At 38.4% G+C, this 144,179-nt stretch overlaps 5 protein-coding genes and 1 long non-coding RNA gene across 8 annotated transcripts; all 6 read right to left on the bottom strand.

The window, feature by feature from the left end:
• Nucleotides 1-2,709: 2,709 nt before the first annotated feature.
• Nucleotides 2,710-14,352, bottom strand: LOC119786226 (N-acetyllactosaminide beta-1,3-N-acetylglucosaminyltransferase 3-like). Its single transcript, XM_038289430.1, has 3 exons — nucleotides 14,348-14,352; nucleotides 11,847-12,029; nucleotides 2,710-3,868 (listed from the first exon to the last, which is right to left on the bottom strand). The coding sequence occupies exons 1-3, from the start codon at nucleotides 14,350-14,352 to the stop codon at nucleotides 2,710-2,712; spliced, it is 1,347 nt and encodes a 448-aa protein (XP_038145358.1).
• A 15,850-nt stretch (nucleotides 14,353-30,202) lies between these two features.
• LOC119786239 lies at nucleotides 30,203-31,410 on the bottom strand. The gene is made up of 2 exons (XR_005281162.1): nucleotides 31,231-31,410; nucleotides 30,203-31,154 (listed from the first exon to the last, which is right to left on the bottom strand). It is a non-coding gene; the product is annotated as an uncharacterized LOC119786239 (long non-coding RNA).
• Nucleotides 31,411-42,986: 11,576 nt separating this feature from the next.
• On the bottom strand, nucleotides 42,987-69,135 carry LOC119786221 (moesin-like). 2 transcript variants are annotated; one of them, XM_038289414.1, is made up of 13 exons: nucleotides 68,815-69,135; nucleotides 55,339-55,422; nucleotides 51,814-51,909; nucleotides 51,444-51,718; nucleotides 51,264-51,347; nucleotides 50,888-51,034; nucleotides 49,739-49,835; nucleotides 49,471-49,634; nucleotides 49,195-49,325; nucleotides 48,942-49,102; nucleotides 48,759-48,851; nucleotides 45,841-46,071; nucleotides 42,987-43,811 (listed from the first exon to the last, which is right to left on the bottom strand). In XM_038289414.1, the coding sequence occupies exons 1-13, from the start codon at nucleotides 68,824-68,826 to the stop codon at nucleotides 43,647-43,649; spliced, it is 1,740 nt and encodes a 579-aa protein (XP_038145342.1). In that variant the 5' UTR covers nucleotides 68,827-69,135; the 3' UTR covers nucleotides 42,987-43,646. The 2 variants fall into 2 exon arrangements, with proteins under 2 accessions (XP_038145342.1, XP_038145343.1); XM_038289415.1 differs by lacking the exons at nucleotides 51,444-51,718; nucleotides 51,814-51,909; nucleotides 68,815-69,135 and having other exon boundaries at nucleotides 55,339-55,397.
• Nucleotides 69,136-83,883: 14,748 nt separating this feature from the next.
• On the bottom strand, nucleotides 83,884-95,278 carry zc3h12b (zinc finger CCCH-type containing 12B). Its single transcript, XM_038289413.1, has 6 exons — nucleotides 95,046-95,278; nucleotides 90,821-91,616; nucleotides 90,589-90,728; nucleotides 87,947-88,181; nucleotides 86,139-86,245; nucleotides 83,884-86,058 (listed from the first exon to the last, which is right to left on the bottom strand). The coding sequence occupies exons 2-6, from the start codon at nucleotides 91,471-91,473 to the stop codon at nucleotides 84,635-84,637; spliced, it is 2,559 nt and encodes an 852-aa protein (XP_038145341.1). The 5' UTR covers nucleotides 91,474-91,616; nucleotides 95,046-95,278; the 3' UTR covers nucleotides 83,884-84,634.
• Nucleotides 95,279-97,666: 2,388 nt separating this feature from the next.
• Nucleotides 97,667-120,711, bottom strand: amer1 (APC membrane recruitment protein 1). Its single transcript, XM_038289440.1, has 2 exons — nucleotides 120,234-120,711; nucleotides 97,667-102,382 (listed from the first exon to the last, which is right to left on the bottom strand). The coding sequence occupies exon 2, from the start codon at nucleotides 102,301-102,303 to the stop codon at nucleotides 99,550-99,552; it is 2,754 nt and encodes a 917-aa protein (XP_038145368.1). The 5' UTR covers nucleotides 102,304-102,382; nucleotides 120,234-120,711; the 3' UTR covers nucleotides 97,667-99,549.
• A 296-nt stretch (nucleotides 120,712-121,007) lies between these two features.
• Nucleotides 121,008-139,048, bottom strand: gab3 (GRB2 associated binding protein 3). Of its 2 annotated transcripts, none has more exons than XM_038289425.1 (10): nucleotides 138,837-139,048; nucleotides 134,535-134,835; nucleotides 129,930-130,080; nucleotides 129,396-129,835; nucleotides 129,079-129,125; nucleotides 126,861-127,107; nucleotides 124,384-124,474; nucleotides 124,016-124,100; nucleotides 122,615-122,734; nucleotides 121,008-121,669 (listed from the first exon to the last, which is right to left on the bottom strand). In XM_038289425.1, the coding sequence occupies exons 1-10, from the start codon at nucleotides 138,906-138,908 to the stop codon at nucleotides 121,550-121,552; spliced, it is 1,674 nt and encodes a 557-aa protein (XP_038145353.1). In that variant the 5' UTR covers nucleotides 138,909-139,048; the 3' UTR covers nucleotides 121,008-121,549. The 2 variants fall into 2 exon arrangements, with proteins under 2 accessions (XP_038145353.1, XP_038145354.1); XM_038289426.1 differs by having other exon boundaries at nucleotides 121,008-121,666.
• Nucleotides 139,049-144,179: the final 5,131 nt, after the last annotated feature.

Below are 144,179 nucleotides of genomic sequence, written 5' to 3'. Positions count from 1 at the left end.
AAAGTATAATGACAGTCACCTTCCAGGTTTAGTTTGTGAATTATAAACTTATAGTCTGTTAGGATTCCAGTCTGTGTGGTTTGTGTTTGTTTTTATTTTCCTTCCTCCACCAGGCAGCACCTGGTTCTTGTTGGCCTCCTCACACACCTGTGGAGGGTTACCTCATTAATGGAGTGCTCTTAAGCTGCTGATTGCCACTACCTCGACGCCAGAGTGTTTGTCAGTTTTGGGTACTCTAGCCAAGCTGAGTTTTGCTGAGTGAAACTGAGTTTTTGTCTACCTGAGTTTTAACCTTGCTGTTTTTGTCTTTACCTGTAGGCAGGAAGCCATCTTGTAAACTGGTTGTTTCGGACCTTCTTTCCTCTGGAATCTTCTGAGAATCAAGCTGAGCTAAGGATTCAACTTTGTGGTTCTGATCAACCCTTTTCCCCAAGGATCGTTTGGGGCTTCTCTCTGAGCAGGGGATTCATCTCCACAACAAGCCGTTCAAGTACAGCAGGAAATCTATGTGGCAGTCAGCTTCTCCGTTCACCAACGTACAACCTCATTCTGTGTAAACCCTGTCCTCCCTCCATCGAACAAGACAAACACTGGAACATCACACACCGACTGTAGTTAATAAGAGAGACCATTTTCTGGAAACGTGAGTCAGCTACCTATTTCTACTCTTCAAGTTCAAGAATCAAATTGAGCCTGAACTAACTGCAGTGTCTTCCCCTCACTTTCCATTTCCGATTGAACAGTGTTCAGAGCAATACTGAACTCATCTCATCCTTCTCAAAAAACCTGTTAAACTTTTCCCTGGTCTCTCTGTGTTGGTTTTCTGCATGTAGGTCAGAGCACTTAATAAAACCATGACATAGTCCACAAAAAAAAAAAACATCTTTAAATTGTCCTGAAATAACCTATTAATAGCCCACCTTTAATGATGGCAAAGAGAAACGTGACACATTTATTTCAGCATTTTATTTGCATACACTGAACAATTCCATTTAAATTCAAACCCCCATTCTAATTTTGGCAATGCAGTTTCAAGAACAGTCAATCGTACCAGCAGTGGAGTGTAAAACCGCAGAAGTATCTTCATTGTAGAAGCTTGCTTGTAGCTCTCATTGTTTCATTTGATTCTTCTGAAATTTTAAACATGATTGAAGGGAACAACACACAAACAACATATCTTTTCTCTCTTTGACTTCATGCAACTTGACTATCATGTAACATCTTTGTAAAAAAATTAGGCTGCTGATCATTGTTTTTAAAGGTATTGTGGAGAAATTTTTTTAAAAGACCTGCCTTTTTCAAAAAAAGTATGCACATGCAAAATCCTGTACCCAATCCTGAGAGGGAACCCCTATTAAATGCACAAGAGAGCACGCATGAGCCCATTTCTCCTTGTGCATGGTGGCAGCCCACTGCTCCCTGAGGGGACGGGTTAAGTGCAGAGGCATTTGACCCATCCCCTATTATGCCTATGGCAACAGCAAAACACTGTGACAGCAAATCCTACAATGCATTGCGAGGAGAGCTCTCCGTGTGAAGCATTCCGGGATATATCCGCCTCTTCTGAGGCCTTTCTTCCCTTCTCATTCACTTCAAAGACACTTTTTCTCTTACAACCCCTGACAAGTTTCAAAGAACTGTGAAACCGTTACTCACCGGAATGATTGACAATTAGTAGGACCACTTATTTAGATAATCCACTTGGAAATAAAAGATTGTCCTCTATGCCTTTAAGACATATATTTTTGCTTATGTTGGGGGGGGGGGTTATTCATTCACTCTGTTCTTCTAATCTTCAAATGGTGGTAATTTGTGGCTGATCAAAACTTGGCTGTGCATTACTGTCACCAAATTGCATTATTTACATTTGATCATTAATTGATTACATTAATTACATTATTACCATATTAAATCCATAAGAAAGTGATTAAAACATTTGATTTAGCTATAGTCATACCACCACAAATCAAATGTTTTAGTGAAGACCACCTATGCCATTTTACTTATTGAACATCAATTTCAAAAGCACATATATTATTGTAATAGTTGTAAATTTCAAAACTAACAGATTTATGATGTCTAAAAACATTTTTAACATTTTTTTATATGTCTGTGTTTGTTAATAACTTGGTGAATTACCAATCAAGTTAAACTACACCATAACCCTCTTATACAATTTACACTAAAGCAGATCTGCAAAAGAACATAAGATATGATTTAAAACCAGAATGGAATAAATATACCATAAAAAAGTAGCATGTGTAAAAATGTGCTATTAATGTGCTAATAAGCTATATTGGTTTAACGTTTAATTAAAACTGTAAAATAAACTTTCATTATACTTTCTAGTAAACACAAAGTATAGGTACAGTAGCATGCATTTTAAGTATTTCACTGATAACAAAATTAGAGTTAACTGAAAATTTATTTTAGGATGTTTTAATTTAAAATTAGTATGCACTACCTTTGAGTAAGGGTTATATAGAAGTCAATCAGTGTTCTAAAAGCTAATATTCCATCTCCTATTGTTAGCTGATGTCATCTACAATGTTTGAAAGTGATGTCTTAAACTCTTAGGATTTCATAAAATCCAATATAAAGTCACTTATTAATTTTGTGATTCTAGTCTAATTCAATTTGAAGTAAACATGGCTGTAGGGTGAGGCATCTATCTCACTGTAGCACTGAAAGTGCTGTGATGTAAACAATTTACATTTTGGGATTGGAGGGGGCGCACTTAAGATCAGGATCTTGAATTCTGTGCCACATGGTATACATGTTGCCTGAAAGCATGCTGTGAACAACAAGCATTTCTTTATAGAAGCAAGGGTTAAGCTCATCAACATTTTTTCCTTTAACATTTAGTCCAAATGGTCTCACCCCAATATGATGCTCTGGACGTAGCCCTGCCTCAGCTAAGCACATCCCCATGTAAGCATCGTCAATAGGAATAAGGGGGATGGAGTGTGACATGTTGTATATGATTAAAGCTGTGTAGCCAGACAGAAGGTAGCCACCACCACTACAGTAATCAGGATATATATTTGGCCTATAGAGCTCTTCTGGAACAAAATATCTACTCTGTGGATGGCGAATGGGATCCATATAGGGCATGACATTGCCAGCAAAAAGGTGCCTCCTTCCACCATTACGTTTAAAGTGTTGGAGATACACTACCATGTTGTCTGTGTTGGCAAAGACATCATCATCACCATTAAATAGAAACTGGGTGTTTGGGCAGTTTTTCTCGAACCACTCCAAAAACAGTATCTGCTTTAACGTGAGGTTGGAAAACGTGTCTTTGAAATCCCACTGGAGAATGTCATTGTACTTCCTTTGCTCCAGCTGAAGAAGCTTGTTCAGTCTCTCCTTTTCATATCCGGTACCCATTGTTCCTGAGATAAAGATTCTTCGGATCCACACTCCATTAGACAATCTCTCCTCGGCCCAGGTCTTGCGCAACACCTCTCTCCTGTCATAGTTGACAGCAGGACTTTTAATGACCAGTAAAAGGAAAATATCAGATGATCCATAAGCTCCACCGCATTTGTTAGGGATGTCGAGTATCATTGGAAAATGCCGACAGTGGTGGTAATAGAGAATGTCTTTAGAAATTGGAGGAAATGAGTGGAAGTCCTTGACCTGTTCAGCCGATGTGTTTATTACACATTTTGGAAAACGGTCAACATGTGGGAAAGTTCTGCCTAAGGACTTTAATTGAATTTGATAGTTTCTGACATCAACTTGAAGAATGGTGGAGTCTGAGTCAGAGACATCTTCAGAAGAATAAGACAGAATCACCAAGACAATAGTTAGCACCATCAAAGAGGTTATTATAGAGACTCTCTGAAAGTGCCTTCTGGAAGTCCTGTGAAAACAAAAGAAGACATTTTATTAAGGTTAGGGCAATGGAGGCTATTTATAAAGTATATCTTGCAGTAGTTTTAGTTTATAATTGTGTGTACATTTACATCATATCAGCTTTTTTATGCTGTTGTCCAATATATGTAATTATTCTTTTAGTTTAATTTAATGAAATAAATGCCATAAAGGTGGAAAGAACATGGGGAAGGTTTTTGTAATGGTCTAATCATTTTAGTTAAGAGAAAAACTAAACTTAATAATAGACCTCGGGCTTCTCAAAAGCTACATGCTAATAAGTCAGATGATGCTATTTCATTCCAACAACCGGTTTCAGAAGTGTTAAGAAAAAGACAAAAACAGTTCTAGCATTTAGTCAGAACAACCTAAACAAGTTTAATGTCATTCCTTCATTATAAAGGGCTGATAGGAGTTTCTTTATTTTAAGAAATTCCTTACTGTCAGTGAAACTGCATCAATCAGGCATTCTTAATCAGAAATCTCTGTTAACTCCAGTTACAATAGCTACAAATCAGGGTTTCTTATCCGTGCCTTGCCTCTTTTCTATGAGAACAAACATGCAGTAGATAAGTAAACTCTTGAAATATACGCCTTTATCTAAAAAGCAAGAGCTGTTTGAATTAAAATACACTAAATATTTTTGAAGAACACTATACAATTTAAGCAGAAAACAATTATTTAAGCATCTCCAGGGGAAAAAAATAGAAGTTCAGAATGATCGGATTTACAGTATTTGCATTAGCGTTCAAAGACTTTTTTTTTCACTTTTTACTTGATCTGACACTATTAATAAAGTTCCACCTATAAACCCCAAAGTAAGCAGTTGTGAATAAAGCATTATTCAAATGATTGCTCCACCATAACCTTAATACGTTATTAACTTTATAATAAAATATAATGTGAAGTTCAATTTCAGTTTAATTTAAATTCACACCTTTCATAAACATTTTTAAAAAGTAATAAAAATATTAAAAACAATTCTCAGACATACATTCAAAAAGTACAAGTAAATCTAAAATGACTGTAATATAGAAATATGAAGTAATTACCCGAACATTTTGTGTTTCTTGGTCTTGCAGGCAACGGAGGTGCAGAGCAGATTATGTCTGTGACAAGCAGGGTGTTTGATTTTAAAACGGAACTATTTTTTTTCCCGTGAAGGTTTGTTTTTTTTGCCAGTCTGCCAAACCCCTGACAGGTTAGGGTTAGGTCTTGTTTGTTAAAGGTGATTTCAGCAAATTTAATAGGTAAATATATGCCTCTTTTGGCCCTTTTTTATTCACTTAATGGGAGAGCATTTTGGGTCAGATTATCTGGGTATAATGTTTTCCATGATTCACTGCACTCTTTCACTCTCCTGGCAACCTTGTTGAAGCTCTGCTGCAGTGAGATAACATCATTTTGAAGATGGAACGAAAAATCTGTGGAGGATTTTATTTCAGCTTGTTGTCAGAGGAGGCACCTATCTACAAAAACTGTGGAACTTGTGTCATGCTCTTTTAAATTAAATTTTATGCAATTGATGCATAATATTTAACCTGGTAAGTCCCAAGGGTTTCAGAGGAAATTTCTACTTAAAAATACACAACTGATTTAAGAATAGCAACATATTTATTAGGTCCACAACAAACATTTGGGTACCATTGTGTAAAGAGACCGCACCTGTTGGCAGTCAGACGCCACTGAGTGTTTCCTGGTTCCTTTACAGCAGAACTGATCACACAGTAAATAATCATTCTCTACAGCTGACTCTGAAAGATGACTAAAGGACATTTATTTAATTAAGGCAAAGAATTGGTTTCAGAGATCAACGTTGAGAGGCTTGCCATTTGGCTGCAGGATGATGCAGATGGCAGCACTGTTACCTTGCAGCAAGAAGTTTCCGGGTTCAATTCCCAGCCCAGGGTCTTTCTACATGGAGTGTGCATGTTCTTTCCGTGCATAAATGGGTTCTCTGTGGGTATTCCAAATACAAACATTAGGTTTATTGACATCTCTAAATTGTCTTTAGGTGTGTGTGTGCATTGTTACATGTCTGTGTGGATCTTTTTGTAGCCCTGCGACAGACTGGCAACCTGTCCAGGTTGTACTCCGCCTTACGCCAGCAGACTGCCGGAGAAAGACATTGACCCCACCACGACTCTAACAGAATAAGCGGGAGAACATCGATGGGGCTTCTCATTTAACATTGCGGGGGAATAATGACGAATAGCCATGAACGTTGACTAGGTTCATAGTGAAAAATTAGGCATACACTTAAAAAGGGCTAACATTTGAATCAGTTGGGGGAAATGTGCCAATCCATCTAATCTGTGTCACAGATTGGGTAGGTTTGTTGTTGATCCTTTTCAGACTTACCACCAGAGAGCACTTAAAAGGTGTGGCTGGGCTGGACCTATTTGCTGCAGGTAAGTATCCACTCATTAGCCTCATCACCTGAGCAGTAGAGGAGAGATGCAGTTGTCATTCTTCTGTGGCGTGTTTTCTCTTATGGTAAGGTTTGACCCTCCCTGAGCCTCTGAAAAACCTTCTGTTCCCCTGTTCTTTTTTGCATGTTCATTCAAGTAATTCCTCTGACAGTCTTTCTGTATGATTATCAAGCCATTTTACTCACCTCTCTCGTGAAAGTCCTCCCTCTTAAAAGTTCCTGTTCTCCCACAATTCTGCACTAATTCAGATACTTGTTTGAAGATAAACTTTATTAATCTGATGAATTGGTCTGTTTTTTTTGCACGTGGGTCAGAAATATAAACAAGACCATGAAAACCTGTTCTTGAGTATGTCACAGAAATTGCTTCAGAAATTGTGTCTTTAGAATAGAATAGAATTTAACTTTATTGTCATTACACATTCACAAGTACAAAGCAACAAAATGTAGTTTGCAAATATACAGACGTGCTATATAGGATACAACTATTTATTTATCTATACAGAAAGTATGTATGTATGTCCTATAAATGGTATATACAAACAGAGAGTAATTGTAAGAGGCTATAAAATAAATAGATATGGAAGCTATATACAGATTATACAGGAAAGTTAGGATATGGATTATATATACAGTACATGAAGATGATTACTCTATAGCCGGACAAAGTAACTGTCATAATTAGATAAACTACTTGGGAAAATGTTAGTTTTGAAACACAACAGGGAGGTAATATTAGGGTATAATAGACTCACACATCATTAAAAATAATAATTCTAACAAAACAGTATAAAATACCTTAAAGGAATAGTACACCCAAAACATGATTAGCCTTCATTTTCTACTCACCCCCATGCTGAACAACACTCTGGAGTACTTTTTTGATATCTCAAATGCATCTGGAGATCTGGGAGGCTTCTTGCTGTCTGCTGACATTCAAATAATGGAGGTCTATTGTGCCCGAGGCAGAAAGGTCCATAAAAGTCCACAAAAAACGTGTCAATATTCCTCCATACTGCTCGTCCAATGTATTCCAAGTGTCCTGAGTGGGTAGCGTCCATAATTTACTCGAAACGAAGTCATTTAGAATGTTTTTAGAGCATAAACAGTAGTGTATAGGATTTCCTAAAAGCGCGTTCACAAGTCTACGGAAACCGCGGCAGACCAAACCAGACGAAAGTGCGCATTCAGCGTCTGCTCTGCCGATAATGCAAGCGTAGAAGAAGAAATGTGCTGTTTACCTGTGCAAAGAAAAAAACAACGAAAGAAAAATGTCTGAGGACTTCAAGTGTTGAGGAAGAGCATGAGTTATTTGCCGAGCTGAATGCGCACTTTCGTCTGGTTTGGTCTGCCGCGGTTTCCGTTTGTTGTGGACTTTTATGGACCTTTCTGCCTCGGGCACCATAGACCTCCATTATTTGAATGTCAGCAGACAGCAAGAAGCCTCCCAGATCTCCAGATGTATTTGAGATATCAAAAAAGTACTCCAGAGTGTTGTTCAGCATGGGGGTGAGTAGAAAATGAAGGCTAATCATGTTTTGGGTGTACTATTCCTTTAAGCATCTTTGCATACTTCAAGATAACTTTATTTCCCAGTCAGGTTCTTCTCTCCCATGTTCCCTTTTACGTTGTAATCCATCTGATAGCTGGATTTCAAGCTACCCAACCTCCGCTGCACAGCGGTAGGAATGATTTTAGTTTGTTTTTTCTGACCTACTTTGGTACTGATGACCATTGTTTCCAGTGGACAGTTTTGGCCACAGTTTGTGCATGGTAGAGCATATACATGCGCACCATTGCACATATGTTCTATAGCATGAGGTGGAATACAGAAAAGAGACCACCTGTAATCTGACTGTGCAATATTTTGTCAGCACTCCACATCTAAAACAATCCGATGGTGTGTGTGCGTGCAGACAGGCAATTTTTGCAGACCTACAGAAGATGAAATATCAACATGTTCTCTTAACCAAATCATGAATGGTGCGAGCAAGAGAAAAAATAAGGTGACGAGGAAACTCGTGCTTCCCTTAAAGTTAGGTATGATGCTGAAATAAAACTTTGTGACACAAACAACTAAGTTTCCACTCATTAGATGGGAATCTCTATTTCCAGTCTCTGTCTAAACTTATCATTTATTCTTGTTAATACCCTATACATTCATCTCTGTTGAAAAAGAATGATTAAAAGAAAGACCAGTTGGTGGTCATATATAATCTATAAACTTTAGCCAATATAAAATATATTGGCTTATTCTCTCTTTCAATTAATGCTCTTTTTTATGTTTCTGCTTTTTATGGAGATAAATGTCACAATCTGTCTGTAACTGAATTCACAATGGTCACTTATTGAGGAGACTGCAGAAGACTTCTGATTAAAAGTAGTAACTGATGTATTTGGTGACAGGAAAGTTCCCTTTATTGTAATGTTTGATATCAGTCTATTTGATCCTGACAAATTTTTCTTAGGATGAGTCTGTGCATAATAATAGCACAACAATCAGTGTTGGGCAAGTTACTTGTCCAGTGTAGTGAGCTAAGCTATCAGTTACTCAACAATAAATTAAGCTTCACTACACAAAAGCTACCACCTAAAGAATTATCGCAAGCTAAGTTACACTGTGTTAACTGTAGCTTAAATACATCAGAAGCTCCTAAACTTTGTACCAAGCTAATGTCAATTCAAAATTGGTCTGACACATTTGTTAAAACATTTATGAAAGATCAGCCAATGACATAACACAGTGTAAACATTGCCTTATGATCAGCATAATAAAAAAACTAAAGTAATTACTAGTAGACAAACTAGTAAACAATCTGATGTTATTAGAACCAAATTAAAGGTACTGTGTAGTGTTCTACACATCGAGACATGGCTATGAGTTTGCATTCAATGGACATCTCTAGGGAAAACAAAACCCTACAAAAGGCATCTTATTTCTTTAGGGTCTCCCTTAGAGAAAACTTCTTCAGACCTCAATTAAAAAGTCGATTCAAGTAACAAATGAAACTGTTTACAAAAGAAGGTGAAAAAAATAAAGAAGCTAATTAAGTAATACATATATTTATGTCTCACCGTATAATTTAATTTCTACCTACATATTTATTCATTGTATTTTTGGGGGCAATTAATTGAATGCTTATGCTTGTGCAAAGCCTAAAAACAGATTTATGTAAACATCCTGTCAGGTAAACTAGGCCATGAAAATACAATATTGAAGTTTCACTTCTGTTCTCTAATTAGAGTATCTTAGTGGCACACATCAATTGAACTATCTGGAAATTAAAGGTGCCAATAAAGTTAAAGTTAATATATTTTTTACATTTTTATTTAAAAAAATATACTGTAGTTGACTGTTTTAATTAGTGTTTGGCTATGTAAAACAAATGGCTAACCTTGGCCACATGAGCTCTCTATGGCCAAGAACCTTAAAAAATCACTCATGCTTTTTTTTTTTTTTTTTTTTTTTTTAAACACTTCTGCTTAGCCACTTGGCTAGTCCCTTTCCATCACACACTGCTTGTTGGTAGGTGGGTAGCTTTCGTTTTACTAATTTACAAACAGCATTTGGCTAAAGTGAGTTGGGATTTACACTGACGCTAAATATTTTTACTTGCATACTGCAGGAGGGAAATTAGTGATTCACCTGAATGTGAGTTCTCGAGTTGGTGTTGGATTTCCTGGACGTTGACAACAGTTTTTTTTTTTTTTTTGTTATTGCAAAGCAGACATCTGCACACTTATTTTTTAATCTGAGGATTCGACAATAATCTCTGAAGATAAGGTAGGGACAGTTGGCTGCTCTTCTTGCTCTGCTACTGTCTCCTCCTCCATCCTGTGTGTGTGGCTCTGTGTGTGTGCGTGTGTCTGTGTGTGTCATTCATTGAATTCCACTACAGTGCGCATGTTTCGGTAGATACACACAGGAGAGGCAGAATAGAGGCTCATGCGTGAATGTCCAACAAATAACTCTGATTGTTGTTTCAAAATAGAAAACCTGGTTTCATTTCTTAGTTATGCCCTGGATTTTGTAGCGTTTGTGGACGCTACGTCGCTACTTGATCGAAGCAGTAACGTCACTACAGGAAAGTTACTTGATAAATAAAGCAGCAACGCTACGGTCAAGCTACTGGAACATGTAGTTAAACTAATAGCTTCGCTACATGTAGCGGCGCTACTGCCCATCACTGACAACAATAGTGAAAACAATAAAATATGATAATATAAAGCAATAGGAATAGTTTTTGTGGATATTAGTTGAAGTGATCATAGTAGTATTAACAAACCAGTGCTAAAAACTTATCTGTGCTAGTTGCAGTTGTAGTAGTATTTGTATCACAGTCTATATAATAAATACTAGAAGTAACAGTTGTCATGATCTTGGCATGTCTGGGTTATTAGTTCATTCCTTTCACCTGATTAGCTCCGTCCAGTTTTCATCTGCCCTCATTTGATCCACCTTTTCCATCTCCTATTTATGCTGGCTGTTTCCAGACATCAGTGCCAGATAACTTGAGCCAAGTGTGAGAATTATCTAGCCAAACCTGTTGTGTTTTGACAATGCCATAGCCTAAATGTGTGATAGCTCAACTGTACCTCTGTAACAGTAGTCAGTTGTTAACTCACCACTCTGCTCTATACATTCATAGTCCTCCAAGGGTTTGGGTTTCTTTCTGACTCTACCTGTAGCTCTGAGTCTCTCCTTATGTCTTTGACTGTCTTTTCTATTTCTTCTGTTGGTGACTGACTAGTTTGACTTGTTGTAGTTACCCATTCTATGTAGTGGTCATCTGGTTGGTCCCCGTCAGTCTGTGGATGATTCTTTTTCAATGAAGTGGACCAGTCTATGTTTCTGAACCTTGTTTGTATCTAGAAAATAAACCATACAAGCAGGTGACAATAAAAAAAATCAACAAAGAAATCCTTTCTTGCCTTTGGGAGGAAGCTTCTTTTTGTTTTGTTCATAAACCATACATTCAGAACCAAACTTTTTCATTTTGGATAGATCCAGTCTCTTTCCTGAAGAGGAAATATGGGTTTCCCCCTGTTGTCTTACAGTAATATCCTTTTCTCATAATTGCAGCTGTCCGGGCTGCAATGTATGCTAAATCAGCAGACATTGGACCATTTTAAAAAGGGTGCACCATTTCCACTCTGCAGTCCCATTTTGATTGATTAACTTTATTGATCTCACAATGGAGAAATGTACTTGTTACATCAGCTCAAATAGTCAAAAAAGAAGAATGTGCAAAGAAGAAGAATGTTCATGGGATATATACAGTATATACAGTGCATCCACATATGACTGCTTTTTTTATTTTTATAGAAGGATCATTATACCAGGTTATTGCACAGGGTGTTTACACAGGAATTTATGTGAATGGATATTTATATTTGTTGTTATTGCCCTGGGGGTCAAATATAGAGAAGCTGTTATTGCACAGGGTATCAACTGCTAAATTGCACATTATACATTTCACAAGTTATTGCCGTTGTAGTGTTACATTGTAGAGTCTGGTTGCAGAGGGTGGGGCACTCCGAGATGCGCAGGTGGGCAAGGATGAGGCTCTTCATGGTCTTCATCAGATGGGAGGCCAGGGTTACTGGTCTAAAGTGGGCTGTTTCCTTGGCGTGTGGCATTTTGGGAACCTGTACCACACAGGAGGTCTTCCACAGAGAGGGAAACACCCCCAGGCAGAGGCTCAGGTTGTAGATGTAGCTGAGGACGTCGTAGAGCTCATCAGTAAAGTTCCTTTACAACCTTGGTGGAATCTCATCTGGTACAGGGCAGTGGCGGCTGGTGAAAAATATTTTTGGTGGGGCTGATATAGCCTAGTGTATGTCTCCAACTAATCCGGAATAAGAATTCTAATAAACAATTGGACAATACATACAATTTAACAGTAATGATTTAATTTACTGTATAATAACAGTAACAGTGATGATTTGGGTCACTGTGACGGGGTTCTTTGGCCTCCAAGAATCCAGGCTCAGTCGGGTTACCGGTGTTGGTGATTTATTGTGCTCAAAAACTCAAAACTCAAAAAAGAAACTAAACATGTACAAGATACTCTGGGCCTCAGCCTCCCTCCAGTTACCAGCAATGTAACAAAGAAACAGAAAACAAAAATGGCCGCTTTTCTTCCCACAGCCCTCATTAAATAGTTTAAGCCCCTCACCTCAGGCTCTCTTATTTCTGATTTCTTCTCATTAATCAGTTTTGTCCATATATTACCTCCACAAACAATTGATGTACAAAAACAAAAAAATTTTTTTTCTTTTACACAGATTCATTGACTTATTCAATTACACCAAACTGGGTTTGAACCCAGCAAAGACGCAGCCAGACTGAAGATGACAAGTCCCCGTAGCATGCATAAACACGTACACACATCCCCCCCCCCCCCCACACACACACACACACACACCCACACACACGGCTACCCCCACTGAAATATTAAGTGTGCACCCTCAATACGCCAGCAGGTAACCAGGAACGGCTTGTGTGTTTTAAGTTCATGGAGCTACTGGTCTCAGCGCGAGTGTATTGGTCCTCACAAGCACAGTATAACAGGAATGTGTGTGTGGCACGCAAAGTTAGAGGATGTTTTAAGCGACGAGGTGGATTCGTCACAGTCACAATAACCATGACATGAAATTTTCCTACCCTACAACAGGGATGTTCTTCTGGCAAACGGGTAGATAAATAAGGATCTCAGCGAATTTGGTGGAAGCTGCATCTCGTTCGTTACATTCGCCATCTTCCCTCTAATTGTCTGCACCTGTGCTTGGGTGCAGAAGCCTGTTAAAGTGCAGTATTTTCAGAGCCCCAAGACCATAAAATTCTGAGACGCTGATTGGCCATTAAATTCACCTAGTAATAGTACATGATTGACAGATTCTCTGCAAATGTGGCGCAGTCTGATCACAGCCCCAAGACAGAGACTGTAGGAGTCTGTCTGTGGAAATCCACAAATTAATGACAGTAGATAGGGAAATGTAGTTTATATAATTTGTTTTGCTTATAGGTACACACTTTAGAGAGTAAAACTGACATTTATGAGTTAATTTCTAAAAATATATTTTACGTTTCTCTCTTCTTATTAGGGAGGGCGGTGCCCCAGCGCCCCCTATGGGCCGGCCGCCACTGGTACAGGGGCTTTTAAGGATGGGGAGAATAGTGCTCTGACCTTTCATGCTTTAAAGCATTGTCTCTCAATAGTCACTGGTACTCCTCTGACACAAACTCTGTCCTATTGTCTGATCTTAGACAATATACTTTGCTGTAAGGTGCTGCATCTGCTAAAACAGAGACTTTTTACAAACAAAAGCTTTCAGAATTAAGTCAGTACTTAACAATAATAATGAAAGCCATGACTGTCTCAAGCAAAGCACTGGAGGTTTCTCACGCTGTATCCCTACCTCTGGCAAAATAAAAAAAGCCTTTACTCTATTGTTGAAGAGCTGCTTTTAACGACAGCGACTGTTATTGCTGAAATTATGATGGACAAAAAAAAAGCTGACACAGTCAAAAAGTTCCAATGTCGGACAACACCATGTCCCGTCGGATCAGTGATATATTGGTTAATATCTTTGAACAAGTGCTGAACAAAATAGAACAAGCTGGGCAGTTCCCTTTGCAGCTGGATGAGATGACGGATTTGAGTGGTGATCCTCACTGCCTGGGCTTTCTTCATTACAAAGATTTATTGTAATAAACAAGCATGTTTTATTTTTTTAAAAGACTGCCAGGAAAGACAACAGGAGAAAATATTTTCCAGGTTATAGATAGCTTTTTCAAAGAACATGATCTTCAGTGGAAAACCTGCAGCCACATCTGCACTGATGGTGCGGCTGTGATGACAGGAAAGCTGAAGGGACTGTTTGGACACATAAAAAAGGTCAATCGGGACATTAAATGAATGCATTGCCTTATTCATCCAGAAGCACTGGCTAGAAAGAGGGTTAGTCCTGACTTAAGTGCTGTTTTGGATGCTGTGAAGATAAAAAAAAAAAAAAAAAGAAGCTTCAACCAACCTCATGGTTCGACCCATGGAATAACAGACTGTGTGAAACTCTTAGTCATGGGAGCGCCGCAGATCACGAGCAGCTGATGCTTCACACTGATGTGCGCTGCTTTTCACATGGGAAAATACTACTGAGACTCTATTAAATACACAGTGATACATTTGTGTTATTGAAGGAACATCTGCATCCTCTTGCTGTGGTGTTTGCCCAGTGTTTGACACGGCTGTCACATCTCACTGATATATTTGTCAAACTGAATGAGCTCAGCCTTACAATGAAAATCTATGAACAAATTAAAGAATTCACTGAAAAGCTCAAACTATGGTAGAGAAAATGCTATGAGAGAGATGTGAGTTGTTTCCCATTAATTGATACCACTGCTATTCCGTCCCTATTCAGTCTTTTTTTTTTTTTTTTTTTTTTTTACAGTGTCCTGTCTTGCAATGTGGCAATAAGAATAGTTGTCTTGATACCAAAAAAGTGCCCAACAGATTTTGCTCTCACAAGTTGATCAGTATGGCTATTGCCATAGTGTTCCACCTGATTTATGCATGTAAATAGCTTTATTATAATTATGCAGGAAATATTACAGATTATCTGGACGCTGCAATGTAATTAGAACAAGAAAGGAAAAACAGGAAAAAGGAGAATAGATGAAAGAAAGAGGAGATAAAAGGGAGACAACGATAAAACATCACCTGCAAAGAGATGTAAAAAGAACATCACAATCAACGGGTATAGTATAAGAAATACAGTAAAGAGGCATCTTGATACTGTCTCTGAAGTATAAGCAGTTTTATTCAATCTATATGGGCTTTCTGTATGGAAGTGAATCTGAGTACCTGGCAGCCAAGCACCTGTAATTGTTTGTGAGAGTGCACTTGTGCATGTAATGTTTATCCAAAGGAAAAATGCTCAATAGTGGCTGTGAAGAGCCAAACACACCTGATTTGTCAGGTTTTTAATATTTATTCAAGACTTGTTCAGATAAGCTCCAGTTTTTGTTTAAAAAAAATTCTATTGCATTTTAGGTAAAAATTTGAAATGACAAAATTTTACCAAACAATAGCCCTATATGTATTTATTTGCTTCTATATTTTAAATGTAATAATTGGAGGGCTGCAAAAAAACCAGCCTTGATACTGTTTTTGTTTATTTATTTCTTGCGCTGAATTGTAAACAGTCTTTAGTTCTATCTGTGGTATCTGTGCTATCTGGAAAGGAATTTATTTTTACATACCCACTAAACAAACACAGCCATGGTGCTAACTGTCATACTGCACGACATTACTTTGAGCAAATGTTTATCATACTTGGAAAGGTGTGGTTAAAATACACCGACTATTTGAAGTGCTTCCTGCTAACAACATTATTCTTTTACTGACGTTAATAGAGTACTCAAGTTGTACTGTAGATTCTCATCAAAAGTCACTCTACAAGTTGACAGATTCTGGTCCACCTTTGATGTCTGCCGCTTGTTCAACTCTCACATGGAAATACACAAACCTTCGGGAGATTTTGACTGATTGATTGTAGTGCTTGACATGAGAAGATCAATTAAGTATTATGTAAAACATTTTGGATCGAACATAATGGTTTAAAAGGAATGACAAAACAGATTATTCTTTTTATGAAACCATCTGGAGTGTGACCTGCACATCCTACTCATGAAATACAGTTTTCATTATTGTAGATATGTGCACAAATAAATAGCAACAATGACCCATACTGTCTGCTTCCTTTAGGGGTCACTGTTGCTTTCTTTTCACCAAATCCCCAGCATCTTTCTCTGTCGCACCACTCTGTCTTTATTCCATTTGTGAGTGCTTTTCCTACTTCTCTCTGGCAAAACTAGAGTTCACATCCTCTATCCAACCTATATCTAGTATTCCACCTCAGCACATTGTCTCTCCACATCAGCCTTGTCTACCTAACTTTGACTTCTCTTCCAGTGAAAATATCTGAAAATCCCCAAAGTATTTATGCACCTTCTTTTTTTAAAAATCACATTATAACCAATAAAGTTTCAGAAATGTTTATGCTATAGGCCAACACAAAATAATACAAAAATGTTGATGTAAAAGGATAAGAGAATTGTTCTAAGTCATTGCTAAGATCTGAAAGGTGTGGCATGCATTTATATTCTGCTCTTATGACTCCATATGTGTAGACACACCTTTCACCTCAATCACAGTTACATGTATTTTAATGTCATTTCTCAACAATTCTTTGCAAAGTTAAAGTTTTTTGCTAATTGTTTATTACTAAAAAGCTCAAGCTCAGTGACATTTAAAACATTTTAAATTTTCAACCACAAACTCACAACCTCATTATGAGTTTTCTGCAGTTTGTTTTCGCAGCACAAAATATCCCTGCGCTAATGTCAATGGTCATAGAGCCACCAAGAGCATCTCCAGAAGTCACAGCCATGCAACAAAGCATGAAAACGTCCCAATGCTGCTCTGCTCATCACAAAAATCAGCATCAAATCCATAAATCGTTTAATACTGTTGTCTCATGAACAGTGAAAATGTATTATCAAGTTTAGAATAATGAAAGAAGAAAATATCAAGATCAAAATGGAAGAAAGAAAAAATAATGTTGACAAAGGATTAAATAAGGAATGCTCTTTCTAATTGCCCTTTAAAAAAAGCCTTTTGAGGTAGTCTGGAGTTCAGATTTTTTGTTAGTTTAGTTCTTGTTCATAGTCAAGTGGAGAGGCTGTGATTCAAACCAAGATTTACAAACAATGTCTAAGGTTATAACTGTGGTATCACTGAATGTCAATGGTTTAAATAATATCAAAAAGAGAGATAAGGTCCTAAATAAATTTAGAAAAGAAAAAGTACAAGTTATTCTCTTACAGGAGACACACCTAACAAGAAAAGGGCATGGAAAGTACAAAAAATTAGGGTATGGAAACTCCTTTTCCTCCTCATTTGGAGAAAGGCATAAATGAGGAGTTATGACATTGATCTCAAATAGTGTAAAGTTTGAATTGTTGCAGGAAATTGGGGATAAAGAAGGAAGATATTTAATAATAAAGGGCAAATTGGAAAACCAGTTAATCACACTACTCAATGTATATGCCCCCCCAGAAAGTGGCAAAGCACTTTTTAAGAAAATATTTGATCTCATTATCTTGGAAGCAGAGGGAACATTGATATGTAGCAGGGATTTTAATGCTGTGTTAAATTATAAGATGGATACTACAAGCAATAAAAATAGTAAAAAAAACAAATCAGTAGGTACATGAACACTATGATGTCAGAAATGCCAATTGTAGATGTGTGGAGAGAATTTCACCCCTTAGATCGTGATTATACTCATTATTCAATACCACATGGTACTTATTCCAGAATTGACTATATACTAATGAATAAGAGAGAACTACACAGAGACTGTAGGATTGGAGTTTCAGATGTTTCTGATCATAACGCAATCTATCTTGAGATCCATCTGGAAAGCAAAAAAAAAACAATACTTTATGGAGACTAAATGAAGGAATATTAAATAACAAGGCTCTAGTTGGTGAAGTAAAAGAGGAGATAACCCGATATAAAGAGGAAAATGATAATGGTGAAGTAAACCCAGTAATTCTTTGGGATGCCCTGAAGGCGGTAATACGGTTGAAAATTATTTCTTACACAGCATTTATGAAAAAAGCAAGATTAGAAACATACATAAACAAATAAGGAAGCTAAGAGATTTAGAACAACAATATAAACAAACAAATGACCCAGACGTATTTAATCTGATTAAAGAAACCAGGAAAGAAATGGATGAGAGTTTATGGGAGGAGGTAGAAAAGAAGGCTAGATTTACTAAGCAAACGTATGAGGGGGGACCGAAAGCCACCAAAAATTTGGCTAGGTGCATTACTAAACAACAAACATTAGGTAGCATACATAAAATAAGAGATCCACTATCTAATACAATTTTATATGAACAAGAAGAAATACAAAGAACATTTGAGCAATACTACAAAAATCTATCTGCACAACCACCATCGGCTGGGGAAGAGGAGGTGAGTAATTTTCTGGAAAAACTGGATTTACCAGCAATAGGCACAAAACAAAATGCAACACTGACTTCTCAAATTACAGAGGAAGAGATTACAAAGGCAATTGGCAGGTCTAAAATAAGAAAGTCACCAGGGTCAGATGGTTTAAGGGCTTTTTTTTATAAAACCTTCAAAGAAGAATTAACACCACTGCTATATGACTCGTTTAACTATAGTCTCAGGACCGGCAAGATGCTTCCTTCTTGGAAGGAAGCCATTATTTCCGTAATCCTAAAGCAAGGTAAAGACCAAGAATACAACCACAACTACAGACCGATATCGGTACTAAATGTAGGCTATAAACTGTTTTCCTGGAAAATTTAATGTCATGAAACGAAGACCGATGGACCCAGTATTCAAGGAGAGACAGTCAGTAGGAAAGTTCAAAACATTTATTAAATAAACAAAACAAAAGCTGAGCTGTGGCTTGCGGACACTGCAGGATGGGGAGTGGGGCACCACCCAATCTCAGACACTCTGTAGTGGGAGAAACACAGGTAAGTGACCACGATCATCTGACAGAAGATTATCTGAGTTGGTTACTTACCTGGTTTAACTGTCCAGACCAAGAATGTCCCCAAGTGCTGCAGTCCCAGAGGGGATGCTGGAAGCCGATCCTGGTCAGGGATCCAGAACAGACAGGAACAGACAGAACAGGCAGAATCCAGATCAAGCAGGAACAGAAACAGGTGGCAGGATCCAGACTTCCAGGCATCCACAGGCTCCCAGGAGGGTTCAGAGTCTGACTGGGACCAGAAGCATGACCAGGTGGTCACGCACAGGAGCAGACAGGATCAGGTGCAGACAGGCAGGCTCAGTGGAAGAGGGTAGCCGAGACAGGACATAGAACCGGAACTTGAAGCAGGACTTTAAACTGGTCTCCTCCCTGGAGCCAGGCTTACTGGATAAAAACTGAACCTCCCCCCATATTGAGCCAAAAACCCAGAGGACTCCGCATGGGAGGAACAGTGGACGATCAGGAGACGAGACAAACACAAAAACCCTTTTTTCCACTGGCTGCTAGAATCCAGGACATGAACCAAGGCAAAAATTCAGACAAACAGACTAACAGAAAGACAAATAATGATCTGGCACTGAATGCTCAGGCTGAACTGAATATAACCAAGAGGACGCAGGTGAGAGGAATAAATTATAATTGAGGCAGGGAGGGAAAACGACAGGTGAAAGGGATTACTAATTAAGGAGCAAACAGGCCAGATCATGAAATTTAATGCAGGATTTAACTGATGAGGAAAGACAAACACAAGAGAATATAAGGAGAACTCTTCATATCATAGACCATCCGCAAAGAAGAGGGGAGGGGGCAGTTTTGATTAGTATAAATGCGGAAAAAGCCTTCGACAGTGTCACTTGGAACTTTTTGTAAAAGGTCTTAGAAAAATTTGGATTTAACGAGACGTTTGTAAATTGTATTAAATCAATTTATCAAGAGCCAACTGCACGGATTAAAATAAATGGCAGCCTGTCAGGAAGATTAACACTGGAGAGAGGGACAAGGCAGGGATGCTGCCTCTCATCGAGTCTTTTTGCACTGTTTATAGAGCCACTAGCTCAGATGATTAGGCAGGAAGCGGAAATAGAAGGAGTGGAAATAGGAGGGGAAGAACATAAAATTGGGTTGTTTGCAGATGACATTTTGATTTATCTAAAAAACCCAAGTGATTTACCGGTCGATCTACGTTCCTACCCTCATCTATGGTCATGAACTCTGGGTCATGACCGAAAGAACGAGATCACGGATACAAGCGGCCGAAATGGGTTTCCTCCGTAGGGTGGCTGGGCTCTCCCTTAGAGATAGGGTGAGAAGCTCGGTCATCTGGGAGGGACTTGGAGTCTTTTAGGGCTGGTGAGGTGTTCCGGGCACGTCCCACCTGGGGGAGGCCCCGGGGAAGACCCAGGACACACTAGAGAGACTATGTTTCTTGGCTGGCCTGGGAACGCCTTGGGGTTCCTCCTGAAGAGCTGGAAGAAGTGGCTGGGGAGAGGGAAGTCTGGGCCTCCCTTGTTAAGCTGCTGCCCCCGCGACCCGACCCCGGATAAGCGGAGGAAGATGGATGGATGGATGGATGGATGGATGGATGGATGGATGGATGGATGGATGGATGGATGGATGGATGGATGGATGGATGGATGGATGCATGGATGGATGGATGGATGGATGGATGGATGGATGGATGCATGGATGGATGGATGGATGGATGGATAAAAAACCCAAATGAAATGTTTTTAAAAACAGTAAGTTTGCTTGAGGATTATGGGAAACTCTCGGGATACAAAATGAATGTGGAAAAAACAAAGATCCTAACAATAAATTACTCCCCGCAGCAGAAAATAAGCGATACCTACAAACTTAAGTGGAATGAAAAATCTATAAAATATTTGGGGGTAAACATAACCAAAACAATTGACAAACTCTATGATGCAAATTATTTAGAAATAAACTACAATATCAAGAAGGACCTGGGGCGATGGATGGACATTGGCTTGGATCTATCCCGCAAAAACAATCTGTAGAATGGGACAGATGGATTTCAAGGTTTATATGGAACGGGAAGAAACCTAGGGTTAGAATGCTATGGATTTTCTCCCTCTGCTATGTCATGGATGGGCAGCTACCTCTCAGAGAGAACGCAGAGAGTATTTTTCAATGGTGAATTGTCACGTCTTGGTCGAGGTTTGGAGGACCCAAATGCAGAGGCAGAGAGGCTGAGGTGAATACTTGTAGTTTTAATGAAAAAATGGTTAACAAAAGCAGTCCAAAAATCCAACTAAAATGTAACAGAGCAGAACCATGGAGACATAAAGGGAAAACACGTAGAAGGAGCCAGGGAGCGACGAGGTGAGACGATTGCAGCGATGACAGGACCAGCAACAACAGAGGAACCAACAAAGAGTGAGAGCAGAGGGAGAGCATAAATAGCTGACAGAGACAAAGCGAGGGCTAACGAGCTGACAAGGAGCAGGTGTGAGGAGATGACGAGGGAGCCAAGGGGAAATGAACACACACACACACACACACACAAGAGGGCAACAGAGGACAACAGAAAAACATGAGAACTAACATAAATCTAGAAATTACAACAAAATCGGAATTAAACCAATAAAACTAGAAAACAAGGAGCAAAGTAAAGCACAACATAAGCAAAACCATGACATGAATACTCCTCCAGTAAAACATTTCATTGTGGATTACCACAAGGAAGCTGCCTTTCTCCACTCTTGTACTCTATTTTTACAAATGATCTGCCCTGCATACTGGAGATTACAACTATAGTTATGTATGCAGATGACTCCACATTGTATTGTGCAGCACAAACAGCTGACCTTACTTAACTATGATTTAGAAAAAGTGAGCAGGTGGGTTAAAGAAAATAAATTGGAATTAAATATAGAAAAAACAACATCTATCACTTTTGGAAGTAATCATAATTTAAAAATGAAATCTCATTATGTTTGTTAGTCAACGGGCTGCAACTGAAGCAAGTAAAGCAAACAAAATTGTTGGGAGTCATCTTAGACTCACACCTGTCTTGGGCTGCTCATATAGATGGTATTGTGGCTAAAATGGGTAAAGGCATTACGATGGTGAAGAAATGTGTTTCATTCATACCTGCTGCTATTGCTAAACAGGTTTTACAGTCTTGTCCTGAGTTATCTGGAGTATTGCCCGGTGATATGGTTATCTGCTTCACAGAGTGAGCTTCATAAGCTTCAGCTGGCACAAAACAGGGCGGCCAGAGTGGTCCTTCAGTGCTCACAAAGAACAAGTGTGGCTTTAATGCATAGACAGCTTTCATGGTTAACAGTTACCTATACACTTAAATTAATACTTCTCCTATTTATACTGAATGTTTTTTCCTTAAAAAACAGCCTTCATTTTTTGCTGAACATTTAGTCCTTCTTGAAAAAAGTCATGATTATTTAACAAGTCGGGCACTAGGTGGAGACATTAAAGGAATAGTACACCCAAAACATGATTAGCCTTCATTTTCTACTCACCCCCATGCTGAACAACACCCTGGAGTACTTTTTTGATATCTCAAATGCATCTGGAGATCTGGGAGGCTTCTTGCTGTCTGCTGACATTCAAATAATGGAGGTCTATGGTGCCCGAGACAGAAAGGTCCATAAAAGTCCACAAAAAACGTGTCAATATTCCTCCATACTGCTCGTCCAATGTATTCCAAGTGTCCTGAGTGGGTAGCATCCAGAATTTACTTGAAACGAAGTCATTTAGAATGTTTTTAGAGCATAAACAGTAGTGTATAGGATTTCCTGAAAGCGCGCACCTGCGCGTTCACAACGCTACGGAAGCCGGCAGACCAAACCAGATGAAAGTGCGCATTCAGCGTCTGCTCTGCCAATAATGCAAGCGTAGAAGAAGAAATGTGCTGTTTACCTGTGCAAAGAAAGAAACAACAAAAGAAAAATGTCTGAGGACTTCAGTGTTGAGGAAGAGCATGCACTGCATGAAAAGTGAGATTTTCGTCCCCGTAAACTCCCGCAGATCTGCCTGATTTTCGTCAGTTTCCGACAATTTGCAACCCGTGCTTGTCCGCGTTTGTCGTGCCACAAATTGTCGGAAACGGACTCTGACGTATGTGGAGAGCGATCAGCTGTACTAATGGCCCTAATTAGCATATGAATGCAGCAAACCCGCGCGGCTGGCCAGGTCTGGCTTGAATAACCTACTCAGTATTGGCTGAAACCACTATTCTCAAACAAGTGAAATCGCTCGTGATTGGCAGCAAAACCAAACGTGGCCACGCCAGGCTTTAATTTTCTTACTGAGTATTGGACGGAACCACTTCTTTTTAAACAAGTAAAGTCGCTCGTGATTGGTTGGCATATATATATATTTACATATAAATTTACATCTATATATTTATTCATTCATATATTTATTCATTCATATGGTGTGTATTTATGTTATCCTACACTACTACACAATTATTATGCTACCATCAAGGACATGAATGAATTTATACAGGAAATGAACATTTGCCAGGAAGCTGTTTATGCAAAGAAAGAGCTTTATTAAAACACACACAACTATATACAAGGCGTATCCAAACACATGCGTTTCTAAAAGTTACAACTCCGTGAACGGTCCGTTTGCTTCCTCGGGGTTGGAGGTAACTGGCAGCATTCCCTCCGAGGCAGGTCCGATGTGCAGACGCCTACTGTGCGTGGCCCTGTACTTCGGCATCGCTTCTAACCGGGACTGCAGCTTAACACAGAGTTCAGTGAGATCCGGCCTACGAAATGGCGGCGACCGTACAAATCCGGAGTTCCACTTCCTCATCTGCTAGCACACTCTGCCTCGCTTTCAGCAGCTGAAAAAAAAACAATGAATCAGCGCACTGCGTATGGACACAACACATCTATCAATGCACCTGAAAAATAGTCACCAAATAAAGTCTTACCTTCTTTCTTCTGGCCCGACTCCGAGCAGATTGCTTGGCAGCCTCCGCACGCAGCGTGTTGGCTGGCTGCGTATATCTGAAGCTCCTGCGTACTGTCTGAAAATACGTCTTACAGGCAGCTGGAAAACAATTAAATGAGAGTGGTATAAATAAAAAATCAAACGCAAGTCACAGTAACAAGGAAGGAGAAAACATTAAAACAAGTCACTTACACACAATGTCGTCTTTATCAACATCGTGCAAATCTGGACTTGCTGATTATGGCTCCGAGCAAATAGGAGGTCACCGCCTCATTGTGAGGCGACAGTAGTCTGTGAAAACAAAATGTAAAGCTATGATCGGTATCTATCCGTATCCATTGCCTTTTACCGCAGAATGAAAGCATATTCTTTAAATCTTACCCTTGCTCCGGTTCATAGCGCCTGCAATTAGTCTCCGAGTTGTGAAGACGGCGTACTGCTTCCTGTGAATCACAAAAAATACACTTTAATAAAGCTTGTTCTTGCAAGGCTACTATTAGCGGTAGCTTAGGCTAGGCTACTATTAGCGGTAGCTTAGGCTAGGCTGCTTTTAGCCTAGCAGGCAGTAATCGAACATATATTTACCGCTAGCATCTCTTCTTTGAGTTCGTCTTGTTCAATGCAGAGTCGCCATCACGTCCAAGAGGAGTTTTACCCCGAAATCCAGACGCTCCAGACCGCCTGCACAAAGCAAAGCATCCATCCTCCACTGTGGCTGCTCACCGCGCCGCTCTGAGTTTCTTGGAGATCGTAGAGCGCATGCGCGAGATGAACCAGGGTTTCCGCGGATCAATAAAAATAATTAAAAAATCATTCATTTTTTTTAAATCAAGGCCTTAATTGGCACTAAAATTATTTAAATATGTTTATCGAAGTATTTATAATTCTTTAATAAAAAATGCTTATAAAAACAATTTCGTCAGATATATTATATCGCTCCAGGCGGAGAAAAAGCTAGAGGATATATATATACGTATATATGTGTGTGTGTGTGTGTGTGTGTGTGTTTACATACATACAGGAGTCATGGAACTCTGCTTGCAGCTCCTTCATATTTCATGTACACTAATAACTTGTGTACATGGTTCTTGTTGATGGCATTAAAATCATTTCAAATAGCATTAAATTAGAGTCACTCATTCCTGTATGAACCCTGTGAGCGCTTAATTTAATATGACATATTAAAAAAATCCCACCATCATCCAGCATATGTTCAGTTTCTGCCCAAATATATATTTATATTTTTGTAGATTTTTGTAACGGGGATAAGGATAATTCAAAACTGCTTTTTTTGAATGAACTTGTTCTCTTCTCCCAAACATCTCTTTTCATTCCTGTAATAAGAAGTTTCTTTTGAATGGATTTGATTAAAGTTTAAGTCCCTCGGTATAAAATAAATATTTTGATGGAGATGAGAAATCTGCTTCCTCGTTGGTGAATAACCAATAGTTTGGATCCAATCATTTAAATAAACGGTGTTAGTTTTTTTTTTTTTATATATAAGAATTGTGCTATAATTTCTAGTCACCGAACTGTTGCTGATATATTTTAATTTGACGAACCGGAATTTGTCGATGTTCTTTTTCCTGTTTGGTGCGATTGCAATTGCGGATCTTGACCTGGCCGGACCTTATGACCACAGTGTACCAATCTTCTGATGGCTACTTCCAACAGGATAATGTGCCATTTTATAAAGTGAATCATCTCATACTCATTTCTTGAAACTTTTCCACATAAGTTATTGTGAATTGAGCATATTGACAGACAACATTTAATTTTTTATCTTAAATGCAATTTTTTTTTTTTTTTATAATTACTGCTCTAAATGTATTGCTCTGTCAGCTAAAAATCTGTTTTGGTCTCTATACTTTAATTAAATAAATCAATTCAAGCTAAAATGTAAGAGGCTATACTGAGCCTGATCTCTTTGTATCAGAGATTTCTTACCTTTTAGAAAAATGTCACTTGGAGTAAAAAAAACCCTGCAACCCTGATTTGCATTTGTATAGCTCACAGCATGTTCATTTACATGTTAAAGCCTCCCCTAGAATTCCATGGGGGGGAGGCATGGGGGGAACACTGCCTAACAAAGTCCACGTCAATTTCTGACAATTTACGGGAGTTTTCGGCGAAGCCTGCAAATTGTCGTAAACTGCCGCTAACCTGAAGTTCCACGACAATCTACAGTGCCGCATATTGCGCACTTTAATCTGGTTTGGTCTGCCGCGGTTTCCGTAGCGTCGTGAACGCGCTTTCAGGAAATCCTATACACTACTGTTTATGCTCTAAAAACATTCTAAATAACTTCGTTTCGAGTAAATTCTGGATGCTACCCACTCAGGACACTTGGAATACATTGGACGAGCAGTATGGAGGAATATTGACACGTTTTTTGTGGACTTTTATGGACCTTTCTGCCTCGGGCGCTGGGCACCTCCATTATTTGAATGTCAGCAGACAGCAAGAAGCCTCCCAGATCTCCAGATGCATTTGAGATATCAAAAAAGTACTCCAGAGTGTTGTTCAGCATGGGGGTGAGTAGAAAATGAAGGCTAATCATGTTTTGGGTGTACTATTCCTTTAAACTCCCTCGACCTAGAACAAACTATTTTAAACCCACAGTGTATTATAGAGCCATTTGTCACTGGAACCGACTGCCAATAACCACGCGAAGAGTCCAGAACAGAACAAGCTTCAAAAAAATAATGTCTTCAGAGCTACTGCAGATGATCTGATGAACTGATCTGTGTATTTATGTTGCATATTTCTACTCTTTTTCATGTTCCTATTATTTCCTAATGTGCAACTTGTGCAATTTTTTTAATGGTTTGTTCATAATGTAATGTAATTTCTTTATGTGAGGACCCCAGGAAGATTATTGGCCATTTATTTGGCAGCTAATGGGGATCCTAATAAAACTAAACTAAACTAAACTAGGGTTAGATATAAAACACTTCAGCTCCCAATAGATAAAGGAGGTCTGGGTTTACCAGCCCTAAAAGAATATTTTTGGGCAGCACAAATTAAACCTCTGGTATGTTGGTGCAATGACTATGTTTCAAAATGGAAAAATTTGGAAATAGGTAGAAAGTACATAGAAGTTAAAAATTTAAAAGCACATAAAATACTCTTAGGCAAACTAAGAAATAAGCTAGATTCAATAACTAAAACTATGATTGAAATATGGAACACAGTAATTGATAATTACAAGTTAGAGAAAGAAACAAGGAGTTTGAGCTGGTTTGCTTGGGATCCGAGGTTTAAACCAGGTATTTATGATACGGGTTTCAAACAATGGGCAAATAAAGGTGCCACAGCAATGTGTAAATTGACTGAAAAGGGCAAACTGCTGAGCTTCAATAACTTAAAGCAGGGGTCTTCAACGTTTTCCAGGCCAAGGACCGCCAAACTGATGGTGAGATGGAGCGGGGACCACCTAATTATATATATTGTATGAAATAGTGTTCTATCAAACTGGTCCTACAGTATAGTCACTTTATTACAGATGGAGTAATGTAATGAAAGTAATTTCTCCTTGAGATTATTAAAGCATTTCTGATTCTGATTCCTGGTTGATGGGACAGGTGTTGTGAATGAAACGGTGCCCAGCTTGAAAGAGCTCCTGTGTGTCGCTGAATATGTGCATTGATGACTGAAAGACATCTTCTGCCTCCATTTATCTGTTTACTACAGTCTCTTGAATTCATGTTAATGTTTATTTAAAAGCATTTCAATAACTGGAAAAAATTGCAGGGGGAATATAAAAAAAAGTTCAAATCAACCAAAACTTTTGCGACCCCCATGCAGCACCTCCGTGGACCCCCTAGGGGTCACGGACCCCCTGTTGAAGACCTCCGACTTAAAGGGAAAATATGAACTGGAGGATCAGGACCAGTATAGATACCTGCAAATAAAAGATTATTATGAGAAAGAGATAAAAACCAACATAAGTAAAATAATAGAGATATTTCATAAGGCCTATGAGGGGAATAAATTACGAATTATTTACCAGGGACTGATGGCAGGCAGGAAGACATCTACTATGTACATTAAAGAAAAATGGGAGGACGAATTGAAGGAACACATAAGCGAGGAGGAATGGTTTAAAATTTGTAAAATGCAGTGCACAGCCACCTGCGCTCGTGTGTGTGAAGGGAATTTAATTGGAAAAACATTAGATTTTTTATAAAACCAAAGATCAGGACCAGGATGTTATCCAGTTCACAGCCATGCTGGCCACTCTGTGGCCAGACTGATGTAGGCCACACGCACATATTCTGGTCTTGTCAAAAGCTAACCACATACTGGCATAATATTTGCCTTATTTTGAAAAACATATTGGGTTATGGAATACCCAGATCATGTAAAACACTTTATCTAGGATGCCTGACACACGATGTAGTTCAAAAGGATAATGAATACCTGCTAAAAATATTACTTTCAGTATCAAGGAAAACCATCACAAAACGATGGTATAGACTAGACCCCCCCGCGGTGGAGCAGTGGATGAGCATTGTGGAAGAGATTTTTGTAATGGAGAAAATCACATATAGACTGAGATTGCAGGAGGACAAGTTTGTTCTTAAATGGGAAAAATGGTGCAACTACAGACGCAAGGAGAATACCAGTCTTGTATCCAGATAAATATGGTCACAGTTGTCCAACATTGTATATGAAGTTGAATGTATTGATACCTCTCCACTGTATGTGTTCAGAAATGTTCAATAAAAAATAAGAATAAAAAAAAAAAGCCTTTTTAATGATGACCTAGAGGGAGTTTTTCATCATCCTACCTCGGAGGCGGGCTTTTCTAATCCTCTACTGTTCTTCCAGCTTCATCCAGCTGCTGCTTCATCCTGCTCCATCTCCCTGACTGACTTCTTTGATGTACAGCTGTCTTCCTCATGGTCAACCATTCAGCCATCCTGCTTCGATCCTCCGCAGTTAGCCTCTACGACTAGCCCAAGCCAGCAGTAGTACGTGCCCTGCCTTCAGTTCTTGGCTTGCATGGTAGACGTTACAGATCTACCGCAGTGCTCCTTGCTCACCTCCTAAGCTCCAGAAGGGGGAACTGCTGGCCATGTCTTGCCCCGGTTCTGGTGCTCTCTCCCAAACATGGACCGAGGTCAAGAGAAATATGCATGCGCTCAGAGAGAAAGTTGTCAAAAACACAATGGACATTAAATCAGCCAGTTGTGACTGATCACATGAAATTTTCCATTTGGCTTAAGGAAGTCTTGTAGAAGCGAAGATAGCCTTAATGACAGCGAACCCTGGTTGCTTGGTAACCATACTGTTCACTCAGTGATGAGAAAAATTGTTCTCAGTTGTTTCTAACAAATTGTTAAATTTTTTGTATGTGTGGGAGTTTATTTTTCTTTTATTTAATATTTCAATAAGCAATAAACCCTTTTAATATTTGGGTTACATGGATTTTGCAACGGTAATTCTAAAATTTCTGTAACTTCTCAGGGCTTCTTATATGACTTTAACATACTCAGTTATTTGAAAAAGACAGCAAAGAAATAATAAGCAGGGTTTTAATTCATAATAACTTTTATAATTTTAACTACTACAAAATATTTTGAGACAAGGTTAATTTTATATTGTCCATCCCTAGGGTGAATGTTTGGTTTCCTTATGTTTTATTCTCAAGTATGGAGTAGTATGCCGACCTGCAAGTCTTTTAAAACAAAATGCAAGAAACTTTGAGTTTTTTCTTTAGGAATATACAGGAGTGCCATTTTATTCTATTATCAGGTTTGCTACACAACAGTGTGAGATTTCTTAACAGGGAGCTTGCCTATATTTTCATAAGCAGCACTTTTACAGACTCAGGGTTATACAGATGGCGTTATTAGTTTGAGTGATAGGGTGTTGAGCCTGTCGAGTCATAATTCAATGGCCTTTACTTAAAGACCTTGAAGACTAGACAAAACCTGTTCATAGTGTTCAGTATGATGTGACATTCTGAAAACCTTATAAAAGTCCTAAAATAAGTCCATTTTACACTTTAGCATAAAAAATTCTAACTGAGCATGGAAGCAGTGAATCCCACACATCAAGATACATTGCTAAGTGCTACTGTAGCACAATTACCTCTTTTAATGCAGCTAAGGTGTGCAACGTGGCACTTTACTGATGCAGTAACAGTTCCTGTTGGCTTGATGCAGTTTGGCAATGTGGCACTTCCCAAAATCTAAATGACAATAAACCTCCCCTCAGTATGAAATGGAATTTGCTGAAACAAAGCTTAGATACCATAGAAAAAATGGGTGCAATTGACGTGGCTAGACTCATAATGTCAGAAAGTTCTACAGTAAATGCAAGACAGTTTGATAAGTGACTCCATTCAGCTGCTCTTTTATTCAGGGGTCGCTGCAGGAAATCATTACAAACTTACAGATAGACTTGGCAGGGTTTTTACGCCAGATGGCCTTCCTGACAATACCGCAATTTAAACCCGGGTCCGCCCAAAAAGACTCAGACTTACCCCACTACACCACAGAGCAACCAAGACAGAATAAAGAGTGTCGGAGTTTGCATGACTTTTCAGCTTTTACTACTTATATTACACAAATTATTGTATCTTTACTTTTAATACATGCGCATTAAAATAAAGAACGTCAGCCAAATACTATGTGGCACAAGGGGACATGGCGTGGTTCACTTCTCCCTGCTTACTTGAGCTGCAGCATCAGATCCACTCATTGAGCAGAAAACAACCTTGGCTCCATATATTTTAAACACAAACAATTTAATATACAAGTTTGCAAAAACCCATATTTAAACAGCACTACCACTGCCTTTACTGTTACTAAGCGAGACATAGTCATTTGTCAAGTGCAGACTCCACATTGACACATGACAACATTTTCTCATGCAACACTGTTATTGCAACACATTCAAAAATGATTTTGCCGTTGTAAAGCGTTTACAAAACAAGAAGGTTGTACAACATTTAATGCATGCAAAAAGTTGTATGCATGCCAAATTAAACTCAGACGTTAATGTCAAACATTTGCAAGAAACAAAAATTATTATTTGAATCTGAAAGAGTTAACAGTGCATTTTATCTATCTCATCAGTATTTACAGAGGGAGTGCATCAGGGAAGTGACTGAAGTTTTTTCTGGTGCTGGACGGTTCAGTGACTTCTGTTGGTTGAGAAGTGACACCTCACTTGGGGTATTTGACAAACTGACACTCACTGATACAGAGTGTCCAACTCAGCTTGTCAAATACACTAAGTGGGGGGCCTGATCACTGGTAAATCCAAGGACAGCTCTGAGGAATACAGGAAAAAAATACTTTTATCATCACAAATAAAATACACTATTAAATGCCAAGGTCAGATGCATACCTTGTTTTTGTTTATCCATCCCTAATCAGATTACATGCAGAAGACCGGAGATGCAAACCTGTAACCTGTCGATGCTGGCTCTGTTGAGGCACAGAGCAGCAGCAGCAGCAGTCCTCTTGCCACTGAAAAGCTCTCGCAGTGATGACACCGAGCACAAGATAGATCGTTTGACCACTGAGCTTCAAGGCAGCAAAGAGGAAGTCAAAACAAGGAAGATAACTGCAAAGCTAGCTCTCAGGAAATATGTGGAAATAAGTGTCAACATGTCAGTTGTGAAACGCTGCTGAAGGCTTTAATGGTTTGTTGAGACGTATGCAGAAGGTTTGCCTGTCTGTCTTTGCCAACTATTTACTTTTTGTTGTTTAAGTAGCATGCTAAAAGTGCCAAGGCAGGAACCAAAAAGAGAAGAAACAACAAAGAAGTAGAGAACTGGAGGAAAGTTTAACTGTTCTGTTTAAATGGAACTTTAAATATGTTTAAATGCTGCATAGTTTTTTTTTTACAGTATCTGATGGTTTGTGTTTTAATAGCGCTTCACAAAGAATACATAACTTGTGTTTGTACACTGTCTCACACCACCCCTTTTTCAACTGCTAAAACACACTAAGCACAACACCGTGAAACTTCCTCATATAACTCGAGGCCAGTGCACAGTTAGTCACTTATAAGACTTCCCTTCACAGCTGCCACTGTACTATAACACACACACACTCGCTGTGTGTATGTGAGTGTGTGTGCGCCTAAATATGCTGTAAAGCGACAGGTCAGAGTGCCCTAAGAAATAGAGCAGCACCACGGCAACAGGACAGATTATTCCTCATGGGGACGTAGACGCACAAGCTGCAGGGAAAAGACCCCGGAAAAACACATAAGGTTCAGATGGAGAGAAACAGTGGCAACAATGTCGCTGTATTCTCTACCTCTAAAAGTTAGCAGTCAGTTTCAGCCAAGCTTAATAGTGTCTGAGCTATTTCAGAGGAATGTGTGTTTGTTAGAAGCACTTAACTCTGAGCTATCAATCATCCACTCACTGTCTTCCTTTCGTCAGGGATCACAGGTACCTGGTCCAGGAGGGAAATCCAAATATCCCTCTGATCCCCAGCACTTTCTACTATGTTTGGGGGGGGGGGGGGTCAAAAAAGTTTCCAGGCTAGAAGAGATATGTGTATTTCCTACCAAGGGTATGTATGATGCTTTCAAGGGTATGAAAGCATCCAGGTGCTTATGAGACATCCTTTTGAAATTTCTGACCTACTTAGCTCACCATAGATAATAATTTAACTTATTAAATAATCGGTGCATTTAACCCATCCCCCTTGGGAGCAGTGGGCTGCCATTATGTGGTGCCCAGGGAGCAAGGTTAAGGGTTTTGCTCAGAGAGCCAGAGTGCTGTGGGGATCGAACCAGGTAGTTGCAACTTTCTAAGAGCACAAGCGCACTGCTCTAACCACTAGGCCAGCACTCCCCATTAGATGGTGAAGCTCTGCATCCTTTCTCTAAAGCTCATGGTCACCCTGCAATAGTAGCCCACAGTGACTTCTTAAATGAAATAACCATATAGGGTTTGAATATAGACAGAGTAGCGAATGGTGACAACAGTGAATAAGTGGGACATGTACGAGGGGCGTTCAATAAGTAATACCCCTGACCCACTTCCATATGTTTGATCCAGCTGAAATTTTGCAAGGGAGGTTATTTAAATCTCTATAGATTAGTTAGCAAATTACAGCTCTGAACTATTTGTGGTTTGTGACTTACAGGTGTTTGAACTGAGTAAAGTCTGAAATGGAGCCTGTTGAGTGTTGAGCAGTGATCCAGTTTTTCTATTGGAAAGGATTCACACCACGGGAGACTTGATGAGATTAAAGCAACTTATGGTGATGATGGCCATTATATGACCTTGCAAAATTTTTACAAGGTTATATTATGGGAAATTATCACTATAAGTTACTTTCGTTTGATCAAAGGTCTCCCTTTCAAATGCAAAAACTCAGACTTGACTCAGTTTTAACACCAGTAAATCAGAAACCACAATTAGTTCAGAGCTGTAATTTGCAGCTGTTATTTGCATCTATAGAGATTTAAAATACTTCACATGCAGAATTTCATCTCGATCGTCTGGAAGTGGGTCAGGGGCATTGCTTATTGAACGTAGCCATCTTAGCATGTTGGGTTAATGCATTTTGTTGTTCCGTTGAGTAAAGTAACATATTTCCAAGTTGTTGTTGAATCTGCTTAAGGTCAATCTGAGTCCACATAAATAGCAACCTCCTAAATAAAGAAAAAACTCAAAAGCTCATGAGAACTTCAAAAACCTTCTATCCTAACTCCTTCCATTTTTCACAGTTCTACTTTCTCTTTGCCTGTGACAGAAAACGTTTGGTCCTAAAGGTTCAAATGCTTAGTTACTGAATACTTACTGCGTCCTGATTAGACCTAAACAAAGATGTATAAATCCTAATATGGATGTTGGCTGATGAAACTAACCAAGGTGTTTCCGCAAAATAAGTTGCAACAATAAAAGTCCTGTTTTTTTTTTCTTAGTCATTTTAATTGCAGCAACTGCTTTTTACTTTGTCACTGTGGTGAAGTGCTTCATGTAGATTATTGATAAAGTAAAAAAAAAAGAAACTCAAGAAATGTTCACAATATTTTGTTGAAATGAAAAACCTTCTCGTCTTTTTAATGAACTTTTAAGTAAAAGGCTTATATTTAAAGTCAATTGTCTTAAAGCAACTTTTTTATCAGCTCTTAGATTTTATATATTAAATAATTCTTGTCTCCTGCAAAACATTTGTCTATATTTTCAGTTATTTTAACAAAATCGATGTCTTATAGGCCTTAGATTTAAATGTATGATTGTTCAGAGTTTCATTTAGGCAGCATGAACAGTGAAGCAATCTAGCAGTAAGTCTGAGTCATTCTGCTTTAAATGCTTCTCACTCTGTTAATACGATGCCTCTTATCTCAAATTGGCAGTTCAGTGTGTTAACCATTTCAACACTTCTGCGCCGCTTATCCACAGACAAAGGGGAAGTTCAGCAGTAGAAAAAACCAACACCTCTCTTAAGCATTTAGTTGTTCAATTTCCTATTACAAAAATAACAAAAAAGTCGCAGAAAATCTCTCTGTGAAACATGCATTATAACGGCACAGGACATTTGGTGGAAGTATTTATAAATAGTTATTTTTCTTATATGTAAAAAATCTTTGTTTACTTGGTTTTCTGCATTATTCTGTCAAAGTTTTTCGACGTTGCACTTGGGAATGCTGTAGCTTGTGGCTCTGGAAGCATATTCATAAAAAGTTAAGGCAGAGCCGCCTCCCGCAGTCTGCAATCATCTTAAAAGGTACAAACTATTTTAAATATATATATATTTACCTAGCCTGCCACTCACTGAGTTTGTTGTACATTTTGGTTTTAAGTCTGAACCTAACCGTTTCTAATGGGATTATTGTCACACTGCTGTGTGTGACATTTGGGGGAAAAATAAACTAAGAGGCTGTTTTTTTATTTTTTTCAGACTGGGCTGTTTGCAGATATAAAGTTTGCAAAAGCTTTTAGAGATGATGTGTTAGTAAGTCTTGGTGGTTTCCTCTTTAGTTTAGCGGTTAGTAGATGTAGGTTTTAAACTTCAACTTTACTTTTCAGTTAAACTTTAGACAATTAAATTGACTTGAATTAGGTTAAAACAGTCAATCATAAAAAAATTTTCATATCACTTCTAGAGAGTCTGACTAAATTATTGACTTTTAACTGGGTCTTTATCAGTTGTCCATCAGGCTTCTGACACTCTTTTTAAGCTGCTTTCATGCAGTTCATTAGTCTGCCCCTAACTGAATAAGGATTTTTTTTTTTATATCATCTGGGTGCTGGTATGTGGAATAGGTCCTTAAACTTAACAGATGTTTTTGTGTCTCATGATGTTTTTTATAGTGCATCTTAGTGTACGGTGAGAAATCTTGACATTTTTCTTGGTTGTCACCATTTTTTTTATATTTTTTCCAGTTGTCGAGGATTTAACTGACCCTCAGGGGATGAAAGAGCAACACTATGCACTAGTTCAAAAAAAGTTTTAAAAAAACAATCTACTGCAGTGGTCCCCAACCACCGGGTCCGTGGGTCATTTGGTACCGGGCTACACAGAGTCTGAGTGATGTTTTATTTTGAAAAATATAAAAAATTGCGGTATTCTCTCCCAGTTACATCAGTCGGTGCATCTGTGCCTCTTGACATAGGTTAATTCAGTTCAAGACTCATCCTATCTATAACATCCTATCTTTGTGAAGTGGGATTTTCTGCGGTTACAGCGACCAAAACAAAGCTACGGAGCAGACTGGACATCAGGAGCGCACTTCGTCTAGAAGGGACCGGCTTGTAGTTTTATTTTTATGCTGTTTGTATTTGATTTTATGCCAGTTGTAGCATTTTACTTGATCGTAATCCCCACAACCCCCCCCACCCCCCCCTCCCACACACACACACACACACACCCACAACCACCCCCTGGCCCGTGAAAATATTGTCTGACATATAGCGGTCCGTGGTGCAAAAAAGGTTGGGGACCGCTGATCTACTGGACTTTGTTTTTAAGTTTGAAGACATTTCGCTTCCCATCCAGGAACCTTTTTCAATTCAAACTGTCAGATTTAGCGCCTTGTTTTGGCTTAGAAAACATGCAAATTAAACCGGAAATACAGGTCCGCCCCCCTACTGATGGGGAGTCATTGAGATCTTTGTTAGCCTGCAATACCCCTGGTCTATGCCTCTGATAAGGGGAGTTGTATGGAGCATGGTTGGCCTGGCTGAACACGCAAGATGTTTTTTTTTGTCCCCTGCATGGGGATGGGGGTTGAGATGATAGCGGGAAGGAATTAAGTATTGTATTTTAACTTTTTTTGTAATGACTATGATTTAGATGACTGAGAATCTTCACCAGTACTATTTACCAGTGTTTCCCGTAAACCCTAGTGGTCCGTGAGAGCATTGCAAGGGTTACATGAAAATATTTCATTTCTTAGGAACTAAAATGAAATAGGGCTGGGATCTGTTCTGATATGTGATAAAATATTCTGATAATTTATCAACTAAAAAGCAAGTTTTTCTTATATGTTTGAGTTCACCATCAGCTTTGACACACATCCAAACCAAGCGGAGGAACAGACTGGATGTAGAGAACAGCCTGGGATCTGCTGTTTTTCACACTAAGCTATCAGAACTCATCAAAGCTGCCCATGTGTTTTGATGCAAACAGAAAAACATATTAATTCATTCTGACTCTAAGTTTTGCTCTGTATTTTGTTCCCAATTCATCAAGTCAAAGAAGTTACTCAGAAAAGCTCCAGCTTTACAAATAGAGGTTTATGATATTATCTTATTTTGATTCCTTACTGAATTGCAGGCAACATATTTATGTGTTTTTTTTATTTGAGATGAAAAATATTGAATTATGAAAAATTGAATGCTCAAATTAGAGATTGAATAAAATTGCCTTTATTTCTTTATCCACTTTTGGGCCACCATCAATACTTTTGACTGTAGGATACCACTGCTACATACGATGGCGTTCGATCAATTGTCAAGTAATTATTAATTGAATCACTAGAGAATAGGTCAGGTAGCCTTGCTCTTGAAAGAGTTTCAAGAATTCTTCATGCTGAGGTAAGTTGATCCTAATTCTACAATATGCAAATTCATAGTAGCACAGCAACTGCATAGTTCACCATGAGATATAGTAAGCTTAGGTTTGGGTATGTGCGGGGGCGGTGTTAGATGGGGGGCCAGGGGTGTCCATGGCCACCCTTACCCATCGGTCACCCCTACCATTTTTTCCCTCTAACACAGATGGCAGCAGTAATACTCTGAAGGGAAATGTTCAAACTTATTAACATTTAAATTTTTCATATATTAACAACTACTTGACAACAGAAACACTGCGGTTAATTATGCACATCAATATACAAACATTAAAGATGATAGATACAGAATTTGTGCTCTTTTCAGAAGTACATTTTCGAGTTATTTGAGGTAAAGATAAAATGACGTGCCTCTGCAAGTCATCTAAGAGTCTTCAGTGAAATCATAGATAAATACAGTAACTACTTTAATAATAACTTAAAAATTCAATAAATGTGGATATTAGTAGATTTAAATATTATTTTCTTTTACAGAATGAATATTGATAAAAGTAGGTAATGACAATGAAAAATATGTTCGCCCCAGAACTCAAACCTTAAAGAATGTTGTCCACTATACCTTTTATTTACAAAGCATAGATGTTTAAATATATGCGTCTATTTGTTAGCAAAGGCTGCAGGAAAGGATAGTTTGTCTTTATTTAGAAAATATGGATGCTTTGCTCGTTCTGGCTACGCCTCTGGGTCTGTGTATTCACGTGTAATTGCACAAAATTCAACATTGTTAGTTTGAGATCCCTTTGTTGATGTTACAGTATCTAATGTGAAATAAATATTCTAGAGGAGGGGTGTCCAAATGTGCTGCAGGTCCTGGAACATTTCTCACCCCCTCACCAAAGCTCAAGAAGGGTAAAGGTTTGGCCTTTCAGCAAACGGGGCTAAAGCAGGAACTTTTTAAAAATACCTACAGCACATAGGATGTGATCTACTATTTAATTCAATTCGGTTTATTTATATAGTGGCAATTTACGAAAAATGCCATCTCGAGGCACTTTAAAGAGAAAATGCAGTCAGATTAGTTAAGTTTCAGCCAAAGAAAATCAATTGATTGTATTTAGTCACTGACTTGCAAGACATGCTCCTCCTAGACTATCGCACCATGCGCGACACTGGATAAGCTGTGATGACGATTTTTGCTTGTATTTTTGTCATTGACTCTTCTAAACTCTACTAAAGGTTTGCATGCATAAAAACACTTGCAAACTTGATATCAGAGCAAGTTAAACATCAAACTGGGTGCAGCTTGAGGTGCGCTTCCAAAATGACCAAAACCGAATGTGCAATCCATTTAGCATGCTTGCCTTTATTAATATTCAAAAAACTAAACTTGTCATCAGAGCATGAAAAATACTGGCATTTTTGTTTCTTGTTAGCTGAAATGTGATTTTCCAAACTTGAAATATCTTGTGGGAACAGTTTTTATGTCTGTATGTGGCACATTTGAAAATCGTGTGCAAACTTCAACAGACTCATGCAGAAATCTCTTGTCATTGTGGCAGAGGAAGGCATATACATAGATGCAATGACAGACAGTGAAGAGAGAGGATATTCCATTTGCATGTCTATATACACTATATTGCCAAAAGTATTTGCTCACCTGCCTTGACTCACATATGAGCTTAAGTGACATCCCGTTCCTAATCCATAGGGTTCAATATGACGTCGGTCCACCCTTTGCAGCTAGAACAGCTTCAACTCTTCTGGGAAGGCTGTCCACAAGGTTTAGGAGTGTGTTTATGGGAATTTTTGACCATTCTTCCAGAAGCGCATTTGTGAGGTCGCACACTGATGTTGGACGAGAAGGCCTGGCTCTCAGTCTCCGCTCTAATTCATCCCAAAGGTGTTCTATCGGGTTGAGGTCAGGACTCTGTGCAGGCCAGTCAAGTTCATCCACACCAGACTCTGTCATCCATGTCTTTATGGACCTTGCTTTGTGCACTGGTGCACAGTCATGTTGGAAGAGGAAGGGGCCAGCTCCAAACTGTTCCCACAAAGTTGGGAGCATGGAATTGTCCAAAATGTCTTGGTATGCTGAAGCATTCAGAGTTCCTTTCACTGGAACTAAGGGGCCAAGCCCAGCTCCTGAAAAACAACCCCACACCATAATCCCCCCTCCACCAAACTTTACACTTGGCACAATGCAGTCAGACAAGTACCGTTCTCCTGGCAACCGCCAAACCCAGACCCGTCCATCAGATTGCCAGATGGAGAAGCGCGATTCGTCACTCCAGAGAACGCGTCACCACTGCTCTAGAGTCCAGTGGCGGCGTGCTTTACACCACCGCATCCGACGCTTTGCATTGCACTTGGTGATGTATGGCTTGGATGCAGCTGCTCGACCATGGAAACCCATTCCATGAAGCTCTCTGCGCACTGTTCTTGAGCTAATCTGAAGGCCACATGAAGTTTGGAGGTCTGTAGTGATTGACTCTGCAGAAAGTTGGCGACCTCTTCGCACTATGCGCGTCAGCATCCGCTGACCCCGCTCCGTCAGTTTACGTGGCCTACCACTTGGTGGCTGAGTTGCTGTCGTTCCCAAACACTTCCATTTTCTTATAATACAGCTGACAGTTGACTGTGGAATATTTAGGAGCGAGGAAATTTCACGACTGGATTTGTTGCACAGGTGGCATCCTATCACAGTTCCACGCTGGAATTCACTGAGCTCCTGAGAGCGACCCATTCTTTCACAAATGTTTGTAAAAACAGTCTGCATGCCTAGGTGCTTGAATTTATACACCTGTGGCCATGGAAGTGATTGGAACACCTGATTCCAATAATTTGGATGGGTGAGCAAATACTTTTGGCAATATAGTGTATATTTGTACTATCAGAAGTTTAAGTATCATTTTGAGCTGCTGGATGAACTAAGGTTTGACTTTAATCCAGTCACAATTAAAAGCAATGCTTTGTCGGCTATGGAAAAACTCCATGCAAAACCTTTTTTTTTTACTGTCTGAATGTATTACTGTAGTTCACCATCACCGTTAGTGCTGACTCCCACATTTTAGAGGTGTGGGGCCATTATATCAATTATGTAATATATTTACTCTGTGGTGCTAAAAACATAACATGCAGAAACAGTTTTCACCTGATAAAACCACTGTGTTCTCACAAACACAACGTCTACATTTAAATCACTTTTGCCTCTTATCAATGGCACACCCAAACTTGGTAGATCAAGCTGCCTAATTTTGAGTGCAGTTCTTTTGTTTGCACAAGCAATCTAGTTCTCTTTATTTGGGATCTTGGTAGTTTAGAACCATTTCATTGTTTGAGTGCTTTCATTTTACAATCACAATAAGTTAGATCGACGGCTTTTTACTGAAAAACAAACCTGGTCAAATGCAGAGAGGGTTTTCTTCAAAATGGTTGGATCAGCACCTAACCTCATTCAATAAGACAACAGAGTCATTATGTAAATTGGGGGCACTAGGACGTTTTACGGCATGCATGGTGCCTGTCACTAACCTGAGAATGCAGGAATATAGAGCTAAACCAGCGACAGCTTGCATTGACATTATACTTATAAAATAAAACATTGAAAAACTAAAGCCTGAAACACAGACTCTGAAAATGTAAACATTGCTACAGTAAAGTCTAACACCGTAATGATACTCTCAATTTAAGCAGCAAGTTTTTTTTTAAAGTAAGATGGTTTCGGTGGCACTGCAGAGCTCCTTCAGTTATAATGTCTCAAATTCAAGATTAAACTCGTTGGTTTACACAGCTGAGGAAAATAATAGTATGTATCAAATTATCAAACACAACACTTGACTATAATCAAACAATCAGATAAGTAAAGCATCAGTTACTATTTTTATTGATTGTTTAGTTAATTACTTAAATTGCTCTAAAACCAATGGCTTGGTCAGTTTCTGGCCAATATATATTATGTTATATATATATTATGTATATATATATTATGTATATATATATATATATATATATATATATATATATATATTGGTTAATTAAATCAACAAAATGGGATGTTTTCCAACCAATCCACTCTTAGATTGAGAGCTGTGTTAACAAAAGGTATAATATAGTTCAACCTATGCAAGAAAGTTTTATAATCAAAGCATTTTGCATGTAAAAATGTCTGCTTTTACATGTTTCTTAGAAAGTCAAAATAGTCATAAACTTACAAATTACAGTGAAAATCTTTTTCAGTTGACATTTTTAATTGTTCTAAAGGAGAAATGATTTATTTGAATGTCACTCTGTTCTGCACTTTGTTTATATTCTGCATATTAATGCTTTTTTCTTTTTAAGAATAACAAATTATGAGCAAATCATTGTGTACTTCATGTTCTTTCTTCTCAACACATATAAGTCCTAAGAAAACAGAACCACTGTTATTTTTTTGTATGTGAAAAGATTACTGGATAATTGCTCTTCATATTTGAGCAACCCTACAGCCTTAGAAACATTAAAAACTCTGATTTCCATATGTTGCCTCTTAGGTTACTTAAATCATTTCATTTAGATGAGCTAGATGAGCTGCAGTCCAGAGGCATATTTTTTTTTTTTCCTTAGTCATGTAATAATAAAAATATTAAATATTTTGTTTCTCTGAGAGAATCTGAGGCTATTACCACATTTTCAAATAAAAAGCTCAACTTGTTTCTGTTATAGTGGCTTCATTGCTTTATGTTGTTCTTATTCTATTACAGTGTTCTGTCTCTTTGGCCCCGTCCATCTCAAAATTAATATTCTCATTTTTAAGTGTTAAGAAGTTCAAAAAACTTCATTACAAAATTAAACAGAAACTTTAGCAATTCTATGTTGATACTAAGGTTGACAAAGTGGAATGCGCCACCTTGTGGATGTAAGTGGAGCTCAGGATCATGGGGCCAGAAGTGAGGAAATAAAGAGAAAACACTTTAATGGCACTTTTATTTGTTGCTGAATAGCAAAATTAAGGACGAAGCACTGTCGTTTTACAGCTGTTCAAGTTTCAGTTCTTTTTGCCTCAATAACAAATACGATCAGAAGAAGCTTCAAGAAAAAAATGGTTCCAATAACACTGCAAAAACTTTAGACTAAACACAGTAGGATATCAAAGCTACATGAAGGTCCACCACAGCTACATTTGTATGACTTTTCTATTTTATTAAAAGGGACAAGATTTGTATGAAAGAGTTCACTCTGTTTATGAAAACATGTCTTGAGGATCACTATAAAAGGCATTACGAAAATAGCTTTCTAAAACATCAGATTCAGATTTGCCAAAAGGCTTCAGTTTTTTCAAAAAGTTCTCTTAGAAACCATACATGTTAAACAAAAATCCACGAAATTACATTAGAACAAAATAAAAAACATGTTTCAGAAAAAATCTTTCAAGGTTAAAATATCCGACAATCATTTGGCTTTAGAGAGAAAACACACCAACCCCTCTCCTCTGTATCCTCAGATTTATTTCTTCTTAATCACAAGCTTTGTGTGATTTGCTAATTTTAAACAAAATTTTGTTTCTCATGTATAAAAATATCCTTAAGTGTCAGACGTCATTTGTTGTGTCTGAAAAATCCCAACTCTGACACACAAAAGTAGTTACAAACAGAATTTATCTATAAAAAATGCATGCAAAAGTACAAAAGGTGCCCTAGATTTTATATTTTGACTAAGGAAAATTCCCCTTTCCTAGTGGATATAATTTTTATTTTGCTTGTTGCCATTTTAAGGAATAAATAGAAAAAACAAAATTGGTAACTAATGTTTAGGCAAATACATTTTATCACTTGAATATCCTCATTGATTACAACTTCATTTATCAATACTACACCACAATTAAAATGTGGTTTATTGTTCTATTTAAGAAATATGAGGAAAAAAGTGACTGAAAAGCAGACATTCATGCAAAAGGCAAGTATTTTAACCTTACCGTTTTAGTCTGTATGCTACTGTGGACGTTTGTATACTATATGTGCTGCAAATAACTTTAAACCAATCAAAATGTGTCTGCAGATATTTGCAGAACAGGCATTTTTATGGAAATAGGCCACACACAAAAAAAAATGCACAAAAAAAAAAAAGACAAAAACAGACCAAAATTTCCAAATGATATTTAAATCTTTAATATCACATTGTGGGTTGGTTGTAAATACTGATTGATTTGAAATAGTTGTCAGACTTCTAATGCAGGCAAAGGAGAAATTAAAGATATGCAAAAAACAAAAGGAAAAATAATACTGTTTTCTTCTGCTCCTCAACAAAGATGCAAACTGAATGTGTTCTGAGGTCGAGAAGCACTGTCTGCATTTAGAAAAGGAAATCCAGCCTGATATGAGGAATTGTTCCATGTATACAGCAATAATAAGTCTGCAGGCCAGATTCAAGCAGTGCCAAATGTTTACTTTAATTTCATAAAACGGGTGACAGAAATATATCTAAAGAAAACTAAAAGATCTTTGTTCAATATGTCAAAATGGAGGCATAAGGCCTTTGCTAATATGCTACAGTAACCCCCTTTTAGACTACCAAAATACAGTATGTCCCTTTACAACCAGTGACTCGCTAAAAATTCTAATTTAGAAATAACAGTTGAAATTTTCCACATCCATATTTGTACAATGCGCTGTGCTTTTGCAGCTACATCACGTCGTTGATCCGATTTTTGTTTGCATACAGAAATAAAACAGCTGGAGTGAGGCAGGACTGCAGTCCAAGCAGCAGGGCCCGACCTGGACGGGCGTTTTTGGCGTTCGACCGGATCACATGCATTCGAACTCGTCGATGCGCTGTTTGGTGTTGCCGGACCGGATCTGTCTGAGGGTCTTGTACTTGTCGCGTCCTGCTTTCATGTTCTCGGCGTGGATGACGTCGTTCACCGTCTTCTTGGTCTCGTCCCTGGCGTTGGCCAACTCTGAGCTCAGAGCCTTGAACAAAATGAACACAAACATTTCATCAGGATCTCTGAAGAGGCGTCATTTTTTAGGAATTGGCACCATGTTTCAAAGCGTCTGAAAATGAACAGGAACTGGGCATGAGTCCATGAAACTAGGCACCATCTAAAATAGAAAACCACTACCATATATGGATGATGGTGTAGTGTATGGAGTAGGAAACAAGACGATAAACAGAAAATGAGTTATTTTCTACTTAAAAATGCGTCTTGTAATGTGTCCAATGTTACCACTGATTCAAATAGTGGGGTCCCTAGGTGGGCATGAAATTATAAGGGGGGAAGGGGGACAAGAACAGTCTTGCCCCTTTTGGGCCAGAAAATGCAGCACAGGTGTTGTTTTCTGTAGCAACATAAGCTAAATCCTACTAAATGGGACAACAGCACCATCTGCTGTTTGCTCTGAACCTTCAATCAGTATTCCTGTTCAGTATTTTTTTTGCTTTTGCAGAAACATCAAGATAAAAAGTCTTGCCTACTGTTTTCAATATTAGTGTTTACAAAATGTGGTATTTTGGTCTCAGCTACAGTTTATTAAAAGTAAATAATAATAAAGAGCTACTTTTTTGACTCATTATTAGGGTCTAAACTTTTAAGCTCTTTTAAGAGAAACCGTTCTACTTTGCATCATTTTTCCATTTCAATTAAGAACCCCTCATATTTTTTTTTCCTGCCTTCTTAAAATGTGAAGTCAAGTCCTCTGGTGTCACATTTTCAGACTAGTTGGAACCGCATCCAGCCAGGTATTACAAATACTAACAGCTAATAGCAGTTTCTAATGGAAAAGAAAAAGAAAATACAGAATAGAGAGTAAATAAAAAATTAAAATAGAGAGCAGAGCTGCGCCAAACTACACCGAGGAGGAAAAAAAAAGTTTTCTCCAACATTCCATGAAACTTGGCTTAAAGTTTAGAACCACAAGGCTGAGTTAGAATAGCACTATTAATGGCTAATGGATTTAGCAGCCAGAAAAACGGGATGAATGCTGGCGTTTGAAAGCATAACGTTCGATAGTGGAGGAAAAGCTTTGCTCTATCATGCTTAACTTTAAGGGTTTTCTTTTTCCTGCATGTGAAACATGTATAATTAGATCCCATTATGTTCTGTATTTTAGTATGTTGCATTAGCTCAGTGACTTTCAGGACTAAGTGATAAGCTCACTGAAGCTGGCCTTAAAAAGCTTGAACTGGGATTGTTCTCAGGATAACATTGATGACTGAATATGTGTAGAAAAGTCAGACTTTCACTGCCACCATGTTTAGACAAGCACTGCACTGCTTTCCTACTTTATCTAAGCTCTGTGCTAATGCATATCTATACATAGAACGGCCATGCTAAGCTGCTGACGGAGCCAGAGCAGAGATTTCTACCTAAACAGTTCAGGATTATCAATCCCCTTTTTGTCACAAGGAGTTAGCCGCCATCTTGGCGAATTGTAAGGAGACAAAGCTTTTATAAGGCTTCTGGTTTGTTACTCTTTAAGGCTCCTGCTCACAGACCACATTTTTCCTTAATTCTTCCTCACTGGAAAAATAGCCACAAATATCTACATTCTTGTTACTTTAAAGATTTTTATATCTTTTTCTTGACTTTGAAACTTTTGAAACTACTTCTGAATGAAACAGAGGACTCAAAAGTTTTGCTGAGACCATTTCTGATCCACTTCTTTTGCAGGCTGCAGCTCTTTAGCAAACATTAAAATACCAAACACTGCACTCTTTTTGCAACCCTTGGAGCTCTAGTATGATTGTCTTCAGAGCCAGGAAATAAACATGGGTTATAAAATGCACTGAAGTATTTCTAGAACGTACCTCTAAGTTTGAAAGGACAATAACTTAAATACAACGAGAGGAGCGATTATTATAGGGACTGTTGTTTCATCCATGGAGACAAACAGGAATGAATGTGGTTAATTTTAAAGTCAGTTTCTGACTTGTTGCTACTTTACCCTTTCCTGTTCACAGTGACAGACTGACCATCATAAGATATAAACCAAGCCTTACAAGTAGATGTTTCTGCAGACGCTCGTTCTTCTCGGCTTCGGTCATACGCTCCTCTTCGCTGCGGTCCTTATACGTGGCCGCGGCGGTAAACTCGGCGCTGGCCTCAGCGCTGCTCTCGTCGTTCTCATCGTGCTCGTTCTCGGCATTGAGTGGTTCCTGGACATGGGCTGCCATCACTTTGTTCTTTAGCTCCTCTTTGGTCTTCTCCAGGTCCTCCTGCACCGTAGTGGCCTGAAGATAACAGGAAATGAGTTTGTTTGATGAGAGAGGGTTCATTGTCATAATGTTAAGGCTAAAATGATCATCATAGTAAAATTTAAAACAGGGTTTCCTTTTTTGGCCCCTGTGTATTTGTCTCCTTCGTATGGGAGGGATTCAGAGGAAAAAGGAAAGCTACATGAGCAGATAGAGGTGCCAGCAATTACTAAGACTGGAAACTTGGCACAGCGGCTCAAAGTTAAACAGGATTTCCAGCACTTCTGAGAACTGGAGTCACAGCGGCTTGAAACCTTCCTAACAGCCCTGGCAGGTCTTTGTTAAGATTATAAGATTTGAAAAATAAAACTTCATTTTAATCTGGTGCAATAAGCTAATATAATATAACCTATATTTGATTTATTTATTTAAACTAAAGAGAGGTTTTCATGTATGGTAATAGGCAGAGTAGCTACTTTTTATTTATTTAAGAGATAAACCAATACATTGGCCAGCTGATATTTTGGGCAGATATTAGCCGTTTTTTTGGATCATTAGTGCATTCAGCATTCATCATTTCCACCCCCTTCATTTGTTATCTATTGTTAATATCTTGTATGATTTGCTGATAAAGGTTTCTCCTTTTTTTGTATAAATTTAGAATTATGTAACATTTGTTATGGTCATGTAGTCTTTTAAATTGGCTCCGTCCAAAAATTTAATCAGTGGCTGATATTAAGGATCGATTAGGCAAATGTAGAAATAATCAACATCAGCCTTAAAAATTTGTAGATCTCTATTCGATTTGTTCTCATTTACTTTCGGTTTGAAAGAAGCACCAACCACTCCAAATGACAATAATTAGTAACTAGGTGTGATGTAACGAGATGAAAACATATTTCTTGTAAAAGAAACATCCATCTTACAACGTCAACTTCTGACAACTCCTGCTATAGTGTAAGCTTATATTATCCAAAGATCAAAAAGTGACTTTGATCTTTGGACGACAGAAAGGAGCCCTCAGGTGGCGTTTGCCAACAAAGACAGGTTAGCTGATAAGGCTCCTTTACATTAGCATTCATTCCAGTTTAGCTACTTTCTGGTGTTTTGGGTTGGATACTCTGCCAAGCAAGTTTATTTTTATAGAACGCTTCAGTGGTAAGACAAATAAATGTGCTGTGGATAACAAAGAACAGGGCTTTGCAGTGGCATAGAGGCAACACAAATAGCAAACAAGAGACATTAAAATAAGTGGATTATATACATAAAAATGGAAAGCAAGCTAGAAAAAAATTAGAAAAAAAAACAGACAAAATAAGGAAGGTGATTAAACAACGGAACAATATACCCGCTGGCTAACTGGTAGCTGCTGACAAAGCATAAGTTAGCATCTGTTTAACATCTTAGAAGCTCTGAACTAACGTATTTAGTTTTAGCATTTGATAATGAGTCTGAATTTGACCAAAGATCAACATTAAAGCTACTCTTTGAAACAGATGAAGCTCTAGGAAAACTTAAAGTATTGGTTTAAAGACTTTTTTTTAAATAGCAGAACCAGAGTAAAACTAATTAAACTTTAAAAAAAAACTTAAATATAAAGACAAAAGATATATTTGACCTGACTTGTTCTACAGCAGGGATGTCAGAAGCTGATGGCGTTTCCCTGCAGGATTCAGAGTGTTTCCTGCTTTAACGCACCTGATCTAGATAATAGCAGTCCAGCACTAAGCCTGTTAATCAGCCATCAAAGAAAGCAGGTTTGCTAAAGCAGGGGGACATCTAAAACCTGCAGCACATCGGCCCTCCAGGACCGACTCTGGACCTGCCTGTTCTACACAAAATGAACTACCTTGAGAAAACAAAGACACTCTTAATTTTTCAAAATTATTGTTAATGTCATTCTTTTAACCTGGATTAATAGTTATAGCCCTGTTCAAAACATAAAACAAGGAAATAGCGTATTCCATTAAAAACTGTTAGGAAAATCCCACACTACAGAACGCAGTTTGCAATGCACATTTTCTTTCATCTAAAGTAATAAGAGGAGAAACAAAAATATCTAAAACCTAAAACTTTCAATTATAGCTCCTGCTATTGTTAAATATCTGCCTTCTCTTTTTTCACCACATGGTGGCTCTACAGTATATCTCTTTTCCTTTTTTTTTGCTCATGGGAGGGGGAAATGTTGTCAGTGAATGCTCTTAATTTCACATTTACATATTTCTTATGCTAAGACATGTAAAATGGAAAATACTGAGGACACAAATATGTAAGTAGGCGGACTGCATGATCGTTTCTGAGTTAAGCTGATTAAAACTACATTGAGTAAAGTTTTGCAGTGTGTAGTTAAAATGACTTATCAGCTTCTTAAAAAACCTGAAGATTCTCCATATCTTCAGTGCCTTTCAGCAGATAAGAGACAAGATCTCTCAGCTTTGGCACATTTTTCCACTAAAGGAATGTTAAACATGTTTTTGTGTAAAAAAATTTTTTGGAATGTTAAATTCTAAATATTCTGAAGGGCAACTTTCAGCCTTCAGCTTGGATAAAATGAGCTCCTTAGAACTGCTTCTGGATTGGTTTCAGAAAACATGTGAATGGACGGTTACCAAGTAAACTGCCTCTAAAGGCTCAATGAGCTTCTCTTATTATAATTAAACTTCGTCTTTACATCTATAGAAATGTGCAGCCTATAAAGAAAATGTGTTAAAGTAGAACCACACCTTCTGCTGCCACTCATTCGCCTCCTCCTCCTTCTTTTTCTTAGCATCCTCCAGAAGAGAGATCTTTGAAGTCAATTCAGCCAACTCTGTGGCCTGTAATAAAAAGAAAAAACTTGTGTTTTCTGGTAGCTGAAATTGTCAGCACACTTTTTAAGACACCACATAACGTATCTGTGCACTGACCAGATGCTCTTGGTTCTTCATCTGGTTCTCTGACTGCTGCAGCAGCGCCATTTTGGCTTCCTCAGCTCCCCGCAGCTCAGCCTCCAGACGTTCGGCCTCCTCCTGAGTACGCTTCCTCTCCTGCTCCAGCTCCAGAGCCCTCTGAGTCTGCTCCTCCAGTTCTGAGCACACAAACAAAATTAAAGGTCATCAAAATGTAAATGGAGAAAGAATTTGCTGATTTTAGTTCTTTGATTTCTAAGATGTTTCCAACCTTGCTGGGCTTTTTTGGTCTGATCCTCAATCTGCTTTAATCTCTCCATCAGCTCCTCCTTCTCTTTTTCAATCTTTTCCTTCTCTTTTTCTGCAACCTCTCTTTTCCTCTTTTCATTCTCCAACAGAGCTCTAAAGGAAACAGGAGAAGGTGTGTTGGGATTATAATGATTTTTTTTGGCCATATTCCATATGCAGGGTTTTAATAAACGCAACTTTTGAAACAACTAAACCGACTAAATGTGTGGAAAATTCCACCACATTTCTTCACTCCTACCTCTCCATCTTTTTGTGGTTCTTCTCCTCCCGAGCCTGCGCCTTCATCTGCTGTACCTCGATGGTGTCGGGTTTGCGGCGGCGCATGTACAGCTCATGGTTGCCCATGCACAGAGCCAGGATGCGTTTGTTGATGCGCAGCCTCGGAGCGTAGAATACAAAGTCCTACGGTTTACAAACAATTAGCAAAAGACAAAGGTCAAATATAGACTTGGAAAAAAAAAAAACATATTTTTAAAGATATTTTTTTAAATTAACAGTTAACATACTGGTGCTTTCTTGTCAATTGGTTTAATGACAAACTTCTTATCGTTGAAGGAAATATTCCTTATTTCGCTCCAAGGAAATCCAATTTTAGGCGTCATTCTGTTAGAGAATAAGAAAAAGAGCTTAAAATACATGGATGAAACAACAGTCCCTATAATAATCACTCCTCTCATTGTATTCAAGTTATTGTCCTTACAAACTTAGAGGTGTGTGTGTGTGTGGGGGGGGGGGTGACATTTACTTTTTATAACTAACTTTTTATTGCACAATATATAACAATTTATATATGAAACTTTTAAGAAAACAATTAGTGATAATGGGGATGCACAATATTATCGCCATCTTATCTTTTCCTTCCGTTATTAGCACTAAAATTACATAAAGGAAAAATATTGGTGATGTTGATGTTTTTTAAAGATTCATATCAATGCGTTTTGGGGTTTTTTCTCCCACAAAGTTTACATTTGATCACTGCTGCACAAAAAGGAAAATCTCATTTTGTAAATAATGACAATAAATTTAAGTCTAAGTCGGTAAAGACATTCCAAATTGGTTATTGGCCACTTCAGATGTAAAACATCGAGGTTGTTACAGCAGTTCTATGTGGAGAAGATCCTGAACATTTAAGTCCGACATGTATAAAAAAAGATTGGCATTAATTATATATATGCTTATATATATATATATATATTATGATCCAATAACCGTAGAATGAATAATTTAGCCCGTAAATCTGTGCCTTTATTTGAAATATTGTATGTAAACAAAATAATTTTTACTAAAGTCACAAATTAAACCAAAAAACAATTATATCCAGAAAGTATCAATCATACTTTATTTCAATTTATCAATTTGAAGGAAGATTTGATGGCTTTCTTTTCCCTTAGATATGAAATTCTGTTACATTTTCTAATGGGTGATAGATGCTGCCGTGTCAATAAAAAAGGAATTTATTTTTTGCATTTACTACACAACTCTACCAGCAGAACCAGGATGTGTGGGTCACGGTTAAATTTAAATGTTGCCAATTCTTCATTACCATTGGAGCTTCTCAAAAGCTTCGATATCTGTCACATGTTCAAAGAAAACATCCAACCTGCCCTATTTTAAAGCATTAAAACCAAAACCAAGGGGAAAACTAAATAACTTACTTGTCACTCTGTTCGTAAATGTTGAGGCCCAGAGCGTCCACTCCCAGCCACAGCTCAGTGCCTTTCTTATTCTTGATGTTGAAGTAGTTGACTCCATACATTTCCAGGTCCTGGGCGATTTTCAGGTACTCCATCATGGATTCCTCTCTGTGGACACATGAGCGCTAGCTTTTGGTCATGCTTTGGAGACTTGTTGGAGCACAAAGGTAAATCTGTGGAAGCTGCTCTCTTTCTCTAGGTACATGTAAGTAATAGAGGTCACATTTAAACTGAAGTATGACAGAATTAAACTATATTCCTTTTACGGACCAAAGAAAAAAGGAGAAATTATGTAAAATAACAAATTTAGCTCCAAACAATGAAGCAAATGTGTCACCTCATCATGCCCTTGTGCTCTTCGTGCCACACTTGAATCCTCTCCTCCCACTGCTCCTTGTTGAGTTTGTGCTGATCCAGTACTCTGAGAAAACCAAACATCCATGTATCATTAAGAGGACCACTATAAACCATTAGATTATGTGATGACAAAAAAAAAACAAATAAAAGCCTTTGCTACCTCTGGGGGAGCAGGTTTTCACTGCTCAGGTAGCCTGACGTGTGCACCTCCTTGTTGTAGTCGCCGAACTTGGCCTGCACAGCATAAGAGGCCAGGAGCACCGCCGTCTCTGGGGGGCAGTAGATATCGTCGTTTAGGATGGCCTCCTTCACCTGCAGGAAGAAGAGCCGCTGTGTGGCATCCTGGATCAGCTCCTCTGTGACATCCTCAGGGAAGAACTTGGCACGAAACCTAAAGAATAGGGGGCTTTCCTTTCTCACATCCTGGGCTGTCACCTAAAATAAAAAAGCAAAGTCAGAGGAGGGAAAGAATACAAGGTGGTAAAATAAAAGAAAAAAGAAATCAAGGAAAAAGAAGTCGAAGAGCTCACCTTCTTATTGAGCTTGAGCCAAGTAGAGAAACCCTTAGTATCCTGGTACTGGAGTCCAAAGTACCAAACCTCTCTCAATCCAATGGTCTTTACAACCTTAAAATATCCAAAAGTTGTAAAATTAGTAAACACTAAGGCCCCGTCCACACGAAGCCGAACCCTGGCCTAAACGCACAAATTTTTCACCAAACCAGCCTCTCATCCACATGAAGCCGGCGTTTCGGGGGTCTGTAAACGATCTTTTTTTTATTCAGCCTTCAGAGTGGGAAGATTTTGAAACGCTGTTTTCGCGTTTCCATCTTTAAGCTCTTACCGCATTTTTTTTTTTTACACGCATGCGTCATAGCGTCGCCTCTAAACACGCATGCGCGACACAGTATCACAACAACAATGGCGCCGTACTGTGTTGAATGTAGGGGTGTAAATAATAATCGTTTTGTATCGATGCATCGATCCAAAAGCCGACGATCCGATGCATCGACACGTCCGCAAGATAATCGATTAATGTTTTTTTTTTTCCCTCCGGTCTATTTTTATCCATTTGCTCCTGGGCGTAATTCTTCCTCCCGTGCTGCGGTGGCGCTAAACCTATTTTCCCCTCCTACCGCGCTTCCTGGTTATACTCTTACAGCAGTTTGTTGCAGCAAGCTTCACACAGACATTTTTAAATTATGCTCAGTATTGAAGCGTGGTCTGGGCTACACGCTGTGGGTCTAGATACGGCCGAGGCGATGAGGAAGTGGGGGCGAGTTTAGTCCGACGACGGAGGGACAATGGGGCAAAAAGAGCGGAGATTCAGCTGGAAAAAGGCTCCCAGCGTTCTCGCGCACCTCGCTCTTCTAGCAGGTCAAACTTCACGAGTTGTTTTCCGCAATTTCGGTCATAAAAACAAAACTAGCCGGCCTCCTGTCTGGTGCACTGTTTGCGGTCAGCTACAATCTGGGAGAGGTGCAGCGGAGCGTCTCTCAAGGGGCGGTGACGTCAACACTCTGGAGCCTTCTTCTTCTTCTTTTTTTTAATGGCGGTTGGCAAACAACTTATAGCTGCATTACCGCCACCTTCCAGAATGGAGTATGGACCAGACAAACTATTATATTCTCCCTAAAATACCCGTTCTTCTTAGAAAATTAAAAATACCCCCAAAAACTACATCCCCAGATGACCTTTGAAACAATTCCCTTATATGTAGTTTATTTTTATTCCTGTCTAACTCTCTACACAACATCTCTCTTTCCTGAATATATTTATTACATTCTAAAAAAATATGTTGGACAGTTTCTCTGGAGCCGAGGTATTGCATTGAACTCATTACACTGATATTGTGCAGTATTTTTGCAGTATTTTTTGATGCAACTTTTCTACTTCTGTTATTTGCTGTTGTTTCTAAAGAAAATGCATAATGATATTACAGCTTTCATTGATTTATTTCAAACTTGAAACTTTGTTTAGCCTGTAAGGTGTAAAAAAAAATAAAAATAAATAATAATAAAAAAAAAATTAACCGATTAATCGATTAATCGAATCGAATCGAATCGTGGTGTATTCTTAAGTATCGAAAATAATCGAATCGTTGGATCAGGAAATCGATACTGAATCGAATCGCCATGATGGATGTGATTTACACCCCTAGTTGAATGGTTGCTGCTAATGCTACTCACCCTGCTGTCGGGCTTAGAACAGAATCTTCTTCTTCTGGAATATCTCCAGGAAGAACAGAGCAATATCGACGACATAGTTCAGCACCTGAATTTGACTGAACCACGAAAATGGACCCGCAGGGCAACCATGTATAAATATTAGTGCGCATGCCCAACATTTCGTCGCCTATTTTTGCTTTGGCACCACAGCGCCACTTACAGGCCTTGCATACATTTTGCAGCGTTTTCATGCATTCGTGTGGACGATCACATTTATTTTACGTCTCCGTCTTTACGACAAACGTTCTGGAAAATATTAGCGTTTCGTGTTCGTTTTGACTTCGTGTGGACGGGGCCTAAGACAGTTTAGTTTGAAAAGGCTGTCACTCTGTGTTTTTTTTTTTTATATTTATTATATTTATTTAATATTCTGGTTTCCTCACATGTGAGATGACATTCATGTTGGTTTAAACTGACTGCAGGTGTGGCTATCTAGTTTCTACAATTTTTAGCCACCTTTTAGGGGCGTCCCTCACCTTCAGTAGAGAGGATACATAGAATACAAACCCTAGAAACTGTCTGATGCACAGACAGAAAATCATCCAATCACAGGATAGCAATTTAAAGCATTTAGGAATCAAGACGAGGTGAATATGAGGTATGCAGAAAGACTATGTGTCAAACCTTAAAGCAGATTGGCTACAACAGCAGGCAACCCTACTGCATGCCAAGACCATCAACACATAGAGAAATAGGGCTACAATATCCATGGGCTCACTGAACCAACAGTGATGGAGAAACTTAGCATCTCATGTCAGTCATTCAGAGGGTGCAGCTATAGGCTTTGGTCGATGGTTCAGGTCAGCTCTGATGTTCTGATGTCATGCACCTACTACCAGCTCAATATTCTTTTAACACCAAAACAGAGAGCAACCAATGCAGGTTTTGTTTTTAATGCCAACGTCAATACTGATTATTTTGACATCAGTCTAACCAATGCCCTACATATACATTTGAGCTGATTCTTTATGTTACACAAGTCTCATACTACATTAAAATTGGATGCAAACAGAGGGAGCGGCAAATCATGCAAATTACATGATCTTGCGACGTAGCTGCTGATTGATGAAGTGGAAAACACATTCATGTATTTGTCAACAATGCAACTGTCGGCCAAGAAATATTGAAGTATCGTGTACTGGATCCACAGTTATCCCATTAGCTTTTGTTTCTTAAAGGAAAATGCTTTAATTTTAAATACATTCTTATCTTTCTGTATTTATTCATGTTTTCGTATGAAGATTGCTTTGGGCAACAATGAGTTGTAACTCAACTAGGGCTGAAACTATTAATTGGACGAATCATAATTAATCGATTATTGAAATAATCGTCAACTAATATAGTAATCGATAAATCGTTAACTGGAGTATAGAGGCTCTAGAACTTGATTATAGCTTTCAGAGTGACCCACATAGAAAAGTAATTACGTACATCAAGAATGTAAAAATATATATAAAAAACAGTTGCATTTAAGATGCTTAAATTTTGTCTGTCAATATGCTCTATCCAAAATTCCTCAAGTGGAAAAGTTTCACCTGGTTTAATTCCGTAAAAAAAATCTTTAAAGAATGTTGGGCTATCCGAATATGAATTGATCAATTGGAAAAAATTATGTAGAGATTAATCAATTTGCAAAATAATCATTAGTTGCAGCTCTTAACTTAACAATAAGTTACACTATCTAAGTGGAAAATAAAAAGCAGCTTCTTTATTACCAAACTATGGCTTTATTTTAATCAGTCTTAACCAGTCATACGTTAACATCAGGGTAAACTTATCAAGTTATCCTGTTAGTATAGACTCTCTGTCACGTCAAGATTGATCTTACCTGGTCAAACAGCTGCTTCCCTGTTGTGTTGGGCTGAATGGCAAACTCCAGCTCAGCATCCATGGTGGTAACACGCACACTGGTCTGATTGAGAAAAGAAAAATATATTTTAATACATGTATCACAGATATTATTTTTGACTAATTTAAAGCATATTACTCCACCACAAATCTGATTGAGATCCTCAAGATAACAACATGTTAGACACCAATCTGAACTCTTTCCAAATATGTTTCAGAAAAAAATTATTTTACAAGCAAATAAACCATAAAGACATAAAGGGTGTTTCATTAAACATTGTTATATTGTGCTTGTACCAAATGCGTATGATTCAGAGTGCACTGCTCCATCAGGGGAGTAGTACACTCTGAGAATGTTACCTTCTGCTGTTATGTCAACATCTTTTTTTCCAAACTTAATGGCAGCTTGACCATTATAGGCCCAAATAATAGTCTAATCTAAGGTAAGCTGAATAGATCAGAAAATATGTCCGACTCCATGAAGCTACACAGTGTCAAGCATTCAGCATGATTTTCATCAGTGCGGACAGTGATTGAGACTAGATTCTAAAACCTTATTACAAAGCTGCATACTCATGGATAGTTAGCTTAGAGCTAGCTGAGAAATACTATAAAAAAAACTGTGCCTATGTAATGTATGCTTGAAAAAGTTCAATTTAGGCAAATGGACGTGAAGTTTTCTAGAAGACGTTTCGCCTTTCATCCAAGAGGCTTCTTTAGTTCTAACTAATGGTGGGAGCACAGAGTTAAATATACTGTCGGTCTTACATTTCAGAGGGGCATACGGTATAACCAAAACCACTCTGACAAGAGATTAAAACACCCATCAGAATCCTCTGACGACCATTAAAGCCGGGCATACACTGTACCATTTTTTCAATCATTGCACTCAGCTACAGCTTGCACAGTACGACGAAATCCTGCGATTTCATCGTACAAGGGGAGTTCACAGTTCACGATGTATGTTCTCACACTGTTTGGCCCGACACTCTGATGCGATCTACAGTACCTGCTCACACTGTACGTCTAAAAACCCCGTCTCAGCTCCGCAGCGAGATGCCGCTACTCTGACTGGTCTATCCGGAAGCCAAACGGGTAGAAGAGGGATATGAAGCTTACTAGAGAGAACCTCGCTCCTTGGCAATATGTGCAATTTTTGTGTGCTGAAAGCCCTAAAAAGGAAAGGCAACGACGTATTTGGACAAAGACATGGCTGAGCGAACGTGGCTACTACGGTCTGTCAATTTTACAGAATGAACTCAATTTCACTCGCACCATGCTTCTGTGATTTCACCTGAGAGGAAGAAGAAGAAGAATCCTTGTTTGAACGATTTGCCCACCACCAAATTACAACGGCAGACTGAATTTCAAACATGTTTGATTTTCTCTCGAACCTTTTGATTCCTGATCGGGAGGTGGTTGTGAGAGGCTGATCGGCCCTCGTAACCCCCTGTACACTACACGACGCACGATCAGGCTGAAAGTCTGCCCGATCAAAAGATTCTCGCACGACTGGAGAATCGTCCCGAAAAGGACAAAAAAATCATACAGTGTAAGCCTAGGTTAACATCCCAATGTGTCCTTCTTGGTCAATTCAGTGAGAGGGATCAAAGTCACTTTTTGTCCTCCCTAAAGGCTGATTTATACTTCGAAACTAGGTCATCCGTTGCAGTGAACAAAAAGACGTCCCCGCCCCCTCCGCAGACACTCTGCACCTCTCCCAATTTGTAGGTGACCGCAGACAGTATCGCAGACATAAGGCCAGCTTCTTTTTTTTTTTTTTTTTTTTTTACGACTCATGAAGTTGCACCAGCTAGAAGAGCGAGGTGCGCGAGAATGCTGAGACCCTTTTTCCACCTGGATCCCCACTATATTTGGCCCTCATGTCCCTCCGTTGTCCCTCACAGCACATAGCGCAGACCACGCTCAAAATTGAGCATAAATCAAAAATGTCTGCGTCAAGCAACACACTGCGTCAAGTGACACACTGCTGCGGGGAGTATAACCAGCCCTAAACTCTTTGTTAGACCTAAAGTATATTACTCTCAGTGCTCTCCACTCCCCCCTAGAAGCCTCTTGGTTAAGAGGCGAAACGTCCTCTAGAAAACTTCAGGTCCAGTTTCCTAGACTTTTCAAGCTTGACCATGACCTAGATGACTGAGAATCCTCACAGATCTGCTATATAATGTAGTAAAACCTCTAAATATGTAGTGGTATAAATAACAAGGCAGTTCAAGTGATGTGGCCACCGCCAATTTATTTCTGTACTGCTTTTCAAAAGAAAATGAGCAGAATTCAGTAAAAACCCTGCCCCATGGTTCCACACTGCACTGATAAACTCTGCCAGTCTGGCTCGGTCTCAGTGTAGAACTTATCTACAGGAAGTAACCACATCCTCTGGAGGCTGGGCCGTGTGAGGCAAGACGGCTAAATATTGATCTCTCATGAGAGTCGTCTACATCCTGTCATGTATCAAGAAAACCTGCACGCTGCTAAACTCTCTGCTTTAGTAAAACCGAACATGAAAAAAGACATTATGGAAAAGTGGGGTTGATTTTCTCTATGGGTAGCAAATATAATATGTCAAAAGTTAGACGAATTGAACCTTTTAGTCTCACTCAAAAAGGTCAGTGGGAGTCAAAAATGATTCTGTGCTTGGTAAGCTGACGAAGCAGAAATCTGTTACTGTTACAGAAGATGTAAACAGCAGCAAGCATGCCTATTGGGAAATAACTGTGCAGGCAGAGGCCCACGCCTGCCCTGAACAACAATGGTGTGTATTATTTCTCAGTTGCGGGGCCTCGATTAGAGTTGCGTTCTTTCCCAACCATGTCAGCAAGACCCCATTTTACTGCTCAGGACACTTTCCCCTCTGCCACTTCCTGTCATCCGCTGCAGTTAAGACTTTAGAGTGAAATCTTTAAAGTTTATACTCTGCTCCAACATGGCCAGATGGAGTCATTTACAAGCAGAAAACTGAACAGAAACCTCCCAACCCGGTTTAACACCTTCTCATTTGTTTAGAGCAGTTCAGCTAACCACCACCACCCTCGGGGTGACGGAGCGGTTTCATTTCCGGAGTCAGAATGTTTAATCTTGCATGAAAAGGGAACTTCACTTCTAAATTTTCTGCCTGCTTTGGGTGTGTCTCCTATGGCCTGATCTCAAAAGCACTTCAGAGTCTATTATTAGCCCTCGGTTGAAAAAACACCACCCTCAGGTCCTTATGTTTCCACTGCCGCTTAAAAGTTGTATCTGCTAATTTCTGGCTTCCTATATGCACATTTTGCATGAGTATAATCTTTTAAGGTCCCTAATGCATACTAAAGTATTCAGTCATTGTAAAATGCAATAAAAGTGGCCAACTTTTTACATTTTCACACTCTGCAAATAAGTAATAGGGATATTTCTTCTCAGTTATGTTTCTAAATAAGACAATATTGTTAAAAAAAAACCACTTACTTTACTTACTTTCTCAGATTTTTTTTTTATAGAAACCTATATGGCTATAATGGTAATTACTCAAAATATTAAAACTGGACTGTAACTAGAGATAGCCAAAGAACTAACAGAATGGTTTTAAAAACAATCACATTGTTAAAGCAGCACCGACAGAGCTACAGCTAACACCAAATGGCATTCCTTAAGGCCCCTTCAAAGGTAAATTATGGGAGATATTCTGTCAAGAGCCTAAAAATGTGGCAGGAATGTTGATGTTCTGTTGGGAGGAGGAGAAGGAGGAACATGAGTAAGTCAAGTTCATGTGAAGGTGAACTGCGGAAAATACCCTAGTGACATCGCCAAGAGGAGGAAGCAAAACTACCTAAAGAAACCGGATGATTACAGATGCATGGCAAGGTGCTCGTTGATTGTTCAGCTCATCCAACACAGATATATCTAGATATTTTACACACAAACAAAGAGGCTTAAAATTAATTGTGCACACTTAATATCCTCGGATTGGCTGAGATATTCCACAGTTTTAAGTCACTGTGTGGTTAAACCGCAACCCTCACAACTTAAGTCAAACCATTAAATAAGATAACAGAAAGTGCCTGTGGAAGCGAGAAGAAACCGAACTATTCCCCAGATGCAGCGAAATTCATGTGACCGAGGCTTCTTTCTGGTCGTATGGCAGCATATCCTCAATGCTGACTCTGATATGCATGAACATATGACGGGTAAGAAAAGTGGGTCATTCCGTGGCTGAGTCAGGCTGTCTGTGACACTTTTACAAGGTCAACCTAACAGCAGCAGCTCCTTAACAATAGTACTCCTTGATAACCGGTCTCTTGATTTCAGCTTAACTAAAGAAATGTGAGCGCCTCATTTAATTCGGTCAAGCCAAACGCTTGCTTGAAAATGTGAGCAAAATTTTTAACAATCAGCCAGGAAGTGGAAGCACGGTAATAGAAATGAGCAAAAAATAGAAATAAGATTAGAGTCAGGACAATTACTAACTTAAGTATTTATTGCAAACCACTACAGAAAATTACAATTCTGTTTGTTTTCGATTAAAACCTCTGTTTACCGTAGCACTTGATATTGACTAGTTTAGGGGGGGAAATAGTTTAACCTTTGTCACAGGAAGATGGTCAGTGTGAGAAAAGGATGAGGTTTCTGCTTCACAATATTACAAGCACTAAAAAACAGAGTTTATAGCAAAAACTCAAATCCCAGAGTATCCACAGAGAGGAGCTGTGCAACATGGCTGAAAGATGCATCAAATTTTAAGCTATTCATATTAGTCTCTCTCTACTATTAATATTTTTTTTGTTTCACCTATTTATAATAAGAATCTGGGGGGGAAAAGGGCTTCAATTGTACCCATGAGTCTATTTAAACATAACATTTAAACTTTAAAAACAGGTCAGCGATGCTACCAACCTTGATAAGCTCAGCACTGAGAATTTGAGAAGCTGAATGCTTTCTTCTGCCTACATTTCCCAGAATGCTGTGCAGTTCTAGTTCTATGAAATTCTATCTGACTGGTTTTCCATTCATTTTGATCAAGTGTCTATCATCACAGATGTTTTTTAATCTTTTTTTTTAACCTCAGAAACGCAATCTTTTCCTGATAAGCGAGTGTACTTCGATGTCCCGATCCAATATTGGAAATCGGCCCGATATCAGACAAAAAAAAATAAATATCGGAATATATCAGCCTGCCTCTAAAATCTCTGATATTAAAAAAACTCATAAACAATTGGCTTCTACCTGCTTTTGTTAAAGTTCACATTTACTCTTTGGTGAATAAAAAATGGATCACTTGTTCACATACCTGATCTCTGTTTGAGAAATATCACTTGATCAAGCTGTTTCTATCACTTAGCGCCAAGAAATAAGTAATAAAAGTATGTATGATTCATGTTGATATTGTAACGGATCGATATCTGTATCAGTCATTACACAAAGCTGCAATATAAGTATGATGTCGCAAATGGAAAAGTTGTATCAGGACATCCCTAGAATGCACCATGGCAAAGGACTAACGGTTAAGTCTAACAACACTTTAAAGAATCTACGCTGGCTATTTTAAATATTAATGAGATGAATAATGAAGTTAGACGAAGCACTAAGGATGTAAAAAGCAATGTCAGCCAACTTATAACAGGAAGCTGGACCATAATGAGTTGTGGTCATTCAACTTTCAGTTTTTAACTTCTATCTGTCTGAACATGCAGGATTTTGGAGATCTCAGAGCTAAACAGAGAGTCTGCATTTTCTTAAGACCATGCTTACAGACTGATGCTTACAGTAAATAAAGCTACCGTATTTTCACGACTATAAGGCGCACTTAAACGTCTTTTTTTCCCTCAAAATGTGCGGTGCGCCCTATGGTGCGGTGCGCCTTATGTGTGTTGTAACTGCGACTTTTGAGACCACCTCATTGAGGAGATGATGAAAGAGTGGCTGAATGTAAGGAGACCAGGTGTTTTTTTTCCACCCCTCACCATCGCTGTTAATATGTAACTCCATGCGTGCCCATCTCACAGCTGATGTGAAAAACATGGGGAAACAAATTAACGCTGCTCGACATCGGTGTGAACCGGACCCAGCAGGTGCAGCAGAAACAGCGAGTTTACATGCAAAGTCAATGGTTGACGCGCATATAGGTGCAGCAAAAGGTCCCGCAGCGCATTTTGGTGCAGCACGTCGGGAGCGTTTAAGCATCTGAAGCGCCGCGCTTCTGCTGCTCGAGATGGAAAAATTGAAGTTTTGCTGCTGGACGCGCCGCATCAACCAATCAGAGAAGCTGATCTGGGAGCTGCCAGCGAGACAGACAGCGCTCTGATGACATATGATATTAACGCAAATGGAAAAGGCTGGATGGATGCGTGGCTGAGGCAGGTGTATGTGAGAAGACTAGGTGGTTTTTTCCACGCATCACCATCGCTGCGTGCCCGTCTCACAGCCGATGTGAAAAAAAGGTGAATCAAATGAACGCTGTGCTCGCCGTTATCCCGGGGGGTCTGACAAAAGAGCTTCAACCGCTCGACATCGGTGTGAAGCAGCCGTTCGAAGTAAGGCTGCGAGCGGCGTGGGAGCGATGGATGACCGACGGAGACCACAGTTTCAGGATAAGAAGGCAGCGCCGGGCAGATTACGCCACAGTTTGCGGATGGATTGTAGATGCTTGGACTAAAGTGTCTGCTGGCTCTGTTGTTCAAGCTTTCGCAAAAGCCGGCATTATTTCTGAGGAGCTGCGCTGCACGGAAAGTGACTGACAGCGAAGAAGGGGAAACTGGCATGTCTGATTTAGCGCAGCTGTTTTATTCAGAAACAGAGGATGATGACTTTGATGGGTTTGATTAATACTTTGTAATAAATACATGAATAAAGCACAATCATACTCAGTTTTGCTCCCGCTGTATTTTTCTCCCTGAAAACTTAATTCAACAGCATCCCCGGCGCGTCTCCTCCTCTTCATCGCGGTGGCTGGCAGGTGTTTTTTCATCTAAATAATCTAAATCTTGCAGCTATATTTGCTGTGATCAGTGGGAATAAAGTAGTTTTAATATGTTTTTAAGTGAGAAAGTCCACCTGAAAACTTAATAATTGCAGTCAGTTCATCCAGATTATCTATTTCTGTCGGAGGCGCTCAGACCCCCACATACCAGCGGTGCGCTGACAGCAGAAATCTCTTCATCAGCAGCCTGTAGGCTGGGCAGCCTGGGCTGGCAGGTGTTTTTCATCTAAATAATTTTAGCTGCAGGCACCAGGATACCGGCAATAAAAGCGAACATATTCCGTCAGCAGGTTTCAGGATTTTAAGTTAATTTAGGAGTGACCACAGCGCTGTGTCATCTGCGATGTCTCTGTCTCACGGCCAGCTGCCAGGTTTGATTAATACTTTGTAATAAATACATGAATAAAGCACAGTCATACTCAGTTTTGCCCCCGCTGTATTTTTAAATACGCAGTAGAGGTATTTAAAGGTAGTAGAGGACTTGTACCTGTATATAAAAAACGCGCCCTATAGTCCGGTGCGCCTTATGTGTGTGTTAAATACAGAAATGGGACACATAACTGAGAGTGCGCCTTTTAGTCCGGTGCGCCTTATGGTCGTGAAAATACGGTAGACAGGTGTTGGCAATAACTGTATCATTTATCATTGTAGGGAGTCAAGAATGACTGTAATTAGAAATAGGATTTAATACAATGATCTTTGCTAAAACATGTCCAGGAAGCGTTCCTGATCAGACACCTAAACCACCTCTACTGATTTCTTTCAATACGGAGAAGCGGTGGGGCTAATTCAAGCCCTCCCCCAACCCCCACCAAGTCCAACCCACCCTAGAGATAAGGTTCACGACAGCCACATACATCCAGCATCTTTGGTTTTATGTCAACACCCACCCCAAGAAATGACTGCTGGCTGTTAGTGTTGCTGATTGAACGATTTATTAAACTGTTGCCTTTATTAAGAGCATTAATAAATCTTGATACATCTAAAATCACGTTGAAGTCAAAGTAAAAGCTGCTGTTAACTAATTTCTGCATTACTTAGATGCAATCATATTGAAAAGTCTTACTGTAAACATGATAGTGGTATGTTTTCATTTTAGGACGTTATTTGTGTTTATTGGGCTGACTTTATGCAATAATTAATGTATGTCATCAACGTAGGTAACAAGCCCCTCATGCTAAAGGAATGTGTGCTCTTATATATACTGAAAAGTAGTTCAAAATGTTTAATTGGTTACAAAAATCAATGCCGTTAAAACTCACTATTGAAATTTTTCGTTCTGGGATTTTTTTAAAACTGCTACATTTATATGGGATGTGTATACATTCTCAGTCCCTTCATTTTAAGAAGAATAACATTTATTCCTTCCTATTTAAGCTCCTAAAGCATGCCTATGTTTGTACGTCATTCACTAGCAGTAAAGCTTCCTTCTGTATCTGGTTGGACTGTGTGAAAACTTTTGATTTAGCAGGTCAAGGAAAGCTGGAAAATATAACTCCTACAAACAAATATTTATTTAATCTAACTACCATAATGCCGAATGTAGCTTACGGATGCTGATGTTTTATGTTGAGGTTTTCCCAACATGCTGTAGGAGACACTTTCACTGTAAAGAGTTTAAAAATAACAGAAATCACAGTCAAACGTGTGAGGTTAGTCTAGCAGCAGATTATATGCTGTGAATCAATGAGATCATTTGAGCTAAAAATGAAAATCAGTTCTGTTTTGAAAAAAAAAAAAAAAAACATAATCCTGGAAAACTGTACTTACTCTCACAAATTAGACGTTCTCACGGCTTTCCAGAGGAAAACATCAACCGAGCTGTTTGTGTAAAAACTCTGCTGCTTTTGATTACATTTTGTCGACCAATTTGGACTTCTAGTCAGTCCTAATCTCCTCAGCTATGTGCACTACAGTCAGAACCATTTAATCTCCTGCTCGCATACCACCAGCTCTTTCCATTCACCATGTCTCCATAGACACACTTGTTAAAGGTCTGGGTCCAAAAACAAGCAAGCGACTTCTGTTTTGATTTCTGCATATGAGCTTAAAAAGGTAAGTTATGCTCAGGTTCTGTGTTATGATGACAGTAAAAATGTTTCTGTTTGTTTATGGAGAGTATTATTCACCTATCGGATTATAGGGGAGGAGAATAGGTAGAATACAGACGACTTGGGGGAAAAATAATATTTTTTCAGCTAAATTCTTAAGCATTAAAAGCTCAATTTTAATATATATAGATGGTGTTTTAAAAAATGAATCAGAACTCTTCAAATCTCTTCAATTATAAAGCGGTTGCTTAACAGCATAAAGATATCCTTTTGGTCCAAACATTGCAATAAAATTCAGCTAAATTAGGTCATAAAAGTTGACAAAGTAGGAATGCAGGAACTTCTGTCCTTGTTGCACTGCAATAATACAATCTAAAGTGGGGCCTGGCATCCGAGGACCACGCCGGGAGAAGCAGGGTGGAGAACAGCCAGGCAGTGATGTGAAAGTCCATATAAGGCTGCAGGCGAGGAAATTACCAGAAAGGAACTGATGTAAGTGCAGAAACCTTGAGTCACAACATCACTTCCTTGGGAAAGCAAAGCACTGCTAAGAGCAACGTAGCAGACAGAGGTTTTCACTAACTAATGCTATAATAAACAGGCTTAGTAACAGAAGAAAAAAAGCACCAAAGTAACCTGCATTTTCATCAAATGAGAAGTACATTTTGATGCCTTTAGGACATCTGCTGAATATCTGCATCTTACTTCCCCGTTTTCATTCACCTCCTCAGCCTAACATTTACATGCTGGTTTCACTGAGTGTCACAAAAAGCTGATCAAAATAGTAGTCAGATTCCCTCCATCTGCAAAAATTACATTTAAAACAACACATTTTAGTTTTAATGAAACCACAGCGCAAACAAGTCTTTAATTAGGAAAAATTTCTGCTGCTTCCTCTTTAACATCTATTCTGACCCGCACTAGTTTCCCTTTTCCATCTTTAATTACAGCTTCTGCATCAGAGCTGCAATTTCTCTATGCCTATGTACCGGGTGTGGCTACCAAATGGCAATTAATGTAGGTTAAATTCTTAGGTAGAAGGTAGGGGGTCGGGTTGTTGCCAGTCAGCTTTGTGGCATACAAAAAAACATGAAAGTTAGGGATATAAAACACAAATTCAGTCTGACTTAGATAGTTATACAGTTTAAACCTCAGTAGTTTTATTTGGTTCAATGTTAATAAATACACTATTTACTGACGAAATTTAATAAAACCTCCAAATATCTACTTCTGCCAGCTATATATGCTCAGTTATTTATAGATATAAATAACTGAGCAAAGGTGACGTCAGGGGCAACAACGCCTAGCATTTTATTCTGGGTGACAAACGGAAAAAAAAAAGAACACTGAGGAAGTTCTAGCTGAAACAATGTCACAGGAAGAGAGAAGGTACAGGAGTGGGAGCCATTTTTACGGAAATTCTGCTTGGAAATGTTTCACATGTTTGTTTTTATAAAACAGAGCGACAAACTGCACGTCTCATTTCAATGAGATGACAGAGAAGTGACCAGAGTTTGCTGAGAATAGAGAGACACAGAAGTCCCATCCCCTACCTGTTTCTGCTTACTTTGGACCATAAGGCTACTCTAGTTCAGATTGAAGACATGTCCATAAGCTGGAATATCTGTAAAGCAGTTGATTGGAGGTAAGCTCAAGAGCCTGAACCCTCAACTCATCAACCAGCTCATTCCACCTAACTATACTTGCGTTACCCCAGAAAGAGCATCTCAACACACATTCTGCACAAGAAAGTTAGTTAACAGAAAAACAATACGTGAAAAACAATCCTTATACTTTAGCAACAATGGGGAAAAAATGCGGGTGAAGATTCTCAGTCATCCAGGTCATAGTCATTCCAAAAAAGTTTAAAAAAAAATTCCACTGGACTTTGCTTCCATGTTTGAAGGCATATTTCTGACGTTTTGAATTGAAAAAGGTTCCTGGATGGAAAGCAAAACCTCTTCAAACTTGGAAACTAAATCTAGTGGATTGTTGTTGTTTTTTTACTTTTTTGGAATGGGAAAAATAATTTTCACTATTAAATAAGATCAGCCTAATTATTGAATGCATCAAAGTATTTCTTTCCAAAAATAACTCTTGTAAAAAAAATAAATAAGACGACTACTTCAGCTGCTGCTAAAAATCATAACATCAGCAGTTGTTATAACCAATAATGCTATATTGATACGTTTATATTTTTATAAGGTAACATAAGCTGTCTGCTCCTGTAGAGGTTGCCTCTCATTTAAATTCCTAACATGACCATCAGTCTTTTTTTATAGCCAAATTTGTCCTTCTTGTAAGCCAGAGAGAAGCATAGCAGCCTTCTTTAAGCCAGCTAACTGGCAGTGTGCAGCAACATGTGAGGGAGGGCACCACACCACTGATACAGTTGTAAATCTCTGCTTCTGTCTCCTTGAACCCCAGTCGGCCTCAGCAGATGGCCGCTCACACTGAGCCTGGTTCTGCTGGAGATTTCTTCTTGTTGAAAGGGAGTTTTTCCTCTCCACTGTCGCTACAAGCATGCTTAGTGTGAGGGATTGCCTTCGAGTCAATGAGTCGATGCAATCTGCAAACTGGTTTTCCTTAGATAGAAAACTTTGAATTAATTTAACTGGTGGTCGTCCTTCTCGATTCGGTGCCGGGGCGCGCCATTTTTTAAAACAACTACAATACACAACTACGACGAAGGGTTAGTCTGTCTTTTTACCAACCCATTAACAGAACCTGTTCCCCTTCTATGTCTAGCAACTCTAGATCCATCTCTGTGACCGTGATATCTTGCAGACGCGCCATTGTTGTTTTGGAAAACAAAGTTCTCGTGAGTTTTCGAATAGGCTCCCCATAACGATTTGGCAGGAAACTGCTGTGCTTCCCTGTAAATCCCAGACCGACAGTGCAGAAGCATAACAGTAAAACTGGTTCGCCACCAGACCCAAGCGACATTTGCTGTGTGCAGTTGCAGAAGTCTAAAGGCCAATTTATGCTTCTGATGCATAGACTCTGCGACCATCAAATCTGTCTCTGTGGGCGACCACGCCCCCCCACGCAGAGGTTCTGCAACCGTCGTCGCACACCTAAAAAAAATTCCCGACTACACGTCGGACGGTCGCAAACCCACGCAGACCTTTAGCAGACAAAAAGCAGCTGTGATTGGTTCTTGGTGTGCCTTTCAGGCTGTCTGGGTGGTCGTCCTTCTCTATTCTGTGCAGGGGTGGGCCATTTTTTAAAAACAAGGAGTAATATCAACAATGGATAACCACGACAAAAGCTTTATCGAGGAGGTTTGGAGGTACAACCACTAATACAATACGCCTCAGACATGTCGTTTTGGAAAATAAACACTCCCACCGCTCTTGTGCTTTGGCGGGAAACTGCTGTGCGTCTCTAGAAATACCAGACCGACGTTGCAGAAGCATACAAGAAAAACTGGTTCATAACCAGACGCTATTAACATTTGATGTGTGCGGTTGCAGAAGTCTAATCTTTATCTAATCTTTAGTATACTTTAATATTCTATACCATAGAAAAACTGCAGTGCTTTCTGCATTTTCTTTTTTTAACCATCTCATTACACTTCATTAAACTGCAGAAACGATAAGGACACATTTTATTGGTTATTAAATCTGTAACTAATCTGCATCTTTAATTAACTTGATTCCAACTGTTCTATTACATATAATATGCAGTTAATTCACTCATAATGAAGCGGTTTCCCTGAAGGCTGATCATCTCCATCTCATTGGTCATGCCATTTATTAACTGTGAACATTTTTCCAGCCAGTGCCTGTTATCTTTTTTTATTTCTGTCTTCCTCTGAGCCTGTGAGAATGGATCAGGTGCCTTGATGACACAGATGAGATGTTAGAAACCACATTAAGGAGTCATGAACAGGCATTGCCATTGTGTCCACCCCCCCCCTCCCTGCTTTTCTTTGTCCACAGCATGAGAACCACTAACACAGATTTTAGGGCTCAATCTCTGCTCATCATTTCATTCACAGCTCTGATCTTCTCCATTTAAATACGAGTTTTGTCCGAATGACAGTCCGAATATCTCCTTGGTTTGAGCAGCCTAAAAAGGAGGCCTTTGGGGAAAAAATGAAGGGCTAGCTCGGCTCGGCTCGCTTCGGAAGCAGGCCAAACTTCCTCCTCAGAAAACAGAGTGGGATTAATATGATATCCGTGTTAGCTTTAGCTAGGGGGGAGTATTTAGAGCGAAAAAAAAGAAGCTGAATGTTTACATTAAAGGCGCTAATGCAGTGAGCCGACAGGCGGCATCGCGCACGCGCACAAACGGTTAACGGAAAGTAGAGGATGCTATAAAACACCTCTAACTTCTCTCTAACTCACTTCGCTAAACGGCTCCTTCCATTGTATTAGAAATGAACAGAACAAAGGGATGTGGGAAAGTACGTTAAAATGTCGCCTCTTACCGTTTTCGGCATCTTTCCAGTCGTTTGCCTCCCGCACAGATTTCCTTTAAACTTCTTTATTCAGCTGAGAAAACTTTTTTCCCATCAGAACCACGGCGCCAACTGAACGCCCTCTCCAATCGAGGGTACTTTTTTTTCCTTTTTTTTTTTAATAAAAAAAGAAACTATGTTATATATTTTTCCTGTTCTTTTCAAAGCTGCGCTCCAGGGAGGGTTTGTCTTTGTTTCGCCTTAAAGTGAAGCGGACTGGGAGCTTGGTTTCCTGCTAACGGTACCGCTGCTGCAGAAGAAAAAACCACACCCAGAGCGATGACAGGACAGCAAACAGGCTGAGGCTGAGCTCACAGCAGCTGCTGGCTCCGCCCGCCGCATCATCAGGACTCTACGCCGATTCTGGATGGAAAATACAAAAAAAAAAGTTGCTCAGGATTCACTGAGCATGGTCACTCTATTGCTCAAATGTTGCGTCAGTTTAGGCCTTTGAGAAAATTACAGGGGTGCAGACATGTGGGCTGCTACGGAAGAGGATAAGGGCCACTGACAATATATATATATATATATATATATATATATATATATATATATATATATATATATATATATATATATATATATATATATATATATATATATATAAAGTTAACTGATTTTTACATTTTATTTCAGTCTATGACGGTAAAAAAGTCAGAATTCTGACTTTAATCTCAGAATTTTGACTTTAATCTCAAAAATCGGACTTTTTTCCCATATTAAACTGAAATATTTAAAAATCTGTTAACATTTTTTATTTTTTCAGTTGCCCTAATCCTCTTCCTGAGATTAAAGTCAGAATTTTGAGATTAAAGTCAAAATTCTGAGATTAAAGTCAGAATTCTGAGATCAAAGTCAGAATTCTGACTTTGTTCTCAGAATTTTGACTTTAATCTAAAAAATCTGACTTTTTTCCCATTTTAAACTGAAATATTTAAAAATCTGTTAACATTTTTTATTTTTTCAGTTGCCCTAATCCTCTTCCTGAGATTAAAGTCAGAATTCTGAAATTAAAGTCAGAATTCTGAGATTAGAGTCAGAATTCTGACTTTAATCTCAGAATTCTGACTTTTTTCCCCATATTAAACTGAAATATTTAAAAATCTGTTAACATTTTTTATTTTTTCAGTTGCCCTAATCCTCTTCCTGAGATTAAAGTCAGAATTTTGAGATTAAAGTCAAAATTCTGAGATTAAAGTCAGAATTCTGAGATCAAAGTCAGAATTCTGACTTTGTTCTCAGAATTTTGACTTTAATCTAAAAAATCTGACTTTTTTCCCATTTTAAACTGAAATATTTAAAAATCTGTTAACATTTTTTATTTTTTCAGTTGCCCTAATGCTCTTCCTGAGATTAAAGTCAGAATTCTGAAATTAAAGTCAGAATTCTGAGATTAGAGTCAGAATTCTGACTTTAATCTCAAAATTCTGACTTTTTTCCCATATTAAACTGAAATATTTAAAAATTTGTTAACTTTTTTTAATTTTTTCAGTTGCCCTAATCCTCTTCCTGAGATTAAAGTCAGAATTTTGAGATTAAAGTCAGAATTCTGAGATTAGAGTCAGAATTCTGACTTTAATCTCAAAATTCTGACTTTTTTCCCATATTAAACTGAAATATTTTAAAAATTGTTAACTTTTTTTTTTAATTTTTTCAGTTGCCCTAATCCTCTTCCTGAGATTAAATTCAGCATTCTGAGGAAACAAACTCAGAATTCTGAGATTAAGAATGCTGACTTTTTTCACATATTAAACTGAAATATTTAAAAATCAGAGATTTTTAAGATTAAAGTCAGAATTCTGATTTAAATAAATAAATGGAATTTAAAAAAAGTAACATTTACAAAGATGTTTGAAATTATTAAGATAAATTAGGGTTACTCAAATGAATTCTGTTTGATGCCACCAGATATGGGTGGTTCTAGACAGTGGCCAAAAGGGGCTAGTGTCCCTGTAGAACCGGCCCCTGGTCGCTGTTAAGGCCCCTGTTCCAAAGACATAATACATGATAAATAAATTATATATACACTGGAAAACAACAGAAAGCCCCCCTGAACCAATTCATTTTTATAGTTTTATTTTATTGGTGATTAAAAAGGAAGCTGTTGCACTTTTATCGCTGTTTAGTTTAAGAGTTTTCTTTTTATCCAAGTTGTTTTCGGAATGTTGAAAGAAAAAGAACCGGGGTTAGAAAAGTTTACTACCACCTCTCTAACAATGAACCATCCTCAGGCAGAAAGAGTGCTGTCAAATTTTTCCTCAACTATGGTTTTAGAGATGGAAGTGTATGAGCCACACCTGAGGAGCTCAGCTCAGAGGGAGAGAAACCACAAATTCTGATTTCAGACCACAAGTAAGGCGCCCTCTTTTCAGTTCTGTCATGGTGGATTGGTGATGGCAGAGATTATTGTTCCCAAAATATGTTAGATTGACTTTTTAGAAATTGTTGGGTTTGGGTTATTTTTTATTTTTTTTTTTTGGTTTTCAATTTTTCTTTTTTCACTTGATTAGTTTGATAAAAAGAGATTTCTATTCCCGTTTATTTTCTACACCATAATAAGGCCAGCTCTCCCTCTCTGCCATAGGAGGACATTTAGACTTTCCTTATATCAGCATTTCTTTATTTTGACATTCTCCCCATAAACTTCAAACGTCTGCTGGAAAGTGGTGAACAGTGTCAAAGAAAGGCTCCAATCATTTAAGGTCCTCATCGCCACCTACCAGTGTGGGGTTGTTTTTGTTCCATCTTTGGGATTTTAGGGCAGGGGGGGTTCAGAGAACATGTGAACAATTACTTTATAAAGTGGAAAATTTAATGTTTAGAAATTTATTTTGAGGAGCAAACTTGTTTCCTCTGGTTCTGCTGCTGATTTGTAAGATTAACTAAAAGCAAGAACTTTGGTTTCTTAAATTTGTATCAGAAACGGTGGCTAAATCCTACAATATTTTGTTGTTTTCCTAAATATTGGATTCAAAAGTTGTTGTTTTTTTTTAAAGAAATTATGCATTCTTCTTAGATATGTGATATTTGTCACTATATTATTTCTGACCACTATTATTGGATTTATCTGTTTAATATTTATTTTGTGTGTGTGTGTTTTTTTATCTTAATTTCTGCAGGGTGAGCCCCCCCCCCTAGCAACCTGCATCTGCAGACAATGCACCACTGCTCTCTCTCTGCAGCAGGAGAAAGCTGCAGTCGATTCAGGTGCACCACAAACTGACTGCTTATGGTTTCATGTATCTTGAACCCAAAGCTGCTCTCACTTTTGTCTGACTCTCCTAAATGCGACCACAGAGGGCAAACACACTTGTGCTTTTGTTTTTGGAACTGAAGAAGCAGTTCGATGGGATGTAAAATGCTATTAAATAGTAAAAAAGGCCAACTTGTCCTCTAACACATCATATACAGTCTCAGTTCTTACAGTTTCCCCCCCCCCTTTTTTTTTTTTTTTTTAGAAGTGCATGTTTGTATAAGACTTCTTAGATTCATTTTATAATTTTTGGATTTTTTTTTTTTGTAGTAGCAGCTACTGTCTACCAGCGCTGCTACTACAATATGATAAATTTGAAAGATTTATTTTTTCCAGAACTAAATGACAACTTTTAAAAAGACTAAATAAAATCTTTAAAAATATTATCTTTTATGTTTGTAGTATTGTAATATTCCACAGGTGTCAGGATTCTTTGCCGTTTTTTTTTTTGTCATCTTTCACTTATCAAGTTTTTTGTAAATGTTCTTGCTGTATATTGTCTGCTCCTTAGTGTCTGCAAGGTCTTGCCATATTAGTTCATGCAAGTTGGCTTCATGTCTTACATCTTCTGCTCTCTGCATATATTAAATAAATTTCTCAGGTCATTATTTGTTGCTTTTTCCCCCTCCAGGGTTTAATGTTTCTTATGTTTCAGTGATAGTCTTCCCTCCTCAGCTTCCCTCCTTGCCTTCTGCCTCAGTTGCTCCACTTCTTCCTCTGATTAACATCCTGTCTTTCCCCATTTGCCATTGTTCTCCTCTCCACTAATGTCCACTGCACTCCTCATTTACTTTCTGTTCTCCATGATCTGTTCTCCTAGTTTTAATAAAAAAAATTACCGCATTGAAACATTCCTATATGACTCCAAGGCTTCTGTCTGCACTCTGGTTTTTCAACCTACAGAACATAAACCAGTACAATCTTAAACTAAAAATCCAACCTTGAATTAGACTAAATCATTCCTCTATTTAGACTGCTTTTAAAATGGAGTAAGAAAGATAATAAGAAATATTGACTAAGCCCATAGTGAAGAACTGAAGCAAGAACTGAAATCTTCAGAACAGCAATTGTTTATAAATAGATTCTAACTACTATCTGTGCAAAAGCATCTTGTATCTTTTGTTGATTAGTGGAAGGACTTTTACGCTTTAGGCCTGCTTGTCTTTAAAAGCTCACGGAAGCCCTGAAGTGCATATCATCATAAGCTTTTTGATAAATAAGGAGGTTTTAAATGAAAACCTGCAGACATTCATTAGAAAACTGACATTATTTGTCTTTTTACAGCAAACTTCACCAATGGACCTAAAAGCTGTCGAAAACCAGTGTAGTAAAGAATAACAGAGAAGATTCAGGTTGTTAGATTTTAGGTATGGCAGCTAGGAAACAGCACTAATACACATGGAGGTGTTTTTTTTAAACTATTTTACTTGCTTACTATTACATGGCCCTACTTTCTGTGTATGCCCATAAGCGATGCACGTTTCCTTTCAAGCACAAGTGGTGCGTTACAGAGATGTCTCCTGGTAAAGCAAGTTGACAAAGGCCTATTACTGTGAGTAAAAACATTAGAAGAGTCACTTCAGTGATGTTTGGTTGAATTAAGATCTTATATAAAGAAGGCATGGTGGTCTGCTAGGACTGTTCTCTCTCCAGCTTGTCTGCCTGGAGTTTCTTACACTCTGAAGACATGAACGTTGGGTTAGCTGCTGATTTAAGTAGAAGTTTGCATGTTTGCTTTTTAGCTGTATGTCTGTTGAATATGAAATCTCAAAGAGAATCATCCCTGCAATTTTGCAGGTGCATTAATTGAACTCTATCTGTAACAGCAAACATGCAGTAAATGTTTCATCCCCCTTGCGGTTCTTACAATCACGAGAGATGAGACACCAAGTGAGGAGACTTTTCAGTTTGGGGTCTCTGAATGACTCATAAAAACTAATTTCTTCTGTGTGAATGGTGTCTGCAGAGCCCCACCGAACAGAAACAATAACGGCACTCCTACTTTATGCCATGACAACATGAAAAAACACCAGTGGTTACATGAATGAGTCTCTGCAGACCTAGTGGTGCACAGCACCGAGCCATCGCTCTATTCTGGTGTTGACTCAGCCCTCGTCTTCCAGGGCAGAATGACCTCCCACAGTCTCGGTTCACCTGAATAAGCAGCATGCCGCTCTCCCACCATCATCAAGATAATATGCATCTCTACAGTCAAGGTCAAGGTTTACCAGAGTTATAAAACTGTCATTATGTCCCCTTGAACAAAGACGGACATTTCTTGGATATTTCTAATCATCTTGTTAGCCGGGGAAGCCTTTATCTGATTCAACTCTTTCATTGTGTTATAAATTATGCCTTTGCACACTAGACTCATTGTGTGGTTCCATAACTGGTTCTTTGAGATAAGTTACTTATAAATAACACATCCAATGTAATGTGTAGTATTTCTTAAAGGTTACATAGAAAAAATATTAACATGATTTTCTAAGTAAAATTTAACTGAAATAAATTGATATCTTCCATCATTGTATGCAACATGCTATTACAGTAATCTACCAGCAGATGGCGCCTTAGCAGCAAGCCTTGTTTTACCTGCTATAAAAGGGAATGCCCTCTGCTCTTGTCCTCACACTTGTATAAGTAATTGCCTTTTAAATAATCAAAAAATTTGATAAAGAATGGGGGCAAAGGACACGATGCTTTGGGAGACTATTAGTACCCTTTATTAATACCCTTTTTGTTAGGGTAGAGCAAAATTTTAAAAAGTGGGAGGATGCATGATTTTATTTTTTACCAGTAAAATGAAGATATGTGTAAGGTATTTATAATCTGACCTTTTTCCCTTTAAAAAGTTCACCTGATACATCAAAAATCAGTCTTTATGTAACACAATCCTAAGAGGTTAGTTTGTTGCAACATCCACTGATATATAGAGTGATGTAAGGCTGTCCTATATTCAAAGCTCTGAGTTGGAAAAACCTCCCCCTAAACATACCATGCTTACTGTGGAAAATGGTGAAGGCATAGTATAGCAGTGGGATGTGGGAATGTTTTCCTTCAGCAGGAACGGGGAAGGAAACAATGGACGAAGATAGAAAACTACCCGCAGATTCTTCTACTTTATTTTAAATCCACAGCTTAAATCGTTGTAACCTGGAGACAACTTGGTATTCAAACCAAGGCAATCATTTAAAACACAGGTTAAAACTAGTTTTGGAAATAAATAATACAGTCAAGTCATTCAACAGTATATGAAATAACTGACCTATTAAAATCATTCCTGGTAAGAAGACTGAATTGTGCCAAAGCCTAGCCTGACCTTATAAAAATGTTAGGTTCTTTTTCCCTCTGAATACTTCTGAAGAATATTTTTCCAAAATTAGCACCGGGTCTGTGTTCAATTCTGTATGTATAAATGTAACCACCTGTAGAGAGAGGGATGAGCAGAAAATGCAACTTTTGGATGATTTAAATACCAGGTACTTGCACGTTTCTCAGAGCACAATCGAACTGCTCTATCCACTAAGCCGCCACTTTAGTCCCCAGTATATATATATATATAAACATACATGCATATATACACATACATACATACATGCATATATACACATACACACATGCATATATACACACTTATATATCTATACACACCTACACACACAGAGACACACATGTATATATGTACACATATATTTATACATGCACACACACACACATACACATGGCATGTCCTTTATGTAATTATTATATATATTGACATGAGTTGAAATATACACTGTATGGATGAAACTTAAATATTTTGAATGACATTCTCAGAATATTGAATTAAACTTAAATACTGTAGGTTGGCCTGAAAGAATCATGGGTAATGTAGTTTCAAAACATAGATGACCGAAGACTTCAATACCAGCAAGCCAACTCACACGTACTGTCTTTTTACAGGCCGTCTTACTTCTCTGTTATTTAAAAATTAAGTAATTTGATTTTATTTAGAATTTGTGAATTATTTATTAATATAATCAATGTATATATAAAGGCTTTGTTAAAATAGTCCATGTAAAAAGCCTTTACCTCCCTCACTGAAGGTTTAGGTGATCTGAGTTGGAAAGGTCTGCATTTGGAAATATATATTAACTTTTGTTTTACCATCAATCTATCCAAAAAGGTAGATGTTAAAAAAAAAATTGTACACCACTTTATCAGTTAAATCAATTATAATATGCCAAACCAATCTAGCTGTCATCTTTAATAGCCCCACATTAATACCACAGTTATGCACTTAAGTGTGTGCATTCATAACATCCGTAAAATGTGTATAGTTACAAATAAACATCTTTATTACAATATTATACCTCAATCTGGGTTCTGTTATAAAAAAAAAAGATCAAACACTGGTTCAACAGAGGTTTGCTTTATTTATCGAGAAACACAGTTTGTCATTAAGACTTACATTTTGTTTGAGCCCACAGACTCAAATACTCTAGTATTTTTGTTCATTTTGATCTATAAAATCAATGCTTTTTCCAGTCAGTGTGGATTACAATACTCTTAATCATCACAACACAAAAGTTTGCTGTACATTTCCCTTTTTTAAATCGTTTTTTTTAATGGTAGACACATTGCCTACTCACAAAGGAGGCCTACACTTACTCCACTGCATTTCTCCACATCAGAAAACAAAGTCTGTGATTTATTGTCTGTGTGACTTAACCTGAGTATTACACTGAATTTTGTTTATGTACAGTCGTGGTTAAATGTGTGTACACCTTGCCGCAGCTTTTTGTACACCAGCAAATCCAAAATGTTGCCCAAAACTGCACAATGCTTTTAAACCAGTTTGCAACAGATATGTTTTCACATCAGAAATCCCTTTGGTTTTCGATCTGTTCCCACAGCAGCTCAATCTGAACTTAATGAAACTCATGCTTTCATCCTTAATAAAACCAACAGGGACTCAATATCGACTGGCCTTGGATACAGAAATTACTAAATTACAAAGTGAATAACTAAATACTCAAATCACAATTCAACACACCGGTGCTTTGAAAACATGAAGGGTTTCTCATAAAATTCAGCCATCAAACATTTCAATAAACTCAATTTAAAAGGCATCAGAGTAACAAACATCAAGCACAAATCTCCGTCAGACCTGGAAAGTTTTGGATTAGTCCTTTAACCGCCAGGCGACTGCACAGTTTGTGTTTGCCGTTTAGTTAATGTGTGAATTCAGCTTCCTGTGCATTTCCAGGACAACCCGTGTGCAAAAAAAAAAAAAAAAAAAGAAAACAGAATCACCTCAAACTAGGTTTGACGAAGTCACCCAAGAATAGATTTGGCATGTTTCATCAGGCGAAATGTTTCCAAAAATACAGAGATTTCCATCAAAATATTCAGTCAGTAGAAGTAGATGCACTTTACAAGGTGCACAGGTTGCAAAGCACAGAGTATCTGAAGTATATGAATATCTCAGGTGTTACATTTCTCTATACACACACGTGTAAATATCTACAGAGAGGAGATGATGCTTACTGCTGTACACAGGGTATCTGTGCACCTTTAAGTGGCACATAAATGTCCCTGCAATGTAACTACTGTACCCAGTAAGATTAAGTACTTACCAGTGGGCTACTCCCAGTGACACACAGTGTCACAAACGTTATCGCATTAATACACCCCCACCCCACCCCTCCCATTCATTTAAATAAAACTATATTCATATTATACATTTCATATTTTATTACATTCAAGGTATAGATACAATTTGTATCAACAAGCAAAAGTCAATTCTAGGCATTTGTGGCTTAGCTGTTTGCGGCACATAAAAACCGGAGGGGAGGGACGACACTGTCCATTTTAATTTGGAGTTTAAACCTCTTTGTTGGGACACTGGAAGCATTTTTCAGCGATAGTGAGAGATTTATTTGTGTTGTGGAAGCAGTCCCATTGCCCAGAGGAAATGTGCATGTTGGGATCTTTCTTAGAGGACCTACAATTCCTTTTAACTTTAAAAACCTTTTATGATTTGACTCAAATGTCCAGAATTTTTTCAAGTTTCTATAGTGTCCTAGAAAAAAAGAAATGTTAAAAATTATAAGAAGGGTAGTTGATGATTTGAATTTAACTTAAAAACAAATATCCAAAATATTCTATAATTATTACATTATCCAAGTCAGAGGGAAAACTATCAGATTTCTATCTACTGATTGATGGATCTTCTGTAATATATTCTATATTAAATATTCAATAGAAATAAAAGGTTCAGATCTTTAATGTGCTGTTCTAAATTAAATCTCTGTTCTCATAAATGATAATAATAAAAAAAAACCTATGGAGAAAAAAACTAAACTAACTAAAAGTTCTCCAGACTTTTTCCTTTTCTATATTTATGTGCAAATAAAATCTTAATCTGACATTTTTTCCATCAATAATCTATGTGCTATGAATAGCAAAAAACTTCTTAAACAAAATGAGAAAAACATATCAGAATATTTCATCTGTTCACAATAAAAGTGTACCTTAAAATTTTCTATTGAAGTGGATCATCATGAATCACACAATTTTATATTATTTAAGCTAGACGGCCAATTGGATTACATTTCTATGACTTCTATTTGCATGCTAATTATATATATATAAAAAAAATCATAAAAAAAAATAAGAAAACTAAATCCTAGAGAGTTTACAACAATTCCTTTATCTGTAGGTCTTCGTATATACACACCAATTACTCTCAGTTCCTCTGGGTAACAGACTGCTCTGCGGTTCAGATTAGACATAATCAACATTTTTAGCTTCAGTTAAATATCAATTAGCTTTGATTCACTCTAATATATATTTCAAATAATCCAGTGATCTCCAGGGGAAATGATGGCACGCAAACTTGTAGCCAAATGCCAGAAACAACCTTGACAGCAGCCTTGCAATCTGATTGTTTCACATGAAGAAACATTTAGGCGGTTTGTTTCACCTTCTCATGAACAGACGGACGGCCTCGAGTGACCTCGTCTGTTTTCATGAAAAAACAAAGTTGGCAAAGCCCAAACAAACAAACAAAAAAAAAACAAAAAAACCTTGGTTTGGGCAGAACACATTCAACTGTTTTTTTTCTTTATGTCTGCTCATTTACCACGGTTTTACCCAAAACATTAAAAAGAAATACATATTTAACAGCACCGCCATGGGGCTCGCACAGCTAGCTCTGTTAAGGAGTAATACCACTTAAAAGTCTGGTGCTGCTTTCTTCTCTAAATGGGGGCTATAGGTATCCATCTTTTTCAATTAGTCTCAAATGAAAAAGAATTACAATCATATGAGATAATTACAATTAAAAGGAAATAAGTGGTATTCTCCTTTAAAAGCAGCCAAAGTGGAGCCGTGCTATGAGGTTTGGCTTTCATGGTGCAACTTCGCCACATCGTCCTAAAGGTGGCCCTACAGGGGAGGCAAGCAGTGAGAGAAGGGAACCGGCATAAAGCTCCGTATGACACTGTAAATCACGTGTTGGGGTTATTGCAGCATGCAAACGACAAAATAGTCAAGCTGAAGTTGCACAGCATAAAAGTTCAACCATATAGCCCACCGTTCCAAGATCTGAAGGTGCATAAAGAGAATATACACAAAGATTACAAAGGGTTAGCAATGCCACAGCTATAGTTTGACAGCACATTGCTAACGTTACGGTTCTACTCATTAATGTAGGATTTTTTTCTATTTTACAAAGTAAAACTGCTGCTAGATCAGAACCAGAGGCTTCTAGCATAAACAGAGGAGCATAAATAATGGAGATCTGAAAGCATCCTGAGAGCAATGTGCTGCAACGCACAGCCAAAGCCTTCCATACTACTTTGATTCTGGCTTCATGTATGCATATGAAACGTGTTACTGTATACAATATATAACAACCATTTAGCAGTTCAGCCTCTCTTTAGAAGCTCTATGAGAAATCGAATCTGCATTCTAGCTAATAAGAAAACTTTGTTTTATACTTTTATAACCTAATCTACAAGATGTCTCAATAACTACAACCAGATTCCTTTATCTGGTAAAAATTTCAGATAAATATTAAATTGGATGCAAACATTAAACAGGGACGGTGGACAGAGGTTCGCTGCAGCAGGTTTCAACATGTTTCTAATGCAGTTATAGTATCCTCCGTCTTAAAATCAATCAATCTTTTACAGCAGGAGGAAAAATCTCACTAAACAGCCAAAAAAAATTATAAAATATTCCAGAAATTAATTCACCAACATGGGAAAAAAAACTAAACAAAAAAACATGCTTTATGAAACAGACATGGACTGAAGTCAGGAAATACCAACTGCTTGTATTTAGAGCGAGCCAAAAAAAAAAAAAACTATTAAATTTCTATTGTTTTAGGTCTTTAAATGAGGTGAGAAAACAGGCTCTGGGTGAACGTATGGAGCATAAAGCAGGAGCACTGCTGCACACTGCTGATAAGCTGGCTTAAAAACACATTTCCTTCATTTTATTGACCTGATACTGCAAAACTGGAATATTTTATGATTTCAACTGGTAAGAATCATGTCTTTTCAGAGGTAAAATGTAGATCAGCAGGAAGTGTGATGACCAAGGCTGGAGGAGGAGCCAAGCGGTCACTACGCACACTGAAGAGAAAGAAATGATCAGGAATAGGAATAATTTTGAAAGGTTTGAACATCTTCACTAGGGGTCCAAACAAATGATGCTCATCACCACAACCAGGAGCAACGGCTCAAAGAATCTGCATATTGACTTGCACAAAAGAAGCCAGGTTGTTTCAAAGATTAGGTTAAGGCCTGAAACACATTACACATACCATAATAAACCACATTATATTGTTTTTTTTCTATTTGGATTTATAATCCTTTTTTTCTTAATGAAGCATAGATTCCCAACTCACACCACTTTGCATACAATTATCCAGTTTTGATCCTGTCTGAACAAATTAATTCCAGTTAAATTTGATCTACCAAAGCTAGATGTGCTTGTAAAAAAAAAAAAAAAAAAAAAACTGTTGCAAGTCATTGTTAAATCCTCAGGAGCTTTCATCTTTACAGGGCGAGTGTTTGCCTGCCTAAAACTGTAGATGCATAACAGTTTTCCGCTGTGAAACATTTCACTTTCCACTGCATGCTTTCTGACCCCAGCCTTTACAGAAACCCTCTGGACACCCACCACTTCTCGGCTGTGTTTGTTGATACAAAGTGTGATTTCCAGAGGAAAAAGAAACAAAACAACCAAGCCTATCAGAATGAAGTGTTTTTAAGGACAGGAAAGTGTGGAACAGAGTCTGTAACTTTTCCTAGAATAACTCCTGTGTTCACAAGTGAACCTGGACAGCTTTGATGTAACAGTGCTGTTACAGCAGCGCTCCTACACTGATGACCATGTGATCAGCAACCAGGCTGTTGACCAGGTTTAGAAATAGGCATGAGCTGGTTTCTGATATCAGCAGACAGCTATGGTTTATACAGTTATGGTTTCAAAACCAATAAAATGTTTTAAAAAACAATGATAAATGATTAAAAGTAGAAAAAAAGGGAAGGATTTAAGGTAGAACTCCAGGGAGGAGTGGAGAAAAAAAAATTAAAGTAATGATTGGTTGAAGCAAAGGAAGGATACAAATACAGTCGGAAGGATACAAGAGAAACATGTACAGAGGAAGAGAGGGAAGAAAAGGAGAAAATTAAATAAAACACAAAAGATGAAATAAGAAAGGAATAGAGGTAAGAAAAAAAAAGAAAACTAGTAAGGAAACAGAGGGTCAATGAAAGAAAGGAGGGACAAGCAATGGAAGGAAGTGTTTAAAAGAGAAAACAAGATATTTTTTCATTCCCTATACATATCCATACCTGGAAAATATTAATCAAATTCCATCTGAGTGGGTACTGGGTCACATGCTGCTGTGCACTGCCTTCCAGCTGGCAGAAAGGGGACTGCTAGTTTTTCCTTGGCTCGAAAGAAAACTGAATTAGGTTGATTGGATGTACTTTCTGTCTTGGTGCAAAAACAAAAACCAAAAACTGCTACCTGATTAAATCATCGTAACACATTTTTCTTTATATTCTGTATTTAGAGTAAAACCATAGTGCCGCTTCATTTCTTCCACCGGTCCATGCCTACTTAGAACATGTCAGAGTAAAACTAGCCTAAAACTTAATAAACCTGTTAATAACTTTTACACTGAAAACATCACAAGATCTTAGACAGAAAAATTAATTTTCAAACCCTGGATGGAGAGCATCTGTGGATCCAAAATGCTGATCTATTTTTGAACTATAATCCAATGAACCTTAAGAAGCAAAGGTGAGAAATACTGATAACTAACACTATAGAAATTCTGTCTTTTTTTGGCATTTCTTAGCAGCTCAAACAACTTTAAAATAATGGCTTTTGTGAGATAATATGTACATAAATACTGTGCACGGTGTCTACAAGTCAAATGTCTTTTTGGCTTGCTTTGTGCACACTCAAATCCTACCAAAATAGTAGCTTCTTTGAGAAAATATATCTCTTTAGACACTGTGATAGTGCTATACATTTGAAAAGCAGGAGGCTTCAATGAAAACAACATCCACTTAAACCAATCAGACGACTAAAGCGTGAGGTCATTCAGATATAAGGCCATAATGTCATGCTGTGAGGTATATACCTACCTCCCTCTTCATTTGAAAATAAAAGCACAAATATATATATATATTCATATAAAATATCACAAGAACTATGTACAGCAGAGGCATAGCAAAGTGAGATTATTTATAGTTTCACTGCACTCAAAACACTTGAGATGTTTTTCATAACGTGTTCACAAAACCTGGATGGCATCGTCAGGAAAGCTACATCTTGTACAAGCATCCAGAAGGATTCTGTGCCGAGCAAATCCTTTCTGTGAGACTAAACGGATTCAGTGATAATAAACGGATTAATGCTAATTTAGCCTGTTTGCAGCTGGAATCGGATCAAGTAAAGTTCAAGCTATTGGTAAGGCAGCAAGTAGCGGGAAAGATGCGCAACAGCTGAGCTTTTTTTTTTTTTAGCTTTAGGTCCAGCTGAGCAGTCTGCAGCTAACGGATCATCTTTGGAGATCACAAACATTTTCATCAGTTCGAATTACAAACACAGCTGCTTTAATGTAGCCAGGTACGGAGAAACAGAAGGAAATGTCTTCATCTGTGTGTTGTATGGTTAGAGGTGTGGAAATGAAACTGACTTTGTTGTTTGTTCTACAGGGCTGCACACTGGTTTGCATTGCAGCCTCGCAGCGAGGAGGTCTCAGGTTCTAGTCCCAAACTGGAGGCCGTCTACATGGAGATACCTCAGGTGTACTTCAGCTTCCTCCCTCAGTCTAAAAGCGTGACTGTGAGGCAAACGGTCTCTCTAAATTGCCTTTGAGCTGAGGAATTGTCCAAGGTGGATGAAGGCTCTCATCACCATAAGCTACTAAAGCTCAACCTGCTGATATTGACATGCCCTTCAAACGGTGCTTGCACCATTTGATTTATTAGTGTCAAATAAGAAATGTCGTATTTTGTTGGGAGGTGATTGACCAACACCAACTTGTAAATAATAAAAAAAATGCATGAAAATCACGAATCCGTAAGCAAACTTAATAAACCCTTTATTGCTCATTCTAACCAGCACATATCTAAAGCTCCATCAAACGGGATGGACAGAAGGTTATAAGTTCTGCCAAACATTCATTATGACGTTCTAGTCTGGACTCTGATTCTCATGCAGAAATATACTTTGATTTAAATATACCAACTCCTGTCCTAATTATAGGTCAGTTTTTTAAGCAGGCTGTTTCTATACTAATATTTCAACAAACCTCAGAGCTCCAAATATAATCACTGTATTCCAGACAGCAGGACTGAGTTTATAATTGGGATACTTCTTAAGACCAATGTTTGTATTGGATGTTTTTAGGGGCTGAAAACATTTCTATGCCATATGTTTTCCAAAATAAGTTTTCAACTAAAATACAAATTTTCCTTTAAGTTAATTTCTATGGTATTCAATGGTTTATTATATAAGACTTACAAATACATATTAAAGTTATTGGCTGCAAAGTGAAACAATGTGACAAAGATTGAGGCCTACATCTACACATGTTATTTTATATAAGTCAAGACCTAATGCACTGCTTTAATCCGTTTCTGAACGTTCCAACTTTTTATAATACTGAAATGTTTTATAATAATTAAGGAGACCTTTTAGTTTGTATTCAAAGGTTTCAGATTTTCTAAAATGTGGGTCTTATTGAACAAATGTAGCTTTGCTGCTCCTGCTCAGGCAGTATGAACGTGTTATGAATGAGTTCCTTTACAAGAAATCCACTTTTAATCGCATGAGCTACACTACACTCCATATAAAATCATCTCCTTCGGTGAGATTTTCTTTTTTCTTTTAATGCAAACCTTTAATCTGATCCACACACACACATCCCACCAATACACAGGACAAAATAAGAAGCTCCTGAGAGCTGCACATGCAGCCATACCTAACTAATGCCTCGTTTCCGTTTACTTTATAAACTGCTCAGTGGCACGACCTCAGTTTTGTAACGATGACAGCTGCAAGCTGTTGCGGGTCTGTTAAATGCGGGTTCTTTTCCATGACCGAGTGGACAACGTATGCAGGAAAGATGTTACAAAGGTTCCTGTATGTCTGATACTGGTGATCTGGAATGACGTACCGCTCTTGGTGCTCAGCCGCAGATGGGTTCTCCCACGGTGAGTTCCAGATTTGTTCCATTTTGTCTGGCATGCTGCGGACCATCACCCGCTCGCAGCAAGGCATCAGGCTGTTGCTAAGCGGGTATGAATGATATCCGTAGGACTCGTTGCCACACGGCAACGGGTCCCAGCTGGCATGCTGCTCGCGGCAGAGCGGCGGTCGCCTCTGTCTATTCGGGTTGCTGTCGTACAACCTGGAGTCCGATATGCTGTCCATACGGGTCATACCTAGAGATCGCGTTGGCTGTGAGGACAAAGGTGGGAGGATGTTTTGAGTGAGGGGGTAGTCTCCTGGACAGCTGGAGCGGGCTCCCACCGCCGCATGCTGGATATGAGGCGCTAGGTGTCCCCCGGCCTGCTTACGGGGAGCTTGCTTCGGCTCCTCTTGTCCGTAACTCTGAACTCTGCTCAGGGCTTCGTGGCGAAACCCGTGGGAGAAAGCCTGCATCCTCGCCTGCGCCGGAGCCTGCTGCTGCCCTTTGATGCTCTCCTCCAAGCTGCTGTCCACAGAGCTAGGGTACAGGTCCCCGTAGGAGGAGAACGAGTCACTGTTGGAATGACTGAGGCAGGATTCAGGGCAGTGGCTGGGAGTTCTCTGATACACGTGCTCGTGCTCCATGCTACAGAAACTGTCCACGTTGTGCATGCTGCTCATGCTCATGTTTGAAAAATCGCTGTGGAGCGAGTAGTATCCGTGATCGCTGACGGAGTCATACTTTGGGAACTGTTCACTGTACGTCACAGAGGCGCCGTGACTGTTGGTCACTAAAATGGGGGGGTACTGTATACTAGACATGTGCTCTAGAGAGTTGTGCGCAAACTGCAGAGAGCCTGGAACGGGGCTGCTGGCTGACCGTGTGTTTAAAGCCCCAGCTGCGTGGCTCTTGGCAGGCTGCATGGTGGGAACGCTGAGAGCAGACACAAGGGAAGGCACTGAATTCGTCTCGGACTTCCGAGCAACAGAGAGCGCCTCTGGAGGTTCACAGGCCACGGAGCGAATGCTGGGATCAGACTGGCGTTTGGGCGCCACTCGTTTGGCTTCCGAGCTGATGTCCCCCTTAACAACTGCCGGACCCGTCCCACATTTAGCTAAAGCCCCCTCACTCATCGTTTTTACAGCTGACAGCTTGGCAAAGGCTCGCAGCTCGTCGGCCACGGACCGCTGCGGCTGGTTCACGCGCTCTGGATGATAGTACTTGCACTTGTGTCCATATGTGCACTTTTTACCTGGTTTGACAGAAGAACAGTTCACATCACCGACATTTAACGTCATTATAAAGAGGTGCCGTCTTTAAACAGAAACTCACCATAGGGGCAGGGTTGCTTTTTGTGCTCTGGAACGACAGGCTTCTTTCGGAGGAAGTTTTCTAAGCTCGGCCCGTGTCTTCCCAACGGATCATCAGGCGGCATAAACCTGTTCAAACAGACAAACAAAACTGATTGGGGCCACATTTCAATTCAATCTATGAGGGAAAATTTGCCTTAAAATAACAGATTATCACACCCATTTCCAAAGAACCAAAGAACATGACAACAGCATGACAGGAAGCCACAAGTACATGGTGGAGTCAAAGTTTTTCCCTCACTACAAGCTTAGGTTTGCTGTCATATTTATATATATATCAAAATGATTTTAATGACTAACCTGTTCCTATATAAAAAAAGGTTATAGCTCCTGTGCCAACCAGTAAGTGCCTTTAAATCATTACAATACTTGCCAAATAGCTGTGAAGTAATTTAACAACATTCGAGGTATTCTTATTTATTTATTTTTGCAGCCAATTAATTGAGAATGGGCTTAATGTTGTGCTTCATGCATCAGACCTGCCGCACAGCTCAGATTTAGGTCATAAACAGGTGGCGGCACATTTTCCATCAGTCCTTCTAGAGAGGCGGATTCATGGTTCCATCTGCAACAAACTGTCCAATGCTCTGCAACAAGATGCATACCTTCCAAACTTGGCCGCTGATATGGCCCTTATACTAAAAGCTGACACTAAAGAAAATGAAATATGAGTATTTTTTTTCTTGGGCGTGCAGGTGGGGCAGCGGTTAGTGTGCATGACCCATCTACGGAGGCCTTAGTCCTCGATGTGGCCGACCCGGGTTCGAATCTGACCTGTGGTCCTTTGCCGCATGTCTCTCCCTCTCTCTCATTTCCCCTTTCCTGTCTGTTTTTTTTTTTTTTTTTTTTTTTTTGAATCAAGTGTATTTCCCCTATATTTGAACAAGCAGTTAGGTAATTTTATACCTGTTTAATTTATACATGTAATTTAATACATGTTTAAAATAAGAAATAACTAATTTATCAGCTTATTACAATTGGTTAATATGTGATTACTTTATCTTCAAGGACAAAAATATTGATCAAGTCATTTTTACTTTCTTAGTTCAGTTTTGGCAGTCTAATACTAAGCAAATTTATGATGATATGCTTTAAAAGACGAGAGTCTAACTGATTGGTCCTTAGTACCACTTAAATATTTCATCATAACAATGTACTTAATTATTTAGAAATTACAGTCAGCTTTAAGCTTCAGTTGTATTAACATAAGATCGCTTTAATCATCTGTTAGATGACGAGTCTGAAACGTTGGCTTTATGACTCCTTTAATAAACTAAATGCAGGGCTTTTTTCAGGATTTCTTTTATGAAACTACCCTCCCATGGTAAATGACCTCTAGAACAGAGACTGGGCACAAGCGAGACAAAACGTTGTGCTATGATAGCTAGTAACGGCTTTAGTTTCATCTGTTATAGTTATTAATTTTTAAGCGGTAGAAGTATGCCAATTATCAGGCCTGGTGGGATTAATAACCTCAAACATGTAGAAGGGGAAACTGATTTTTTCCTGCATTAGACCAGGCTGATTTAGATAAATGTTTACCCTAATAAAGGAAATCATTGTTTACTCAGGTAATCCATGTCTGAAGTGTATCAACAAAAGAAACCAGAAGAAATATGTCAAATGTAAGGATTTTTTTAACATATTGAGTAGCTTTAAATTATATAGCTTTTATAATAGCAAACATATTACAAATGAAATATATAATTTCATAAAGACCACAACAAGCCTATAGTGGCTTCGATACAAAAGAGCACCATGCTTCCTTACTTGTCATTGACAAATGAATACATCAGGAGGCGCTCCTCTATAAATTTTTTCCACTCCGGCTTCTCGTTCTGCAAGTCTCTGTAGTTGTCATTTGACACAATAATTCCATCAGAATCATAAGCCAGCTTCACTATGAAGCGATCGTCATAGCACACCACTCTCCGGCCCTGAACTCTTCGAGACGGGGTAAAAACCAGGATTTTCTCTTTCTCCAACTTGCGCAAAATTTCTTGATCTGAAAAAGAAATAAATTGAAGAAAATAAACAAAAAGAAAACTCATTCTAAAACAAAAACAAAGTCACTGCAGAAGTATCTAATTGCATAAACATAGATAGTAAACTCAAATTTCAGTGTTATTTACTGGGATTTTATGTGATGATGAAAGGAAAACTATACCTGGCTTTGATTTTTCTGAAGAAAAAAAAAATGTGGCACAGATTTTTATCCAGCCACTTTCATTTTATACCCCCTAATAAATTCCCAAACAACCGACTGCTGCCAGAAATCCCTTAATTGGTAAACAGTCCATTTGCAAGTCACGTAATCTCCCTATAAATCCAGCTGTTCAGTGAAAACCCTACAGGTCTGTTGGTGAACATTAATGAGCAAACACAGCAGGCACATAAGGGAGAAAACGGAGAGTTTTAAAGCTCTGTTAGGTTATAAAACACCATCTCAAGGTTTCAACAAAATGTTGAGCAGCGACACCGACTCATCTGAAATGGATAATAATATGCGACTAAACTGGACACCTACCAACATCGGCCTGTTGATTAGACAAGAGTGAAGAAGCCAGAGGAAATTATATCTCCTGTTTGCAACAAGCTAGAATACTTTTTGGCTTACATGAAAAATACTATGAGCAGAGGAAAAAAACAAAAAACGATTCTAATCATCGACATAAGTACATCTTCAGCACTGGGGAAACACGGCGGTGAATATATTATGCTGTGGAGCATGCACAGAGAAAACATTAAGAAGTAGCAGAAAAATTATGGAGCTAAATCATTCCAAACATTTAAGGAGGAGGTGATGCCAAAAGATGTAACCAGAACTATGATTAAGGTTTTCTTGCAGCTTTTTAGACGAGTCTCTGCTTCAACACACCCAAGTTGAATAATAAGGTGATTAATAAGGCTATAGATAACTTGATTCCATACTGAGGAGCAAAGTTAGCCATTTGATTAAAGTGTGTGGAAGCAGAGACGCATCTCAAAGGTGCAGGAAACCTGGCATAGTGGACTGGAGTTGAAAACCTTGCACAATGTAGATGAAAGCATGTTCACGTCCCAGAAAGAGCTAGTTAAATTTTACCCCATAATCGGATGTGTATTAGAGACTGACACGGGAGTGGATTTTCACTCCTGTCCCGTCCCACTCCCACAGAAAAAAATGGTGTCCCGTCCTGATCCCGGGCCAGAGTAGAAATCTAAATCCTGTCCCGTCCCACTCCTGGTGAAATTACTCCCATCCCGCTCCCATTCAGAATGACTCCCGCTCCTGCAGCACTCCCATTCTTGTTGTTTTTGAGCGCGGGTGAAAAACTCAGAGCGGAAGTTACTATTGGTTTGCTCCCGCTCCCGTCTGCTCCCGTTAATGTTTTATCCTGTACCGTCCCAATCCCGTGATCGTTACTAATACCGACTCCCATCCCACGGGAATCCCACGGGAATCCCGTGACCCATGGGATTCCCGAAAAAATGTCAGTCTCTAATGTGTATCTAGGGCAAGACCTGATACTCTTCTGCTTGAGCAGATTTGTAAAGAATAATCAGGCAAATCTAGATGTGCAAATCTGATCCAGACAAACCCGAAAAACTAACCACAGCAAAGGGAGTTTCTGCAAAGTATTAACCAGAGCATGTGAACGGAGCGGTTCATATTTTCACTCCCCGCTCAGGAGGATGTTCGCTCATTCGCTCCACAGCTCAAAGTTGCACCAGTGAGCTCCGCTCAAAATCCGCTCAGCGCTCACCTTAATTTTCCTGCCGCTCCTGCGAAATCGCTCCACGCTCGCTCAAATTTTCCTTTTTGTTTCATGTAATTATGCCAGGGCACTGGGACGATGTGACCGATTCATGTGTATCGTCGTATTTAACTGGCTGTCAAATTATCTCACTGTGTCCCAGCTGTGAACGTAACCCCTGGATCCACTCATGTTGCCCCCTGTTTCCTATTTAATTATTAATTTATCTTACTAGACTACATTAAAAAAGGTCACTTCTTATTGCAAATGAGATTATAGCGTATAATGCACTATTATGCGCTGGGGTCAGTGCCTGCGGCTTGTGCAATATATAAATTTTTTTTTAAGGATTAAAAACTATTGGCCTGCAACTGTTTTTCAATTAAAAAACAAGTCGGAAAAAAAAAAAATCACACTTAAAACACATAAATGTTATTTTACAAATTTTATAATCCAACATTTTTAATTGACATGAGCGCATCCTCGCTCCGGCCTTTAAATTTTAGAGAACCATGTATCGCTCTCTTTCCAATTCATAATTATGTACTTTTTGTCTTGGCAGCTTTGCGGTTACAATGCTACAAAGAGCGAAGTTTAATGGACGCTTGTTTTTACTTGCTAATCAAAAAGCCTTAATGTGAAAGGTCAGCGGCTGCTTGCAGAAACTTTCTATACCTGTAATGAGGGCGTCCGGCCTTGACTGCTCCTTTCTCCATGCGGGGACAAACACAGTGATGTCTTTGTGTCCTTTCTCCCGAAACCACTCGACTGCAAGCTGGATACCGCGACAAGAGAAAACCTCTTTGTTCCCGTGGCTAGAAAAAGAGGGAAGCACAAAATAAGCCTTTAATCTATAGGGAAACAAATAAACAATGAGCAAATCTCTTAATTGTGTGCGAGTCTTTACCTCATTGCCACGTTCGACCCATCGATGACGATAGGTCTGAGGTTGTCATACATATCCACAGATTCTTCCTCAACCGAAGCTTCAGGGCTAACAGTCTCTTTAACACAGGGGGACCGTGATATGGGTGTAGCTGTGCTGCTGCTGGGTGGAGCTTCGTGCTCTGCTTTATTCCCGAGGCGAACCAACTCTGCAAGAACGTCATTAATGAGTGCCGCCGCCCCCAGCTTATTGAGCACCGTTTCCACCTGATCTCCAGAATAGCCCAGCTTCAGAGCAAACTCCATCTTGGTTTGGTACTCCTTTTCGCTGGTGGCTTTGGTCCCATGCAGGGCGCCGGAGTCGTCATCGCGGACGTCTTGCAGGGTGCTGCTTTGGGAAAAGCTGGGTCGGTCGAGGCATGGGGAGCGGCATAGCTGGCGGTGAGGCTTGGTGAGGGCCAGAGGCTCTCTCCTCCTGCAGCTGTTGCTGTTGTTGCCCAACTGGGCCCTATAGGGCTGCTGCTGGTGTTGCCACTGCTCTTCCGATTCGCTTTCGGAGCTGCTTCCTTCCTCAGACTCGTCTGTGGCATGCTGGGCCTCTCTTGAGTCAATGTTCTGCTCCCTGCATGGGCGTTTTTCCATTTTGAGCTTCTCCACCATGGACCATGCTGTCATCACGGCCGCGCTGACGCCTCAGCTTCCTGCACCATGCTTCCTCACCGCAGCCACGGAATCATACTCGATGTCGGGACTTTCTTTACGTAGGTCAAAATGGATGGTCTCCCCCCCGTTTCAGCATATAAATAAACTAGGTGATCCTGCAAAGGAGGAAAAACCCAAAGGTCAAAATTTGGGATATGGAGCTAACCTGGAAATTCCCGTTAATCATCCCGTTAATAAATTCCCATTTATCATCAAGACAGTTTTGGTTTTTTTAAACAAATCAGCTTTTTTTTTTTTTTTTTTTACTTAATTCTAATTCCCCTTTAAGTCAAAGCTGTATTTATAATGTTTATGCACAGACATTGAGCATAAATAGCAACAAAATACCCAGAAAGATGTATACATTTTGAAGAGAAAATACCACCAATATAGAGAAAAGTTTTACTGCCTCTTCAACTGACTGCTTTTCTAAAAAGAAAGAGAAAAAAAACAACACCGTCTAGTACAAAATGTGCCGATGCACTGCAGAGCAAACCTGCTCTACATGAGCAGAAGAGCCTTACTGGCCTCACAAGCAATGCTTGAGCCAGTCACACATGAAGTGAGTGCACGACTTAGAATAACCTGAAAACGTGTGGGCTGAGCAGCGTATCCCTGCGCCTGCAGCCCTCCGACAGACAATCGCAACTGAGCAGAATCCCACAGGGAGCGCGGGCTGTTTTTAAGGGTAAAGCGGTGCGGCTCTGCAGAGGAGCCTACAGTGTAGCGCACGCAACACTGTTGTTCTGCTGAGAAACAAACACTGCCGCACATACCGGCAATCAATGTTTATGGGAAGTGCTTTAACGATAAGACACGCTAGAACACACTTTCCTCTAGTCTTGCAGAGACTACGGAGAGCTTCAAGCTTCGAGAGGCGCAGCCCATGATGTGCGTTGCTTAGCAACACAGCCTTGTCATCAGCTAACTCCTTTTGCCAGTCACGACTAACACAAACACGTCTCATCGTGTCTCTTTATACAGCCTGTAAAGACTGAACATTTTCTGTTACAATGAAGTTAACTGATCATGCTGATCCAGCAAGAAATAGTGTTTTTTGACTGCCTGTTGGATCCTGTGCCAACACAATGTCCTCCACTCATAGAAATAACACATTAACACTGTTGGGGTGGGGGGTGTGCGGTCAGTCAGCAGCTGAATTAATGCGTCTTTGTGTTTGGGCGGGCTTAGGCCACCTGACTGCAACTTTTATGACAAGCGTGAAGGACGAGGCTGTGGTCTGAATAGCTAAACAGGAAGCTGAAAGCAAGGCGCACTGAGCCTCTCTGCTGTGGAACTCGGGAGAGTTGGTGGCAGAGAACAGCTCACACTGCCTACTGTCGTTTGAGTCATTTTGTGAGCGTTTTTCGACACATGTCCAAAGCAGCAGAGCTCTGTCGAATCCTCTCCCTTCCACCTCCAGATTCGCAGGCTTCGTCTCAGCAAGGCCTCTGGGCCGTCTCTGCACATGCATCATTTCATGTTTCATAGCAACAAGTTGAAGCAGGACAACGAGGACGTTATCTGTTGTACTCCAACAGAGTAGATTAACTGCCTCTCTCGCTTTTTTCTATTTACAAACAAATTGCGAAACTGTAACTTAAAAATTTTGCAAAGTCGCTTTCAGATAAACGATATCTGAAATAATAAGAGACACCCCGTGTTTTTATCCTGATCACTTTCAATTTCAGTTCTTTGCCGGTTTATGCAGAAATGCAACTATCCCTTCTGAGAAAACCCCTTTGTCAGAGCAGAATAAAATGGAGGGTGTACACAGAAGTGAGAAAAGTCACAAAACAGCTGACATTGGAAGTTTATCTGATTACTTTAGTGTTTCTTTTTTAAAAAAACAAAACACGAAGTTCAATCTTTGCAGGGTTTTTTTTATACATACTTCTAAGAAAATCCACCTACCATTGCTTACATGTTGTTTATCCCTGGCTCGAGGATCCAGAAATGTCTACTTAGACTGCTTTCATTAAAACACACAGCATAACATTGACTACTTCTTTTCCAGCAAACGCAAAAAAACTATAACAATATTTCAAATAAAGTTCATAACTGGTGATCTTTTCCATTCCTATTCTTCAAAACAAGAGGAAAAAAATGGTTTTGATCAGACGGTGGTACTGTTCTTCCACCATGTGACACATTGGACCAGTGAGATTTCTGCTGCTTTATCAGGTTGAACAGCAATCATTGCCCAACTTCGCACAATGGATCAGACTGCGCCTTTTCACAGATTCAGCAATCAAAATAGCTGCTAACAAGTCAAAGTCAAAAGAGCACATAGACAAAAGGGAAACAGCTGACTTTGCAAGATTATATATATATACAAAAAGCGTAAAGTTTATCTGTGCTTCGATACTTTACTTTATAAGAAGATACCCATCACTCAAATTCATTTGCTAAATTAAAAGGAGGCGCCAAATTTCCTAACGTCACATTCACCAGTGGCATCTTATAATGGCTTTCTACACCAAAGCAGAACTTTGCAGCACTGGGTCGCCCTTACGGCACCATAACAAAGCAGAAATCATAATGAAACCTTACACTCCCCCAAACTGTTTGCCGCTGTTCCTCGATATGCTCTGTGATCCAAAGTGAACAGATTTTTATTTTTATTTTTTGGAAAACTGAATCTAACAAAAATGAAACCAATAAAATTATCAGCTTTAATACATCTCAGCATATGTTTCCAAAAACGATCTGATCTCTGATCAGAAAACATACTGTTGTTTGATGTGTTTGATGGGTGTTTAGAGGCTTTCAGGGGGGAAAAAGCAGATAATCTAAAGTTAACCCACTAATAAAATACTAAATATATTTAAAAAAATGGAAACCATCATTTTTAATAACATATATATAATGCTCCCCTTTAATAAATAAATATATAAACAAACCCTCAGTGAACCCCCTGACTGGAGTGTTTAATAGATATTTGCTGCACAGAATCATCCAACAAGTTGACACGACAGCATAAAAAAACAGCATCTAGAGTGTAGAAAATATAAACAGAGGAACAGAAACCGGAAACATGAGACCACATAATAAATTAGATTTAAGTATTTTCTCACACAGCTGTCTTGACTTCAGTGCAGAAGCCTTTACCAATCCCAGAGTATCTGCTGTGACAGCCGCAGGCCTGAGTTACATTTAGCAACCGAAGCTACTCTCACATTCTGATATTATAGAGCTAGGATAACGGTTTCTGCTCTGCATATTTATGGGCTTAATAGCAGCTAATTCTAAGGGAAAAAGGTCAACATTTGTTACTTTTGTGCTGCTACAGCTTGTCAGGCAACACCCCCCCCCCCTCCCTCATACTTGAAGTAAACGGTATCGCCGCCTAGCTTAACCCCCCGCCCCCCCTCTATTAGCCAACTAAGTGGAAATCACAGGCTACCTTCGATGCTAACGCTGGTTAGCATCAGCTGCTGAGCATCTGGCCGTTTTACTAGCAGTAACTTGAAATAAAGTTGACGGTCATTGAATAATTCAGGCAACAACAACACATCACGACTCTCTGCACACTGCGTACATACCTCGCTGCCATGGTTAGCTTCAGACGGCGCTCATCATCCTCCTCCTCCTCCTCTCACCTTGTTGCTGTCATCCTCCTAACAGTTGTGTTGTGCTGCCATTGGCGCTGCGGTCGCAGTCAGCCCCGGGTTGCCAGATAAGCTGTGGGATGAAAACAGTTTCTCTAACTTTGCTTTCTTTCTCCGGCAGCTCAAATAAAATTCTCGGTCCTTTCTGCCTGTAAACCACAGTTTACCCAACCGACAAATTTATTAGCTTAAAAATGCTGCCTTTTCTAAATAAAAGCTGCGTTAAAAATCACAGCCTTTTCAACGCACTTAGCAGTGGCGGTTCTGGAACACATTTACCAGGGGGGCAGGTTTTTTATTTTACTTATTTATTTATTATTATTATTATTTGAGGCTACGGAAGAAGGTTAGGGCCACTGAAAAAAAGTGAACTGATTTTCAAATATTATTTCAGTTCAATATAGGGGAAAAGTAAGAATTCTGAGAAAAAAGTTGGAATTCTGAGATTAAAGTCAAAATGTGAGATTAAAGTCAGAATGTGAGATTAAAGTCAGAATGCTGAGATTAAAGTCAGAATTCTGAGGAAAAAAAGTCAGAATTGTGAGATTAAAGTCGGAATTATGAGAAAAAAAACTCATACTATGAGATTAAAGTCAGAATTCTGACTTTTTTTCGAATATTACACTCGGATAAAATTAAAAAATCAGATAACTTTTTTAATTTGGCCTTAATCCTCCTCTGTAGTAGGTAATTAAATGAAAACCGCACAAAATAAACTACATAGAGTTAGGGTTACAAAATACATAGAATTACTTCAGTCATATTTACGGAAGAGCCACTGAAAAAATAAAAAGTTAACAGATTTTTAAACTTTATTTCAGTATGAGAAAAAAGCCAAAATTCTGACTTTAATCTCGGAATTCTGACTGAATTCTGACAGCTAACAAACATGTTAGCATCAAGCCATAGTCATGTCTGTTTTAGAGACTAAACCAGCTCTCTAGTTTTAATTACCTTCTGCTCTTCCATTAATGAAATAGCATCACCAGGGACCCCTCTGGCATGTAAAAAGTCGCCTAATTCCGTAATTTTCCACAAATGTGTTACTGGCCCTCCCAAACTCACGTCTTTGTCAGTGAAGCTGAGTGCTCCCACATCTCTTCCTTCATGGTGCCCATCTACATCAAGATCCAAGATTCTGAGAATAAAGTCAGAATTCTGAGAAAAAAGTCAGAATTTTGAGATTAAAGTCAGAATTCTGGGATTTAATCTCAGAATTCTGACTTTTTTTTCAGAGAACAATTCTGAGATTAAAAGATATATATATATATATATATATATATATATATATATATATATATATATATATTATACTGAAATAAAAATTAAAAATTAGGTAACTTTTTAAAAAAAAATTTTAGTGGTCCTAATCCTCTTCCGTATATATTGTTAAATACATATAAAGAAAAGTAATTATTTTCAACTGATTTTAAATGATTAAATTCTTTGTTTTAATAAGTATTTTTAATTATTTGATCGGGCATTTAATTATTTAATTGTAAACTGTACAATTAAATGGTATATTTAATAGTTGAATCATGTATTAGAGAAAATTTAATGAAAAAAAAGTCAAATCTATTTACTTCTTGATACATTTTATTTTATGGGACGTTCATATTTGTGTATTTTATGTTGTGTTTTGGCCCTCCTGATTTAAAAGTTACAGTTAGAGAGATAAGTCAGCAAAATTACCTGCTGAAACAAGAGCTATGTTTCCCAAAATTGTACCACAAATGGAGCTGCAGCATCCCCCCCTTACCTGTTGCTGCAGCTCCACTATCTGAAGGAAGGTTCATTAAAAAAAATGCAACATTTGTAAACATTTTGGCATGTGAGAAAAATCGGTGTTGTTGAAACAGATAAGCTACATATTATAGAAAGGTTGTTTTGTGGTTTTTCCACTTTAAAAACAAACTAAAAGATAGTTTAAGTTTTAATTTTCATGTAATTATTCAATTGCAAAGGTAGTTTATGTTGGAAATGAGAATATCTGATGATCAGCAGTTCTCTTCTTTCAAGAGATAAAAAAACTGATAAAAACTTAATAGAGCCCCTGCCTCTTCCCCACATTGCTGTGCACTGCTGGTCAGCTGGCTGAAAAGTTGCTACACCTTCCCCTTGTTTAGAAGCAAATACATTTGAAAATATTTATGCAAAAAAAAATTATCTCAGCATCTTTTGCCTGGAAATTTCAGGACCTCTGAGCGTCATTCTTGTTATGGCAACTGTTTAAAGCAGGAATAATCTGAAAAAGACAATCAGTGGTTTCAGCTAACCGTTAGCTTGTGTGGGTCTAATACCGGGCGATATCCAACAGAAAGCCACATTTAAAGCACAGGAAGCTGTTGATGTGCAAAGAACTGCTTAACATTTGAACCTGAAACTGTAAACTTCTCATAAGTGGTGGTGTGAACATGCTAGCCCATGCGGGGAGCCTGATAACCGATTTAACGTCTAGGCGTACTTTCAACCGCAGACTTGGTAAGCTGGCTATTTAATGTCACAGTGGAGCCAGTTACTAAAAGAAGTGAAACCAAAGAAAAATAAAGCCAAAAGAAAATAAACACGTTATCACTTTAATTCTCAGGTAAGGCAGTTTTCTATTTGGACAAAACTGTAACAGATTTTCAGTGAGCCAATACAACTCAATAAAAAGAAAAGGGAAAAAAAGGGAAAAATCAAAATACAGCATTGACAATTTGTAACAGTTCTATACATATTACAGTCTACAATTAAAAATATAAATACATTGTGTTCTACATGAGAAAAAAGTCAAAACAAAAACAGCCATCCTTAAAATGTGACATCAGTTCCAAACAAAAACCCTCAAACCTGTGGATTCAGAGTTAAAGAGCAACTCAACAACCGAGTGCTTCATTATAGCTAGCCTTTTATTCAAATAAAGCGAACAAGAAAAGATACAGCTAAACGTTTATGCTCTTTTCAAATCTGTAGCAAACAGATTCTTCTTTTTAATTGCCTCCAAGTAGGTTTTTATGTAAACAATATTTCGCTTTTCTCTATTTGCATGTGAAAGGAGGTAAACAAATATGGTTGCTTTGCCTTGCAAAGCTCCTTTAGGTAAATGAATTGTGACAGCTGAAGAAAAAAACATCACGACTACCTTACATTAGCACAACCGGTCCATCTGTACATGCCCTATATTAGCTTATACTGCTTGGGATTACGGAAACAAATAAGCTGACAGGCATTTCTGTGACCAAGTAAATACATTTTAAATCTAAAAAATAAATTCAAGTCTTGAGATATTTATCTTTTTAAATTGATACGGTGCCGTTTTCTTCCTTAAAAACGAGCTGATATGCAACTAAAACTAGAGACAGAGCTCCCTACTGTGAAGAGTGAAAGTAACAAATTGCAAACACGAACAAGATCAGGCTTTTAAAAGAAAAGGATTAATTGTTTAAAGGGAACAGTGAGAAAAGTAAGTCGTCAGCTGCTGCAAGGCTGATGAACGGCGATAATGCAGAACAGAGTGTGGCATTAGTGTTTAGGTCCGAATGCGCAACATTCCAGTTAAATTCAACAGCCTCATGAAACGGCAGTATTGCCAGCTTAATTATCTTCTCCTCAAACCCTTTGAGCCAAGAGCTATGGAAGCTATGTGCAAACATATCAGGTACAGTGCAAATGCCCAAAGGAAAAAAAATAAACTCTGACCCCCAAGCATTCACCAAGTATTTGATGCAGCATGTTTTTCTTATTGCACACATCTGGATTGCTTTTAAAGTCTGACTCCTCTTATCCAACATAGCAGGATGATAAAAAAAAAAGAAAAATTCAAAAACAGATATCCTTTGGATGAAGACAAAAAGCTGCTTTGAGTCAGTTTGCTGCTTTGCAAGGTCAGATTAATGAGTTCCTATTTTAAGAGAATCTCTAATACACCTAATTTCTCTTCATTTTTGGTTGTGAAGACATGCTAGGATAAAAAAAAATGCATGTTTTACAGAAACTTAAATCCATTTGATTTACAGCCCTTAAAAATACAAGGACAAATAAACTATAGAGCTCTGTGTTTAGGAGATGTTTTACGATATAACAGCAGTTCTCTAAAATACAGTCAACCAAAATTTGGGATATAAGATGGCTTATTGCAGAAAATAAAATATCAGCTAGTCCAAAAAATAAACGGTATAAAACTAATTCCCTAGTAGCTGACAGATTCAAACAGACCAACATAACTGTGAAAACTACTTTGACTTGAATTGACACGTCTGGAGCAAAACACACCACAGCAGACAGCTCCAGCACCAAGTCTAAGGCGTTCACAAACAGGCAAATTGGTAAAATGACCAGTACCCTGTAAATGCACTCTATGGCAGAAATATATGATTTACACTCCATCGCAGGTGATTGTTGTGTCTTTTCTTTGTTAAGGATGACCTTAAACAGGGGTTTACTAGACGTCTAGCTCTTAGGGTTCTGCCTCTACCATTCTCTGGCAAACATCCTCCTCCTTCGTTCCAAAGGTGCTATGAGGAAGACAAGAATCTGACCTCAAAGGAGGATGACGCTGCCTACTGTAGCATTCTTTATTCTCAGAGACTAAATCGCAGCTCAGCCCATCTGACATCGAGCAAAAATACTGCGGTTGCTTGTGATTAACTTGGGTTCGACTGAGACTCTGGACGTTTTCAGTGATTTTTCCATCTGTGGCAGTCACTTCTGACCTGGTCTGCCATGACGAGGTCATGTTGTTACCGTCTCTGACCTCTGGAGTGGACAGGACTACATTCTTTCTATAATACGGTGAACAGCAGCGCTCAGAGTCCTGCTCAGAAGCCATGGTCGGCCTGTTCTCTCTGTATGTTTCAGGTGTATTCGACTCAAGGTTATCTGTATCCAAAGACCTGCTCCTCCTGTCCAGAGACAGGGAATTGGACAAGGACGCGTTCACCCGGGGAGCACTCAAATGCCGTGGCAGACTAGCAACAGCCCAGGTGTTACTGATCAGACTCCGCTCATACAGGTCCAACATTTGATAATCACATTCAGCATATGCATCCTTTTGTAGGTAGCTTTCGTTGAACTCCTGATAAGATGACGACCCGTCATCCTCCAGCTCCATGTGGATCTGCTCGTCGTATTCCCCCTCGTTGTGCAGGTCTACAACGTCAAACGTGACTATAGTCGGTAAGGCATCCATGTTTGGGGTGAAAGTGGCGCTCCTTTCCAGGTCGTCCACTTCGCCGCTCAGCTTGCCGAGCATCTGGGTGCGTTTCGTGTAATCCACAAGTGCTTGTGAGAAACACACAGTCTGCCCATCCTCCATGTAGCTGCTACATTCTTCAGCCTGAGAGCTGATATTTTTGTATGGTAACGCCACAGGTTTGTTCTCTTCAAGATGGTCTTCTTTGGGTTCACAGAAGGTCTCAAAGTCCGGGTCTGACGTGCTTCCAAACGATAAACTGCTGCTTCTTTTCTCACACTCTGCATTGATGGGTTTTGTTCTTTTGCCAGCAGAAGCGTGCGTGTTGCCTTTTTGATCAAAAACCTCCGCTTTATGATTGTTCATGTTGACTGATGTTTGTGTTTTTGATTTCAAATTACAGTTTTCGTTTCCTCTGATATCCTGATTTTTACTGAATGGACTAGACACTTCTCGAAAATCCTCTTTGTACAGATCAGCATTAATCCCTAAGTGACTCATTTCTGGGACAAAGACAGAATCTGTTCCGTCGATGGGCTCTGCTAAATACTCGCCGTGTTTTAAACTAGGAATTTGGGATTTGCTTTCATAATGAGGGCTTATGAGACTCTCATCTGGAGCAAACAGTTCATAAAGGGCATCCCCGCTGTAGCTGTCTCTGGGTAATCTCCCTGATCTTTTTTCTTGCCATTCGTCTGGCCCTGGCGTTGTTGAATCATAATAGCCTTCGTCGCTATTGGGTCCTGATTCCTGATGCTCGCTTTGGGGAGTTAAAACGTCAGCGATGGATGACGTGTCCATAGCGCCGGGATGCTGTGTGCTGCTGCTGCTGTTCAGCACATCCACATTGTGTGAACTTGTCAGCTCGGTTTGGGTCTGATCCGGATCACAGCCACAGTGGACTGCCTCTGAGGTGCTGCTTCCCCAGATTTCTTGAAGACAGGTTGCATCCAGATCTTCAGGGGAGGCCATCTCTTCACCACCGCCCTGATAGGTGAGATAACAAGAGGCCCTCTTCCCTCCGTTTCTGCTCCTCTCTCCAGAAACGGTGCTCTCTGTGATGCTGTCGTCCTCCTGATCTGCAATGATGTCCCCACACCCCGTGAGGGAATCGAAGCTCTTTAACGATGAAACCTCCCCAAACATCAGGTTCAGCTGGTCTGACGAGCCAGTGGGCGTTTCGGACACCGTCTGAAGTTTCAGACAAGGCTCACTGGACCTTCTAGAAGTGTTGTCATAAACACCAGAAGTTACCACTTTAAATTGACTGTCCTCATGTTTGTCGTCGCACAGCAGAGGCTCAGACTTTGGGCTTTCTTTCTCCACTCCGCTCTCAGGGGCTTTTGAATCAACACGACTACATTCAAGACCCATGGAAATGTCGCGCAGATCCTCTACAGACTCAGGCACGTCAGGCTCAGATTCCAGGCACTCTGTGGCACTGCAGCGTGGGTCGTGTTTAACAGGCACCTCTTTCTGGCATTGAGGAGACACGTTAGTGTCACTTGTACAATTATTTCTCAGGCTTCTGTGATGCCTAAAACTTTGAAATAGACTCCTAAAACTTTTTCTCTGCCGACCGAGGGTCAGAGATTTCTGGTCTGGGGTTGGGTGACTACATTCACCTTGACAGCCACTGGGGAAATCTCCACTTGCAACCCTGTGATACTGAAGGTCTCCAGTGGAGACATAGCCACTGCCTAAAGCACCATCATCGCTGACCTTACTTAGCCCATCATGTGTTCTGCTTTTTCCAATTCCTCTCTTGCTGGACCACTTGTTCTGATTCTTATTCCTCCCTCCAAAGAAACTTGGTAAAATGCAGATACCTTTACGAACGCTAAAAAACGTCAAGGCAGTCCTGAATTTTCCTGCTTTTGGAGACTTTCCAGCTTCATTGACTGGGTCTGGTTGAAGCTCTTCTGTGACACCATCAGGCCCAGTTCCTGAAAGCTGCCTGGCAACAGTGGGCGAACCCTTGCGGTCACTTGGTTGTTTCTCCATCTGGTGGGAACTCATGGCTGCGTCCTTCAGACAGAGGAGGGCTTGACAGCAGTCATAAAAGCTTCAACATCAGCAGGTCTTCCTCATTTCAGCCCTGCAAGAAAAACATTAGAACCAATAAATCAGAGAACAAGCAACATTAACAACTGGAATCTAATTGCAACAGCATGGTGGTGGTGGTACCACCATATTGAGCGGCAGTTCAGCCACCAAACTGGATAGAATACTGTCAAATGCTTCAAGTATACAATCATGTAAGAGACAACTTACAAACTCAGAAAAGTTTTTAATTTACTATTCTTCACTTTCCAAATCCCTAATGGTATGAATGTTTTTTTCTGATATATCGTGGATCTTACTCTTTTCTCTACAGGCCAGTTTAAATTTTCATAAAAACTTTCAAAAATATACTCTAACACTCAAAAGTTTTAGAACATTCCTATTTTCCTGTTAACATCACAATTGTTCAAATAAAAGCTTGAAATTGTGTTGAACTTTAAAACAGGTGAGGGAACCCAAAAATTGGAATAAATATGTTAATTTCAGACAACAAAAAAAACAACCTTTATGAGGAAATACAAACTGGGTTAAAAATGTAAAAGTGTTCTGCTCCAATGAGGGTTGATCATGCACTAAAAGCTTATGTCAGTAAATCCTGTATTACAAACAACACCGTCTGTGACATAAAGCAGTACTGGAAGAGTTAAAGTGACTCTGATGGTAGCCAGCTGCTATAGAGTTTGTCTCTTTGACCGCAGAAGTGAACAAACTGCTGTACCAAGCCAGAAGTTGGGTCTTATTTTATTGCAAAACGTGGTGTGTACAAAAATGTTGAAAAAAATTTCAATTATCTCTACAGGCCTTTCCGATTGAGAAAGACAAAGAAGAGCCAAGGTTCTAGTGAGGACTATTTTTTCCTCATAAACAGCTAAACAGAAACTCGGGGAAACTCTTCACAGGAAGAGGTCTGGCAGACCCAAAGCCACATCTGAATTGTTGGGAGTTTCTGACTGAGTTTGATCAAGTTTGCTCTCAGGATCAGCAGCAAACAGGACAACCGCATCAAGCACAGCTTAACAGTCATCCTAAACATCAATTCTCAATTCAAACTGTGAAGAGAAGACTTTGAGCAGCAGGTTTGACAGGATGAATTGCAGCTAAGATCCCAGAATAAAAAAAAGGCTTGCCCCGGGCACAGATCACTGCCTTTGGATGTCTGAAGCCTGGCAGAAAGCATTACAGCCTGATAAATGAAAACGTGATATATTGGTTCTTCAGGCAGGATCCTCGGTATGACATTTAGCAAGCAAAGGATGGTTTCAAAGTGTGCAGCATCAACTGTCAAACACGGAGGAGGAAGTTTGATGGTCTGGGTATGTTTTACTGGACCCAGAATTCTGAGGTGAAAGTGAGAATTCTGAGCTGAAAGTCAGAATTCTGAGATTAAGTTGAATTCTGGGATTAAGTCAGAATTCTGAGATTACGTTGAATTCTGTCGAAAAAGAAAGTTAGAAAAAAAGTGGGAATTCTGAGGTGGAAGTGAGAATTCTGAGGTTAAAGTCAGAATTCTGAGGTGAAAGATGGAATTCTGAGATTGAGTCAGAATTCGGAGATTAAGTCAGAAGTCAGAGAGCAAGTCATAATTTTGGGGTGAAAGTGAAAATTCTGAGGTGAAAGTCAGAATTCTGAGATTGAGTCAAAACTGTGAAATTGAGTCAGAATTCTGAGATTAAGTCAGAATTCTGACGAAAAAAGTCAGAAAAAAAGTGAGAATTCTGAGTTGACAGTTGGATTTCTAAGGTGACAGTTGGAATTCTGAGGTGACAATTGGAATTCTGAGATTTAGTCAGAATTCTGAGATTAAGTCAGAATTCTGATGAAAAAAAAGTCAGAGAAAAAGTGAGAATTCTGAAGTGAAAGTGAGAATTCTGAGGTGACAGTTGGAATTTTGAGGTGGTAGTTGGAATTCTGAGATTTAGTCAGAATTCTGAGATTAAGTCAGAATTCTGAGATTAAAGGAGAATTCCGGTTTTTTACACTTTAAGCCCATTTTCTGTAGTGTCCAGGATGAAATCGAATGATCGACACCAAAATTTTGACAATTGCTCCTGTCTCTGCTTTTTGGCTCATTTAGAATCCACCCCTGGCTGCTTCATAATGGCTGCCATAGTGCATGTCCGATAATGTCCTTAAAACAACCTTAAAAGTTCTTTTTTTTAAATATGCTACTCACCGTGTCGTCAGCGCTGTTCAATGACGTTCCAAAAAAAGTTTCGTGAAGAAAAAACGTTCCTGTAGTGTTTTTTTTAGCATTTTGTAAATCCCATTGAGTTCTGTTGGAATAGTCAATATTCCGCTGCCACCGGAAACGGAAATGGGGCCTGTTTACACAGTTGTAGTCTTTTCGCTTCACTCTGTGTACTCCGACGTCGAGGTGCTAACGTCTCTGTTAAACACTTTAAAAAACTCTGAAAATGGAATACGAAAGGTGGATTCTTGATTCTCGACGTCAGAGTACACAGAGTGAAGCGAAAAGACTACAACTGTGTAAACAGGCCCCATTTCCGTTTCCGGTGGCAGGGGAATATTGACTATTCCAACAGAACTCAATGGGATTTACAAAATGCTAAATAAAACACTACAGGAACGTTTTTTCTTCACAAAACTTTTTTTGGAACGTCATTGAACAGCGCTGACGACACGGTGAGTAGCATATTTAAAAAAAAGAACTTTTAAGGTTGTTTTAAGGACATTATCGGACATGCACTATGCAAGCCATTATGAAGCAGCCAGGGGTGGATTCTAAATGAGCCAAAAAGCAGAGACAGGAGCAATTGTCAAGCTTTTGGTGTCGATCATTCGATTTCATCCTGGACACTACAGAAAATGGGCTTAAAGTGTAAAAAACCGGAATTCTCCTTTAAGTCAGAATTCTGACGAAAAAAAAGTCAGAGAAAAAGTGAGAATTCTGAAGTGAAAGTGAGAATTCTGAGTTGAAAGTTAGAATTCTGAGATTTAGTCGGAATTCTGAGATTAAGTCAGAATTCTGAGATTAAGTCAGAATTCTGACGGCAAAAAAGTCACAAAAGTTAGAATTCTGAGGTGAAAGTTAGAATTCTGAGATTTAGTCAGAATTCTGATGGAAAAAAAGTCAGAGAAAAAGTTAGAATTCTGAGGTGAAAGTTAGAATTCTGAGATTAAGTCAGAATTCTGAGATTAAGTCAGAATTCTGAGATTAAGTCAGAATTCTGACGAAAAAAAGTCAGAGAAAAAGTTAGAATTCTGAGGTGAAAGTTAGAATTCTGAGATTTAGTCAGAATTCTGACGGAAAAAAAGTCAGAGAAAAAGTGAGAATTCTGAAGTGAAAGTGAGAATTCTGAGGTGACAGTTGGAATTCTGAGATTAAGTCAGAATTCTGACGAAAAAAAAGTCAGAGAAAAAGTTAGAATTCTGAGGTGAAAGTTAGAATTCTGAGATTAAGTCAGAATTCTGAGATTAAGTCATAATTTCTGAGATTAAGTCAGAATTCTGACGAAAAAAAGTCAGAGAAAAAGTTAGAATTCTGAGGTGAAAGTTAGAATTCTGAGATTTAGTCAGAATTCTGATGAAAAAAAAGTCAGAGAAAAAGTGAGAATTCTGAAGTGAAAGTGAGAATTCTGAGGTGACAGTTGGAATTTTGAGGTGGTAGTTGGAATTCTGAGATTAAGTCAGAATTCTGACGAAAAAAAAGTCAGAGAAAAAGTTAGAATTCTGAGGTGAAAGTTAGAATTCTGAGATTAAGTCAGAATTCTGACGGAAAAAAAGTCAGAGAAAAAGTGAGAATTCTGAAGTGAAAGTGAGAATTCTGAGTTGAAAGTTAGAATTCTGAGATTAAGTCAGAATTCTGAGATTACCGGTAAGTCAGAATTCTGATGAAAAAAAAGTCAGAGAAAAAGTTAGAATTCTGAGGTGACAGTTGGAATTTTGAGGTGGTAGTTGGAATTCTGAGATTTAGTCAGAATTCTGAGATTAAGTCAGAATTCTGAGATTAAGTCAGAATTCTGACGAAAAAAAAGTCAGAGAAAAAGTGAGAATTCTGAAGTGAAAGTGAGAATTCTGAAGTGAAAGTGAGAATTCTGAGTTGAAAGTCAGAATTCTGAGATTAAGTCAGAATTCTGAGATTAAGTCAGAATTGTGACGAAAAAAAAGTCAGAGAAAAAGTTAGAATTCTGAGGTGAAAGTAGGAATTCTGAGATTTAGTCAGAATTCTGAGGTGAAAGTCAGAATTCTGATGTGAAAGTCAGAATTCAGAGGTTAAAGGGAAAGTGACAATTCTGAGGTGAAAGTTGGAATTTTGAGGTGGTAGTTGGAATTCTGAGGTGAAAGTGAGAATTCTGAGGTGACAGTTGGAATTTTGAGGTGACAGCAGGAATTCTGAGATCAAGTCAGAAAAATTATGGGGAAAAAACGAAAATGAGAATTTCCGAGGTGAAAGTGAGAATTCTGAGGTGAAAGTGAGAATTCTGAGGTGAAAGTGAAAATTCTGAAATGAATTTAGAATTTTGAGATTAAGTCAGAATTCAGAGATTGAGTCAGAATTCTGACGGAAAAAAATCGGAAAAAAAGTGAGAATTCTGAGGTGAAAGTCAGAATTCTGAGCTGAGAGTCAAGTCAGAATTCTGAGATCGCGTTAGAATTCAGAAATCAAGTCAGAATTCAGACGGGAAAAAAGTGAGAATTCCGAGGTGAAAGTCAGAATTGTAAGGTAAAATTTAGAATTCTGAGATTAAGTTAGAATTATGAAATTGAGTCAGAACTGTGAAATTGAGTCAGAATTCTGAGATTAAGTCAGAATTCTGATGAAAAAAGTCAGAAAAAAATTTTGAGGTGATAGTCAGAATTCTAAGGTGAAGGAGAAATTGAGAATTCTGAAGTGACAGTTGGATTTCGGAAGTGACAGCTGGATTTCTGAAGTGACAGTTGGAATTCTGAAGTGACAGTTGGAATTCTGAAGTGACAGTTGGAATTCTGAGGTGACAGTTGGATTTCTGAAGTGACAGTTGGATTTCTGAAGTGACAGTTGGAATTCTGAGGTGACAGTTGGAATTCTGAAGTGACAGTTGGAATTCTGAAGTGACAGTTTTAATTCTGAAGTGACGGTTGGAATTCTGAAGTGACAGTTTTAATTCTGAAGTGACAGTTGGAATTCTGAGATGCAGTCAGAATTACGAGTTCCAGTCAGAATTGTGAGATTGAGTCAAGATTAAGTCAGAAAAAAAGTTAGAATTCTGAGGTGAAAGTCAGAATTCTGATGTGAAAGTCAGAATTCAGAGGTTAAAGGGAAAGTGAGAATTCTGAGGTGAAAGTAAGAATTCTGAGGTGAAAGTAAGAATTCTGAGGTGACAGTTGGAATTTTGAGGTGGTAGTTGGAATTCTGAGGTGAAAGTGAGAATTCTGAGGTGACAGTTGGAATTTTGAGGTGACAGCTGGAATTCTGAGATCAAGTCAGAAAATTTATGGGGAAAAAAAAGAAAATGAGAATTGCCGAGGTGAAAGTGAGAATTCTGAGGTGAAAGTGAGAATTCCGAGGTGAAAGTGAAAGTCAACATTCCGAGGTGAAAGTGAGAATTCTGAGGTGAAAGTCAGAATTCCGAGGTGAAAGTGAAAGTCAGAATTCTGAGGTGAAAGTGAAAATTCTGAAATGAATTTAGAATTTTGAGATTAAGTTAGAATTTTGAGATTAAGTCAGAATTCAGAGATTGAGTCAGAATTCTGACGAAAAAAAATCTGAAAAAAAGTGAGAATTCTGGGGTGAAAGTCAGAATTCTGAGCTGAGAGTCAAGTCAGAATTCTGAGATTGAGTCAGAATTCTGAGATCAAGTTAGAATTCAGAAATCAAGTCAGAATTCAGACGGGAAAAAAGTGAGAATTCCGAGGTGAAAGTCAGAATTCTAAGGTAAAATTTAGAATTCTGAGATTAAGTTAGAATTATGAAATTGAGTCAGAACTGTGAAATTGAGTCAGAATTCTGAGATTAAGTCAGAATTCTGATGAAAAAAGTCAGAAAAAAATTTTGAGGTGATAGTCAGAATTCTAAGGTGAAGGAGAAATTGAGAATTCTGAAGTGACAGTTGGATTTCGGAAGTGACAGCTGGATTTCTGAAGTGACAGTTGGAATTCTGAAGTGACAGTTGGAATTCTGAAGTGACAGTTGGAATTCTGAAGTGACAGTTGGAATTCTGAGGTGACAGTTGGATTTCTGAAGTGACAGTTGGATTTCTGAAGTGACAGTTGGAATTCTGAAGTGACAGTTGGAATTCTGAGGTGACAGTTGGAATTCTGAAGTGACAGTTGGAATTCTGAAGTGACAGTTTTAATTCTGAAGTGACGGTTGGAATTCTGAAGTGACAGTTGGAATTCTGAGGTGACAGTTGGATTTCTGAAGTGACAGTTGGATTTCTGAAGTGACAGTTGGAATTCTGAAGTGACAGTTGGAATTCTGAAGTGACAGTTTTAATTCTGAAGTGACAGTTGGAATTCTGAGATGCAGTCAGAATTACGAGTTCCAGTCAGAATTGTGAGATTGAGTCAAGATTAAGTCAGAAAAAAAGTTAGAATTCTGAGGTGAAAGTCAGAATTCTGATGTGAAAGTCAGAATTCAGAGGTTAAAGGGAAAGTGAGAATTCTGAGGTGAAAGTAAGAATTCTGAGGTGAAAGTAAGAATTCTGAGGTGAAAGTTGGAATTTTGAGGTGGTAGTTGGAATTCTGAGGTGAAAGTGAGAATTCTGGGGTGACAGTTGGAATTTTGAGGTGACAGCTGGAATTCTGAGGTGACAGCTGGAATTCTGAGATCAAGTCAGAAAATTTATGGGGAAAAAAAGAAAATGAGAATTGCCGAGGTGAAAGTGAGAATTCTGAGGTGAAAGTGAGAATTCCGAGGTGAAAGTGAAAGTCAGAATTCTGAGGTGAAAGTGAAAGTCAACATTCCGAGGTGAAAGTGAGAATTCTGAGGTGAAAGTCAGAATTCCGAGGTGAAAGTGAAAGTCAGAATTCTGAGGTGAAAGTGAAAATTCTGAAATGAATTTAGAATTTTGAGATTAAGTTAGAATTTTGAGATTAAGTCAGAATTCAGAGATTGAGTCAGAATTCTGACGAAAAAAAATCTGAAAAAAAGTGAGAATTCTGGGGTGAAAGTCAGAATTCTGAGCTGAGAGTCAAGTCAGAATTCTGAGATTGAGTCAGAATTCTGAGATCAAGTTAGAATTCAGAAATCAAGTCAGAATTCAGACGGGAAAAAAGTGAGAATTCCGAGGTGAAAGTCAGAATTCTAAGGTAAAATTTAGAATTCTGAGATTAAGTTAGAATTCTGAAATTGAGTCAGAACTGTGAAATTGAGTCAGAATTATGAGATTAAGTCAGAATTCTGATGAAAAGTCTGGAAAAAAAGTTAGAATTTTGAGGTGAAGGAGAAATTGAGAATTCTGAAGTGACCGTTGGATTTCGGAAGTGACAGCTGGATTTCTGAAGTGACAGTTGGAATTCTGAAGTGAAAGTTGGAATTCTGAGGTGACAGTTGGATTTCTGAAGTGACAGTTGGATTCCTGAAGTGACAGTTGGATTTCTGAAGTGACAGTTGGATTCCTGAAGTGACAGTTGGATTTCTGAAGTGACAGTTGGATTTCTGAAGTGACAGTTTGAATTCTGAAGTGACAGTTTGAATTCTGAAGTGACAGTTTTAATTCTGAAGTGACAGTTTGAATTCTGAAGTGACGGTTGGACTTCTGAAGTGACGGTTGGAATTCTGAAGTGACGGTTGGAATTCTGAAGTGACAGTTGGAATTCTGAGATGCAGTTGGAATTCTGAGATGCAGTCGGAATTAGGAGTTCCAGTCAGAATTGTGAGATTGAGTCAAGATTAAGTCAGAAAAAAAGTTAGAATTCTGAGGTGAAAGTCAGAATTCTGATGTGAAAGTCAGAATTCAGAGGTTAAAGTGAAAGTGAGAATTCTGAGGTGAAAGTAAGAATTCTGAGGTGAAAGTAAGAATTCTGAGGTGACAGTTGGAATTTTGAGGTGGTAGTTGGAATTCTGAGGTGAAAGTGAGAATTCTGAGGTGACAGATGGAATTTTGAGGTGACAGTTGGAATTTTGAGGTGACAGCTGGAATTCTGAGATCAAGTCAGAAAATGTATGGGGGAAAAAAGAAAATGAGAATTTCCGAGGTGAAAGTGAGAATTCCGAGGTGAAAGTGAGAATTCTGAGGTGAAAGTGAGAATTCTGAGGTGAAAGTAAGAATTCTGAGGTGAAAGTAAGAATTCTGAGGTGACAGTTGGAATTTTGAGGTGGTAGTTGGAATTCTGAGGTGAAAGTAAGAATTCTGAGGTGACAGATGGAATTTTGAGGTGACAGTTGGAATTTTGAGGTGACAGCTGGAATTCTGAGATCAAGTCAGAAAATGTATGGGGAAAAAAAGAAAATGAGAATTTCCGAGGTGAAAGTGAGAATTCCGAGGTGAAAGTGAGAATTCTGAGGTGAAAGTGAGAATTCCGAGGTGAAAGTGAGAATTCTGAGGTGAAAGTGAAAAATCTGAAATGAATTTAGAATTTTGAGATTAAATTAGAATTTTGAGATTAAGTCAGAATTCAGAGATTTAGTCAGAATTCTGATGAAAAAAAATCTGAAAAAAGTGAGAATTCTGGGGTGAAAGTCAGAATTCTGAGCTGAGAGTCAAGTCAGAATTCTGAGATCGAGTTAGAATTCAGAAATCAAGTCAGAATTCAGACGGGGAAAAATTAAAAGTAAAAATTCTGAAATAAAGTTAGAATTTTGAGATTAAGTTAGAATTTTGAGATCAAGTCAGAATTTTGAGATTAAGTCAGAATTCAGAGATTGAGTCAGAATTCTGATGAAATAAAATCAGAAAAAAAGTGAGAATTCTGGGGTGAAAGTCAGAATTCTGAGGTGAGAGTCAAGTCAGAATTCAGAGATCGAGTCAGAATGTAGAAATCAAGTCAGAATTCAGAAATCAAGTCAGAATTTAGACGGGGAAAAAAGTGAGAATTCCGAGGTGAAAGTGAGAATTCTGAGATCGAGTCAGAATTCAGATGTTGAGTCAGACTTCAGAGATTGAGTAAAAATTCTGATGAAAAAAAAAATTCAGAAAAAAAGTGAGAATTCTGGGGTGAAAGTCAGAATTCTGAGGTGAGAGTCAAGTCAGAATTCTGGGGTGAAAGTTAGAATTCAGGGGTGAAAGTGAGAACCCTGAGGTGAAAGTGAGAATTCTGAGATTGAATCAGGATTCTGAGATTCAGTCAGAATTCTGACGAAAAAAGTCAGAAAATTTTTTAGAATTTTGAGGTGAAAGTCAGAATTCTGAGGTGAAGGAGAAATTGAGAATTTTGAGGCGACAGTTGGAATTCTAAGGTGACAGTTGGATTTCTGAAGTGACAGTTGGAATTCTGAGGTGACAGTTGGAATTCTGAGGTGACAGTTGGAATTCTGAAGTGACAGTTGGAATTCTGAAGTGACAGTTGGAATTCTGAAGTGACAGTTTTAATTCTGAAGTGACAGTTGGAATTCTGAGATGCAGTCAGAATTATGAGATCCAGGCAGAATTGTGAGATTGAGTCAGAATTCTAAGATTAAGTCAGAAAAAAATTTAGAATTTTGAGGTGATAGTCAGAATTCTAAGGTGAAGGAGAAATTGAGAATTTTGAGGTGACAGTTGGAATTCTGAAGTGACAGTTTTAATTCTGAAGTGACAGTTGGAATTCTGAGATGCAGTCAGAATTATGAGATCCAGGCAGAATTCTGATGAAAAAAAAGTCAGAGAAAAAGTGAGAATTCTGAGGTGAAAGTAAGAATTCTGAGGTGAGAGTCAAGTCAGAATTCTGGGGTGAAAGTTAGAATTCAGGGGTGAAAGTGAGAACCCTGAGGTGAAAGTGAGAATTCTGAGATTGAATCAGGATTCTGAGATTCAGTCAGAATTCTGACGAAAAAAGTCAGAAAATTTTTTAGAATTTTGAGGTGAAAGTCAGAATTCTGAGGTGAAGGAGAAATTGAGAATTTTGAGGCGACAGTTGGAATTCTAAGGTGACAGTTGGATTTCTGAAGTGACAGTTGGAATTCTGAGGTGACAGTTGGAATTCTGAGGTGACAGTTGGAATTCTGAAGTGACAGTTGGAATTCTGAAGTGACAGTTGGAATTCTGAAGTGACAGTTGGAATTCTGAGATGCAGTCAGAATTATGAGATCCAGGCAGAATTGTGAGATTGAGTCAGAATTCTAAGATTAAGTCAGAAAAAAATTTAGAATTTTGAGGTGATAGTCAGAATTCTAAGGTGAAGGAGAAATTGAGAATTTTGAGGTGACAGTTGGAATTCTGAAGTGACAGTTTTAATTCTGAAGTGACAGTTGGAATTCGGAGATGCAGTCAGAATTATGAGATCCAGGCAGAATTCTGATGAAAAAAAAGTCAGAGAAAAAGTGAGAATTCTGAGGTGAAAGTAAGAATTCTGAGGTGACAGCTGGAATTCTGAGATCAAGTCAGAAAATTTATGGGGGAAAAAAGAAAGTGAGAATTCCGAGGTGAAAGTGAAAGTGAGAATTCCGAGGTGAAAGTGAAAGTGAAAATTCCGAGGTGAAAGTGAGAATTCCGAGGTGAAAGTGAAAGTCAGAATTCTGAGGTGAAAGTGAGAATTCTGAGGTGAAAGTAAAAATTCTGGAATGAAGTTAGAATTTTGAGATTAAGTTAGAATTTTGAGATCAAGTCAGAATTTTGAGATCAAGTCAGAATTCAGAGATTGAGTCAGAATTCTGATGAGAAAAAATCTGAAAAAAAGTGAGAATTCTGGGGTGAAAGTGAGAATTCTGAGGGGAAAGTAAAATTTCTGAGATGAAGTTAGAATTTTGAGATTAAGTCAGAATTCAGAGATTGAGTCAGAATTCTGACGGGGGGAAAAAATCAGAAAAAAAGTGAGAATTCTGGGGTGAAAGTAAGAATTCTGAGGTGAGAGTCAAGTCAGAATTCAGGGGTGAAAGTTAGAATTCAGGGGTGAAAGTGAGAACCCTGAGGTGAAAGTGAGAATTCTGAGATTCAGTCAGAATTCTGACGAAAAAAGTCAGAAAAAAATTTAGAATTTTGAGGTGATAGTCAGAATTCTAAGGTGAAGGAGAAATTGAGAATTTTGAGGTGACAGTTGGAATTCTAAGGTGACAGTTGGATTTCTGAAGTGACAGTTGGAATTCTGAGGTGACAGTTTTAATTCTGAAGTGACGGTTGGAATTCTAAAGTGACAGTTTTAATTCTGAAGTGACAGTTGGAATTCTGAGATGCAATCAGAATTATGAGATCCAGGCAGAATTGTGAGACTGAGTCAGAATTCTAAGATTAAGTCAGAAAAAAAGTCAGAATTCTGAGGTGAAAGTCAGAATTCTGAGGTGAAAGTCAGAATTCTGAGGTTAAAGTGAAAGTGAGAATTCTGAGGTGAAAGTAAGAATTCTGAGGTGACAGTTGGAATTCTGAGGTGACAGTTGGAATTCTGAGGTGAAAGTGAGAATTCTGAGGTGACAGTTGGAATTCTGAGGTGAAAGTCGGAATTCTGAGGTGAAAGTCGGAATTCTGAGTTTAAGAATTAAGTTAGAATTTTGAGATCAAGTCAGAATTTTGAGATTAAGTCAGAATTCAGAGATTGAGTCAGAATTCTGATGAAATAAAATCTGAAAAAAAGTGAGAATTCTGGGGTGAAAGTGAGAATTCTGAGGGGAAAGTAAAATTTCTGAGATGAAGTTAGATTTTTGAGATTAAGTCAGAATTCAGAGATTGAGTCAGAATTCTGACGGGGGAAAAAAATCAGAAAAAAAGTGAGAATTCTGGGGTGAAAGTTAGAATTCAGGGGTGAAAGTGAGAACCCTGAGATCAAGTTAGAATTCAGAAATCAAGTCAGAATTCAGACGGGAAAAAAGTGAGAATTCCGAGGTGAAAGTCAGAATTCTAAGGTAAAATTTAGAATTCTGAGATTAAGTTAGAATTCTGAAATTGAGTCAGAACTGTGAAATTGAGTCAGAATTCTGAGATTAAGTCAGAATTCTGATGAAAAAAGTCTGAAAAAAAGTTAGAATTTTGAGGTGAAGGAGAAATTGAGAATTCTGAAGTGACCGTTGGATTTCGGAAGTGACAGCTGGATTTCTGAAGTGACAGTTGGAATTCTGAAGTGACAGTTGGAATTCTGAGGTGACAGTTGGATTTCTGAAGTGACAGTTGGATTTCTGAAGTGACAGTTGGATTTCTGAAGTGACAGTTGGATTTCTGAGGTGACAGTTGGATTTCTGAAGTGACAGTTGGAATTCTGAGGTGACAGTTGGAATTCTGAGGTAAATGTTAGAATTCTGAGGTGACAGAATTCTGAAGTGACAGTTTGAATTCTGAAGTGACAGTTTGAATTCTGAAGTGACAGTTTGAATTCTGAAGTGACAGTTTGAATTCTGAAGTGACAGTTTTAATTCTGAAGTGACAGTTGGAATTCTGAGATGCAGTTGGAATTCTGAGATGCAGTCAGAATTAGGAGTTCCAGTCAGAATTGTGAGATTGAGTCAAGATTAAGTCAGAAAAAAAGTTAGAATTCTGAGGTGAAAGTCAGAATTCTGATGTGAAAGTCAGAATTCAGAGGTTAAAGTGAAAGTGAGAATTCTGAGGTGAAAGTAAGAATTCTGAGGTGAAAGTAAGAATTCTGAGGTGACAGTTGGAATTTTGAGGTGGTAGTTGGAATTCTGAGGTGAAAGTGAGAATTCTGAGGTGACAGATGGAATTTTGAGGTGACAGTTGGAATTTTGAGGTGACAGCTGGAATTCTGAGATCAAGTCAGAAAATGTATGGGGAAAAAAAGAAAATGAGAATTTCCGAGGTGAAAGTGAGAATTCCGAGGTGAAAGTGAGAATTCTGAGGTGAAAGTCAGAATTCCGAGGTGAAAGTGAGAATTCTGAGGTGAAAGTGAAAAATCTGAAATGAATTTAGAATTTTGAGATTAAATTAGAATTTTGAGATTAAGTCAGAATTCAGAGATTTAGTCAGAATTCTGATGAAAAAAAACCTGAAAAAAAGTGAGAATTCTGGGGTGAAAGTCAGAATTCTGAGCTGAGAGTCAAGTCAGATTTCTGAGATTGAGTCAGAATTCTGAGATCGAGTTAGAATTCAGAAATCAAGTCAGAATTCAGACGGGGAAAAATTAAAAGTAAAAATTCTGAAATGAAGTTAGAATTTTGAGATTAAGTTAGAATTTTGAGATCAAGTCAGAATTTTGAGATTAAGTCAGAATTCAGAGATTGAGTCAGAATTCTGATGAAATAAAATCAGAAAAAAGTGAGAATTCTGGGGTGAAAGTCAGAATTCTGAGGTGAGAGTCAAGTCAGAATTCAGAGATCGAGTCAGAATGTAGAAATCAAGTCAGAATTCAGAAATCAAGTCAGAATTTAGACGGGGAAAAAAGTGAGAATTCCGAGGTGAAAGTGAGAATTCTGAGATCGAGTCAGAATTCAGATGTTGAGTCAGAATTCAGAGATTGAGTCAAAATTCTGATGAAAAAAAATTCAGAAAAAAAGTGAGAATTCTGGGGTGAAAGTCAGAATTCTGAGGTGAGAGTCAAGTCAGAATTCTGGGGTGAAAGTTAGAATTCAGGGGTGAAAGTGAGAACCCTGAGGTGAAAGTGAGAATTCTGAGATTGAATCAGGATTCTGAGATTCAGTCAGAATTCTGACGAAAAAAGTCAGAAAATTTTTTAGAATTTTGAGGTGAAAGTCAGAATTCTGAGGTGAAGGAGAAATTGAGAATTTTGAGGCGACAGTTGGAATTCTAAGGTGACAGTTGGATTTCTGAAGTGACAGTTGGAATTCTGAGGTGAAAGTCAGAATTCTGATGTGAAAGTCAGAATTCAGAGGTTAAAGTGAAAGTGAGAGATCAAGTCAGAATTTTGAGATCAAGTCAGAATTCAGAGATTGAGTCAGAATTCAGATGTTGAGTCAGAATTCAGAGATTGAGTCAAAATTCTGATGAAAAAAAATTCAGAAAAAAAGTGAGAATTCTGGGGTGAAAGTAAGAATTCTGAGGTGAGAGTCAAGTCAGAATTCAGGGGTGAAAGTTAGAATTCAGGGGTGAAAGTGAGAACCCTGAGGTGAAAGTGAGAATTGTGAGATTGAGTCAGAATTCTAAGATTAAGTCAGAAAAAAATTTAGTCAGAATTCTAAGGTGAAGGAGAAATTGAGAATTTTGAGGTGACAGTTGGAATTCTAAGGTGACAGTTGGATTTCTGAAGTGACAGTTGGAATTCTGAGGTGACAGTTTTAATTCTGAAGTGACGGTTGGAATTCTAAAGTGACAGTTTTAATTCTGAAGTGACAGTTGGAATTCTGAGATGCAATCAGAATTATGAGATCCAGGCAGAATTGTGAGATTGAGTCAGAATTCTAAGATTAAGTCAGAAAAAAAGTCAGAATTCTGAGGTGAAAGTCAGATTTCTGAGGTGAAAGTCAGAATTCTGAGGTGAAAGTCAGAATTCTGAGGTTAAAGTGAAAGTGAGAATTCTGAGGTGAAAGTAAGAATTCCGAGGTGAAAGTGAGAATTCCGAGGTGAAAGTGAGAATTCCGAGGTGAAAGTGAGAATTCCGAGGTGAAAGTGAAAGTCAGAATTCTGAGGTGAAAGTGAGAATTCGGAGGTGAAAGTAAAAATTCTGAAATGAAGTTAGAAATTTGAGATTAAGTTAGAATTTTGAGATCAAGTCAGAATTTTGAGATTAAGTCAGAATTCAGAGATTGAGTCAGAATTCTGATGAAATAAAATCTGAAACAAAGTGGGAATTCTGGGGTGAAAGTGAGAATTCTGAGGGGAAAGTAAAATATCTGAGATGAAGTTAGAATTTTGAGATTAAGTCAGAATTCAGAGATTGAGTCAGAATTCTGACGGGGAAAAAAATCAGAAAAAAAGTGAGAATTCTGGGGTGAAAGTCAGAATTCTGAGGTGAGAGTCAAGTCAGAATTCAGAGATCGAGTCAGAATGTAGAAATCAAGTCAGAATTCAGAAATCAAGTCAGAATTCAGACGGGGAAAAAAGTGAGAATTCCGAGGTGAAAGTGAGAATTCTGAGGTGAGAGTCAAGTCAGAATTCTGTGGTGAGAGTCAGAATTCTGAAATTGAGTCAGAATTCTGAGATCGAGTCAGAATTCAGATGTTGAGTCAGAATTCAGAGATTGAGTCAAAATTCTGATGAAAAAAATTTCAGAAAAAAAGTGAGAATTCTGGGGTGAAAGTTAGAATTCAGGGGTGAAAGTGAGAACCCTGAGGTGAAAGTGAGAATTCTGAGATTGAGTCAGGATTCTGAGATTCAGTCAGAATTCTGAAATTGAGGCAGAATTCTGACGAAAAAAAGTCAGAAAAAAGTTAGAATTATGAAGTGAAAGTGAGAATTCTGAGGTGAACATGATAATGAGAATTCTGAGGTGAAAATGAGAATTCTGAGGTGAAAGTCGGAATTCTGAGGTGAAAGTCGGAATTCTGAGTTTAAGATTGAGTCAGAATTCTGACGAAAACAAATTCAGAAAAAAAGTGAGAATTCTTGGGTGAAAGTGAGAATTCTTGGGTGAAAGTGAGAATTCTGAGGAAAGAAAGTCAGAATTCTGACACGAAAGTCAGAATTCTGACATGAAAGTCAGAATTCTAACTTTTTCCCATATTAAACTGAAATAAAATTTAAACAATCGGTTAACTTATTTTTTCAGTGGCCCTAATCCTTTCCCGTATATTTAACTTGCATCTTTTTAAGCAAATAAATTTGAAGGGACGCAGCTACCTGCTTTAAAATGCAATTTCCCATGCTGTTACCTTAATGCCAAGCCTTTGTATGAGGTGCCCCCAGGGACATAAATCAGAATTAACTTGCATATACACATATTAAATTACACTCTTCCATATAATATACTGAAAACCTCACACAAACACTAGTAAAAAGCTCTCACATAAACTAGTGAAAACATTTACCTCTTATATAATCTACTCAAAAGCTCTCATACAAAGTAGTGAGAACTGTTCATATAAACTGGTGAAAAGCTTTACCTTTCATACACACTACTAGAAAGCTTTCATATACACTATTAAAAAGCTCTCATATACACTACTAGAACGCTCTCATATACACTATTAGAAAGCTCTCATATAAACTATTAGAAAGCTCTCATATACACTACTAGAATGCTCTCATATACACTATTAGAACGCTCTCATATACACTATTAGAAAGCTCTCATATACACTACTAGAAAGCTCTCATATACACTATTAGAACGCTCTCATATACACTATTAGAACGCTTTCATACACGCTACTAGAAAGCTCTCAAACACACTACTGGAAAGCTTTCATACACACTATTAGAAAGCTAAAATATATGGTCCCCCTCCTTTAATTTAGGCAAACATTGCTCAAATATCACCGAATCCAGATGGTTTGTTGTTGATGAAGAGAGGAATAAACACAGTTTAAGATTTGCAGCTAAATTAATTTGTTTCCATATTATGGAACTGCTATCAGGCACTTCCCATCATCTTATATCAGTAATAAAAAATTATAAATACAAATTTGGTATTTGGTGACTTGACTTTTATTTCTGTCAGGCTGAAGTGAAAAAACTTGGAAAGAGACTGATTCTCTTGGCGTTTAAAATAACAACACAAAACAGCATAAGAAAACCGCATTTATTTTTTTTATTTTACAATTTTGTAAACAACAGCGGCTGATTAAACTAAATGTCTCAACCTTGTATAATTTTACGACTTTTTATTTAACCAAGAAATGATCCGAAAGGCCTGGGAAATGATCAGATCCGCTTATGTGGCTGCAACGCGCGGCGCGCTCCCGACACAGGTGGAACAGATTTTCACATGGGAACAGAAATTCGCACAACACCGGAAAAGGATCTCTGTTGAAGCAAAAACATAAAAAATAAAGTCGAGTAATGCCCATGCTTCTGTGAGTTGTTTAGCGGATAGCTGAGCATGAATCAATAATTTTATTTGATACAAATTCGGCCGGAGATAGCACAAAATATACGGAGCTAGCCAGAATGACCTCCGTTTAAAACAACTTCCGGGGTAATGACGGTCCTTCCTGTTTCACTGAAACACCTTCCGTTTCAACTGAAATCCGCTAATAGCTTTTCAGTAGTGTGTATGAGAGCTTTCTAGTAGCGTGTATGAGAGCCTTCTAGTAGTGTATATGAGAGCTTTCTAATAGTGTATATGAGAGTGTTCTAATAGTGTATATGAGAGCTTTCTAGTAGTGTATATGAGAGCTTTCTAATAGTGTATATGAGAGCTTTCTAATAGTGTATATGAGAGCATTCTAATAGTGTATATGAGAGCATTCTAGTAGTGTATATGAGAGCTTTCTAATAGTGTATATGAGAGTGTTCTAATAGTGTATATGAGAGCTTTCTAGTAGTGTATATGAGAGCTTTCTAATAGTGTATATGAGAGCTTTCTAATAGTGTATATGAGAGCGTTCTAGTAGTGTATATGAGAGCGTTCTAGTAGTGTATATGAGAGCGTTCTAGTAGTGTATATGAGAGCTTTTTAATAGTGTATATGAAAGCTTTCTAGTAGTGTGTATGAAAGGTAAAGCTTTTCACCAGTTTATATGAACAGTTCTCACAGGTTTTCAGTATATTATATGGAAGAGTGTAATTTAATATGTGTATATGCGAGTTAATTCTGATTTATGTCCCTGGGGGCACCTCATACCTTTGAGTCAGCCACAAACAATACATCAGGTAGCGAAGCAACAGGCTCCATGTTCAAACGCAGCAGCTGCTTTACCACAGAGCCACTTTATAAAGGGGGATCTTGTCCATATTTATTTATGAAGACAACATAGAACCAGAGGCAGACATTAAACTGAGCTAACATAACTACTAATGGAGTAAACTTACCGTTGTATCAGCCGCAGCGGCCAAACGGCTCGTTTTAATGGCCTCAATCCGGTGCCTTATTGCTGCAAAAGCTAACTTGGCTTTAACTTGTGTGCAGCACCTGGTCTGAGGTCGAGGCAGGCCTCGGAGCAGCGTTTCCAGTTGTTTCAGGCTAAATTTAGCTAGCTGTGGTGCTTGCTAACTAATAACGTTGAGGACACTCACCAGTGTGCCCTCCCTCCCTTCCATAGTCACCCCCCTTCAGTTTGTAGATGTGATGCTAATCGGGCTGCTAGCCTCCTTAACTCTGTCCCACCAGAAGTGAGAAAAACACAAAAAGGTCGAAACTACAGATGTGCAGCTGTCTCTGACACTGATTAAACATGCCGAGTTTTCCTACTGGGGTAAACTAAACAAGCAGGAATTATGTCCAGGCTCTCACTACTTGGACGATTTTTTTTTCCTCCAAAATCTCCTTTCCTGGCTCCTCACGGCGCATGTCAGTGACGCAACATGTTCGTAACCATGGGAACGCATTGTTCTACAACTAAAGGGGAATACAGAACGAAGTGAGAAATTATGGTCATTCTAAGTGATAAGATAAATAATAAAACAATAAAAAAAAAAAGTTTTAATATTAAAAAAAAAAATAAGTACTTATATTTATTATTTGTCTTTTGTTGTGCTGATTGGAAATATAAAGGGAAAGAAAACGCTTGCTGTTTGGCCTCATGTTAATTACCTATATGGGGTTTGATGCAGACACCTTTGTGAAAAACAGGAAACCAATACAAATTTTGGAAGGTTTAATTTGAACATATTTTCATCTCAAGTTTCTCCCACATAAAGATTTCACTTATCCACTCTTTCGCCATTCAGTATGTGCAAAACCCTTATGATTCCCACATACACATGTTGAGTGGGAAGTATGCTGCCTGAGTACCCTGAAATGTTTCAATGCCCTTTATAAAACTCCAACGCTCAGACCATCACGTAGACTTAGATCTTTATATTACACTTATGCATGTATTTACAGCTTTTTTTCATTTTGACAAAATGTAGATTCTTAGGCTACAATGAGCTGAAAAAAAATCACAGTGAGATTTGCATGATCAAGTAAAATATACATTTCTGGTCTGCAGGGTGTGATTCTGTGCTTCCTCTAGAAAAACAAGTATCTCATGGCTTCAGTGGCTTTTGTGGTTTTAATTTCAGTGCTCTTTTTCAAAGTGCTTTTTCCTCCGTCCTTCCCGTACACGTCTGTCGTACTCGCTCCATATTTTGATCCTCTGGTAATAATGTTCATCTCAAAGACTGCATCATCAAATGTGTTGCGTTCAGGTTTTTGATTGTCTGACATCCTTCCACTCCATTTTGGTGTTTTGAAGGGCCTGAGTCTTCTTCTCGTCCACCTGCACGTAGTCCACTTTGTACTCATCAGAGAAAAATGGCTTCTGCTGGACATAACAAATGAAAGAGAGGGAGATAGTAAAGAGATGTGGTGGGATTTTATAGCCCTGTTTTGCAATCTTAAAAGCTGTTTGTAATTTTGTTAATTTTCTTAAGGAAAATTGTTGTATTGATGAGGTGGGATTCTATGAAGTAAGTAAGATCCACTAGTTACAAAAACTTTGAAGATTCATAAAGCTATACCGCTGTTATATGGATCTAGGGCTGCAACTAATGATTATTTTGCAAATCGATTAATCTGTTGACATTTGTTCGATTAATCGATTAATAATTGGATAGCCAAAGGTTCCTCAAAGAAGATTTTTTTTTACTAAATTAAACCAGCAGAAAACTAAAACTTTTCCACTTGTTGGGTTATGAATAGAACATTTTGACCGATGAAAACAATTCTTTCTAATCTTAAATGCAAAGTGTTTACATATCCTTTTGCAATTTTGATATAATTACTACTCTAGGTGGATTGCTCTGTCAGCTAATGACATGTTCTACAGTCCCTATGCTCCAGTTAACGATCAATCGATTACTGAATTAGTTGACGGTTATTTCAGTAATCGATTAACCACGATTAATCCGATTAATTGTTTCAACCATATATGGGTCTGCACCTAATGCTTCTTTAAATGGCAACTAAAAGCTTAAAGCAATTTGCTTAAAAATGAGTGCTTGTTGTCAAAGGGCTACAGCATGATCAACAATAACAACTCAGAACTACTCCCAATAGTCCCACTCATATATCACTTTAAGCTGTGAGCTCTCCCTCCTACAAAAAGCTCAATACACTCAATTGATCATACAGTGAGACATGTTTTTGTAATTCCTAGTGGAAATACAAAAGGCAACACTAACAGCAATAAAATACACAGTTTTCAGTTGCAAGTCATTAGTAGAATAAATCAGGAATTGATCAATTGAATTAATCTGCTAAAACATACCTTCTGCACAGGGGAAGGGGATGCAGAGTTAAAATCCAGTGACAGATAATCAAGGTTTGAGCTTCTCTTCCAAGGCTGAGCTGCTCCATCAAAGGGGAGACAGAATGACTGCCTTGATTCCTGCCAGAGAGAGGGTGGGATATGAGCCTCAGTCTTCAAGCCTGGATTAACCATTTTAAAGCATATATTTTATATTCCAGATCTAAAAGTCTATTTGACTGCTTCCTATTTGTATTTAACTAGAATGTACTAAGTCCTGCTGGCTGTAAACATCAATATTTTCTGGGCAACGAACACTAGATAGTAAGTACCACAGCACCACTCTAACACTGGGGTGAGGATACTGTTATTCAGTGAATTAAACAGATCTAGTTTTAATATCAGTAAGATGCTTGAAATGAAGCAGAGGAAGCACACAGATATAAGAACCTAATTAGAAGGACACTGTATTTTCTAAGGTACATAGAGATATTTCTGTGGTCTATTCAGGCTCCAACAAAAGGAGAGCAAAACTTACACTAGATAACAGAAAGGCTAATAATGCTACAGAGAAATTGCTCTGTGAGTTTGTTGTTTTTTTCCCACAAGACAAGGAGTTTCATATAGAGAAATATCAGCTGAGCTCCTGCCACCAACACCCTTGTTTATAGATGTGGGAAATCGGCCTGTTTTCCAGTGTAGTCCTGTTTCCCTGACTGTGACTGGCTGGATGTGCTCTCTTCATCCTCTGACATGGGAGCTGGCTCGGAGCTCGTCTGCCTGGCTGTGTGTTTCCTGGATGGGGCCGCCTTTTACAACTGCTTTTTGTGTCTCTGCTTCTGTCTCCTTGAACCCCAGTCGGCCTCGGCAGATGGCCGCTCACACTGAGCCTGGTTCTGCTGGAGGTTTCTTCCTGTTAAAAGGGAGTTTTTCCTCTCCACTGTCGCTACAAGCATGCTTAGTGTGAGGGATTGCATTTTAGTCAATGAGTCGATGCAATCAACTGGTTTTCCTTAGACAGAAAACTTTGAATCAATTTGACTGTATGATCTGGTGAACTGTAAAGTGCCTTGAGATGACGTGTGTTGTGAATTGGCGCTATATAAATAAACTGAAATGAATTGAATTAACATGCTGAGTTTCAAATGGGAACTCGATAATAATTTTTCTATATTTTGAAATGTAATTGTATTTTATGGATGTGTTCTATACAACTACTGCTGTTTGATGTTATAATGATAATATTAAGAATAAGAACAACAATAATAATATTAACAATAACCATTATTATTACTGTTGTTGTTACTGTAAAAGTAAATAACTTCTCTTAAAACAACATTTAGACTAAAAAAACCTCCACACATATGGTTTTCTATTCTTGTCTCTCTTTTACATAAAAACTTTCATGAACACAGGTTTTACCAGTGCCGAGCAGTTTGCCACTTCGTCTCTTGAACTGTCCTCATTTTCAAGCCTTCTGTCCAGAGGTAAGTGGTTCGGTGCAAAGCTGTGGTTAAAAACAAAGAGAAATTTTATCCATATTAAAGAAAAAAACATGACCGTTGCAAATATTCCATTCCAAGTATTTCTAATCATTTGTATGCTTTTCTTATTGTTGACCATAAAGTGGGATTCAAGATAATAAATTATTATTAATAATTTGGGCGAAATTGTGAATAATGTGTTTAGAGGGAATCTTTAATCCTGAATGGTTTTATCACATTTAAACCCATTTTTGTAACAGATCTGCCGTATAATGTGCATTAATTTAGATGTGTGTTTGTTCTCACCATGTTTCGGTCATCACGCTGCTTAGAGGAATATGAGTTGGAAATTCACTGATTGTGGATAGGCCTCGCAGGTCAAGAGGTGGCGGTCGAGCTGTGAATTTAAACATTTTAAAATTACTGCTTCGACAGCTTTGCACAGGAAACACATTTTAAAGTGTTTATTAACCTGGGAAAAACATTTTACATGTATTTCCTTTATATTGCTACAGTGCTTTACCAGAGTATTTATATTTATATTCTTTGAATTTAGCCTTGTTGAGGCCAAAATGTAGAGCTTTTTTCATTGGGATTTTAATAATAAACTAAAAGACCAATAAAAGTTGTCCATTACTATAAAACAGAAGTAAAATGAGGCTGAGTTGTCAAAAAGACTCTTGAAATAGAAAATAAGAAATCTCTGGTGTGCATATGTATTGTGTTCGATACCCCTAAATAATCTCTAGCACAACCAGTTACCTTCAGATGTATCCTAATTCAAGTGCAAATTTGCTTTAGAAGTTTGGTGCAGAACATTAGTAAAAAAACAACATTATGTAGCTAAATAAACACAACAAACAGCAATAACGTTTGGGAGAAGTTCGAAGCAGTTGAGTGTCTAGCAACCATATTAGGAGCTGTTTCTGCCTTCGCTTCTACTAAACTAATCTACAGCTGCAAAACCAACATGACCTTTCAACAAAAGATGTATAAATACCTACTAGGTAGAATTTCCCTCTTTTATAGTCAAACAAACCCCAGTTTAACTTCTATTTTTATACTTGTAAACAAATAAAAATACAGGGGCTTTACAGAAAAACAGTATATGTGCTTTTACATCAATAGAACACTTCATGTTTAAATAAATTTAAGGGGAAAAACACATAGGTGTGACCCAAAGACAATAACTTGACAAACAAAACAAAAAAAGGCAACTTAATATCCTATAGTTAGTCATCCTTTCCAGATTCTCGTAACGTTATGGACTTTATTCTCGTAATATTACAACTTTATTCTCTTAATGTTTCGACTTTATTTTCTTAATGTTATGACTTTATTCTTGATATTTTACGACTTTATTCTCTTAATTTTACAACTATACTCTCTTAATGTTATGACTTTATTCTAGAAATAGAAGAAAACAAAATCTCTAGCCTGGCCCTAATACTCCGTTGTACATTAACACACATCAAACAAAAATAATAAAAATAGTAATAATAATTAATAATAATTAATAATAATATAATAATAAAAAAAAACCCACACACATTAAACTACTAGACTTGCTGTTTGGCTCATTAAAAGAGCTGAGGGGGTGGAGTCCTTGTTATGAAAAAGTGTCTGGAGACGTGAATATATAATGGACTTAAAACTGCTCTTCGTGAAAGAGTGACAGCAAAAATGCTCCAAGGACTCCAATACGACTTTAAGTCATATTCAGGACAAAGCAAACATGTAGAAGAACAAAGGTTGTTATTTTTGTTTTTTTTTGGTGACCACATAAAGAGCTGTGTGTGGCCAAAAATTGAGCAGACCATCCCTACACCCACGATGGTGGGAGCATCATAATGTGGGGTGCAGGACAATCCAATTTATGATGCAGGAAGACTTGAGATGGCGGAGAAGGCTGTTGTTGTTGTTTTCAGCAGTACACAAACACTAACGCCGCCTTAATGTCCCTCTGTCTAAATCAAGAAGTAAATCTGTGGTGAGACATGAAAATCAATAGTTGCAGATGCTTTTCATCCAGTCTGAATTTGCATGAGCTATTTTGCAACACGGCAAACATTTCAGTCTCTAGACATGCAAAGCTGCTAGAGACATACCCTGAAAGACCTGTTAAACATATATTTAAAAGCTGGTTCTACAAAGCATTCCAAAAAAGTAAAAAAAAAAACAATCCACTGGACTTTGTTTCCAAGTTTGAAGACGTTTCGCTTCCTATCCAGGAAGCTTTTTAAATTCAAAATGTCAGAATTAGAGTTGAGTTCTAGGCTTTATATAGTGAACCAAAAACAAAAGGCTTGTTTTGACTTAGAAAACATGCAAATTGAACCAGACGAACGGGTCCGACCCTTAGGAAGGGGGGTCGTTTGGGTTCTTTGTTAGCCTGCAATACCCGATACTGGTCTCTGCCTCTGGAAAAGGGGTTATTAGCAGGAATTGTTGGCCTGGCTAAACAGGCGAGATGTTCTTGTCCCCTTGTCTACAAATTATTAGCCAAAGGAGGGCTGAATACAAAGCAACACCATATTTTAATCCATAAAACTAATATTAAAACCATGCATCATTTCAATTTCCCAACATAATCAAACACTAGTTCTGTCAAATAAAATCCTAATAAAATGCACTGATGTTAGTGATTTCATCTTATGAAATGTTAAGATTTTCAAAGTGTGAACTCTTGTTTTCAGTGTTTCGTTTATAGTCAACATTTGCTGTGGTACAAAAATTAGCCCTAATTTTGCTCTCTTCACAGTCAGACCTGAAATTATTCTCACCTCTCCGTAAGCGAGGCTTGAGGTGCCGGTGAATTGGAGGCGGTGCGATTTCTCCAGGTTGGCACTTTAATGGGCTGAGCGATGAGGCAGACTCGGCTCCGCAGTTTGCACCGAGGAAACTGAAAGTCCTGGGACTCATTGGGATGTAACTGTCACATTCGACAGATGTTAGAGAGAGAGAAGAGGACGCCATGGGGATGTACGACTCATCCTGGTTACTTTGAACTTGCACAGTGTTTAAACAGGGCTGAAAAGAGACAAAGGAGGATTTGATCAGACAGGTACATTACAGTGATTTTGTAAAGCAGAGAAAAAACAATCTGCACACTCTTAGAAAGCTTTCACCATAAGACATTCAGCTCTTACTCACACATAAAAATCTTTTTTGTAGCTGTAAAAAAAGGCCCCTCAAAGTAGATATTTTTAAGGATTATTTTAGCCGTATCATGCCGGCTTGGCAAAAGAACAGAAAACAGCCTTCTCTGAGTTTGCCCACTCTAGCTTTGTATGCCACACAAAATCATTTGCACTAGTTATTTTATTTTTGTATCTGACTTAAAAAAAAAAAAAGAAATCATTATTTGTGTGTTGAAACATTTATGACTATAAGGAAACAAAGCAAGACAAGTAGGCTACGGCTACAGCTCTCAGAGAACAGCTGCCTTTTGCATGTTAGTTAGCCATTTAATGTTTAGGTTATTACCATCTACCAGCACAGCATTATTACTGAAATCTAGATGAGAAATATTTACTTATACAAAGATAAAAAAGATTCAGAGGACTGGACTCTGGGAGATGATTATACATTTATGTGAAGGTCATTGATATAATTCTGCAATACCTGCAATACCTGATGGTCAATGTAAGTTTTTTTGTTTCCATTGTTGCAATGAGGGTTTGACAACTGGACATCTTTTTAAAGGTGCTAACTTTCAATCGACGAGCTATACTTAGATATTTTCTGCCTTCGCTATTAAAGTTGTGTGCAGCAGTGTAAAAAGAGTCTCCTGATATTATTCCTAAAATTCTAAAGCTAGCATTTAGATCTAGAGACTTCTTAACACCAAGACTCTTTGCTGCAAATTCCTTGATATATTAAACTACAGCTTGCTGTGCACTCTGTTTTTTTGCGTTATGCAATTATAATGTCTGTTGCAAATAACCAACATCTTCACTCTTTTCTTGTGAAGTGTCACAATTTCCCCTCCACTCTCTGTGACCCACTAAAATCTACAGGACTGTTGTCCATCAAGAACTGTAAATATTGAAATACCATATATTGTATTCAGATGGTCCTTTCTTAGAAAAGACTAATATTTACCATACCAACAACAATCGAATCTACTCTTCAGCTCTAGTTAAGTGTGACAGGGGAGAACACTGAACTCAAAGAGGTTCTTTGTTTTTACGTTAAAAAAGCTGCCTACCATTGTCCTTAATAAACCTCAAATGCAATTTGACACATACAGTTTTCTCCACAAACAACACATGAAACATAACATTCATAATGGTTAGCATATCGAGGGAGCAGCAATGCATGTGTTTCACTTGCTCTCAAGGCAAGGCTGCTAAATGCACATATGTATCGGAAAATAAATGATGCATGTGTCGCCCAACACAGACATGGGAAAAAAATAAAATAAATGCACTTAAAAGTCATAAATATCGGCTATATGTATAGATCTGTCTATATTGGAAAGTGCTGCGCTTTACTAAGCAAATCTTCACGCAGCTGAAGCTTTGATTATAATTTATTTATCCCTTGGGATTAATCCTTCAGGACAATCCTGGTTCCAGTATCTTATATAGAGAACTAAGAGTTAAAGCAAGATGTCATTAAAGATAAAAATAAGACCGACGATATAAAAAGAGTGTATATAGTACAATAAAAGGATAAAGACAAGAAAAAAAGTTTTGTCCTGGAATAAGTTTCCTTTTGATATAAAAATATCTGCACTGTAGAGAGGAAAGGGAAGACTACATAGAAGTTGACCTGGATTATTGCACACCGTACTGACCATATAAATAAGTGAAAATGGTACAGACTACACAGTAGTTGGCATGTGTTATTGCACAGTGTTAGAGAAGAATATTGCACATAAGTGACAATAGGTAATGTTTTGCATATGATGTTTTGGATAAGCTTGGGGTGTTATGTGTAAATAGTAAAGGGCAATTCCTTCGCCATATTCCCAATAACAACAGAAAGTCCTCTTACCAGATTAACGCTTTGTCTCCTGTTCCTCAATAATCTTTCAGGATTACCTGAAAACATGAGATAAGAAAACATTAAATCAAACTCCGAATTGATATTCAACCCTTTAAGAACATTTCAGCTATTGGTAGTTTTTTTATTTTTAGGACATACATAGCTTTGTAAGTCTGGACAATGAGAATTGCCGTTCTGCTGCAGTATTTACTCCTTTTTAGCATTGCATCAAAAATATTGTGGGTACTGATGTAAAATTTGATATCAAGAGTATTAAATGTTCTTTTGGCACTAGGACCAAATGTAAACTTTTTTTGAAAACATACCCATAGTGAAATGATCCAAACTGGACAATGAAGTTCTCCTGGAAAACACCGGCGCACTGACAGGTAAATGCTGTGCATAAAATGTCTTTGACCTGTGAGCTACTCCGTTATTTAGCAGTTCTGACAGGTGGCTGGGTTTGGGTGGTAGCGGCGGTGGCGTTTGGGCGTCCCCAGCTGCCTCAAAGGGGCTGGGAGGGAAAGGTTTGTCAAACTGGAAGACATTGGCTGCACAGTGGTGGAGGGGAGAAGAGGAGGAAGAAGGCAAAACTGGGAAGCTGCATGGAGCGCTGAAAGGAGCCATCCTTCCATTTGAGTAAAGGGAAGGACTGGGGCTCATATAAGAAAAAGAGGATGAGGAGGACTCGGCGTGCGCGTCCTTGGCCGCTTCGTCTGATAACCTCTGCTCTAAAGAGATGTCAGAGTTCGAGAAGCTGTCTTGTCTACAGACATAAAACAAAAAGAGAAAAACACTTGTTACACATTAGCAGGCAATCTGATTCCAACCTGTGTTTCATTTTTCCTGATATCACAAACCTAGTGGTTATACTCCGTGTTTCACACTGTGAGAGAAGGAGATAGTCTGGTGGATAGCTGCAGTCTGGTTGGCTTGCCATAGATGCTCGGTCGCTGTCCACCGATGGCTGAATGGAGGTGGGGGTAAGAGAAGAGCCATCATCCGTGCTCTCTGAGGGAAAAGAAGCAGAAAAGGACACAGAGAGTTTATTTGTAACTAACATGAAAGCCGCAGAGAAAAACTCAACCTCCATCTGAATGCAACAGGTGAATTTAAAGGGGATGTTTTTGCATGAACACCGAAGGCCAACTAACATGTTTCCCTTTTTTCTTTTTTTTTTTAGGGGGGATATTTTGTCTCTCTTTCTCTCATTTTGGCTCTTGTTCAGAAATTTCTTTCATTCCATTTGACTCAAGGTCTTCAAGTCAAGGCAACCCCTGCAGAACTGTGTTTTAGAAGAAAAAAAAAGAAAACACCAGAGGACATGTTTTCACGAAACCACTTGCTACTCTCACCAGAGGTTTACGTTGTCTTGTGGTCATGTTTAAAAAAAAACATTTCAATTCTTTAGAACAGAGAAATTTTTGTAATTACAACGACTTTATGCTGTTGCTCTATGTTGTTCAAGCAGATGTCAGCGTTCTTGAGGTTTTACATCAGATCCCTGCTGAGCTTTTCTTCTGATGAATTCGCTGAGGACTAACTTCCCAGCTAATTATATAGTGCTTAACAAAGTACTGACATAAAGCGTCTTTTGAAGTCTATCTCAATAAGTTTTTTTTTATGTGTTAGACTCATATAAAGTAGCACGTAATTGTTTGTTGTCTCAAAAGTGGAGTATTTATCCACATTCTGCACCATTTAGTCTTAAAAACTTCAACTAAATCCATTGCAAAGCGAAGATACTACTAGTTCATTTTATTTAGTTATGGAGAAATCTGAAGCAGGAATCAAAGAGCATTGTCTGACCCATCAACAGAACCTGGAAACCTATGACACAACTCTGGAGGAGCTGCAGAGATCCACTGCTCATCTGGAGGAATCTCTGCACATAAAAAGTATTAGTTGAGATCTACAGAAACATGGCCTGTGTGAAAGACTTGCAAGAAAAAAATAGTTTATTAAAAGGCCATAAGAAGTCTTACGTTCCAAAGGTGTTTAGGTGTTGCATCATACATGTGGCAAAATTTAGACTGCATGCAAAACCTCATATTGAGCTGCAACATCCCACAGTGAAACAGGATGGTGGCAGCATCATGCAGTGGGCATATTGGACTTACAGAAAAAGGAAATCAGTATACATTTGGTCATTATTTTCCTCTTCGCAGATTTAAACAGTGTCGTCTTGACTATGTCACAAAACTCCATTGAATTAACATAAAATACATTATTGTTTGTAATTATAATACCTCAAGGTGCAAAAGAAAGGGCTGCTGTAGATACTGAAGGAAAAGGAACAAAGATGAACTTAGCCACCTCAAAAATAACACAAAATGACAGTTGATTAGCTGCTAAAGGGCCCCCAGCGGTTCTGGTGTTATCTCTTCTGATAAAGAAGCGACATCATGCTGCACCACAAGCAGCAGGCAAAACGTTTTTAACCGCTGGAAACCTACTTCTAGCCACACCAGTTGATCTGCAGACAGAAGGCTGGATGCGGTTGGTCGTCCAGCGAGTTTGACTTTACCGGCATTAAATTCTGCAAATGTTTTCCACACCGATTAGTTAGAATTTTAAAAATAGAGCAAACTTTACCAGTTGGGTTGTTTGCTGCTGTGGGGAGGAGTGAGATAGTTCTGGTGGTTGTAGCTGCGGTTTAATGTCGTGAGATTGTGGAGTTGGTTTCAGAGCTCAGTTGTGGAGAATTAATGAGAGGGTTTCATAGATCAGATGAAAAACAAAATGATTTTTTTTGGTGAATGCTTGCAGTGTGAAAACAGTCTGGACTGCAACCATCTCAAGCACTCAGATCTATTCCTCTATTAGGTGCTTTTAAATTCAACATCATAACCAGCTCTTAAATTGTTCGTGCCTTAGGGTTGAATACGGCTGCACTGTCCTAAAATTTTTATATACCCCGGCAAGATATATTGACAGTTAAATTGTGTCATCAAACATGTTTTACTGTTGAAAAGTGAGCATTATGACTGCTATTACAGGTGCAGACAGGCTACCTCACCTGTTCAACAAATTAGCTTTTTTAAACAGGTTGCACTACAAATAATGTTCAGCAGCTACAGTACATACAGTCTTATTGTTGGGCAGCTTATCTTTATATTAGTTTACTCACACTGCATCCAAAAAGTTAGATAGTTTTGTTAAGGAATATCTTAAATGGTTGCATGAAGTAATGAACTTTGACATTTATTTCAAAGTTCTGTGCAAACAACCTTTGGAAAGTGATTTAAAACTCTAGATATCTTGTAAAATATATTTAAGATATCAGCAGGTGAGATTGAAGATCTTATCTATCACAAACATTTAAATAAAATGGAGGCAGTGTTTCCAAGTCCAGACTATTTTTGTACGAAAAGGAGCAAACTATTAACAAATAAACTCAGCTGAGACCCAACTTCTGTTCACATTTAAATAACACAAATTAACAGTTGAAATAATTGACATTGTTGGTTCTAGGTATCAGTAAGATGCAAATTTTGCATAACAACTGCCCCGATTGGAGTCTAAAATATATCATTGAGCTTTGTAAACACAGTTAACCGTTTATTTTTGAGGACTGATGAGCAGGATTGAAAGGGTGAAGGAGGAAGCAAATCAGTTTAGAGCAGAGGGAAGCAGAAATCCCAGCATCTCATGGAGCCGTTCAATTGAAGAAGCAGAGGTTAATTTAATGGATGGTCAATCACGGTTTTTCACATTAAAAGAAATTTTACTCTGATACTGAGCATGTACCAAGGGATTTAGCCAGATTTACACATGATAATGTTTATGGTTCTATTTTATCATATTAATTTGGTTATTTTGATTTTTTGGGCCACCTTTGTTTAGAAAAAAATTATTCGTTATAAACAATGTCATCATAAGCTAGTCTGTTAATAAGCCAAAACTGCCAAAGCCATACTTCTCAAAATATTGATGCATTTCCAGATGGTAAAGTTTCTAGTTCCTTTTTTTAAGATCCCAGGAGGGGGTATTACACCAGGCTGTGGGTCTGTCTGTCTGTCTATTTATATCCACACAGAGTTATAAAAAAAACATAAAAAAAAAAAACAAATTTGCACAGTTGAATTTGATTTTTTAAAGAGTTGAAAATGTTATCAATTATTTGACTTTGGCTTTAGATGACTGTTTTTCAGTTTTGAATAAAAGGATGATGAAGTTGTGAAGTTGTAAATAAATGTTAAAGTAAGCACATTAGGGTCATCTAAGCTCTGTTATGTTGGCCTCAGGGACTCTCTCGTTTAGATACCTTCAAAATAAAAGCACATAACTATATACAGAGGCTAGGTGGTTTGAATCTCAACCCTCAGACCCTTTGATGCATGTCCTCTCCTTCTCTCTTCGTTTGTCTGCTACAAATTGCCACTAGTGGAAAAAACACCCAAAACAACTACATTTCAAGGTGCACTGTTCATTAAAAAATTGAAGCAAAGCTGTAAATCAACTTAAACAAACCTACACAAACATTGACTCACCCACTAAAAGGAGACGGTAATTCAGAGAAATTGTCCAGAATCTGTATCTTTGTGTCATCCATCCTGTGTTTATAGTACTTTATTACATTGGGATTAGTTTTTTAGTTGTTTTTTTTATATAATAGCTCGCTTTTACTATGTAGCAATGCATACATTTACATTATTGTCACTCAAACTGCTCAGCAATGCGAAAGTGAGAAATATTAGTGGCAGCATCATGCTGCGGGTTTTTCCTTCAGAGGGAAAATAACGGTGGCTGATCGAGTGAAATCTGACTATGCTTTAGTTTGGCCGCAAAGAATCAGAGGTTTCTGTGGTCCAGTGCCGTTTGTTAATTGTAGTTTGACAGGAAGATGTGCAGTTAGAAAAGGGGAAGGCATGCCGTTCCTGGACCAGGGTGGGGAATTGAACCATAAAAACTCCAGAGGTCTACAGCTTTTAGAAGTGGTTTGCTGCATTATCAATGATCCTCACCACTTTTTTAAAATCATTTTTGACGTAATTTGACATCATTCGATACAATTTTTTATGGTACTCGATTTTAATGAATCACTAAAACATCCCAGTAGAATACTTTTTAATTGATGGCTCTAATGTGACTAATTAGGAGACGCAGTTTAACGAAGAAGAAGATGGTAAAGTTGCTAGGCACTGCATGTTTACAGCCGGCAAACTGCAACTTCTTGTTGGAAACCTGACTCACTTTGTGTTTTTACCAAAAGCTGAAAAGGGAACAAGACAAACAGACCTGACCTCATAATGTTTACCTCTATGTTTGCCACTTCCTGAGTTAGAACAAGTGTTACCACTTTTTTAGTTGTTCCCATGAAGAAGACAGATTTTATTATTATTTTTTTTTTTTTTGTTCTTCAATAAAGCAGGTGTAATTTTAAGATATGTTTTCTTTAAATTATAGCTTAGGTGCAAAAAAAGAACACACTAAGAAAAGTTAAAGTAGATTTCAGTATCTACCTGCCTCCTCCATGGTCCCGAAACGACAAATCTGGCTGATGCTGCTGATCCAGCTGTTCATCTCCTCCTCAGTGTTTGCAACCAGGTAAAAAACACGGAATGATGTTTTCACCACAAAGAGGTGCTTCCCATGAAAGTCCCGCTTTACCCGCAGCTGGTTGTCAAGCATCTCCACCTCACATTCCTTTAGGTCGATGGTGCGGATGGGCTTTTTGGAGTTTTTGCTCTGGTAGTATTCAAGCACATCTGGATTGCCGCACATGCGCCCCGTCCGGAGCACAAACCAGCGCTTTCGCCACGCCTGCAGGTAGAAGGAAAGGAATGCTGCAGTTTTAATTAAAACATATTTGAACATTTTATATTTATATTTATTTTAAAGAAATCCTTTATGTGTAATGAATGCAGTTTTATTGTCCGTGCTTCTAATTTCTTGAATTTTAACTCCTGGAAGGAAGCTATGTAAATAACAGTGTTCCTGTAAGGTAATGAAAAAGCCTTACTTTTTAGACTTTCAACTTATAAGTACATCCAGATTTCTAATGCTAGAACTTCTACCTCCATCAAACCTTTTTATATGCAACCAATTGTATTTTAACATAATTTCTTGCCCTCTTTAAAAAAGAATACTGTTATACTGCAATACAATTAAAGCCACTATGTTAAAAGATGCACCATCGATCAGTCAGGGATCAGAATTAAATATTTTCCCTTTAATAGACTTTTGTGGGTGGTTGGCAGCTCAAATCTTTTTTACTTACAGTATACACTAAATGCATCAAATTTAAAAACTCCTACTATGCTTCCACTATAAATGCACTGTTTAATTCAAGGCACCTATTTTGAGTTTGATAAACATCATATAAAGATGATAGAGAATGCAATGCAATGCATTTTTCTATCAGAGAGCATGCATCTTATTTTTCCTTTTTTGCATTTCAATAAAAAAATAAATAAATAAAAACACCAACTGGAATTGTTCATATTTTGTAAGATCCTGAACGGAACTCGAAAAGGTAACGCTGTTTGTTTTATTCACCGATACCGATCGTTTCCTGCTTAGTTTTGGTTATTGAAACTGAAGAAAATATCTCTGCTTTCCAATATCAGGCCCTTCATGTTGGGCGAGGTTTATCTTTAAACAGATTTGGCTTAGAAGCGAGGATCGCCATACTGCAGAGATATAAATAAGGGTCCGTAAAGAGTTAAGCAACATAAGTAGACAAAGTTATATTTATCTTGCTCATCTTACTAATTAAATTGGGTATATTTATAAGCCCAGTATTTAACGTAAGGATTCATTTTGTAGTTCTTGTGGGTCAAAAATTTGAATGAGCTCTAAAAAAATTATAAAGTCTTTAATTTAACTTACAGTATCATACCAAATTATACTTATGGTATAATATGTTTTGCACCTTAATACTTATTTATCATGTTATTATTATTGGTGTTTGTTTCTGCACTGAGGCTGCAGCATGGTTTCAGCTGCTCTGTTACTCAGAACCCTGTTGTTGCTTTGTTGTTGCTCAGGATCAGATAGTCTCATCATTAGCTCTGCTCCCTGCAGCAAACTTAACAGCTTCAAACTTTTTTTTTTTTTTTTTTTGCTTTTGTTTTGGTCAGTAAACGGAACCTCAGCTCCAGTTTCCCAGAAGTGCTGAGAAGAGGAAGTTGACTTTATTTAGCAGAAAATGTTTAACAGAATGAAAGGTATTTATGTATCTCTTGTTTTAAGCTGAAAACTGGGTTTAGACTTTACTGAAAGATTATAATAAGCAACTGCCTAAGGAAATATGTCCTATTTCTGTCAGAAATTAACCACTCACAGTAAAACGCTATTATTTAAGTTATTAAATAAAATATTGCTATGAAATCATGTTAGGTAAGCTTAATCATTTCTTATAGGCTTTATGTTTTTTTTTAGTGTGTTTTGTTGGGGGTCAGATGAGAACACCTAGAATATGCATTTTGTTTTCTGTTTGTGGCACCCCCAAACCAACCCCCCTGAACTTATGTGCTCTTACCAGGAAATGGGTAGACCTGCAACACATTTTGTGCTAATAAACACTGCTGGGTTTTAAGAGGAAACCATAACTACAGATGGCAGTTTGATCCAGTGGCGTTCACCATATGCAAAGTTCTGAGCTGAGCTGCAAATAAGTTGCTTTGTATATCCAGCTCAATCTTTCAGGAGAAAAACACAATTGCAAAGGTGGTGATTAGATGTTTGTATAACATCTATTTACAGAGAAATATACAATAACGTGTTTTTTTCATGTTACAACAAAGTGCAGTTTCTGCACTTTGCAGTAATGTAGGCAAAAGGTCAAAAGAAAAAGCATTTTTTTCAAGGTAAACCCCATGATGCTTACAAAGTGTTTCCATGCATCTCTGGTTCATCCTTTTTAGATGAAGTTAACATTTTTACCATCATGTGACCAAAATAAACTCTGGTCACGTTCTGACATCTCAATTCCCAACTGGCTCGTTTATGCATTTGTAGAAATTACTCACTGACACACTAAGATATTGCCAGGTTGAGACTCTCCTCTGTCTACAACCTAATTGATATAAATAATGCTGTTTTGCATATTAGTGCATATTAACAGTCCCTCTCAGAGGTTAAACTTTTTAGCATTTTTGTTAAAAACGTTAAAATCAATTACTTTCAAGATAAAAATTCTGAAAAGTGTGGCTGCAGTTATATTCATCCCCTTTAATTACACGGCCGGAACTGTCTTTTGAAATCACATAAAGGAGGGAGGTTAAAACAGGGTTAACTTCTAAAATAGCTTGCAAAACCTATCAGGAAGCCTTGGGTCCTTTTGATTACTCTGGACGAGCTGCAGAGCTTGACGGCTCAGGTGCGGAAATCTATCAACAGGACAAATACTAGTTGTGTAAACCAAATCCTTCTTATATGGGAGACAGAGATTAAGTGAAGTCCTGATTAAAGAAATAAGCTCTATTTACAGCTTACCACTAAAGGAAACATAGAAGAAAGAGTTTTGGTCAGATGGGACCAGAATCAGAACAAACAAATGTCCATGTGTGGTGGAAGACCAACACAATAGTATAAACAGACCATCTTAAAGTAGAAAAATGTTTGCATCCTAAATCAGAGCATCTTTATGTGTTAAAATGGCCCAGTAAAAGTCCAATCCTAGTTCTAACTGACTCTGGTAAAAATTAGAAATTGATGTTAGCAGATGTTAAGCTTAAACAGTTTTTATTTCCAAAAGAATTGGTAACAACTACTCTTTTTTGGAAAAGTGAAGAGAAATACTCCAGGAACAAAGTGTCAGCTGTAATTGCAGTGAATGAGGCCTTAATGCTGCACAACTTTCATATTATCATCTATATACCAAATAAAATCCTTTTCCTTTCATTCTCTACTCTGTGTTGGTGAAGACATATGATTCTAATAATATCCAGTAAGGTTTATGGTGGTAATGTGACAAAAAATATCTTAAATTATTTTGTGTCTTTAGGTCAGTTCCAACTGTTACGATCGCACAGAATAATGTGTTGTGCACAAAGAAACAAAACCTCATGTTGCATTAACAGTGCTGCAGCAAGGTGCATAAAGGTTATTTAAAGCAAGATAATTGAAATTTCCACTGCACACCATGCCAGTAGTTCACATTTGAATGAGGAAAACAGCAAGGCTTTCTATCTAGCTCTATTAGTAATAATGAAACACAATAAGCAAGATTTGCATAAGTTTCTATTTCAGGCCCGAAACCCCTTACCACTTCAGCATATAGGCTCACACACCACCACCCAGGCTTTCCTTGAACTGCTGTTGTCAAATGGCCCTCTGCCTCCTCCACTTATGCAGAGGAAGTGCAAAAACAGCCATCATAAAGCAGGACTATTTCTGCTTGTCGCTTAAGTGTCTGACTGCTGCTGACAATGCTTCCCATGTTTCACAATTCACACAGTCAGCCTACAAAAACGCACACGCACACAGCAGTCCAACATCATCACATGACCCCAACAACCACAAAACAATGAAGGCTGGATGCTGTTCAGGAGAGCACATACATGCATGTACACTAACTCTACAGGAGTTGTATCTATGTGCATTTGGACTCATCTGCTTAGCAGCCCTGCATGTAGTAGGTGTAGGAGTGAAGTGAGAAAGACAGTGTTAAAGAGACTGGAATGACAATAAGCATGTCCAAGTCAGAGTGTGAGTATGAATCTACAAAGACACAAACGCAAGGTGAAACAGCACAGCCTCCCCTTCAGTGTCCCACCAGAGGACAAAGACAAGTGTCTCAGCTGTGCCTCTGTACTTACAAATCTCTTCAGCTTCTTCTCAGGGGGGGATTTAATGAGCCAGCCGGTGCACACCACATCCCCGGCACTCATCTTGGCTGCAGAGTGTGTCGTTCTCACGGCTGATCCACCGCCTCTCCTGCTGCTGCTGCTGTTCCTGCTGCTGCCACTGCTGCGAAACTGAGAAGCATATCCTGTGTTCTGTATTCAGCTCAGCCACTCCAAAAAGGAGGAAGTAAAGAGACAGATCATACTGACCGAGAGAGAGAGAGAGAGAGAGAGAGAGAGAGAGAGAGAGAGAGAGAGAGAGAGAGAGAGAGACGCAGTTAGATGTAGGGGAGAGAAAGAGAAGAGCTTGTTCCTCCTGCCTGATGGGGTGTTGATGAGAAGCAACATCCTACAAATACCAAACATTTAGCGACTGGTAATATTTATCATTTGTTTATGCTGTGTCTTATTTTTATACAGTGATTTACCAAACTATTAACACCACTTAAACTTAATCACATTTGTCACGCTGCAACCAATAGTTTTTGTTAATTTATTGGATGTTATGTATTTAGTATTTATCCCTTTTTTTTCCAGATAAAGAAACTGTTGATTCTGCAAATCAAGCTTTTATGGAGAAGCAGACATTTGCAAGAAAATAAGGGGATTCAGTAAACATTGGGAAAATAGGAGCTCTGGTCAGATCAGATCAAAACATCCAAATGTTTTATAACTGTCCCTCCTCACTCTGAATCAACTGTCCTGTAAGACACGGTGGTGGTAACATCATGCTGTGGGGAAGTTTTTTTTTCTTCTTACTTTTCATCAGAAAAAATATCTACGATCATGCATCATTTTATGTTTGACTAACACGTTATGTTCCAAAGAAACACTTTGTTGACATAATGTATTCTTTCTGCAAAGCACTGTAACAACATAGCTTATCCAGCTGATCCCATGGTGGGAGGCATAATTGCAGGTAGATGAAAATACAGTTAATAGTTAAACTTATAATATTACTATTTAAGGCTAGTAATTTTGTGATTTAAAGGTGATTTTAGTATATTTCAATTTTCTGCAATTAAGTTTTCTTTGTTGAACTGCTGATAAAATTGTTGGTTTGTGAACTGCTGCTTATTCCACTGTTTGTTCACACGTCCAGTGGCGTCTCTGATTATTCATCACAGAGTTAACGCCACACACCATGCAGGAACCTGCCTCTTATCTTAATAGTCATTAATTATCATTTGTTTTTCCCCATGCTTCAAACCTGCAAAAAACTTATTGATGTAAATTTACATATTTTGCTGTTTAGATTTCAAAATTAACTTATCATGTTCTGATGAAAAGAGGTGGTCAGAAACGTTGCAAAATCAATCTTACGGCACCGTTTTGGTGGTTCTTTGGAAATGGTTTACATAATTGCTGTGCAGTCTTTTGCATCAACTGTTATTGTTTCGATGGTATCTAAGATTTTATGCCGGGGGTAGCCTCTGCACCAACCAAAGCTATCAGGAACTGGTAGGATGATGCAGTTCAAAAGGCTTTACAGGCTTATTGCATTGTGCAACTATCAGCCTTTTTACAAAACGCTAAGTTATATGGCAAGTTCAATAATTTTATTGTCAAGTCAGAGTGAATTAATTAAAAAAACTGCTAAATTAATTTTAGCAATTTTTTTAATGCCCAATCTCATCTAAATTAGATGAGATTGGGCATAAATTCCAGTATTATGGCTGTAGTTTCCTCTGTGTTTAGCTTTTGGGGTAAATATCAATCCAGATAAAGGCTAGTATAATATAATGCAACACTTTTTTTTAGTGGATTAACTGTTTTGATTCCTCTATTTCTATTCTGTGAGGAGGACAGCCAACAGACACAACACACATGGCAGAGCACCTCAGGAATTGGAAGAGTAAGGGCCCCTTTTCAATCAAAAATATAAATTCATGTTAATGATGGCCAAACAAAGTTACTCTCAATGGATTCTTAACTCTTAAAATGAATATTACTATTATTAATCAGGTGTTGGGCAAGAGTAGATAACATTTATATAGTAGCTGTCAGTATGTGAACAAAAATACCTGTAAAGTGTGTTGAAGTTGTAAACTGTGATGCTAAGATGGCGATAGTCCAATGGTATGACAACAGACCAGTTTTTCATGGCTTCCAACTTTTTTGGTGCTGGCAGGGCAGAGTTGAACAAAAAAATGGCCCAACTTTTGGTGGTGCCTCATCCTGAGATGGTGAAGCTATATGATGAAGCAACCTGATTCATCAACTAAGTCTGTACTGTACACAAATTTGATCTTACAAATTGACCCTGAGGATGATCACACAAGTATGCATGCCTGTGGCATGCATACTTGGGATTGCTGTTGGGATTGCTGTTGAGTCAATCAGACCACACAATCAGCTGGTTTTCCTTAGATAGACAAATTTGAACCAATCTGACTGGATTCTCTGGCTGAATTGTGTTTGTAAAGTGCTCTGAGATGACATGTGTTGTAAAGATAAACTGAATCGCATGCTTTTAACATGGCTGTGGCCAACAGTTGGTTTGAATACAGGCTGGACGCAAAGAGGGCAAACATCAAGATGAATTTAGCCCAGTGTCTGGTGAGCGTCCATAAAACAGTGGAAGCAAAATGCAGAAGACCCATTATGTCTTTAGGACAACACCATGTGCCCTGCAGACCAGTACAAGAAAAAGACACATCTTGTGATAATTGCAACATCAACCTGTGCTTTGTGCCGCACCGAAACTGCTTCAAGGTTGTTCATAAAAAAAGAGAATAAAGGGAAGCTGTAATGTCTCAGAACAGAGTGACCCAGTAATCAGGTAGGACAGACAGTGGGTTAACCTAAAAAGCATTTATTAAAGCTACAACGAATGGTGTGTGGATCTGCAGCAGCAGCGGCTAGGACATCCGAGGTAGGTTACTCTGACGAAAGGAAACACGGGTTGGTGACCACGAAAAACCTGAAGGAGGATGATCTGAGTGAGTCGCTAACCTAGTTTAGAGTTCAGTCTGTGCCCAGAGAACGCGGTTGATATCAGCCGGTCAGCCGACAAGACGCAGCACTTGTGGCACAGAGAGTTCCAGATGCCGAAGCTTTGATGGACACAGAACTGACAGGAGATCAGATCCGAGCAGATGACGGGGGAAGGAGGTATAATCCAGAGGTGCGAAGTCAAGAAGCCGTTCCAGGTTCAGTCCACAATAGAATCAAACAGAATCTGAAGACAGGTCAGACAAACAGATTAGACAGGGGCAGGCAGGGTCACATATATGAAGACAGAAACGAGTCAGGATCAGGCAATCAGAACACTAGAAACACTAGAAAACACTCACACTCAAGAACAATCTGGTGCCCACAACTGGGACCAAGCAGCTTAAATAGAGGCAGGAGCAGGTGGATCAGATGAGCAGTAATAAGAATTTGGGCAATTTTTTCTTTTCAGGTAATCTCAAATACAGTCATACATCTATTGTGTTCATTTATATGTCCAGAGTGTACCATAACATTTCCCTTGTTACAAAATCATCCTAACCCTCAATGTGATGCACCTATGAAATTCATGTGCTTGAGCCACACAGACTCAAAAACATGCAAATATCCAGTGCCAGATGTTTGTCATACTTGATTAATTAGTATATGGAAAAAATATTCATTACATTTATGGATATCATTTCTAGGCACAACCAGGGGACAGAGGGTATCCGATTGGGAAACCTTAGGATATCGTCTCTGCTGTTTGCAGAGGATGTTGTCCTGTTGACCTCATCAAGCCAGGAACTCTGACGTACACTGGGGCAGTTTGCAGCCGAGTGTTAAGCGGACGGGATGAGGATCAGCACCTCCAAATCCGAGGCCATGGTTCCACCGGAGTAAGGTGGACTCCCCTCTGCAGGTCGCTGGAGAGTCCTTGTCTCAAGTGGAGGAGTTCAAGTACCTCGGGGTCTCGTTCATGAGTGAGGGATGGATGGAGTGTGAGATCACAGACGGATCGCATCGGTGCAGCATCGTCAGTGATGAGGTCTCTGTATCGGACCATCGCGGTAAAAAGGGCGTTGAATCAGGGGGCAAAGCTCTCGATTTAACGATCGATCTACATTCCCACCCTCACTTATGGTCGTAAGACCTGGGTAATGATCGAAAGGACAAGATTGCGAATACAAGCGGCCGAATGGATGGATGGATGGATGGATGGATGGATGGATGGATGGATGGATGGATGGATGGATGGATGGATGGAAAAACTCAGCCAAATCTCTCCAAAGTTTTTATGTCATTTTATGCCCCTCTTGTAGCATCCATTGGAAGGAACATGGAAAAATACCAATAAAAACAGGAGATAGAGAAGAAAAAAAAAAAAAAAAAAAAAAAAAAAAAAAAAATATATATATATATATATATATATATATATATATATATATATATATTCATCACTTTTTTATGTTGAAGAGGAAACAGAATCGTTTGAAAAAACTTTTTGCAGAAAAAATGCAGGTCTGAAGAGGTTAAAATATAGCAGATAAAATATAGCAGAAGAATTTAGCAGTTAGCACATGCAAGCCTTTCTTTTTTGGGGTGTGGGCCTTCAGCATTATGCAAATCATATTCTAATGACAACACCACACAAAATAATGGATCCAGAATATGCATATTTATATAATGCCATCATGCAAAGTGAGTTTACAAATCTGAAAGTCTGGAATTGTGACTGCAGGTCAGGTGCAAACTGACACGCAAACATTTCTCCTGTTATCTTGGCCCCAAAAGGAGACATTTGTACAAACCAAGAGGATGGAGAAAGATTCAATACGTATTTAGACTGTCAAAAATATCTATATTAGAATAATGTCAATAAAGGTATAAAAAAACAAGGTACAAATCAATATAGCAGAACAACAGAGAATCTTACTTAAATGTTCTCATAAAGAGCCCTAAATTATAGTTTATGAGGTTATCTATTTAACAAATAGTAAAAAAAAAAAGTCAAGAAGGCCAAAAATTCTAAACTTCAATAAAGAAATCTTTATATAATAAAATACATTGCACATATCTACAAAATACACATATAGTTTGTAGAATGATGCATAAATGCGTCCCTAATTATTTACATTTAATGATTTCTCACATACATCATGGCAGACAGTGAAATCATCAACTGAAATTTAGGGCTTATTTGTTTAAACAATATAGAAACATTTTATTATTAAATTAGGTTTTACACGGTTTTGTTTTGCATAATGAAATATTTTAAACTGTCACTGGGGCTCCTTAAATAGGCCCTAACGGCTGACTAGTTCACCTACATATTAAGTCATCTATGCTGGCTTTAATGGAGAAGGTTGAGAGAAAAAATAT

Source organism: Cyprinodon tularosa, unplaced genomic scaffold (assembly GCF_016077235.1).
Source record: "Cyprinodon tularosa strain WSP-4 unplaced genomic scaffold, ASM1607723v1 ctg269, whole genome shotgun sequence".
NCBI lineage: Eukaryota > Metazoa > Chordata > Actinopteri > Cyprinodontiformes > Cyprinodontidae > Cyprinodon > Cyprinodon tularosa.
The sequence above is the reverse complement of the archived record's forward strand: the minus strand, read 5'-3'. Positions and strand labels throughout refer to the sequence as shown.

Coding starts and splice junctions, on each gene's coding strand:
- LOC119786226 (XM_038289430.1), bottom strand. Junction 3,869..11,846: donor GCCCACCTGCGCATCTCGGA/GTGCCCCACCCT, acceptor TTGTTTTCACAG/GACTTCCAGAAGGCACTTTC.
- LOC119786221 (XM_038289414.1), bottom strand. Junction 51,719..51,813: donor GGCTCAAGCTCAATAAGAAG/GTGAGCTCTTCG, acceptor TTTTTATTTTAG/GTGACAGCCCAGGATGTGAG. Junction 48,852..48,941: donor TGAAGAACCAAGAGCATCTG/GTCAGTGCACAG, acceptor TTTTTATTACAG/GCCACAGAGTTGGCTGAATT.
- zc3h12b (XM_038289413.1), bottom strand. CDS start 91,473: ATGACAGCATGGTCCATGGTGGAGAAGCTCAAAATGGAAAAACGCCCA. Junction 88,182..90,588: donor GCCGGACGCCCTCATTACAG/GTATAGAAAGTT, acceptor TTTCTTTTTCAG/ATCAAGAAATTTTGCGCAAG. Junction 86,246..87,946: donor TATTCATTTGTCAATGACAA/GTAAGGAAGCAT, acceptor CTGTTTGAACAG/GTTTATGCCGCCTGATGATC.
- amer1 (XM_038289440.1), bottom strand. CDS start 102,303: ATGAGTTCCCACCAGATGGAGAAACAACCAAGTGACCGCAAGGGTTCG.
- gab3 (XM_038289425.1), bottom strand. CDS start 138,908: ATGAGTGCCGGGGATGTGGTGTGCACCGGCTGGCTCATTAAATCCCCC. Junction 130,081..134,534: donor CGGGACCATGGAGGAGGCAG/GTAGATACTGAA, acceptor CTTTTCCCTCAG/AGAGCACGGATGATGGCTCT. Junction 129,836..129,929: donor ACACGGAGTATAACCACTAG/GTTTGTGATATC, acceptor TTATGTCTGTAG/ACAAGACAGCTTCTCGAACT.